A 121,896-nucleotide genomic window follows, 5' to 3' on the forward strand; every position below is an offset into this window, starting at 1 on the left:
GAAACTCGCAAATGTTCCCCTCCACGGAAATCTTTAGTAAAAGGCGAAAGATTTATGCGTGAATGAAGAGAAACTCGAGCTATACCCATGAGACGTTGGGTCAATGTGCCCCCACGCACATGCCACCATGCTCAGCAAGGGTAATGTCTGGTGCAGGCTCCTCCGACCCAGATTTTATTCTTCAAAAAACAAAACAAAACAAAAAATAATACAGCCACTTCCATTAGAGGAAGGAGCAGATGTAATAAGAATCTGCCCCATCACCAGATGACCGCAAACCCTGTCTAAGAGGATGTCACTGAAGCCGATAGTATGTTGAAGACCAGTGGTAGTATTCGCATGAGATTTTTATGAACTCCCTGGAAGCTCAATGAACAAACCCTTCATCTCCTTGGATTGCAGGTGGATTCCTCCATAGGACAGGGTGAGCTCCTCTTCCTGCCCCCCTTGGCCAAAGTAAAAGGCTTAAATAATAACAACTCCCATAATGGAAAGCATATCCAGTATTAAGTGACTTCTCCACGGTTGAGCATACAGTGCCGTACCGCTCAGGGACACACCTGTAGTGACCGGTCCTCGTTAGTATAGTGGACAGTATCTCCGCCTGTCACGCGGAAGACCGGGGTTCGATTCCCCGACGGGGAGGCTTCTTCTTTATCACGGCCAAACACCTTGCAGAAGCTCAGGCTTTACCGTGGAAGCTGCTGACAAAGGCAACCCGCCGTTCAAGACTCACCTGATGATGGTAAGCTAATTGCATTTGAAAGATTTTACTTTCAAGGAAGCGTTTGCAAAAGGTTGTTTTATGCATGTTTGGCCTGAGTTTTTGTTGCATTTCCACTGTTGCATTTCCAATCTGACCAGCAGGGGTCACCAAGCGTGTGCCGTTCCGAACGCTTCGAAACATTGAAGCGTTTTGCGAAGCAATCGGTTCAAAGCTTTGAAAAGCTTTGTTTCTCCCATCACTACCCTTTTGTGCTTGGTAAACCTCACAATCACGCAGCTGACCCAAGACTTGAAGTTGTGAACTGGGAAAGTGGCGGCGGTTTGACGACCGCCCAGCTCCAGACATGGACAGAATGGCCAAGTCTTTCTGCCACGCTCGAACGCTGGCCCAACCTGCGGCGGTTCTTCTGAGCAAGCCGCAAAAAGTCCTCTGCTTTTGAACAAACTAGGTAGCTCTGCTGTGAGCAGAGCGTCCAAAAATACCAGAAACTCGCAAATGTTCCCCTCCACGGAAATCTTTAGTAAAAGGCGAAAGATTTATGCGTGAATGAAGAGAAACTCGAGCTATACCCATGAGACGTTGGGTCAATGTGCCCCCACGCACATGCCACCATGCTCAGCAAGGGTAATGTCTGGTGCAGGCTCCTCCGACCCAGATTTTATTCTTCAAAAAACAAAACAAAACAAAAAATAATACAGCCACTTCCATTAGAGGAAGGAGCAGATGTAATAAGAATCTGCCCCATCACCAGATGACCGCAAACCCTGTCTAAGAGGATGTCACTGAAGCCGATAGTATGTTGAAGACCAGTGGTAGTATTCGCATGAGATTTTTATGAACTCCCTGGAAGCTCAATGAACAAACCCTTCATCTCCTTGGATTGCAGGTGGATTCCTCCATAGGACAGGGTGAGCTCCTCTTCCTGCCCCCCTTGGCCAAAGTAAAAGGCTTAAATAATAACAACTCCCATAATGGAAAGCATATCCAGTATTAAGTGACTTCTCCACGGTTGAGCATACAGTGCCGTACCGCTCAGGGACACACCTGTAGTGACCGGTCCTCGTTAGTATAGTGGACAGTATCTCCGCCTGTCACGCGGAAGACCGGGGTTCGATTCCCCGACGGGGAGGCTTCTTCTTTATCACGGCCAAACACCTTGCAGAAGCTCAGGCTTTACCGTGGAAGCTGCTGACAAAGGCAACCCGCCGTTCAAGACTCACCTGATGATGGTAAGCTAATTGCATTTGAAAGATTTTACTTTCAAGGAAGCGTTTGCAAAAGGTTGTTTTATGCATGTTTGGCCTGAGTTTTTGTTGCATTTCCACTGTTGCATTTCCAATCTGACCAGCAGGGGTCACCAAGCGTGTGCCGTTCCGAACGCTTCGAAACATTGAAGCGTTTTGCGAAGCAATCGGTTCAAAGCTTTGAAAAGCTTTGTTTCTCCCATCACTACCCTTTTGTGCTTGGTAAACCTCACAATCACGCAGCTGACCCAAGACTTGAAGTTGTGAACTGGGAAAGTGGCGGCGGTTTGACGACCGCCCAGCTCCAGACATGGACAGAATGGCCAAGTCTTTCTGCCACGCTCGAACGCTGGCCCAACCTGCGGCGGTTCTTCTGAGCAAGCCGCAAAAAGTCCTCTGCTTTTGAACAAACTAGGTAGCTCTGCTGTGAGCAGAGCGTCCAAAAATACCAGAAACTCGCAAATGTTCCCCTCCACGGAAATCTTTAGTAAAAGGCGAAAGATTTATGCGTGAATGAAGAGAAACTCGAGCTATACCCATGAGACGTTGGGTCAATGTGCCCCCACGCACATGCCACCATGCTCAGCAAGGGTAATGTCTGGTGCAGGCTCCTCCGACCCAGATTTTATTCTTCAAAAAACAAAACAAAACAAAAAATAATACAGCCACTTCCATTAGAGGAAGGAGCAGATGTAATAAGAATCTGCCCCATCACCAGATGACCGCAAACCCTGTCTAAGAGGATGTCACTGAAGCCGATAGTATGTTGAAGACCAGTGGTAGTATTCGCATGAGATTTTTATGAACTCCCTGGAAGCTCAATGAACAAACCCTTCATCTCCTTGGATTGCAGGTGGATTCCTCCATAGGACAGGGTGAGCTCCTCTTCCTGCCCCCCTTGGCCAAAGTAAAAGGCTTAAATAATAACAACTCCCATAATGGAAAGCATATCCAGTATTAAGTGACTTCTCCACGGTTGAGCATACAGTGCCGTACCACTCAGGGACACACCTGTAGTGACCGGTCCTCGTTAGTATAGTGGACAGTATCTCCGCCTGTCACGCGGAAGACTGGGGTTCGATTCCCCGACGGGGAGGCTTCTTCTTTATCACGGCCAAACACCTTGCAGAAGCTCAGGCTTTACCGTGGAAGCTGCTGACAAAGGCAACCCGCCGTTCAAGACTCACCTGATGATGGTAAGCTAATTGCATTTGAAAGATTTTACTTTCAAGGAAGCGTTTGCAAAAGGTTGTTTTATGCATGTTTGGCCTGAGTTTTTGTTGCATTTCCACTGTTGCATTTCCAATCTGACCAGCAGGGGTCACCAAGCGTGTGCCGTTCCGAACGCTTCGAAACATTGAAGCGTTTTGCGAAGCAATCCCATCACTACCCTTTTGTGCTTGGTAAACCTCACAATCACGCAGCTGACCCAAGACTTGAAGTTGTGAACTGGGAAAGTGGCGGCGGTTTGACGACCGCCCAGCTCCAGACATGGACAGAATGGCCAAGTCTTTCTGCCACGCTCGAACGCTGGCCCAACCTGCGGCGGTTCTTCTGAGCAAGCCGCAAAAAGTCCTCTGCTTTTGAACAAACTAGGTAGCTCTGCTGTGAGCAGAGCGTCCAAAAATACCAGAAACTCGCAAATGTTCCCCTCCACGGAAATCTTTAGTAAAAGGCGAAAGATTTATGCGTGAATGAAGAGAAACTCGAGCTATACCCATGAGACGTTGGGTCAATGTGCCCCCACGCACATGCCACCATGCTCAGCAAGGGTAATGTCTGGTGCAGGCTCCTCCGACCCAGATTTTATTCTTCAAAAAACAAAACAAAACAAAAAATAATACAGCCACTTCCATTAGAGGAAGGAGCAGATGTAATAAGAATCTGCCCCATCACCAGATGACCGCAAACCCTGTCTAAGAGGATGTCACTGAAGCCGATAGTATGTTGAAGACCAGTGGTAGTATTCGCATGAGATTTTTATGAACTCCCTGGAAGCTCAATGAACAAACCCTTCATCTCCTTGGATTGCAGGTGGATTCCTCCATAGGACAGGGTGAGCTCCTCTTCCTGCCCCCCTTGGCCAAAGTAAAAGGCTTAAATAATAACAACTCCCATAATGGAAAGCATATCCAGTATTAAGTGACTTCTCCACGGTTGAGCATACAGTGCCGTACCGCTCAGGGACACACCTGTAGTGACCGGTCCTCGTTAGTATAGTGGACAGTATCTCCGCCTGTCACGCGGAAGACCGGGGTTCGATTCCCCGACGGGGAGGCTTCTTCTTTATCACGGCCAAACACCTTGCAGAAGCTCAGGCTTTACCGTGGAAGCTGCTGACAAAGGCAACCCGCCGTTCAAGACTCACCTGATGATGGTAAGCTAATTGCATTTGAAAGATTTTACTTTCAAGGAAGCGTTTGCAAAAGGTTGTTTTATGCATGTTTGGCCTGAGTTTTTGTTGCATTTCCACTGTTGCATTTCCAATCTGACCAGCAGGGGTCACCAAGCGTGTGCCGTTCCGAACGCTTCGAAACATTGAAGCGTTTTGCGAAGCAATCGGTTCAAAGCTTTGAAAAGCTTTGTTTCTCCCATCACTACCCTTTTGTGCTTGGTAAACCTCACAATCACGCAGCTGACCCAAGACTTGAAGTTGTGAACTGGGAAAGTGGCGGCGGTTTGACGACCGCCCAGCTCCAGACATGGACAGAATGGCCAAGTCTTTCTGCCACGCTCGAACGCTGGCCCAACCTGCGGCGGTTCTTCTGAGCAAGCCGCAAAAAGTCCTCTGCTTTTGAACAAACTAGGTAGCTCTGCTGTGAGCAGAGCGTCCAAAAATACCAGAAACTCGCAAATGTTCCCCTCCACGGAAATCTTTAGTAAAAGGCGAAAGATTTATGCGTGAATGAAGAGAAACTCGAGCTATACCCATGAGACGTTGGGTCAATGTGCCCCCACGCACATGCCACCATGCTCAGCAAGGGTAATGTCTGGTGCAGGCTCCTCCGACCCAGATTTTATTCTTCAAAAAACAAAACAAAACAAAAAATAATACAGCCACTTCCATTAGAGGAAGGAGCAGATGTAATAAGAATCTGCCCCATCACCAGATGACCGCAAACCCTGTCTAAGAGGATGTCACTGAAGCCGATAGTATGTTGAAGACCAGTGGTAGTATTCGCATGAGATTTTTATGAACTCCCTGGAAGCTCAATGAACAAACCCTTCATCTCCTTGGATTGCAGGTGGATTCCTCCATAGGACAGGGTGAGCTCCTCTTCCTGCCCCCCTTGGCCAAAGTAAAAGGCTTAAATAATAACAACTCCCATAATGGAAAGCATATCCAGTATTAAGTGACTTCTCCACGGTTGAGCATACAGTGCCGTACCGCTCAGGGACACACCTGTAGTGACCGGTCCTCGTTAGTATAGTGGACAGTATCTCCGCCTGTCACGCGGAAGACCGGGGTTCGATTCCCCGACGGGGAGGCTTCTTCTTTATCACGGCCAAACACCTTGCAGAAGCTCAGGCTTTACCGTGGAAGCTGCTGACAAAGGCAACCCGCCGTTCAAGACTCACCTGATGATGGTAAGCTAATTGCATTTGAAAGATTTTACTTTCAAGGAAGCGTTTGCAAAAGGTTGTTTTATGCATGTTTGGCCTGAGTTTTTGTTGCATTTCCACTGTTGCATTTCCAATCTGACCAGCAGGGGTCACCAAGCGTGTGCCGTTCCGAACGCTTCGAAACATTGAAGCGTTTTGCGAAGCAATCGGTTCAAAGCTTTGAAAAGCTTTGTTTCTCCCATCACTACCCTTTTGTGCTTGGTAAACCTCACAATCACGCAGCTGACCCAAGACTTGAAGTTGTGAACTGGGAAAGTGGCGGCGGTTTGACGACCACCCAGCTCCAGACATGGACAGAATGGCCAAGTCTTTCTGCCACGCTCGAACGCTGGCCCAACCTGCGGCGGTTCTTCTGAGCAAGCCGCAAAAAGTCCTCTGCTTTTGAACAAACTAGGTAGCTCTGCTGTGAGCAGAGCGTCCAAAAATACCAGAAACTCGCAAATGTTCCCCTCCACGGAAATCTTTAGTAAAAGGCGAAAGATTTATGCGTGAATGAAGAGAAACTCGAGCTATACCCATGAGACGTTGGGTCAATGTGCCCCCACGCACATGCCACCATGCTCAGCAAGGGTAATGTCTGGTGCAGGCTCCTCCGACCCAGATTTTATTCTTCAAAAAACAAAACAAAACAAAAAATAATACAGCCACTTCCATTAGAGGAAGGAGCAGATGTAATAAGAATCTGCCCCATCACCAGATGACCGCAAACCCTGTCTAAGAGGATGTCACTGAAGCCGATAGTATGTTGAAGACCAGTGGTAGTATTCGCATGAGATTTTTATGAACTCCCTGGAAGCTCAATGAACAAACCCTTCATCTCCTTGGATTGCAGGTGGATTCCTCCATAGGACAGGGTGAGCTCCTCTTCCTGCCCCCCTTGGCCAAAGTAAAAGGCTTAAATAATAACAACTCCCATAATGGAAAGCATATCCAGTATTAAGTGACTTCTCCACGGTTGAGCATACAGTGCCGTACCGCTCAGGGACACACCTGTAGTGACCGGTCCTCGTTAGTATAGTGGACAGTATCTCCGCCTGTCACGCGGAAGACCGGGGTTCGATTCCCCGACGGGGAGGCTTCTTCTTTATCACGGCCAAACACCTTGCAGAAGCTCAGGCTTTACCGTGGAAGCTGCTGACAAAGGCAACCCGCCGTTCAAGACTCACCTGATGATGGTAAGCTAATTGCATTTGAAAGATTTTACTTTCAAGGAAGCGTTTGCAAAAGGTTGTTTTATGCATGTTTGGCCTGAGTTTTTGTTGCATTTCCACTGTTGCATTTCCAATCTGACCAGCAGGGGTCACCAAGCGTGTGCCGTTCCGAACGCTTCGAAACATTGAAGCGTTTTGCGAAGCAATCGGTTCAAAGCTTTGAAAAGCTTTGTTTCTCCCATCACTACCCTTTTGTGCTTGGTAAACCTCACAATCACGCAGCTGACCCAAGACTTGAAGTTGTGAACTGGGAAAGTGGCGGCGGTTTGACGACCACCCAGCTCCAGACATGGACAGAATGGCCAAGTCTTTCTGCCACGCTCGAACGCTGGCCCAACCTGCGGCGGTTCTTCTGAGCAAGCCGCAAAAAGTCCTCTGCTTTTGAACAAACTAGGTAGCTCTGCTGTGAGCAGAGCGTCCAAAAATACCAGAAACTCGCAAATGTTCCCCTCCACGGAAATCTTTAGTAAAAGGCGAAAGATTTATGCGTGAATGAAGAGAAACTCGAGCTATACCCATGAGACGTTGGGTCAATGTGCCCCCACGCACATGCCACCATGCTCAGCAAGGGTAATGTCTGGTGCAGGCTCCTCCGACCCAGATTTTATTCTTCAAAAAACAAAACAAAACAAAAAATAATACAGCCACTTCCATTAGAGGAAGGAGCAGATGTAATAAGAATCTGCCCCATCACCAGATGACCGCAAACCCTGTCTAAGAGGATGTCACTGAAGCCGATAGTATGTTGAAGACCAGTGGTAGTATTCGCATGAGATTTTTATGAACTCCCTGGAAGCTCAATGAACAAACCCTTCATCTCCTTGGATTGCAGGTGGATTCCTCCATAGGACAGGGTGAGCTCCTCTTCCTGCCCCCCTTGGCCAAAGTAAAAGGCTTAAATAATAACAACTCCCATAATGGAAAGCATATCCAGTATTAAGTGACTTCTCCACGGTTGAGCATACAGTGCCGTACCGCTCAGGGACACACCTGTAGTGACCGGTCCTCGTTAGTATAGTGGACAGTATCTCCGCCTGTCACGCGGAAGACCGGGGTTCGATTCCCCGACGGGGAGGCTTCTTCTTTATCACGGCCAAACACCTTGCAGAAGCTCAGGCTTTACCGTGGAAGCTGCTGACAAAGGCAACCCGCCGTTCAAGACTCACCTGATGATGGTAAGCTAATTGCATTTGAAAGATTTTACTTTCAAGGAAGCGTTTGCAAAAGGTTGTTTTATGCATGTTTGGCCTGAGTTTTTGTTGCATTTCCACTGTTGCATTTCCAATCTGACCAGCAGGGGTCACCAAGCGTGTGCCGTTCCGAACGCTTCGAAACATTGAAGCGTTTTGCGAAGCAATCGGTTCAAAGCTTTGAAAAGCTTTGTTTCTCCCATCACTACCCTTTTGTGCTTGGTAAACCTCACAATCACGCAGCTGACCCAAGACTTGAAGTTGTGAACTGGGAAAGTGGCGGCGGTTTGACGACCGCCCAGCTCCAGACATGGACAGAATGGCCAAGTCTTTCTGCCACGCTCGAACGCTGGCCCAACCTGCGGCGGTTCTTCTGAGCAAGCCGCAAAAAGTCCTCTGCTTTTGAACAAACTAGGTAGCTCTGCTGTGAGCAGAGCGTCCAAAAATACCAGAAACTCGCAAATGTTCCCCTCCACGGAAATCTTTAGTAAAAGGCGAAAGATTTATGCGTGAATGAAGAGAAACTCGAGCTATACCCATGAGACGTTGGGTCAATGTGCCCCCACGCACATGCCACCATGCTCAGCAAGGGTAATGTCTGGTGCAGGCTCCTCCGACCCAGATTTTATTCTTCAAAAAACAAAACAAAACAAAAAATAATACAGCCACTTCCATTAGAGGAAGGAGCAGATGTAATAAGAATCTGCCCCATCACCAGATGACCGCAAACCCTGTCTAAGAGGATGTCACTGAAGCCGATAGTATGTTGAAGACCAGTGGTAGTATTCGCATGAGATTTTTATGAACTCCCTGGAAGCTCAATGAACAAACCCTTCATCTCCTTGGATTGCAGGTGGATTCCTCCATAGGACAGGGTGAGCTCCTCTTCCTGCCCCCCTTGGCCAAAGTAAAAGGCTTAAATAATAACAACTCCCATAATGGAAAGCATATCCAGTATTAAGTGACTTCTCCACGGTTGAGCATACAGTGCCGTACCGCTCAGGTAGTGACCTGTAGTGACCGGTCCTCGTTAGTATAGTGGACAGTATCTCCGCCTGTCACGCGGAAGACCGGGGTTCGATTCCCCGACGGGGAGGCTTCTTCTTTATCACGGCCAAACACCTTGCAGAAGCTCAGGCTTTACCGTGGAAGCTGCTGACAAAGGCAACCCGCCGTTCAAGACTCACCTGATGATGGTAAGCTAATTGCATTTGAAAGATTTTACTTTCAAGGAAGCGTTTGCAAAAGGTTGTTTTATGCATGTTTGGCCTGAGTTTTTGTTGCATTTCCACTGTTGCATTTCCAATCTGACCAGCAGGGGTCACCAAGCGTGTGCCGTTCCGAACGCTTCGAAACATTGAAGCGTTTTGCGAAGCAATCGGTTCAAAGCTTTGAAAAGCTTTGTTTCTCCCATCACTACCCTTTTGTGCTTGGTAAACCTCACAATCACGCAGCTGACCCAAGACTTGAAGTTGTGAACTGGGAAAGTGGCGGCGGTTTGACGACCACCCAGCTCCAGACATGGACAGAATGGCCAAGTCTTTCTGCCACGCTCGAACGCTGGCCCAACCTGCGGCGGTTCTTCTGAGCAAGCCGCAAAAAGTCCTCTGCTTTTGAACAAACTAGGTAGCTCTGCTGTGAGCAGAGCGTCCAAAAATACCAGAAACTCGCAAATGTTCCCCTCCACGGAAATCTTTAGTAAAAGGCGAAAGATTTATGCGTGAATGAAGAGAAACTCGAGCTATACCCATGAGACGTTGGGTCAATGTGCCCCCACGCACATGCCACCATGCTCAGCAAGGGTAATGTCTGGTGCAGGCTCCTCCGACCCAGATTTTATTCTTCAAAAAACAAAACAAAACAAAAAATAATACAGCCACTTCCATTAGAGGAAGGAGCAGATGTAATAAGAATCTGCCCCATCACCAGATGACCGCAAACCCTGTCTAAGAGGATGTCACTGAAGCCGATAGTATGTTGAAGACCAGTGGTAGTATTCGCATGAGATTTTTATGAACTCCCTGGAAGCTCAATGAACAAACCCTTCATCTCCTTGGATTGCAGGTGGATTCCTCCATAGGACAGGGTGAGCTCCTCTTCCTGCCCCCCTTGGCCAAAGTAAAAGGCTTAAATAATAACAACTCCCATAATGGAAAGCATATCCAGTATTAAGTGACTTCTCCACGGTTGAGCATACAGTGCCGTACCGCTCAGGGACACACCTGTAGTGACCGGTCCTCGTTAGTATAGTGGACAGTATCTCCGCCTGTCACGCGGAAGACCGGGGTTCGATTCCCCGACGGGGAGGCTTCTTCTTTATCACGGCCAAACACCTTGCAGAAGCTCAGGCTTTACCGTGGAAGCTGCTGACAAAGGCAACCCGCCGTTCAAGACTCACCTGATGATGGTAAGCTAATTGCATTTGAAAGATTTTACTTTCAAGGAAGCGTTTGCAAAAGGTTGTTTTATGCATGTTTGGCCTGAGTTTTTGTTGCATTTCCACTGTTGCATTTCCAATCTGACCAGCAGGGGTCACCAAGCGTGTGCCGTTCCGAACGCTTCGAAACATTGAAGCGTTTTGCGAAGCAATCGGTTCAAAGCTTTGAAAAGCTTTGTTTCTCCCATCACTACCCTTTTGTGCTTGGTAAACCTCACAATCACGCAGCTGACCCAAGACTTGAAGTTGTGAACTGGGAAAGTGGCGGCGGTTTGACGACCACCCAGCTCCAGACATGGACAGAATGGCCAAGTCTTTCTGCCACGCTCGAACGCTGGCCCAACCTGCGGCGGTTCTTCTGAGCAAGCCGCAAAAAGTCCTCTGCTTTTGAACAAACTAGGTAGCTCTGCTGTGAGCAGAGCGTCCAAAAATACCAGAAACTCGCAAATGTTCCCCTCCACGGAAATCTTTAGTAAAAGGCGAAAGATTTATGCGTGAATGAAGAGAAACTCGAGCTATACCCATGAGACGTTGGGTCAATGTGCCCCCACGCACATGCCACCATGCTCAGCAAGGGTAATGTCTGGTGCAGGCTCCTCCGACCCAGATTTTATTCTTCAAAAAACAAAACAAAACAAAAAATAATACAGCCACTTCCATTAGAGGAAGGAGCAGATGTAATAAGAATCTGCCCCATCACCAGATGACCGCAAACCCTGTCTAAGAGGATGTCACTGAAGCCGATAGTATGTTGAAGACCAGTGGTAGTATTCGCATGAGATTTTTATGAACTCCCTGGAAGCTCAATGAACAAACCCTTCATCTCCTTGGATTGCAGGTGGATTCCTCCATAGGACAGGGTGAGCTCCTCTTCCTGCCCCCCTTGGCCAAAGTAAAAGGCTTAAATAATAACAACTCCCATAATGGAAAGCATATCCAGTATTAAGTGACTTCTCCACGGTTGAGCATACAGTGCCGTACCGCTCAGGGACACACCTGTAGTGACCGGTCCTCGTTAGTATAGTGGACAGTATCTCCGCCTGTCACGCGGAAGACCGGGGTTCGATTCCCCGACGGGGAGGCTTCTTCTTTATCACGGCCAAACACCTTGCAGAAGCTCAGGCTTTACCGTGGAAGCTGCTGACAAAGGCAACCCGCCGTTCAAGACTCACCTGATGATGGTAAGCTAATTGCATTTGAAAGATTTTACTTTCAAGGAAGCGTTTGCAAAAGGTTGTTTTATGCATGTTTGGCCTGAGTTTTTGTTGCATTTCCACTGTTGCATTTCCAATCTGACCAGCAGGGGTCACCAAGCGTGTGCCGTTCCGAACGCTTCGAAACATTGAAGCGTTTTGCGAAGCAATCGGTTCAAAGCTTTGAAAAGCTTTGTTTCTCCCATCACTACCCTTTTGTGCTTGGTAAACCTCACAATCACGCAGCTGACCCAAGACTTGAAGTTGTGAACTGGGAAAGTGGCGGCGGTTTGACGACCACCCAGCTCCAGACATGGACAGAATGGCCAAGTCTTTCTGCCATGCTCGAACGCTGGCCCAACCTGCGGCGGTTCTTCTGAGCAAGCCGCAAAAAGTCCTCTGCTTTTGAACAAACTAGGTAGCTCTGCTGTGAGCAGAGCGTCCAAAAATACCAGAAACTCGCAAATGTTCCCCTCCACGGAAATCTTTAGTAAAAGGCGAAAGATTTATGCGTGAATGAAGAGAAACTCGAGCTATACCCATGAGACGTTGGGTCAATGTGCCCCCACGCACATGCCACCATGCTCAGCAAGGGTAATGTCTGGTGCAGGCTCCTCCGACCCAGATTTTATTCTTCAAAAAACAAAACAAAACAAAAAATAATACAGCCACTTCCATTAGAGGAAGGAGCAGATGTAATAAGAATCTGCCCCATCACCAGATGACCGCAAACCCTGTCTAAGAGGATGTCACTGAAGCCGATAGTATGTTGAAGACCAGTGGTAGTATTCGCATGAGATTTTTATGAACTCCCTGGAAGCTCAATGAACAAACCCTTCATCTCCTTGGATTGCAGGTGGATTCCTCCATAGGACAGGGTGAGCTCCTCTTCCTGCCCCCCTTGGCCAAAGTAAAAGGCTTAAATAATAACAACTCCCATAATGGAAAGCATATCCAGTATTAAGTGACTTCTCCACGGTTGAGCATACAGTGCCGTACCGCTCAGGGACACACCTGTAGTGACCGGTCCTCGTTAGTATAGTGGACAGTATCTCCGCCTGTCACGCGGAAGACCGGGGTTCGATTCCCCGACGGGGAGGCTTCTTCTTTATCACGGCCAAACACCTTGCAGAAGCTCAGGCTTTACCGTGGAAGCTGCTGACAAAGGCAACCCGCCGTTCAAGACTCACCTGATGATGGTAAGCTAATTGCATTTGAAAGATTTTACTTTCAAGGAAGCGTTTGCAAAAGGTTGTTTTATGCATGTTTGGCCTGAGTTTTTGTTGCATTTCCACTGTTGCATTTCCAATCTGACCAGCAGGGGTCACCAAGCGTGTGCCGTTCCGAACGCTTCGAAACATTGAAGCGTTTTGCGAAGCAATCGGTTCAAAGCTTTGAAAAGCTTTGTTTCTCCCATCACTACCCTTTTGTGCTTGGTAAACCTCACAATCACGCAGCTGACCCAAGACTTGAAGTTGTGAACTGGGAAAGTGGCGGCGGTTTGACGACCGCCCAGCTCCAGACATGGACAGAATGGCCAAGTCTTTCTGCCACGCTCGAACGCTGGCCCAACCTGCGGCGGTTCTTCTGAGCAAGCCGCAAAAAGTCCTCTGCTTTTGAACAAACTAGGTAGCTCTGCTGTGAGCAGAGCGTCCAAAAATACCAGAAACTCGCAAATGTTCCCCTCCACGGAAATCTTTAGTAAAAGGCGAAAGATTTATGCGTGAATGAAGAGAAACTCGAGCTATACCCATGAGACGTTGGGTCAATGTGCCCCCACGCACATGCCACCATGCTCAGCAAGGGTAATGTCTGGTGCAGGCTCCTCCGACCCAGATTTTATTCTTCAAAAAACAAAACAAAACAAAAAATAATACAGCCACTTCCATTAGAGGAAGGAGCAGATGTAATAAGAATCTGCCCCATCACCAGATGACCGCAAACCCTGTCTAAGAGGATGTCACTGAAGCCGATAGTATGTTGAAGACCAGTGGTAGTATTCGCATGAGATTTTTATGAACTCCCTGGAAGCTCAATGAACAAACCCTTCATCTCCTTGGATTGCAGGTGGATTCCTCCATAGGACAGGGTGAGCTCCTCTTCCTGCCCCCCTTGGCCAAAGTAAAAGGCTTAAATAATAACAACTCCCATAATGGAAAGCATATCCAGTATTAAGTGACTTCTCCACGGTTGAGCATACAGTGCCGTACCGCTCAGGTAGTGACCTGTAGTGACCGGTCCTCGTTAGTATAGTGGACAGTATCTCCGCCTGTCACGCGGAAGACCGGGGTTCGATTCCCCGACGGGGAGGCTTCTTCTTTATCACGGCCAAACACCTTGCAGAAGCTCAGGCTTTACCGTGGAAGCTGCTGACAAAGGCAACCCGCCGTTCAAGACTCACCTGATGATGGTAAGCTAATTGCATTTGAAAGATTTTACTTTCAAGGAAGCGTTTGCAAAAGGTTGTTTTATGCATGTTTGGCCTGAGTTTTTGTTGCATTTCCACTGTTGCATTTCCAATCTGACCAGCAGGGGTCACCAAGCGTGTGCCGTTCCGAACGCTTCGAAACATTGAAGCGTTTTGCGAAGCAATCGGTTCAAAGCTTTGAAAAGCTTTGTTTCTCCCATCACTACCCTTTTGTGCTTGGTGAACCTCACAATCACGCAGCTGACCCAAGACTTGAAGTTGTGAACTGGGAAAGTGGCGGCGGTTTGACGACCACCCAGCTCCAGACATGGACAGAATGGCCAAGTCTTTCTGCCACGCTCGAACGCTGGCCCAACCTGCGGCGGTTCTTCTGAGCAAGCCGCAAAAAGTCCTCTGCTTTTGAACAAACTAGGTAGCTCTGCTGTGAGCAGAGCGTCCAAAAATACCAGAAACTCGCAAATGTTCCCCTCCACGGAAATCTTTAGTAAAAGGCGAAAGATTTATGCGTGAATGAAGAGAAACTCGAGCTATACCCATGAGACGTTGGGTCAATGTGCCCCCACGCACATGCCACCATGCTCAGCAAGGGTAATGTCTGGTGCAGGCTCCTCCGACCCAGATTTTATTCTTCAAAAAACAAAACAAAACAAAAAATAATACAGCCACTTCCATTAGAGGAAGGAGCAGATGTAATAAGAATCTGCCCCATCACCAGATGACCGCAAACCCTGTCTAAGAGGATGTCACTGAAGCCGATAGTATGTTGAAGACCAGTGGTAGTATTCGCATGAGATTTTTATGAACTCCCTGGAAGCTCAATGAACAAACCCTTCATCTCCTTGGATTGCAGGTGGATTCCTCCATAGGACAGGGTGAGCTCCTCTTCCTGCCCCCCTTGGCCAAAGTAAAAGGCTTAAATAATAACAACTCCCATAATGGAAAGCATATCCAGTATTAAGTGACTTCTCCACGGTTGAGCATACAGTGCCGTACCGCTCAGGTAGTGACCTGTAGTGACCGGTCCTCGTTAGTATAGTGGACAGTATCTCCGCCTGTCACGCGGAAGACCGGGGTTCGATTCCCCGACGGGGAGGCTTCTTCTTTATCACGGCCAAACACCTTGCAGAAGCTCAGGCTTTACCGTGGAAGCTGCTGACAAAGGCAACCCGCCGTTCAAGACTCACCTGATGATGGTAAGCTAATTGCATTTGAAAGATTTTACTTTCAAGGAAGCGTTTGCAAAAGGTTGTTTTATGCATGTTTGGCCTGAGTTTTTGTTGCATTTCCACTGTTGCATTTCCAATCTGACCAGCAGGGGTCACCAAGCGTGTGCCGTTCCGAACGCTTCGAAACATTGAAGCGTTTTGCGAAGCAATCGGTTCAAAGCTTTGAAAAGCTTTGTTTCTCCCATCACTACCCTTTTGTGCTTGGTGAACCTCACAATCACGCAGCTGACCCAAGACTTGAAGTTGTGAACTGGGAAAGTGGCGGCGGTTTGACGACCACCCAGCTCCAGACATGGACAGAATGGCCAAGTCTTTCTGCCACGCTCGAACGCTGGCCCAACCTGCGGCGGTTCTTCTGAGCAAGCCGCAAAAAGTCCTCTGCTTTTGAACAAACTAGGTAGCTCTGCTGTGAGCAGAGCGTCCAAAAATACCAGAAACTCGCAAATGTTCCCCTCCACGGAAATCTTTAGTAAAAGGCGAAAGATTTATGCGTGAATGAAGAGAAACTCGAGCTATACCCATGAGACGTTGGGTCAATGTGCCCCCACGCACATGCCACCATGCTCAGCAAGGGTAATGTCTGGTGCAGGCTCCTCCGACCCAGATTTTATTCTTCAAAAAACAAAACAAAACAAAAAATAATACAGCCACTTCCATTAGAGGAAGGAGCAGATGTAATAAGAATCTGCCCCATCACCAGATGACCGCAAACCCTGTCTAAGAGGATGTCACTGAAGCCGATAGTATGTTGAAGACCAGTGGTAGTATTCGCATGAGATTTTTATGAACTCCCTGGAAGCTCAATGAACAAACCCTTCATCTCCTTGGATTGCAGGTGGATTCCTCCATAGGACAGGGTGAGCTCCTCTTCCTGCCCCCCTTGGCCAAAGTAAAAGGCTTAAATAATAACAACTCCCATAATGGAAAGCATATCCAGTATTAAGTGACTTCTCCACGGTTGAGCATACAGTGCCGTACCGCTCAGGTAGTGACCTGTAGTGACCGGTCCTCGTTAGTATAGTGGACAGTATCTCCGCCTGTCACGCGGAAGACCGGGGTTCGATTCCCCGACGGGGAGGCTTCTTCTTTATCACGGCCAAACACCTTGCAGAAGCTCAGGCTTTACCGTGGAAGCTGCTGACAAAGGCAACCCGCCGTTCAAGACTCACCTGATGATGGTAAGCTAATTGCATTTGAAAGATTTTACTTTCAAGGAAGCGTTTGCAAAAGGTTGTTTTATGCATGTTTGGCCTGAGTTTTTGTTGCATTTCCACTGTTGCATTTCCAATCTGACCAGCAGGGGTCACCAAGCGTGTGCCGTTCCGAACGCTTCGAAACATTGAAGCGTTTTGCGAAGCAATCGGTTCAAAGCTTTGAAAAGCTTTGTTTCTCCCATCACTACCCTTTTGTGCTTGGTGAACCTCACAATCACGCAGCTGACCCAAGACTTGAAGTTGTGAACTGGGAAAGTGGCGGCGGTTTGACGACCACCCAGCTCCAGACATGGACAGAATGGCCAAGTCTTTCTGCCACGCTCGAACGCTGGCCCAACCTGCGGCGGTTCTTCTGAGCAAGCCGCAAAAAGTCCTCTGCTTTTGAACAAACTAGGTAGCTCTGCTGTGAGCAGAGCGTCCAAAAATACCAGAAACTCGCAAATGTTCCCCTCCACGGAAATCTTTAGTAAAAGGCGAAAGATTTATGCGTGAATGAAGAGAAACTCGAGCTATACCCATGAGACGTTGGGTCAATGTGCCCCCACGCACATGCCACCATGCTCAGCAAGGGTAATGTCTGGTGCAGGCTCCTCCGACCCAGATTTTATTCTTCAAAAAACAAAACAAAACAAAAAATAATACAGCCACTTCCATTAGAGGAAGGAGCAGATGTAATAAGAATCTGCCCCATCACCAGATGACCGCAAACCCTGTCTAAGAGGATGTCACTGAAGCCGATAGTATGTTGAAGACCAGTGGTAGTATTCGCATGAGATTTTTATGAACTCCCTGGAAGCTCAATGAACAAACCCTTCATCTCCTTGGATTGCAGGTGGATTCCTCCATAGGACAGGGTGAGCTCCTCTTCCTGCCCCCCTTGGCCAAAGTAAAAGGCTTAAATAATAACAACTCCCATAATGGAAAGCATATCCAGTATTAAGTGACTTCTCCACGGTTGAGCATACAGTGCCGTACCGCTCAGGGACACACCTGTAGTGACCGGTCCTCGTTAGTATAGTGGACAGTATCTCCGCCTGTCACGCGGAAGACCGGGGTTCGATTCCCCGACGGGGAGGCTTCTTCTTTATCACGGCCAAACACCTTGCAGAAGCTCAGGCTTTACCGTGGAAGCTGCTGACAAAGGCAACCCGCCGTTCAAGACTCACCTGATGATGGTAAGCTAATTGCATTTGAAAGATTTTACTTTCAAGGAAGCGTTTGCAAAAGGTTGTTTTATGCATGTTTGGCCTGAGTTTTTGTTGCATTTCCACTGTTGCATTTCCAATCTGACCAGCAGGGGTCACCAAGCGTGTGCCGTTCCGAACGCTTCGAAACATTGAAGCGTTTTGCGAAGCAATCGGTTCAAAGCTTTGAAAAGCTTTGTTTCTCCCATCACTACCCTTTTGTGCTTGGTAAACCTCACAATCACGCAGCTGACCCAAGACTTGAAGTTGTGAACTGGGAAAGTGGCGGCGGTTTGACGACCGCCCAGCTCCAGACATGGACAGAATGGCCAAGTCTTTCTGCCACGCTCGAACGCTGGCCCAACCTGCGGCGGTTCTTCTGAGCAAGCCGCAAAAAGTCCTCTGCTTTTGAACAAACTAGGTAGCTCTGCTGTGAGCAGAGCGTCCAAAAATACCAGAAACTCGCAAATGTTCCCCTCCACGGAAATCTTTAGTAAAAGGCGAAAGATTTATGCGTGAATGAAGAGAAACTCGAGCTATACCCATGAGACGTTGGGTCAATGTGCCCCCACGCACATGCCACCATGCTCAGCAAGGGTAATGTCTGGTGCAGGCTCCTCCGACCCAGATTTTATTCTTCAAAAAACAAAACAAAACAAAAAATAATACAGCCACTTCCATTAGAGGAAGGAGCAGATGTAATAAGAATCTGCCCCATCACCAGATGACCGCAAACCCTGTCTAAGAGGATGTCACTGAAGCCGATAGTATGTTGAAGACCAGTGGTAGTATTCGCATGAGATTTTTATGAACTCCCTGGAAGCTCAATGAACAAACCCTTCATCTCCTTGGATTGCAGGTGGATTCCTCCATAGGACAGGGTGAGCTCCTCTTCCTGCCCCCCTTGGCCAAAGTAAAAGGCTTAAATAATAACAACTCCCATAATGGAAAGCATATCCAGTATTAAGTGACTTCTCCACGGTTGAGCATACAGTGCCGTACCGCTCAGGGACACACCTGTAGTGACCGGTCCTCGTTAGTATAGTGGACAGTATCTCCGCCTGTCACGCGGAAGACCGGGGTTCGATTCCCCGACGGGGAGGCTTCTTCTTTATCACGGCCAAACACCTTGCAGAAGCTCAGGCTTTACCGTGGAAGCTGCTGACAAAGGCAACCCGCCGTTCAAGACTCACCTGATGATGGTAAGCTAATTGCATTTGAAAGATTTTACTTTCAAGGAAGCGTTTGCAAAAGGTTGTTTTATGCATGTTTGGCCTGAGTTTTTGTTGCATTTCCACTGTTGCATTTCCAATCTGACCAGCAGGGGTCACCAAGCGTGTGCCGTTCCGAACGCTTCGAAACATTGAAGCGTTTTGCGAAGCAATCGGTTCAAAGCTTTGAAAAGCTTTGTTTCTCCCATCACTACCCTTTTGTGCTTGGTAAACCTCACAATCACGCAGCTGACCCAAGACTTGAAGTTGTGAACTGGGAAAGTGGCGGCGGTTTGACGACCGCCCAGCTCCAGACATGGACAGAATGGCCAAGTCTTTCTGCCACGCTCGAACGCTGGCCCAACCTGCGGCGGTTCTTCTGAGCAAGCCGCAAAAAGTCCTCTGCTTTTGAACAAACTAGGTAGCTCTGCTGTGAGCAGAGCGTCCAAAAATACCAGAAACTCGCAAATGTTCCCCTCCACGGAAATCTTTAGTAAAAGGCGAAAGATTTATGCGTGAATGAAGAGAAACTCGAGCTATACCCATGAGACGTTGGGTCAATGTGCCCCCACGCACATGCCACCATGCTCAGCAAGGGTAATGTCTGGTGCAGGCTCCTCCGACCCAGATTTTATTCTTCAAAAAACAAAACAAAACAAAAAATAATACAGCCACTTCCATTAGAGGAAGGAGCAGATGTAATAAGAATCTGCCCCATCACCAGATGACCGCAAACCCTGTCTAAGAGGATGTCACTGAAGCCGATAGTATGTTGAAGACCAGTGGTAGTATTCGCATGAGATTTTTATGAACTCCCTGGAAGCTCAATGAACAAACCCTTCATCTCCTTGGATTGCAGGTGGATTCCTCCATAGGACAGGGTGAGCTCCTCTTCCTGCCCCCCTTGGCCAAAGTAAAAGGCTTAAATAATAACAACTCCCATAATGGAAAGCATATCCAGTATTAAGTGACTTCTCCACGGTTGAGCATACAGTGCCGTACCGCTCAGGGACACACCTGTAGTGACCGGTCCTCGTTAGTATAGTGGACAGTATCTCCGCCTGTCACGCGGAAGACCGGGGTTCGATTCCCCGACGGGGAGGCTTCTTCTTTATCACGGCCAAACACCTTGCAGAAGCTCAGGCTTTACCGTGGAAGCTGCTGACAAAGGCAACCCGCCGTTCAAGACTCACCTGATGATGGTAAGCTAATTGCATTTGAAAGATTTTACTTTCAAGGAAGCGTTTGCAAAAGGTTGTTTTATGCATGTTTGGCCTGAGTTTTTGTTGCATTTCCACTGTTGCATTTCCAATCTGACCAGCAGGGGTCACCAAGCGTGTGCCGTTCCGAACGCTTCGAAACATTGAAGCGTTTTGCGAAGCAATCGGTTCAAAGCTTTGAAAAGCTTTGTTTCTCCCATCACTACCCTTTTGTGCTTGGTAAACCTCACAATCACGCAGCTGACCCAAGACTTGAAGTTGTGAACTGGGAAAGTGGCGGCGGTTTGACGACCGCCCAGCTCCAGACATGGACAGAATGGCCAAGTCTTTCTGCCACGCTCGAACGCTGGCCCAACCTGCGGCGGTTCTTCTGAGCAAGCCGCAAAAAGTCCTCTGCTTTTGAACAAACTAGGTAGCTCTGCTGTGAGCAGAGCGTCCAAAAATACCAGAAACTCGCAAATGTTCCCCTCCACGGAAATCTTTAGTAAAAGGCGAAAGATTTATGCGTGAATGAAGAGAAACTCGAGCTATACCCATGAGACGTTGGGTCAATGTGCCCCCACGCACATGCCACCATGCTCAGCAAGGGTAATGTCTGGTGCAGGCTCCTCCGACCCAGATTTTATTCTTCAAAAAACAAAACAAAACAAAAAATAATACAGCCACTTCCATTAGAGGAAGGAGCAGATGTAATAAGAATCTGCCCCATCACCAGATGACCGCAAACCCTGTCTAAGAGGATGTCACTGAAGCCGATAGTATGTTGAAGACCAGTGGTAGTATTCGCATGAGATTTTTATGAACTCCCTGGAAGCTCAATGAACAAACCCTTCATCTCCTTGGATTGCAGGTGGATTCCTCCATAGGACAGGGTGAGCTCCTCTTCCTGCCCCCCTTGGCCAAAGTAAAAGGCTTAAATAATAACAACTCCCATAATGGAAAGCATATCCAGTATTAAGTGACTTCTCCACGGTTGAGCATACAGTGCCGTACCGCTCAGGGACACACCTGTAGTGACCGGTCCTCGTTAGTATAGTGGACAGTATCTCCGCCTGTCACGCGGAAGACCGGGGTTCGATTCCCCGACGGGGAGGCTTCTTCTTTATCACGGCCAAACACCTTGCAGAAGCTCAGGCTTTACCGTGGAAGCTGCTGACAAAGGCAACCCGCCGTTCAAGACTCACCTGATGATGGTAAGCTAATTGCATTTGAAAGATTTTACTTTCAAGGAAGCGTTTGCAAAAGGTTGTTTTATGCATGTTTGGCCTGAGTTTTTGTTGCATTTCCACTGTTGCATTTCCAATCTGACCAGCAGGGGTCACCAAGCGTGTGCCGTTCCGAACGCTTCGAAACATTGAAGCGTTTTGCGAAGCAATCGGTTCAAAGCTTTGAAAAGCTTTGTTTCTCCCATCACTACCCTTTTGTGCTTGGTAAACCTCACAATCACGCAGCTGACCCAAGACTTGAAGTTGTGAACTGGGAAAGTGGCGGCGGTTTGACGACCGCCCAGCTCCAGACATGGACAGAATGGCCAAGTCTTTCTGCCACGCTCGAACGCTGGCCCAACCTGCGGCGGTTCTTCTGAGCAAGCCGCAAAAAGTCCTCTGCTTTTGAACAAACTAGGTAGCTCTGCTGTGAGCAGAGCGTCCAAAAATACCAGAAACTCGCAAATGTTCCCCTCCACGGAAATCTTTAGTAAAAGGCGAAAGATTTATGCGTGAATGAAGAGAAACTCGAGCTATACCCATGAGACGTTGGGTCAATGTGCCCCCACGCACATGCCACCATGCTCAGCAAGGGTAATGTCTGGTGCAGGCTCCTCCGACCCAGATTTTATTCTTCAAAAAACAAAACAAAACAAAAAATAATACAGCCACTTCCATTAGAGGAAGGAGCAGATGTAATAAGAATCTGCCCCATCACCAGATGACCGCAAACCCTGTCTAAGAGGATGTCACTGAAGCCGATAGTATGTTGAAGACCAGTGGTAGTATTCGCATGAGATTTTTATGAACTCCCTGGAAGCTCAATGAACAAACCCTTCATCTCCTTGGATTGCAGGTGGATTCCTCCATAGGACAGGGTGAGCTCCTCTTCCTGCCCCCCTTGGCCAAAGTAAAAGGCTTAAATAATAACAACTCCCATAATGGAAAGCATATCCAGTATTAAGTGACTTCTCCACGGTTGAGCATACAGTGCCGTACCGCTCAGGGACACACCTGTAGTGACCGGTCCTCGTTAGTATAGTGGACAGTATCTCCGCCTGTCACGCGGAAGACCGGGGTTCGATTCCCCGACGGGGAGGCTTCTTCTTTATCACGGCCAAACACCTTGCAGAAGCTCAGGCTTTACCGTGGAAGCTGCTGACAAAGGCAACCCGCCGTTCAAGACTCACCTGATGATGGTAAGCTAATTGCATTTGAAAGATTTTACTTTCAAGGAAGCGTTTGCAAAAGGTTGTTTTATGCATGTTTGGCCTGAGTTTTTGTTGCATTTCCACTGTTGCATTTCCAATCTGACCAGCAGGGGTCACCAAGCGTGTGCCGTTCCGAACGCTTCGAAACATTGAAGCGTTTTGCGAAGCAATCGGTTCAAAGCTTTGAAAAGCTTTGTTTCTCCCATCACTACCCTTTTGTGCTTGGTAAACCTCACAATCACGCAGCTGACCCAAGACTTGAAGTTGTGAACTGGGAAAGTGGCGGCGGTTTGACGACCGCCCAGCTCCAGACATGGACAGAATGGCCAAGTCTTTCTGCCACGCTCGAACGCTGGCCCAACCTGCGGCGGTTCTTCTGAGCAAGCCGCAAAAAGTCCTCTGCTTTTGAACAAACTAGGTAGCTCTGCTGTGAGCAGAGCGTCCAAAAATACCAGAAACTCGCAAATGTTCCCCTCCACGGAAATCTTTAGTAAAAGGCGAAAGATTTATGCGTGAATGAAGAGAAACTCGAGCTATACCCATGAGACGTTGGGTCAATGTGCCCCCACGCACATGCCACCATGCTCAGCAAGGGTAATGTCTGGTGCAGGCTCCTCCGACCCAGATTTTATTCTTCAAAAAACAAAACAAAACAAAAAATAATACAGCCACTTCCATTAGAGGAAGGAGCAGATGTAATAAGAATCTGCCCCATCACCAGATGACCGCAAACCCTGTCTAAGAGGATGTCACTGAAGCCGATAGTATGTTGAAGACCAGTGGTAGTATTCGCATGAGATTTTTATGAACTCCCTGGAAGCTCAATGAACAAACCCTTCATCTCCTTGGATTGCAGGTGGATTCCTCCATAGGACAGGGTGAGCTCCTCTTCCTGCCCCCCTTGGCCAAAGTAAAAGGCTTAAATAATAACAACTCCCATAATGGAAAGCATATCCAGTATTAAGTGACTGCTCCACGGTTGAGCATACAGTGCCGTACCGCTCAGGGACACACCTGTAGTGACCGGTCCTCGTTAGTATAGTGGACAGTATCTCCGCCTGTCACGCGGAAGACCGGGGTTCGATTCCCCGACGGGGAGGCTTCTTCTTTATCACGGCCAAACACCTTGCAGAAGCTCAGGCTTTACCGTGGAAGCTGCTGACAAAGGCAACCCGCCGTTCAAGACTCACCTGATGATGGTAAGCTAATTGCATTTGAAAGATTTTACTTTCAAGGAAGCGTTTGCAAAAGGTTGTTTTATGCATGTTTGGCCTGAGTTTTTGTTGCATTTCCACTGTTGCATTTCCAATCTGACCAGCAGGGGTCACCAAGCGTGTGCCGTTCCGAACGCTTCGAAACATTGAAGCGTTTTGCGAAGCAATCGGTTCAAAGCTTTGAAAAGCTTTGTTTCTCCCATCACTACCCTTTTGTGCTTGGTAAACCTCACAATCACGCAGCTGACCCAAGACTTGAAGTTGTGAACTGGGAAAGTGGCGGCGGTTTGACGACCGCCCAGCTCCAGACATGGACAGAATGGCCAAGTCTTTCTGCCACGCTCGAACGCTGGCCCAACCTGCGGCGGTTCTTCTGAGCAAGCCGCAAAAAGTCCTCTGCTTTTGAACAAACTAGGTAGCTCTGCTGTGAGCAGAGCGTCCAAAAATACCAGAAACTCGCAAATGTTCCCCTCCACGGAAATCTTTAGTAAAAGGCGAAAGATTTATGCGTGAATGAAGAGAAACTCGAGCTATACCCATGAGACGTTGGGTCAATGTGCCCCCACGCACATGCCACCATGCTCAGCAAGGGTAATGTCTGGTGCAGGCTCCTCCGACCCAGATTTTATTCTTCAAAAAACAAAACAAAACAAAAAATAATACAGCCACTTCCATTAGAGGAAGGAGCAGATGTAATAAGAATCTGCCCCATCACCAGATGACCGCAAACCCTGTCTAAGAGGATGTCACTGAAGCCGATAGTATGTTGAAGACCAGTGGTAGTATTCGCATGAGATTTTTATGAACTCCCTGGAAGCTCAATGAACAAACCCTTCATCTCCTTGGATTGCAGGTGGATTCCTCCATAGGACAGGGTGAGCTCCTCTTCCTGCCCCCCTTGGCCAAAGTAAAAGGCTTAAATAATAACAACTCCCATAATGGAAAGCATATCCAGTATTAAGTGACTTCTCCACGGTTGAGCATACAGTGCCGTACCGCTCAGGGACACACCTGTAGTGACCGGTCCTCGTTAGTATAGTGGACAGTATCTCCGCCTGTCACGCGGAAGACCGGGGTTCGATTCCCCGACGGGGAGGCTTCTTCTTTATCACGGCCAAACACCTTGCAGAAGCTCAGGCTTTACCGTGGAAGCTGCTGACAAAGGCAACCCGCCGTTCAAGACTCACCTGATGATGGTAAGCTAATTGCATTTGAAAGATTTTACTTTCAAGGAAGCGTTTGCAAAAGGTTGTTTTATGCATGTTTGGCCTGAGTTTTTGTTGCATTTCCACTGTTGCATTTCCAATCTGACCAGCAGGGGTCACCAAGCGTGTGCCGTTCCGAACGCTTCGAAACATTGAAGCGTTTTGCGAAGCAATCGGTTCAAAGCTTTGAAAAGCTTTGTTTCTCCCATCACTACCCTTTTGTGCTTGGTAAACCTCACAATCACGCAGCTGACCCAAGACTTGAAGTTGTGAACTGGGAAAGTGGCGGCGGTTTGACGACCGCCCAGCTCCAGACATGGACAGAATGGCCAAGTCTTTCTGCCACGCTCGAACGCTGGCCCAACCTGCGGCGGTTCTTCTGAGCAAGCCGCAAAAAGTCCTCTGCTTTTGAACAAACTAGGTAGCTCTGCTGTGAGCAGAGCGTCCAAAAATACCAGAAACTCGCAAATGTTCCCCTCCACGGAAATCTTTAGTAAAAGGCGAAAGATTTATGCGTGAATGAAGAGAAACTCGAGCTATACCCATGAGACGTTGGGTCAATGTGCCCCCACGCACATGCCACCATGCTCAGCAAGGGTAATGTCTGGTGCAGGCTCCTCCGACCCAGATTTTATTCTTCAAAAAACAAAACAAAACAAAAAATAATACAGCCACTTCCATTAGAGGAAGGAGCAGATGTAATAAGAATCTGCCCCATCACCAGATGACCGCAAACCCTGTCTAAGAGGATGTCACTGAAGCCGATAGTATGTTGAAGACCAGTGGTAGTATTCGCATGAGATTTTTATGAACTCCCTGGAAGCTCAATGAACAAACCCTTCATCTCCTTGGATTGCAGGTGGATTCCTCCATAGGACAGGGTGAGCTCCTCTTCCTGCCCCCCTTGGCCAAAGTAAAAGGCTTAAATAATAACAACTCCCATAATGGAAAGCATATCCAGTATTAAGTGACTTCTCCACGGTTGAGCATACAGTGCCGTACCGCTCAGGGACACACCTGTAGTGACCGGTCCTCGTTAGTATAGTGGACAGTATCTCCGCCTGTCACGCGGAAGACCGGGGTTCGATTCCCCGACGGGGAGGCTTCTTCTTTATCACGGCCAAACACCTTGCAGAAGCTCAGGCTTTACCGTGGAAGCTGCTGACAAAGGCAACCCGCCGTTCAAGACTCACCTGATGATGGTAAGCTAATTGCATTTGAAAGATTTTACTTTCAAGGAAGCGTTTGCAAAAGGTTGTTTTATGCATGTTTGGCCTGAGTTTTTGTTGCATTTCCACTGTTGCATTTCCAATCTGACCAGCAGGGGTCACCAAGCGTGTGCCGTTCCGAACGCTTCGAAACATTGAAGCGTTTTGCGAAGCAATCGGTTCAAAGCTTTGAAAAGCTTTGTTTCTCCCATCACTACCCTTTTGTGCTTGGTAAACCTCACAATCACGCAGCTGACCCAAGACTTGAAGTTGTGAACTGGGAAAGTGGCGGCGGTTTGACGACCGCCCAGCTCCAGACATGGACAGAATGGCCAAGTCTTTCTGCCACGCTCGAACGCTGGCCCAACCTGCGGCGGTTCTTCTGAGCAAGCCGCAAAAAGTCCTCTGCTTTTGAACAAACTAGGTAGCTCTGCTGTGAGCAGAGCGTCCAAAAATACCAGAAACTCGCAAATGTTCCCCTCCACGGAAATCTTTAGTAAAAGGCGAAAGATTTATGCGTGAATGAAGAGAAACTCGAGCTATACCCATGAGACGTTGGGTCAATGTGCCCCCACGCACATGCCACCATGCTCAGCAAGGGTAATGTCTGGTGCAGGCTCCTCCGACCCAGATTTTATTCTTCAAAAAACAAAACAAAACAAAAAATAATACAGCCACTTCCATTAGAGGAAGGAGCAGATGTAATAAGAATCTGCCCCATCACCAGATGACCGCAAACCCTGTCTAAGAGGATGTCACTGAAGCCGATAGTATGTTGAAGACCAGTGGTAGTATTCGCATGAGATTTTTATGAACTCCCTGGAAGCTCAATGAACAAACCCTTCATCTCCTTGGATTGCAGGTGGATTCCTCCATAGGACAGGGTGAGCTCCTCTTCCTGCTCCCCTTGGCCAAAGTAAAAGGCTTAAATAATAACAACTCCCATAATGGAAAGCATATCCAGTATTAAGTGACTTCTCCACGGTTGAGCATACAGTGCCGTACCGCTCAGGGACACACCTGTAGTGACCGGTCCTCGTTAGTATAGTGGACAGTATCTCCGCCTGTCACGCGGAAGACCGGGGTTCGATTCCCCGACGGGGAGGCTTCTTCTTTATCACGGCCAAACACCTTGCAGAAGCTCAGGCTTTACCGTGGAAGCTGCTGACAAAGGCAACCCGCCGTTCAAGACTCACCTGATGATGGTAAGCTAATTGCATTTGAAAGATTTTACTTTCAAGGAAGCGTTTGCAAAAGGTTGTTTTATGCATGTTTGGCCTGAGTTTTTGTTGCATTTCCACTGTTGCATTTCCAATCTGACCAGCAGGGGTCACCAAGCGTGTGCCGTTCCGAACGCTTCGAAACATTGAAGCGTTTTGCGAAGCAATCGGTTCAAAGCTTTGAAAAGCTTTGTTTCTCCCATCACTACCCTTTTGTGCTTGGTAAACCTCACAATCACGCAGCTGACCCAAGACTTGAAGTTGTGAACTGGGAAAGTGGCGGCGGTTTGACGACCGCCCAGCTCCAGACATGGACAGAATGGCCAAGTCTTTCTGCCACGCTCGAACGCTGGCCCAACCTGCGGCGGTTCTTCTGAGCAAGCCGCAAAAAGTCCTCTGCTTTTGAACAAACTAGGTAGCTCTGCTGTGAGCAGAGCGTCCAAAAATACCAGAAACTCGCAAATGTTCCCCTCCACGGAAATCTTTAGTAAAAGGCGAAAGATTTATGCGTGAATGAAGAGAAACTCGAGCTATACCCATGAGACGTTGGGTCAATGTGCCCCCACGCACATGCCACCATGCTCAGCAAGGGTAATGTCTGGTGCAGGCTCCTCCGACCCAGATTTTATTCTTCAAAAAACAAAACAAAACAAAAAATAATACAGCCACTTCCATTAGAGGAAGGAGCAGATGTAATAAGAATCTGCCCCATCACCAGATGACCGCAAACCCTGTCTAAGAGGATGTCACTGAAGCCGATAGTATGTTGAAGACCAGTGGTAGTATTCGCATGAGATTTTTATGAACTCCCTGGAAGCTCAATGAACAAACCCTTCATCTCCTTGGATTGCAGGTGGATTCCTCCATAGGACAGGGTGAGCTCCTCTTCCTGCCCCCCTTGGCCAAAGTAAAAGGCTTAAATAATAACAACTCCCATAATGGAAAGCATATCCAGTATTAAGTGACTTCTCCACGGTTGAGCATACAGTGCCGTACCGCTCAGGGACACACCTGTAGTGACCGGTCCTCGTTAGTATAGTGGACAGTATCTCCGCCTGTCACGCGGAAGACCGGGGTTCGATTCCCCGACGGGGAGGCTTCTTCTTTATCACGGCCAAACACCTTGCAGAAGCTCAGGCTTTACCGTGGAAGCTGCTGACAAAGGCAACCCGCCGTTCAAGACTCACCTGATGATGGTAAGCTAATTGCATTTGAAAGATTTTACTTTCAAGGAAGCGTTTGCAAAAGGTTGTTTTATGCATGTTTGGCCTGAGTTTTTGTTGCATTTCCACTGTTGCATTTCCAATCTGACCAGCAGGGGTCACCAAGCGTGTGCCGTTCCGAACGCTTCGAAACATTGAAGCGTTTTGCGAAGCAATCGGTTCAAAGCTTTGAAAAGCTTTGTTTCTCCCATCACTACCCTTTTGTGCTTGGTAAACCTCACAATCACGCAGCTGACCCAAGACTTGAAGTTGTGAACTGGGAAAGTGGCGGCGGTTTGACGACCGCCCAGCTCCAGACATGGACAGAATGGCCAAGTCTTTCTGCCACGCTCGAACGCTGGCCCAACCTGCGGCGGTTCTTCTGAGCAAGCCGCAAAAAGTCCTCTGCTTTTGAACAAACTAGGTAGCTCTGCTGTGAGCAGAGCGTCCAAAAATACCAGAAACTCGCAAATGTTCCCCTCCACGGAAATCTTTAGTAAAAGGCGAAAGATTTATGCGTGAATGAAGAGAAACTCGAGCTATACCCATGAGACGTTGGGTCAATGTGCCCCCACGCACATGCCACCATGCTCAGCAAGGGTAATGTCTGGTGCAGGCTCCTCCGACCCAGATTTTATTCTTCAAAAAACAAAACAAAACAAAAAATAATACAGCCACTTCCATTAGAGGAAGGAGCAGATGTAATAAGAATCTGCCCCATCACCAGATGACCGCAAACCCTGTCTAAGAGGATGTCACTGAAGCCGATAGTATGTTGAAGACCAGTGGTAGTATTCGCATGAGATTTTTATGAACTCCCTGGAAGCTCAATGAACAAACCCTTCATCTCCTTGGATTGCAGGTGGATTCCTCCATAGGACAGGGTGAGCTCCTCTTCCTGCCCCCCTTGGCCAAAGTAAAAGGCTTAAATAATAACAACTCCCATAATGGAAAGCATATCCAGTATTAAGTGACTTCTCCACGGTTGAGCATACAGTGCCGTACCGCTCAGGGACACACCTGTAGTGACCGGTCCTCGTTAGTATAGTGGACAGTATCTCCGCCTGTCACGCGGAAGACCGGGGTTCGATTCCCCGACGGGGAGGCTTCTTCTTTATCACGGCCAAACACCTTGCAGAAGCTCAGGCTTTACCGTGGAAGCTGCTGACAAAGGCAACCCGCCGTTCAAGACTCACCTGATGATGGTAAGCTAATTGCATTTGAAAGATTTTACTTTCAAGGAAGCGTTTGCAAAAGGTTGTTTTATGCATGTTTGGCCTGAGTTTTTGTTGCATTTCCACTGTTGCATTTCCAATCTGACCAGCAGGGGTCACCAAGCGTGTGCCGTTCCGAACGCTTCGAAACATTGAAGCGTTTTGCGAAGCAATCGGTTCAAAGCTTTGAAAAGCTTTGTTTCTCCCATCACTACCCTTTTGTGCTTGGTAAACCTCACAATCACGCAGCTGACCCAAGACTTGAAGTTGTGAACTGGGAAAGTGGCGGCGGTTTGACGACCGCCCAGCTCCAGACATGGACAGAATGGCCAAGTCTTTCTGCCACGCTCGAACGCTGGCCCAACCTGCGGCGGTTCTTCTGAGCAAGCCGCAAAAAGTCCTCTGCTTTTGAACAAACTAGGTAGCTCTGCTGTGAGCAGAGCGTCCAAAAATACCAGAAACTCGCAAATGTTCCCCTCCACGGAAATCTTTAGTAAAAGGCGAAAGATTTATGCGTGAATGAAGAGAAACTCGAGCTATACCCATGAGACGTTGGGTCAATGTGCCCCCACGCACATGCCACCATGCTCAGCAAGGGTAATGTCTGGTGCAGGCTCCTCCGACCCAGATTTTATTCTTCAAAAAACAAAACAAAACAAAAAATAATACAGCCACTTCCATTAGAGGAAGGAGCAGATGTAATAAGAATCTGCCCCATCACCAGATGACCGCAAACCCTGTCTAAGAGGATGTCACTGAAGCCGATAGTATGTTGAAGACCAGTGGTAGTATTCGCATGAGATTTTTATGAACTCCCTGGAAGCTCAATGAACAAACCCTTCATCTCCTTGGATTGCAGGTGGATTCCTCCATAGGACAGGGTGAGCTCCTCTTCCTGCCCCCCTTGGCCAAAGTAAAAGGCTTAAATAATAACAACTCCCATAATGGAAAGCATATCCAGTATTAAGTGACTTCTCCACGGTTGAGCATACAGTGCCGTACCGCTCAGGGACACACCTGTAGTGACCGGTCCTCGTTAGTATAGTGGACAGTATCTCCGCCTGTCACGCGGAAGACCGGGGTTCGATTCCCCGACGGGGAGGCTTCTTCTTTATCACGGCCAAACACCTTGCAGAAGCTCAGGCTTTACCGTGGAAGCTGCTGACAAAGGCAACCCGCCGTTCAAGACTCACCTGATGATGGTAAGCTAATTGCATTTGAAAGATTTTACTTTCAAGGAAGCGTTTGCAAAAGGTTGTTTTATGCATGTTTGGCCTGAGTTTTTGTTGCATTTCCACTGTTGCATTTCCAATCTGACCAGCAGGGGTCACCAAGCGTGTGCCGTTCCGAACGCTTCGAAACATTGAAGCGTTTTGCGAAGCAATCGGTTCAAAGCTTTGAAAAGCTTTGTTTCTCCCATCACTACCCTTTTGTGCTTGGTAAACCTCACAATCACGCAGCTGACCCAAGACTTGAAGTTGTGAACTGGGAAAGTGGCGGCGGTTTGACGACCGCCCAGCTCCAGACATGGACAGAATGGCCAAGTCTTTCTGCCACGCTCGAACGCTGGCCCAACCTGCGGCGGTTCTTCTGAGCAAGCCGCAAAAAGTCCTCTGCTTTTGAACAAACTAGGTAGCTCTGCTGTGAGCAGAGCGTCCAAAAATACCAGAAACTCGCAAATGTTCCCCTCCACGGAAATCTTTAGTAAAAGGCGAAAGATTTATGCGTGAATGAAGAGAAACTCGAGCTATACCCATGAGACGTTGGGTCAATGTGCCCCCACGCACATGCCACCATGCTCAGCAAGGGTAATGTCTGGTGCAGGCTCCTCCGACCCAGATTTTATTCTTCAAAAAACAAAACAAAACAAAAAATAATACAGCCACTTCCATTAGAGGAAGGAGCAGATGTAATAAGAATCTGCCCCATCACCAGATGACCGCAAACCCTGTCTAAGAGGATGTCACTGAAGCCGATAGTATGTTGAAGACCAGTGGTAGTATTCGCATGAGATTTTTATGAACTCCCTGGAAGCTCAATGAACAAACCCTTCATCTCCTTGGATTGCAGGTGGATTCCTCCATAGGACAGGGTGAGCTCCTCTTCCTGCCCCCCTTGGCCAAAGTAAAAGGCTTAAATAATAACAACTCCCATAATGGAAAGCATATCCAGTATTAAGTGACTTCTCCACGGTTGAGCATACAGTGCCGTACCGCTCAGGGACACACCTGTAGTGACCGGTCCTCGTTAGTATAGTGGACAGTATCTCCGCCTGTCACGCGGAAGACCGGGGTTCGATTCCCCGACGGGGAGGCTTCTTCTTTATCACGGCCAAACACCTTGCAGAAGCTCAGGCTTTACCGTGGAAGCTGCTGACAAAGGCAACCCGCCGTTCAAGACTCACCTGATGATGGTAAGCTAATTGCATTTGAAAGATTTTACTTTCAAGGAAGCGTTTGCAAAAGGTTGTTTTATGCATGTTTGGCCTGAGTTTTTGTTGCATTTCCACTGTTGCATTTCCAATCTGACCAGCAGGGGTCACCAAGCGTGTGCCGTTCCGAACGCTTCGAAACATTGAAGCGTTTTGCGAAGCAATCGGTTCAAAGCTTTGAAAAGCTTTGTTTCTCCCATCACTACCCTTTTGTGCTTGGTAAACCTCACAATCACGCAGCTGACCCAAGACTTGAAGTTGTGAACTGGGAAAGTGGCGGCGGTTTGACGACCGCCCAGCTCCAGACATGGACAGAATGGCCAAGTCTTTCTGCCACGCTCGAACGCTGGCCCAACCTGCGGCGGTTCTTCTGAGCAAGCCGCAAAAAGTCCTCTGCTTTTGAACAAACTAGGTAGCTCTGCTGTGAGCAGAGCGTCCAAAAATACCAGAAACTCGCAAATGTTCCCCTCCACGGAAATCTTTAGTAAAAGGCGAAAGATTTATGCGTGAATGAAGAGAAACTCGAGCTATACCCATGAGACGTTGGGTCAATGTGCCCCCACGCACATGCCACCATGCTCAGCAAGGGTAATGTCTGGTGCAGGCTCCTCCGACCCAGATTTTATTCTTCAAAAAACAAAACAAAACAAAAAATAATACAGCCACTTCCATTAGAGGAAGGAGCAGATGTAATAAGAATCTGCCCCATCACCAGATGACCGCAAACCCTGTCTAAGAGGATGTCACTGAAGCCGATAGTATGTTGAAGACCAGTGGTAGTATTCGCATGAGATTTTTATGAACTCCCTGGAAGCTCAATGAACAAACCCTTCATCTCCTTGGATTGCAGGTGGATTCCTCCATAGGACAGGGTGAGCTCCTCTTCCTGCCCCCCTTGGCCAAAGTAAAAGGCTTAAATAATAACAACTCCCATAATGGAAAGCATATCCAGTATTAAGTGACTTCTCCACGGTTGAGCATACAGTGCCGTACCGCTCAGGGACACACCTGTAGTGACCGGTCCTCGTTAGTATAGTGGACAGTATCTCCGCCTGTCACGCGGAAGACCGGGGTTCGATTCCCCGACGGGGAGGCTTCTTCTTTATCACGGCCAAACACCTTGCAGAAGCTCAGGCTTTACCGTGGAAGCTGCTGACAAAGGCAACCCGCCGTTCAAGACTCACCTGATGATGGTAAGCTAATTGCATTTGAAAGATTTTACTTTCAAGGAAGCGTTTGCAAAAGGTTGTTTTATGCATGTTTGGCCTGAGTTTTTGTTGCATTTCCACTGTTGCATTTCCAATCTGACCAGCAGGGGTCACCAAGCGTGTGCCGTTCCGAACGCTTCGAAACATTGAAGCGTTTTGCGAAGCAATCGGTTCAATGCTTTGAAAAGCTTTGTTTCTCCCATCACTACCCTTTTGTGCTTGGTAAACCTCACAATCACGCAGCTGACCCAAGACTTGAAGTTGTGAACTGGGAAAGTGGCGGCGGTTTGACGACCGCCCAGCTCCAGACATGGACAGAATGGCCAAGTCTTTCTGCCACGCTCGAACGCTGGCCCAACCTGCGGCGGTTCTTCTGAGCAAGCCGCAAAAAGTCCTCTGCTTTTGAACAAACTAGGTAGCTCTGCTGTGAGCAGAGCGTCCAAAAATACCAGAAACTCGCAAATGTTCCCCTCCACGGAAATCTTTAGTAAAAGGCGAAAGATTTATGCGTGAATGAAGAGAAACTCGAGCTATACCCATGAGACGTTGGGTCAATGTGCCCCCACGCACATGCCACCATGCTCAGCAAGGGTAATGTCTGGTGCAGGCTCCTCCGACCCAGATTTTATTCTTCAAAAAACAAAACAAAACAAAAAATAATACAGCCACTTCCATTAGAGGAAGGAGCAGATGTAATAAGAATCTGCCCCATCACCAGATGACCGCAAACCCTGTCTAAGAGGATGTCACTGAAGCCGATAGTATGTTGAAGACCAGTGGTAGTATTCGCATGAGATTTTTATGAACTCCCTGGAAGCTCAATGAACAAACCCTTCATCTCCTTGGATTGCAGGTGGATTCCTCCATAGGACAGGGTGAGCTCCTCTTCCTGCCCCCCTTGGCCAAAGTAAAAGGCTTAAATAATAACAACTCCCATAATGGAAAGCATATCCAGTATTAAGTGACTGCTCCACGGTTGAGCATACAGTGCCGTACCGCTCAGGGACACACCTGTAGTGACCGGTCCTCGTTAGTATAGTGGACAGTATCTCCGCCTGTCACGCGGAAGACCGGGGTTCGATTCCCCGACGGGGAGGCTTCTTCTTTATCACGGCCAAACACCTTGCAGAAGCTCAGGCTTTACCGTGGAAGCTGCTGACAAAGGCAACCCGCCGTTCAAGACTCACCTGATGATGGTAAGCTAATTGCATTTGAAAGATTTTACTTTCAAGGAAGCGTTTGCAAAAGGTTGTTTTATGCATGTTTGGCCTGAGTTTTTGTTGCATTTCCACTGTTGCATTTCCAATCTGACCAGCAGGGGTCACCAAGCGTGTGCCGTTCCGAACGCTTCGAAACATTGAAGCGTTTTGCGAAGCAATCGGTTCAAAGCTTTGAAAAGCTTTGTTTCTCCCATCACTACCCTTTTGTGCTTGGTAAACCTCACAATCACGCAGCTGACCCAAGACTTGAAGTTGTGAACTGGGAAAGTGGCGGCGGTTTGACGACCGCCCAGCTCCAGACATGGACAGAATGGCCAAGTCTTTCTGCCACGCTCGAACGCTGGCCCAACCTGCGGCGGTTCTTCTGAGCAAGCCGCAAAAAGTCCTCTGCTTTTGAACAAACTAGGTAGCTCTGCTGTGAGCAGAGCGTCCAAAAATACCAGAAACTCGCAAATGTTCCCCTCCACGGAAATCTTTAGTAAAAGGCGAAAGATTTATGCGTGAATGAAGAGAAACTCGAGCTATACCCATGAGACGTTGGGTCAATGTGCCCCCACGCACATGCCACCATGCTCAGCAAGGGTAATGTCTGGTGCAGGCTCCTCCGACCCAGATTTTATTCTTCAAAAAACAAAACAAAACAAAAAATAATACAGCCACTTCCATTAGAGGAAGGAGCAGATGTAATAAGAATCTGCCCCATCACCAGATGACCGCAAACCCTGTCTAAGAGGATGTCACTGAAGCCGATAGTATGTTGAAGACCAGTGGTAGTATTCGCATGAGATTTTTATGAACTCCCTGGAAGCTCAATGAACAAACCCTTCATCTCCTTGGATTGCAGGTGGATTCCTCCATAGGACAGGGTGAGCTCCTCTTCCTGCCCCCCTTGGCCAAAGTAAAAGGCTTAAATAATAACAACTCCCATAATGGAAAGCATATCCAGTATTAAGTGACTTCTCCACGGTTGAGCATACAGTGCCGTACCGCTCAGGGACACACCTGTAGTGACCGGTCCTCGTTAGTATAGTGGACAGTATCTCCGCCTGTCACGCGGAAGACCGGGGTTCGATTCCCCGACGGGGAGGCTTCTTCTTTATCACGGCCAAACACCTTGCAGAAGCTCAGGCTTTACCGTGGAAGCTGCTGACAAAGGCAACCCGCCGTTCAAGACTCACCTGATGATGGTAAGCTAATTGCATTTGAAAGATTTTACTTTCAAGGAAGCGTTTGCAAAAGGTTGTTTTATGCATGTTTGGCCTGAGTTTTTGTTGCATTTCCACTGTTGCATTTCCAATCTGACCAGCAGGGGTCACCAAGCGTGTGCCGTTCCGAACGCTTCGAAACATTGAAGCGTTTTGCGAAGCAATCGGTTCAAAGCTTTGAAAAGCTTTGTTTCTCCCATCACTACCCTTTTGTGCTTGGTAAACCTCACAATCACGCAGCTGACCCAAGACTTGAAGTTGTGAACTGGGAAAGTGGCGGCGGTTTGACGACCGCCCAGCTCCAGACATGGACAGAATGGCCAAGTCTTTCTGCCACGCTCGAACGCTGGCCCAACCTGCGGCGGTTCTTCTGAGCAAGCCGCAAAAAGTCCTCTGCTTTTGAACAAACTAGGTAGCTCTGCTGTGAGCAGAGCGTCCAAAAATACCAGAAACTCGCAAATGTTCCCCTCCACGGAAATCTTTAGTAAAAGGCGAAAGATTTATGCGTGAATGAAGAGAAACTCGAGCTATACCCATGAGACGTTGGGTCAATGTGCCCCCACGCACATGCCACCATGCTCAGCAAGGGTAATGTCTGGTGCAGGCTCCTCCGACCCAGATTTTATTCTTCAAAAAACAAAACAAAACAAAAAATAATACAGCCACTTCCATTAGAGGAAGGAGCAGATGTAATAAGAATCTGCCCCATCACCAGATGACCGCAAACCCTGTCTAAGAGGATGTCACTGAAGCCGATAGTATGTTGAAGACCAGTGGTAGTATTCGCATGAGATTTTTATGAACTCCCTGGAAGCTCAATGAACAAACCCTTCATCTCCTTGGATTGCAGGTGGATTCCTCCATAGGACAGGGTGAGCTCCTCTTCCTGCCCCCCTTGGCCAAAGTAAAAGGCTTAAATAATAACAACTCCCATAATGGAAAGCATATCCAGTATTAAGTGACTTCTCCACGGTTGAGCATACAGTGCCGTACCGCTCAGGGACACACCTGTAGTGACCGGTCCTCGTTAGTATAGTGGACAGTATCTCCGCCTGTCACGCGGAAGACCGGGGTTCGATTCCCCGACGGGGAGGCTTCTTCTTTATCACGGCCAAACACCTTGCAGAAGCTCAGGCTTTACCGTGGAAGCTGCTGACAAAGGCAACCCGCCGTTCAAGACTCACCTGATGATGGTAAGCTAATTGCATTTGAAAGATTTTACTTTCAAGGAAGCGTTTGCAAAAGGTTGTTTTATGCATGTTTGGCCTGAGTTTTTGTTGCATTTCCACTGTTGCATTTCCAATCTGACCAGCAGGGGTCACCAAGCGTGTGCCGTTCCGAACGCTTCGAAACATTGAAGCGTTTTGCGAAGCAATCGGTTCAAAGCTTTGAAAAGCTTTGTTTCTCCCATCACTACCCTTTTGTGCTTGGTAAACCTCACAATCACGCAGCTGACCCAAGACTTGAAGTTGTGAACTGGGAAAGTGGCGGCGGTTTGACGACCGCCCAGCTCCAGACATGGACAGAATGGCCAAGTCTTTCTGCCACGCTCGAACGCTGGCCCAACCTGCGGCGGTTCTTCTGAGCAAGCCGCAAAAAGTCCTCTGCTTTTGAACAAACTAGGTAGCTCTGCTGTGAGCAGAGCGTCCAAAAATACCAGAAACTCGCAAATGTTCCCCTCCACGGAAATCTTTAGTAAAAGGCGAAAGATTTATGCGTGAATGAAGAGAAACTCGAGCTATACCCATGAGACGTTGGGTCAATGTGCCCCCACGCACATGCCACCATGCTCAGCAAGGGTAATGTCTGGTGCAGGCTCCTCCGACCCAGATTTTATTCTTCAAAAAACAAAACAAAACAAAAAATAATACAGCCACTTCCATTAGAGGAAGGAGCAGATGTAATAAGAATCTGCCCCATCACCAGATGACCGCAAACCCTGTCTAAGAGGATGTCACTGAAGCCGATAGTATGTTGAAGACCAGTGGTAGTATTCGCATGAGATTTTTATGAACTCCCTGGAAGCTCAATGAACAAACCCTTCATCTCCTTGGATTGCAGGTGGATTCCTCCATAGGACAGGGTGAGCTCCTCTTCCTGCCCCCCTTGGCCAAAGTAAAAGGCTTAAATAATAACAACTCCCATAATGGTAAGCATATCCAGTATTAAGTGACTTCTCCACGGTTGAGCATACAGTGCCGTACCGCTCAGGGACACACCTGTAGTGACCGGTCCTCGTTAGTATAGTGGACAGTATCTCCGCCTGTCACGCGGAAGACCGGGGTTCGATTCCCCGACGGGGAGGCTTCTTCTTTATCACGGCCAAACACCTTGCAGAAGCTCAGGCTTTACCGTGGAAGCTGCTGACAAAGGCAACCCGCCGTTCAAGACTCACCTGATGATGGTAAGCTAATTGCATTTGAAAGATTTTACTTTCAAGGAAGCGTTTGCAAAAGGTTGTTTTATGCATGTTTGGCCTGAGTTTTTGTTGCATTTCCACTGTTGCATTTCCAATCTGACCAGCAGGGGTCACCAAGCGTGTGCCGTTCCGAACGCTTCGAAACATTGAAGCGTTTTGCGAAGCAATCGGTTCAAAGCTTTGAAAAGCTTTGTTTCTCCCATCACTACCCTTTTGTGCTTGGTAAACCTCACAATCACGCAGCTGACCCAAGACTTGAAGTTGTGAACTGGGAAAGTGGCGGCGGTTTGACGACCGCCCAGCTCCAGACATGGACAGAATGGCCAAGTCTTTCTGCCACGCTCGAACGCTGGCCCAACCTGCGGCGGTTCTTCTGAGCAAGCCGCAAAAAGTCCTCTGCTTTTGAACAAACTAGGTAGCTCTGCTGTGAGCAGAGCGTCCAAAAATACCAGAAACTCGCAAATGTTCCCCTCCACGGAAATCTTTAGTAAAAGGCGAAAGATTTATGCGTGAATGAAGAGAAACTCGAGCTATACCCATGAGACGTTGGGTCAATGTGCCCCCACGCACATGCCACCATGCTCAGCAAGGGTAATGTCTGGTGCAGGCTCCTCCGACCCAGATTTTATTCTTCAAAAAACAAAACAAAACAAAAAATAATACAGCCACTTCCATTAGAGGAAGGAGCAGATGTAATAAGAATCTGCCCCATCACCAGATGACCGCAAACCCTGTCTAAGAGGATGTCACTGAAGCCGATAGTATGTTGAAGACCAGTGGTAGTATTCGCATGAGATTTTTATGAACTCCCTGGAAGCTCAATGAACAAACCCTTCATCTCCTTGGATTGCAGGTGGATTCCTCCATAGGACAGGGTGAGCTCCTCTTCCTGCCCCCCTTGGCCAAAGTAAAAGGCTTAAATAATAACAACTCCCATAATGGAAAGCATATCCAGTATTAAGTGACTTCTCCACGGTTGAGCATACAGTGCCGTACCGCTCAGGGACACACCTGTAGTGACCGGTCCTCGTTAGTATAGTGGACAGTATCTCTGCCTGTCACGCGGAAGACCGGGGTTCGATTCCCCGACGGGGAGGCTTCTTCTTTATCACGGCCAAACACCTTGCAGAAGCTCAGGCTTTACCGTGGAAGCTGCTGACAAAGGCAACCCGCCGTTCAAGACTCACCTGATGATGGTAAGCTAATTGCATTTGAAAGATTTTACTTTCAAGGAAGCGTTTGCAAAAGGTTGTTTTATGCATGTTTGGCCTGAGTTTTTGTTGCATTTCCACTGTTGCATTTCCAATCTGACCAGCAGGGGTCACCAAGCGTGTGCCGTTCCGAACGCTTCGAAACATTGAAGCGTTTTGCGAAGCAATCGGTTCAAAGCTTTGAAAAGCTTTGTTTCTCCCATCACTACCCTTTTGTGCTTGGTAAACCTCACAATCACGCAGCTGACCCAAGACTTGAAGTTGTGAACTGGGAAAGTGGCGGCGGTTTGACGACCGCCCAGCTCCAGACATGGACAGAATGGCCAAGTCTTTCTGCCACGCTCGAACGCTGGCCCAACCTGCGGCGGTTCTTCTGAGCAAGCCGCAAAAAGTCCTCTGCTTTTGAACAAACTAGGTAGCTCTGCTGTGAGCAGAGCGTCCAAAAATACCAGAAACTCGCAAATGTTCCCCTCCACGGAAATCTTTAGTAAAAGGCGAAAGATTTATGCGTGAATGAAGAGAAACTCGAGCTATACCCATGAGACGTTGGGTCAATGTGCCCCCACGCACATGCCACCATGCTCAGCAAGGGTAATGTCTGGTGCAGGCTCCTCCGACCCAGATTTTATTCTTCAAAAAACAAAACAAAACAAAAAATAATACAGCCACTTCCATTAGAGGAAGGAGCAGATGTAATAAGAATCTGCCCCATCACCAGATGACCGCAAACCCTGTCTAAGAGGATGTCACTGAAGCCGATAGTATGTTGAAGACCAGTGGTAGTATTCGCATGAGATTTTTATGAACTCCCTGGAAGCTCAATGAACAAACCCTTCATCTCCTTGGATTGCAGGTGGATTCCTCCATAGGACAGGGTGAGCTCCTCTTCCTGCCCCCCTTGGCCAAAGTAAAAGGCTTAAATAATAACAACTCCCATAATGGAAAGCATATCCAGTATTAAGTGACTTCTCCACGGTTGAGCATACAGTGCCGTACCGCTCAGGGACACACCTGTAGTGACCGGTCCTCGTTAGTATAGTGGACAGTATCTCCGCCTGTCACGCGGAAGACCGGGGTTCGATTCCCCGACGGGGAGGCTTCTTCTTTATCACGGCCAAACACCTTGCAGAAGCTCAGGCTTTACCGTGGAAGCTGCTGACAAAGGCAACCCGCCGTTCAAGACTCACCTGATGATGGTAAGCTAATTGCATTTGAAAGATTTTACTTTCAAGGAAGCGTTTGCAAAAGGTTGTTTTATGCATGTTTGGCCTGAGTTTTTGTTGCATTTCCACTGTTGCATTTCCAATCTGACCAGCAGGGGTCACCAAGCGTGTGCCGTTCCGAACGCTTCGAAACATTGAAGCGTTTTGCGAAGCAATCGGTTCAAAGCTTTGAAAAGCTTTGTTTCTCCCATCACTACCCTTTTGTGCTTGGTAAACCTCACAATCACGCAGCTGACCCAAGACTTGAAGTTGTGAACTGGGAAAGTGGCGGCGGTTTGACGACCGCCCAGCTCCAGACATGGACAGAATGGCCAAGTCTTTCTGCCACGCTCGAACGCTGGCCCAACCTGCGGCGGTTCTTCTGAGCAAGCCGCAAAAAGTCCTCTGCTTTTGAACAAACTAGGTAGCTCTGCTGTGAGCAGAGCGTCCAAAAATACCAGAAACTCGCAAATGTTCCCCTCCACGGAAATCTTTAGTAAAAGGCGAAAGATTTATGCGTGAATGAAGAGAAACTCGAGCTATACCCATGAGACGTTGGGTCAATGTGCCCCCACGCACATGCCACCATGCTCAGCAAGGGTAATGTCTGGTGCAGGCTCCTCCGACCCAGATTTTATTCTTCAAAAAACAAAACAAAACAAAAAATAATACAGCCACTTCCATTAGAGGAAGGAGCAGATGTAATAAGAATCTGCCCCATCACCAGATGACCGCAAACCCTGTCTAAGAGGATGTCACTGAAGCCGATAGTATGTTGAAGACCAGTGGTAGTATTCGCATGAGATTTTTATGAACTCCCTGGAAGCTCAATGAACAAACCCTTCATCTCCTTGGATTGCAGGTGGATTCCTCCATAGGACAGGGTGAGCTCCTCTTCCTGCCCCCCTTGGCCAAAGTAAAAGGCTTAAATAATAACAACTCCCATAATGGAAAGCATATCCAGTATTAAGTGACTTCTCCACGGTTGAGCATACAGTGCCGTACCGCTCAGGGACACACCTGTAGTGACCGGTCCTCGTTAGTATAGTGGACAGTATCTCCGCCTGTCACGCGGAAGACCGGGGTTCGATTCCCCGACGGGCTTCCACGAGCTTCTGCAAGGCCAAACACCTTGCAGAAGCTCAGGCTTTACCGTGGAAGCTGCTGACAAAGGCAACCCGCCGTTCAAGACTCACCTGATGATGGTAAGCTAATTGCATTTGAAAGATTTTACTTTCAAGGAAGCGTTTGCAAAAGGTTGTTTTATGCATGTTTGGCCTGAGTTTTTGTTGCATTTCCACTGTTGCATTTCCAATCTGACCAGCAGGGGTCACCAAGCGTGTGCCGTTCCGAACGCTTCGAAACATTGAAGCGTTTTGCGAAGCAATCGGTTCAAAGCTTTGAAAAGCTTTGTTTCTCCCATCACTACCCTTTTGTGCTTGGTAAACCTCACAATCACGCAGCTGACCCAAGACTTGAAGTTGTGAACTGGGAAAGTGGCGGCGGTTTGACGACCACCCAGCTCCAGACATGGACAGAATGGCCAAGTCTTTCTGCCACGCTCGAACGCTGGCCCAACCTGCGGCGGTTCTTCTGAGCAAGCCGCAAAAAGTCCTCTGCTTTTGAACAAACTAGGTAGCTCTGCTGTGAGCAGAGCGTCCAAAAATACCAGAAACTCGCAAATGTTCCCCTCCACGGAAATCTTTAGTAAAAGGCGAAAGATTTATGCGTGAATGAAGAGAAACTCGAGCTATACCCATGAGACGTTGGGTCAATGTGCCCCCACGCACATGCCACCATGCTCAGCAAGGGTAATGTCTGGTGCAGGCTCCTCCGACCCAGATTTTATTCTTCAAAAAACAAAACAAAACAAAAAATAATACAGCCACTTCCATTAGAGGAAGGAGCAGATGTAATAAGAATCTGCCCCATCACCAGATGACCGCAAACCCTGTCTAAGAGGATGTCACTGAAGCCGATAGTATGTTGAAGACCAGTGGTAGTATTCGCATGAGATTTTTATGAACTCCCTGGAAGCTCAATGAACAAACCCTTCATCTCCTTGGATTGCAGGTGGATTCCTCCATAGGACAGGGTGAGCTCCTCTTCCTGCCCCCCTTGGCCAAAGTAAAAGGCTTAAATAATAACAACTCCCATAATGGAAAGCATATCCAGTATTAAGTGACTTCTCCACGGTTGAGCATACAGTGCCGTACCGCTCAGGGACACACCTGTAGTGACCGGTCCTCGTTAGTATAGTGGACAGTATCTCCGCCTGTCACGCGGAAGACCGGGGTTCGATTCCCCGACGGGGAGGCTTCTTCTTTATCACGGCCAAACACCTTGCAGAAGCTCAGGCTTTACCGTGGAAGCTGCTGACAAAGGCAACCCGCCGTTCAAGACTCACCTGATGATGGTAAGCTAATTGCATTTGAAAGATTTTACTTTCAAGGAAGCGTTTGCAAAAGGTTGTTTTATGCATGTTTGGCCTGAGTTTTTGTTGCATTTCCACTGTTGCATTTCCAATCTGACCAGCAGGGGTCACCAAGCGTGTGCCGTTCCGAACGCTTCGAAACATTGAAGCGTTTTGCGAAGCAATCGGTTCAAAGCTTTGAAAAGCTTTGTTTCTCCCATCACTACCCTTTTGTGCTTGGTAAACCTCACAATCACGCAGCTGACCCAAGACTTGAAGTTGTGAACTGGGAAAGTGGCGGCGGTTTGACGACCGCCCAGCTCCAGACATGGACAGAATGGCCAAGTCTTTCTGCCACGCTCGAACGCTGGCCCAACCTGCGGCGGTTCTTCTGAGCAAGCCGCAAAAAGTCCTCTGCTTTTGAACAAACTAGGTAGCTCTGCTGTGAGCAGAGCGTCCAAAAATACCAGAAACTCGCAAATGTTCCCCTCCACGGAAATCTTTAGTAAAAGGCGAAAGATTTATGCGTGAATGAAGAGAAACTCGAGCTATACCCATGAGACGTTGGGTCAATGTGCCCCCACGCACATGCCACCATGCTCAGCAAGGGTAATGTCTGGTGCAGGCTCCTCCGACCCAGATTTTATTCTTCAAAAAACAAAACAAAACAAAAAATAATACAGCCACTTCCATTAGAGGAAGGAGCAGATGTAATAAGAATCTGCCCCATCACCAGATGACCGCAAACCCTGTCTAAGAGGATGTCACTGAAGCCGATAGTATGTTGAAGACCAGTGGTAGTATTCGCATGAGATTTTTATGAACTCCCTGGAAGCTCAATGAACAAACCCTTCATCTCCTTGGATTGCAGGTGGATTCCTCCATAGGACAGGGTGAGCTCCTCTTCCTGCCCCCCTTGGCCAAAGTAAAAGGCTTAAATAATAACAACTCCCATAATGGAAAGCATATCCAGTATTAAGTGACTTCTCCACGGTTGAGCATACAGTGTCGTACCGCTCAGGGACACACCTGTAGTGACCGGTCCTCGTTAGTATAGTGGACAGTATCTCCGCCTGTCACGCGGAAGACCGGGGTTCGATTCCCCGACGGGGAGGCTTCTTCTTTATCACGGCCAAACACCTTGCAGAAGCTCAGGCTTTACCGTGGAAGCTGCTGACAAAGGCAACCCGCCGTTCAAGACTCACCTGATGATGGTAAGCTAATTGCATTTGAAAGATTTTACTTTCAAGGAAGCGTTTGCAAAAGGTTGTTTTATGCATGTTTGGCCTGAGTTTTTGTTGCATTTCCACTGTTGCATTTCCAATCTGACCAGCAGGGGTCACCAAGCGTGTGCCGTTCCGAACGCTTCGAAACATTGAAGCGTTTTGCGAAGCAATCGGTTCAAAGCTTTGAAAAGCTTTGTTTCTCCCATCACTACCCTTTTGTGCTTGGTAAACCTCACAATCACGCAGCTGACCCAAGACTTGAAGTTGTGAACTGGGAAAGTGGCGGCGGTTTGACGACCGCCCAGCTCCAGACATGGACAGAATGGCCAAGTCTTTCTGCCACGCTCGAACGCTGGCCCAACCTGCGGCGGTTCTTCTGAGCAAGCCGCAAAAAGTCCTCTGCTTTTGAACAAACTAGGTAGCTCTGCTGTGAGCAGAGCGTCCAAAAATACCAGAAACTCGCAAATGTTCCCCTCCACGGAAATCTTTAGTAAAAGGCGAAAGATTTATGCGTGAATGAAGAGAAACTCGAGCTATACCCATGAGACGTTGGGTCAATGTGCCCCCACGCACATGCCACCATGCTCAGCAAGGGTAATGTCTGGTGCAGGCTCCTCCGACCCAGATTTTATTCTTCAAAAAACAAAACAAAACAAAAAATAATACAGCCACTTCCATTAGAGGAAGGAGCAGATGTAATAAGAATCTGCCCCATCACCAGATGACCGCAAACCCTGTCTAAGAGGATGTCACTGAAGCCGATAGTATGTTGAAGACCAGTGGTAGTATTCGCATGAGATTTTTATGAACTCCCTGGAAGCTCAATGAACAAACCCTTCATCTCCTTGGATTGCAGGTGGATTCCTCCATAGGACAGGGTGAGCTCCTCTTCCTGCCCCCCTTGGCCAAAGTAAAAGGCTTAAATAATAACAACTCCCATAATGGAAAGCATATCCAGTATTAAGTGACTTCTCCACGGTTGAGCATACAGTGCCGTACCGCTCAGGTAGTGACCTGTAGTGACCGGTCCTCGTTAGTATAGTGGACAGTATCTCCGCCTGTCACGCGGAAGACCGGGGTTCGATTCCCCGACGGGGAGGCTTCTTCTTTATCACGGCCAAACACCTTGCAGAAGCTCAGGCTTTACCGTGGAAGCTGCTGACAAAGGCAACCCGCCGTTCAAGACTCACCTGATGATGGTAAGCTAATTGCATTTGAAAGATTTTACTTTCAAGGAAGCGTTTGCAAAAGGTTGTTTTATGCATGTTTGGCCTGAGTTTTTGTTGCATTTCCACTGTTGCATTTCCAATCTGACCAGCAGGGGTCACCAAGCGTGTGCCGTTCCGAACGCTTCGAAACATTGAAGCGTTTTGCGAAGCAATCGGTTCAAAGCTTTGAAAAGCTTTGTTTCTCCCATCACTACCCTTTTGTGCTTGGTAAACCTCACAATCACGCAGCTGACCCAAGACTTGAAGTTGTGAACTGGGAAAGTGGCGGCGGTTTGACGACCGCCCAGCTCCAGACATGGACAGAATGGCCAAGTCTTTCTGCCACGCTCGAACGCTGGCCCAACCTGCGGCGGTTCTTCTGAGCAAGCCGCAAAAAGTCCTCTGCTTTTGAACAAACTAGGTAGCTCTGCTGTGAGCAGAGCGTCCAAAAATACCAGAAACTCGCAAATGTTCCCCTCCACGGAAATCTTTAGTAAAAGGCGAAAGATTTATGCGTGAATGAAGAGAAACTCGAGCTATACCCATGAGACGTTGGGTCAATGTGCCCCCACGCACATGCCACCATGCTCAGCAAGGGTAATGTCTGGTGCAGGCTCCTCCGACCCAGATTTTATTCTTCAAAAAACAAAACAAAACAAAAAATAATACAGCCACTTCCATTAGAGGAAGGAGCAGATGTAATAAGAATCTGCCCCATCACCAGATGACCGCAAACCCTGTCTAAGAGGATGTCACTGAAGCCGATAGTATGTTGAAGACCAGTGGTAGTATTCGCATGAGATTTTTATGAACTCCCTGGAAGCTCAATGAACAAACCCTTCATCTCCTTGGATTGCAGGTGGATTCCTCCATAGGACAGGGTGAGCTCCTCTTCCTGCCCCCCTTGGCCAAAGTAAAAGGCTTAAATAATAATAACTCCCATAATGGAAAGCATATCCAGTATTAAGTGACTTCTCCACGGTTGAGCATACAGTGCCGTACCGCTCAGGGACACACCTGTAGTGACCGGTCCTCGTTAGTATAGTGGACAGTATCTCCGCCTGTCACACGGAAGACCGGGGTTCGATTCCCCGACTGGGAGGCTTCTTCTTTATCACGGGCAAACACCTTGCATAAGCTCAGGCTTTACCGTGGAAGCTGCTGATAAAGGCAACCCGCCGTTCAAGACTCACCTGATGATGGTAAGCTAATTGCATTTGAAAGATTTTACTTTCAAGGAAGCGTTTGGAATGGCTTTGTAAAAGGTTGTTTTATGCATGTTTGGCCTGAGTTTTTGTTGCATTTCCACTGTTGCATTTCCAATCTGACCAGCAGGGGTCACCAGCGTGTGGCGTTCCGAACGTGTGGCGTCCCTGGAAGCTCAATGAACAAACCCTTCATCTCCTTGGATTGCAGGTGGATTCCTCCATAGGACAGGGATATCTTGAGTCAAGACAGAATGTGAGTGAACCTCAGTAAGTGACCAACGGCATTCAACCTAATGACTTGAATTCTTTTATTCAAGGGGCTCAGAGGAAAAATCCTTTTTCAACTTAACGCCGTGCTGGATATTTACCAGCTACTATACTTGATGCTTTAAAGGGCGGAGGCCTGAGCATTCTGCTTCTTACTTTCTAGAGAGAAATACCTGACAATGCCCATGAGATATCTGCATGGGAGGCTTTTAGAAGATAGCCTGCTACCTATGCTGCTATCTACCCTGTAACACCACTAGCATTTTACACCTAATGCAAATGGCGGGCCTTGGCTAGATGACTTTTGTAGTAAGAGGAGGCCTGTACTAGGAAAAACTACATTTACAGGAATAAAATCTTCTGATTATCTAAGGAAACTACACTCAGATTCTGAGAGAGCAGAGAATGCTTAGCAGACTGCCACCAAAAATTCCTAGATACTAAATCTAAGCCAGATATCGAGGCAGCCTCGTGAGGGCCGACACACAAATATTATATGTCTGAAGTTCAGAGCTATAATCTCAAAACGACTCTCTAAAGTGAGTGGAGAACTGCTGATCTAGTATAAGGTGGCTATCAAGGTGGCCCGACGAGGGCCTCCGTAGAATAACTCCCGAAAGGGAGGAAGCCATCTCACGCAGAAATGTCTGTTTGATGCTCGGATTAACGGTGGCCTCACTAGAAATTTTCCGTATAATAAAGCCAACCTGTTCACTTCCACAGATTGGCACTACCCACTACATAAGCCTGACGCCTCTGGGAAGGGAATGCCTGACGCCTCTGGGAAGGGAATGCCTGACGCCTATGGGAAGGGAATGCATAGCCTACATATATATGGGACTTTCTTAGCCATATTTTCACCTATCCTATAAAAACCCCACCTAACACACCCCTTAAGACTTTCTAACAGGGAACCGAGGTCTACTGTTCAACCTTACTAAAAACTCTCGTAAAGGGAGGAGACCTACAGAGCACCATTAAGAGCTCAAAAGAGCGCACTTACAACCAAAACGCACTGGTGTACACCAGTCCTACAGAAGGGTTTCAAATTGAAGGAATCACTCATCATGGGTCCAGCCACAGGGCTGATATAAGAAGTGCCTGGAGTGAGGAAGTGCGCAGATTCAGACCGCAGTGTTATGCAAGATTTAAATGCAGCCGAGCATGCCTTTGCCTCTCTGAACTTTTCCATCACTGCCTCGACAGAGGCAAAAAGTTCAGAAGGCGACACTGGTGCATCAAGAAGAAAAACTTTTCTTTCTCCCCAATGTCATCCAAGTTCAACCACAGATGCCTCTCCCTGGCCACCATCGCCTCCATCGAGTTCATCCAATCGAGGTAGCTGTTTGTTTAGTGGCCCGGAGAGCTAAATCTGTAGTGCTCTGTGTAGCTCATTTCCACTGCGTCAGGGGAAAGACCCTGTCCTTGGTCCAAATCTTACAGCACACCAACCTGGTATGCTTGCAACACAGCCATTGTGTGCAAGGCAGCACCAGCCAGACCCGCCATCGCGTATGCCCTGGCATTTAAGTGCAATGTTATTTCTTTAGTGGTTTAATAGGCAGGGCCGGAGCACTTAGTGTCAGTGCCTCTCCAGCCGCGAGATAGTTCGCCAACCTCTCGTCAATTGGGGCATCCACACATACCCGTGTTCGCGCATCCCCTCAACATCAGCGTAGTTTGCTCGCTGATGGCTATGGATATGTGCTGAACACGGGTTCTTCCATGCCTTTTCGATCTCATTGTATAGATCGGGCAGGAATGGATGGCTCATGGGAGCTGGAGCGTTATGGCTGGAAAGAAACCGTTCGTACACTCTGCCATAAGCGGTCTATTCCCTCACACGCTCCTACGGCAGCAAAGCCACGCTGAAGTGCGTTCCATAACACTCAACAACTCAACATATGGCTGTGAGGGTTCAGGTTGTATATCCTCTTTACCTTCATCAGCCATTTTCTGCTTTCTTGGGCTGCAAGCAGAGCACACGCTTCCAGATCAGAGGATGTTAGTTTTTTTCTTTCTTTTTCTTTTGACAACACATCCTCATCCAGTAGCTCAATCTCGCGAGCCTCCGAGGGACCTGAATCACCTGGCACAGATGTCTGTCCCTCTTTCCTTGAGAAGAGGGCCAGACGAGAGAGGAGTTTTCTCAGGGAAAATCTCACAGTTGGCACAAACAGTTCCCTCAAGAACTGATTGTGCTTGCTCTGAGCCCAAACAGTAAACACACAAGTTGTGTGTGTGTCATAAAGTGTCAATATCTTAGACACAGATCCACACACTTCCTGAAGTGTTTTTCACAAGCCATGATTACCTTTTGAAGTTTCAGGTTGAAGCGTACAAAAAACAGTCCCTGAAGGTGAAAAGAGGATGACATGGGCTCAGGTCGGACTCGGGCTTATTTAGCTTCTCTCCTTTCATTGTGCCCATAATATACGTGCAGAGCACACGTCACATAGTGTGTATGAAATAGTGTTATATTTATTAGAATATAAATATTATACATCGCCTAAGCAACACAAACGCAATACGCACGCGTCACTCCCGTGCATTAACAGGTGACAGTTGACCATGCAGAGGATCAGGGAGAAGTTGGATTTTTTTTTTTTTATTAATATTATTTAACATTAGCCAGTTGGCGAAAAGCTCTTCATTTTTGAACATTGTTTTGAACATTGTTCTTCAGTTACTGAAAAGCAAAGAAAGGTAGACCATTTATTTACTTATTTTTGCGGTTGAATCCCGTAGCGCTATATTCTCTACTGCATGCTTATGCTTCTCTCTAATGGACAGTCTGTTCAATATTTGTGGGCATGATTGGGCATGATGTTGCAGGCCTATAATAAAAGTTTACCTTTTAGCGTCTGACATCACATTGTAACATTGATTAAATTCCATTACTTTTGATTTTTGGATGAAAAAAAAAAAAAAAAAAAAAAGATTTATGTTGATTCAATGCAGTTAACATTGACACATTGACAATGATTCAGCATTGTTTCGATGGTGGCTTGCTATCTGGGTTGTTTTCTAAGGTCAATGTTTGCCATCTCTAAGAAGTAAAAAATCTGACACTTAATAAATATCAATGTAATTACAAATATTGATGTCTTTTTTTAAAATTAGATTCTGGATGAGATTAAATATAAAGTAATGTTTCTTAATGGGAAACATGTTTTATTAAATTCATATCTTTTTGTTTGTTTAAAACATATAGATAATTAAATCTATATCTATTTGATTGGAGAAAACAAATAATTTCTAATACATATTATTTCTTAAATTATATTTTTTGTTTTGATTAAATCTATATATCTTTTTGTTTAGGTCAAAAATAGAATTTCAATTAATTGACTTTATTCAACAAGAAAAATATACCTTGTGCCAGGTTTTATAAAATAGTTTTCATAGACAGAGAAAATATTGTCTATTTTTCATTGGCTCAAGTTATAAAATATAGATGTGAACCATAACCCTATTTTTTTATTTTTAATTGGATGAATGAAAATATTTTTTCAGTGTAAAATTTTTAATTGGATTAATGAAAACCTTTTTTCAGTGCTGGACTGATCTGGGCCACACTCCTCCCACCAGCAATCTGCGCTCATGATGTTTGCCGTGATCCATGCTGTGCCATCATTGCCACACATGGCCCAGCTCCGGCTGACAGGATGCATGCCATTGCCGACAGGAGGCCAGCAGTGCCAGCATGAGGACACATTCGGGCCAAGATCGCTTGCTATGTGGGAAGATGCCCTGTCCATTGGGGATTTGCCCGGGTTTAGCTTAAGTAAGCTTAAGTAAATATACTTAAAAGGTCAGTATTTTTTCAAATTATTCATAAGATTCATTCAACTTTTCCAGAAGATGAGGCAGCAATGTCTTAGAACATGTTTTATAAATCTCTATGTAGTATGTTACAATTCCAAATGTTTATTGTACATAAACAAACAGAGAAACGACAACAACAAAAAATGCTTCCTTCATTAAAAGCCTAATAGAATGAGCTGACGAGTGACAAAATAGCTTCAAACTTGATGTGGTTAAAGCAATCCTCCGACCAAGGTGAGAAAACCAGAAAACTATTGGTGTGGAGGATAAAAAGATACAAACTATCAGAACCAGCAAGCCATCAGGCCCAGGAGCTTATCCACTGTTCATACTTTGTACCACTTCCATCAATTCTTCAATACTTATGCTGTTTTCCAGATTAAGTTTTGTATCTTCTGAAGCTGAAGCATCCAAGCATTCAGAAGGATATACATTTTCATAGTATAATTTCCATTGGATCAGTCAAGGTTTGTCCATTATTTAGCTAAACAGAGTTGAAAGTTCTGATAGTTTGTATCATTTTATTCTCCACACCAATAGTTTTCTGGTTTTCTCACCTTGGTCATAGGATTGCTTTAACCACATCAAGTTTGTAGCTATTTTGTCACTCGTCAGCTCATTCTATTAGGCTTTTAATGAAGGAAGGATTTTTTTTTTTTTTTTTTGTCTGTATATGTACAATAAACATTTGGAATTGTAACATACTACATTGTTGTAATGTGCCCTATCAATCATGTATGCAAAGCAAAACAAGGATATTATCTGGCTGAAGTAAAAACAAAGACAGGCCAATTTTAATAGAGATTTATATGTATTCTTTTCCAAAATACTATAAATTGCAATGCATTTTGGAAAGTATTATGCTGTAAAAACATGATTCTTTGATGACCAGCTGAGTGTGAACCTGACAATTTCATACACACAGCACATCATATATTTGTGTAAAATAAACTTATAAAGTTGTGAATAAACCAGAAAACTTACATGAAGCAAAGGGATTTTATTACAATATAGAATATAAAATAAATATGCATATTTTCTCATATAACAGTCATTTGTACACTGAAATAACTTGAAAAAACAGAAAGTAAGAATGTGTTGTCTACATTTTTGCACATACGCATACAAGGGAGTCAATGTGAGATAGTCTCCTATGTCTAAAAAGGCCATGTTATGTAATTTGCAAGTATTTGATTTACACTGTCAACTATTGTAATTAGTCAGCCTGTAACACCAGGGACAGATGACTGTCTGAAAGGACATAATATAATAGTGTCTCTAAAACGGGTGGATAAGAGAGAGAGAGAGAGAGAGAGAGAGAGAGAGAGAGAGAGAGAGAGAGAGAGAGAGAGAGAGAGAGAGAGAGAGAGAGAGAGAGAGAGAGAGAGAGAGAGAGAGAGAGAGAGAGAGAGAGAGAGAGAGAGCGAGAGAGAGAGAGAGAGAGAGCTGTTGCCTAAAAAAACAATATCATCATGTTGGCTAAAAATTCCACATAATCAGATGTTGTTGATTCTATGGGCCTTGTTCTATTGGACTTTATAAAGTTATTAAAATTTCTCTGCATTCACATTGACAATAATCAGAGATATTTGATAACTCATAATCAGAATGCATGCGTAATGACTGTGTAATGTAACTGGTAATAAAGTGCTACTGCATCTAAATATTTTAGAAGGAAACATCTATAATATATTACAGGTATATTTCAGTGACTGCTCCAATCCAATCTTTAAAAAAATACCTGCAAAGGGAGCAAGAATTCATGGGGAGGCATTGTGAAAAGCAAGCCAACAGGATGAATATGTGGAAAAATTAAATAGTTTAAGGTTTGGAATAAAAATATTAATAAACACATGCAAATGTTCCATCAGAGGACAAATGTCTAAACATAGAGGTCTCTATCATGTAAATACATATATAAGTGTATTTGCTTGCTTATTATTATATCATTAAAGCCATATGTTATAGTGTCTAAAAAATACAACAATAAAAACCAAACATCATATTCATAAGGAATACTTTACATTTACCACTAAATAATTCCGTAATTACAGTGCAACATATTATAACATGGCAATTATTTTAAATGCTGTACATATAAAACTCATTTTAAAAACATTCATTGAAGCCCGTTTCAGAAAGCATAAACATTAGTAAGAATTATAAATAGGACAATAATATATGGGCATCTCCTTCAAGCTAGTCAGATCATGACTGTAGAGAATCAAGCTGATTTCTGCCTTGTATACCAATCATAAATCCAATCACAAAACAGTTGTATTGAAAATAACACCATGGTTACCAAAAACGGTATTAAAAAGACAGAAAGACATTCTGCAGAAGACAATAAAAATTAATTGAAAAAGAAAGGGAAAAAAATCCATGAGCTGAGATTTTTCAGTATAAAGGTTACAAGGAGAGATAGATAAACACCCTTATTTCTAAAACACCATAATATACAAAATGTAAGCAACTTGTAATTAGATGTAGAAGACACTCAACAGGCTGCCGTGAACTACTGGGCTGCTCAAACAGAGACTTGACCGGTAGAAAGTGCAAAGAACTGGCTCACCAGATGCTAGAGCCAAATCTCTAAACCAGTGTGTTCTCAAGTGGGGCGTCATGACCCACAAATGGGTCTCTTATGACAGAGTTGTGGAACAGCGGGGGGGAAAAACAATGGCAGATACAACTAACCATATCGTAAAATAAGGGCATTTTCCATATTTGATGTCTACTGTAAAATATGCATCCTGAAGCAAAACCTGAATGCTTTAACCAATACAACATGCTACATGGAATTTTTTTTTATTTTTTTATAGACAAATCAATATATGTAGGCAAACCTATTCCGGTTACTTTAGGTTTATAAACTTAGTGCCAATAGCCACCCAAAACTGAATCAGACCATGAGTTTGGCCTAAAAATCCCTACTCATCACTAAGCATGCAGGAAAATATCTGCCAATCAACACTGTTGCATTCTGGACTGCATTGTTTGTATATATATATATACACACACAGACTGTATATTCCCACAGTGCAGTCTTTTACAGCAGGAAAGAATGAGGACATTTAGTGACAATGCTAATTTGTCATATATTAAGTTACATATGGGTACATTGGGTAAACATCTACCCAAATGACTGTATAACATGATTACCTTCAGTGATTCAATAGTACAATTGTAGGTTATAAAATAAATTGTGAAGTTTTGTGAAAATGTTGGTCTTTTCTGTAAGATTTTCTTTTCTTTCTTTTTTTTTTTTTTTGCATAGAACTCCTTACTGAAAAACATCATAAATCAGCCAGTTTAGCCAGGCTGGGAGACTGTCTAACAGCAGCTAATACCAGAAAATCAGATTAGGCTGGTTGAAGCGTGTTTTTATAGCAGGGGCATGTAAAGTTTGTTTCCCATGCATAGTGGAAGCCAGACCAGGCCTTCCCAGGCATCCCGATTTATCCAGGATAGACCCAAGATAGCTAGCTAGGTAAGCTAGAGAGACGCCCATATGACAAAGAAAAGGTGTTTTGCTGTCACTGTAAATGTCCATTTTCTGTTGCCCACATTCAACTCATTCTCATTTCGCATTTAGTGTCATTTTTGCATGCATGCAGGGTTTGAGCATTAAATTGGGTGGGGAAGATGATCGAATTTAGGTATTTTCCTCATACAAAACTTTGGGGTTGGAAGACTTTGTTGGAGTATTTGTAATTTGTGCCTGTTACATGTTTTATAATGTTTTTACATTGTAGTATATTGATAAATGGTTAAGTTTAGAACTAGGGTTCGGGCTAGGTGCTCAAAATATATACTTAATAGTGTAATGTAACTAAAAATGTTGTAGCCGATAAAACTGAAAATCATATTTCAACATAACATGACAAAATTATGACCCAACATAAATTCTCATGACCTTCATGTCAGTCTTATGATGTTAAAGGTTTCTCATTGAAAAAATAAAATGTTATTTACTGTAATTTCACATGTAAATGTCACAATCTACAGAAACAATATGTTTGTCATTATTTATTTTGCTCAAAATATGGGGAAACTGTAATAAAACAAAGGAAATGTCCAGGAAGAAAGCAGAAAAATTAAACTGAAGATATGACACCAAATATGATATGCACCAACTATACTGTACAATAGATCATCTTATGATGAAAATCTTTGATGAAATAAAAAACATCATATGAAACTAATGTTATTCCATCATTATTTCAGACAATGGTGGCTGGACATAAAAAAAATCCAGCCTCTGTTTCTCCTAGTTTGAGACTTATAAATATCAGAAAATGTGATAAACACATACAGTCAGAAGAGTGCAGAATCAGAAATATGTATACTTTGTATGTCACATCCTCATAAAGAAAAGTACCCTATGTACACTTCACTTTGATGTATGAAGAAACCCAGAAGAGAGGGTGGAAAATAGTGGTGGGGGGGCATTTGATTTTGATCACTTTCACAAGAAATACAAAGTATATAAAAAAAATAAAAAAAAGAATGCACAAAAATTAAATTGGGACAGAAGAGAGACTCAGGAGTATGATGGCAGCAACTGACCATTAGCTACATTCTTCTACGAACAGTTTGATTGAAATCAATTGTCAGTCTAAGTCACAACAATTTGTGTGGGTGACTACAATACACTTGGGTAACATTATCCTTCAGGGTCTTTTAAACTGACTCACTTTCATAAAGCTTATAACAAGAGATAGTCTAAAGACTCTGATTCAAGATTTCCTCAGAATCCCGTTTAAGCTCGTATTTTCCCCATGTTGCCGCTTAATTGTGCAACAGAAATGACTTGCAGCTTGTCTAACACACCACAATATTTCAGTGTTTCAAAGACAGCTTGGAAGGACCTGTAAGATATACAGCTGAAGCCTCATCTTTGCCTGATGAGACATCCAACTTTTAATGAACTTTTTCTTAATGAAAAAAAAAAAAACTTCCAGTCCACATACTGAGCTCAAATAACACAAAAATAACTGCACTTCAAAAAACAAAACCCAACAATAATCAGATTATAAAAGCATATAAAACACTAAACAAACAGGAGACAAAATAAGTCACAGAAGCAGTTCAACTGCTAGCTGCCCCAGATGAGACACACATGAAAGTCAATCACATGCAAATTCTCACACACACGCGCACACACACACACACACACACACACACACACACACACACACACACACACACACACACACACACACACACACACACACACACACACACACAGATTTAGGGATTTTAGTCCTGACCAAAATCATAAAACATGTTCTTCTGCAAAAAAGAGAGAGTACACCATGTCCTTGTTCTTTGATAGCTGATGTTATTTTTATAGTGTATTTTTGAAGAAAAAAAAAAGAAACAAACTCTCTTACACAACAAAAGAAGATGTGTGTAGTAATGCAGTGGTGCACGGTAGCTGAGAGATGTTCTCCACTCACACAGAGTCATGCTGGGTTTCATTTCTTTCAATAAGTGCTCTTTCTTCTTCAGTCTTTATAATATACACACATATTTTACACAAATCCAGTCTCTGCTCTACTGTCTGTACATGCAGGCAGCTCGCTTTACTAGGAGACAGGAGAAGGAGAAAGATAAACGGGGATTTCAGTTCCTATGTACAATTGCTTATATACCGTAAATGTCTCTATTTGATATAGGTGTGTCATATGGGGGCGTCTCAGAAAGGCTTGAGATGATAAATCAACACTAATGGGTGGTAGAATCAACCCACGAGCCAATTTTCCGTTGCAAGCACACATATCAGTCCCAAAGGGACAGATACACCATCACATACATTTACAGGGTAAAATAATCCCAGGAATTGTATCCTAACACCATGCCGCAACCTCAGATGTAGTTTACTTCCTGTCTGATCCAAGTTAATCTGAGATTTTGTCCTAACCAGCACAACCGTGACAGGACGTTGCGATGGGTAGTCCAACATACTTACTGGTCCAAAATCATAACTCTACTTCAAACATGAAATATCTCTGTCATGTCATGCAGAAGTTTCACATTCAGTGAGGATGGACATATTACTTTTCACTGGAACACCAGAAGAGGCTGAGATTTGGTAGATGTGACACCCTTGAGAGTCTGCCAGTGGGACACCACCGTTAAAAAGCCATTGTAACAAGCCTTGTGTCACTTCTTTCTGTAACTACGACCTGAATAGCATTTGGCTGATCATTTTGAGAGTGTGAAAATGCTAAACAGTCAGCAGATGATGGTATAGTTGGTGTTGGAGCTGGTAAACTTTTGAAATGTATTGAAATACTGTTGAGATATTGAGGCAAATGTTCAATGTTGATTGTTGATTATGGATCTGGTTCTTCAGAGGTGTTTGAGGGGAAGGGATTGCTAAGTTGTGCTTTGATTGGAGTGGCATTTGTTGAGAATTGTAGGATGGCAGGCGGCTTTGATTTGGAAAAAAATTGGGTTTTATGTTTATATTGGGACAAACCCCGACTTTTCTTCGACAACACAGACTTGCCTGGTTTTATGCTCGTGGTTAATGTTTCTTTGAAGTGCTTATGTATGGTTTTGAGTCTCAGTATCGATGAGACTGATGAGAGTGCTGAGATGAGGACGAATATCCCATAGTGCTTTGCGACTGGGTGGAGCCTTGGACATTGCTCTGGTAACCAAGCCGAGAACTGGAGTGCTGTAATGAAAGAAAGTGAGAAAAAAAGTTAAATTATTATAAAAAATTAAGCATTCAGCATGATTTAACTGTTGTCTGTAGCGAACTGTAATCTTATGGGTCTTGTTTATTTATTGCATATTAGGGGTGTAACGATCCCCTTCTGTCACGATTCGATACATATCACCACACTGAACTCACGATACCATATTATTGCGATACTCCAAGACATATGATAAAAGGTTAACAAAAAATTTACTGTTGATTAAAATGCTAAATTTGGTATTACATTGGGGGTGTAAAAGAAATGGAGACGCCAGAATAAAAATATTCATGATTCTGAAGCTGAAAATACAGAATTATTTTAGACGAATATGTTTGCACTCTTTCACTGACTAGATACATTTAAAATAATGTTGGACACTTTTTATTGGTAACATCAGACATTTGGCCTTATCAGGACTCACAAATATTCCCCCATTGCCTTATTACACATTATATTCAACATTATATATAGTAGTTTAATGTAGTACTGACACTAAAACTCTGTAAACTTGTATTTTTCATTTAGGTAAATTATATACAATACATACTGTCACTATCCACAATACATATTGATGCATTTTTGTATCGTGATATATTGTGACATGATATATTGTTACACCCCTATTGCATATTTTTATGTACACTGTAAAACCTAATTAATGTTAAAACAAAATTGTTGACTACATATACAACAATTTGTTGAACTTGATCATAAAAAAACAACAACTAACAATCTGTACTATTTCTGAAATGCTCTTCCTCAAGACATTCGTCAAGCATCCACCCTTCTCTCCTTCAAAAACCTCTTTAAAACTCTTTCTCTGAATATTACACTTCAGCTCTCGGTCTGGAAATTGTACCTTGTTATGGATATGTTATTTGTTTGAATCCCTCTTTGTTTGAATCTTTAACCTAACTTTGCAATCGACCTCTGTAAATTACTTTCTGCCCTTGGTGTGTGTATTGTGCTTCGATGTTTATTTGCTTCTGTACCTTAACCTATCTTCGTAAAGCAACCTTGGGTGTTGAAAAGCAGCTATATAAATAAATAAATAAATATTATTATTTGGTTCCTGTACTCAGAAAGCCCAAGATGATAAAGTGGCAAATAAAAGCCAGAAAAAGTAAAACAAAGCGAATTCATAATTTTTTATTGCCGCAATGCACTCTGGGAGACAGCATAGTACTTGTGGTTACGTAGATGACACTTTTTGTTGCTGAACCCAAATGATAAACTGCTTATCTGATGTTTCTCTTGTAAATGTTGTATATAGACCAAACTTGGAAGTTCTAGGGAGTGGGTGCCTTTATTTTTGTAATGCTTTTCTCCTGTTTAAAGTAGAGAGGGAGTCAGGGAACTATTTTGTTGTTTCTTTCCTTTCTCTTTCCTTAAGGGAAGTGTAGATTGGGTCCCTGTAGTTAGAGGTATTTTGTTTATGTTTTTTTTTTTTGGCTTTTTTTTTTGGCTTTTTTTTTCAAAAATAAGTCGTTATTTTTGGGTTTTTATTGCACACAAAAAGTATTCTCGTCACTTGATAAACTTAAGGTTGAGTCACTGTAGTCACTTGGACTATTTTAACAATGTTTTTACTAACTCTTCTGGACCGGCAGAATGAAATGACCTTGCAGCCTATGGAGGAGTGATCCAGCTCTCAGATTTCATCAAACATATCTTAATTTGTGTTCCGAAGATGAACGAAGGTCTTACGGGGTTTGAACGACATGAGGGAGAGTAATTACTGACAGAATTTTCATTTTCGGGTGAACTAATCATTCTCTTGTTGCTGGATTCACTCTCTTAAAGGGGTCATATGATGCTTTTTAATGTTTTTCTTTTCCTTTAGTGTGTAATGTATCTATTTGTGATCTGCAAAGTTACAAAGCTCATAGTCTCCCACAAAGTGATTTATTCTATCTATCAGAGAACATTGATCCAGACCTGCCTAAAATGCCTCGATCGAAGTCCAGATATTACTTCCTCGAACATCTACATCACAATGTGAAATATTGGCATAATTCCCACCCAAAGGCATACGTAAAGAATATGAGGCTTTAGTGAATTGTAAAGTTGTCGTAATTTAGTAGGGACACTGTGTTTTGATGCGAAAGCAAAACCCCATTTGCTTTCAGAGGTTAAGATTTATTTATAAAGTTGTTCCTGAACAGAAGGAGGGACTTTGCAGAAATTAGCTGGGAATAGAGGAGCTCCAATAATGTACAGTATGTGAAAAATAATGTGTTTTAAATAAAGCATGTTAACTTATTCTATTACACCCAATAATCAAAATAATGAACTTTTAAAATAGCATCATATGACCCCTTTAAGAGAGCAAGAGTTCGTCTGTTGTTCAGCGTAGACTACTGTAACTCCGGATTACAAGTGTCTGTCAAACATCATTTCTAAATCCACTTACTTTTTCCAGCTCGCATTATGAATGATTACTCAATGTTTTAATAAAAATGAAAAAAGTACAGTATTTATATGTTATTAGTTTAGTCAGTTTTAGAGTCACAATTTTCTAATGTTCACACCAGAATGGTATCCGTTTAAAATGATTATACTGTTATTATGACTGGTTGGACGCTAGGTTGTGCTAGGGCACATGTGCAGTGCTTTCAGCAGTGTGTCTGAGAGAGTTGAGTGCCTGTGTGGAAAGACAGAGGAACTGTATTATTTAAGGCTATTCTGTTTGTAAAGATATTTGTGAATGGCCAAATATCATTCAGTTGATCAGCGATATTCTCTCACCGATGACGTCTTGCCTCTTTCTTCACATTGATTTCTGCTCTAACTCCCGTTGCTTGTGTCTCCTGCTATCCTGATTAGTATTAGAGTTGTCCAGGGGAGCAGTTCAGTTTTCTTGGGATCTCTTTTTATCAGTAACACTATCAGCTTCACTCGCGGATATGAATAATGAAAATATCCTTGACTGTCTTTTTAACATTTTGCCGATATTAACATATTTTTACTAGGGCTGTCAAAAGATTAATCGCGATTAATCGCATCCAAAATAAAAGTTTGTTTTTAATAATAAATGTGTGTGTACTGTGTATAATTAAATGTGTATATATAAATACACACACATGCATGTATATATTTAAGAAAAATGTGTTATTTATATATAAAAAAAATATATTTATATACAATATAAACTATATAAATATATATACAGTATATGTATGCAAATATTTCTTAAATATATACATGCAAGTGTGTGTATTTATATATACAAAATAATTATACACATACACACACATATATTATGTAAACACAAACTTTTATTTTGGATGCGATTAATCGCGATTAATCTTTTGACAGCCCTAATTTTTACTAAAATAATTTGTCGGGTATTCGTCACGACAAACTTTCAGCTGCTCACTGCGCGCAAAACAAAAAGCAGTAAGCACCAACCAATGAGAGTGATTTTGAGCTTAAGAAAGCTGATTGGTCAAAAATATTTATGTTCAAGGCCAATAGAAAATACCAAATACATCTGCATAAACCTGTGCTCGCTCTGTCTCATACATGTGCACATACTGTCACCATGTAATCCACTTGCTAATGCTGGATCGCTTAAAAACAAATACCGCGGTTCAAAAATCCCAAATATGACATTTTCCGGAACAGGATCAGGTAGGATCCGGCTGAAATTAAGCACTGATCTGGTTTGAATAATATTTCCATTTGTGGTCTGGCTATTCCTATCTCTGATCATAAGCTTATTACTTTTGATTTTACATTGATCGGTCCGACAAAATGTACTCTCCCTTTTCCCCCATGGGGCTGATCATAACTGTATCCAGCTTATCCCACTGTATCGCACAGCCCTACGGAGGGGAAAACTTTAACCAGACAGTTTAAGAACTGGACTGAAGATTCTATCTCAATCCCACAAGGGTGTAATGAATGTAAAGACTGGGACATTTTTAAAGAGTCCTGTGCTGACATTGATGATCTCTGATGTTGTTAGCTACTATGTGTCTTGTCTTTGTTGATAACAATGCTCCTGAAAAGTCTGTAACGGTATATCCAAACATCAACCCATGGATAACTAAATCACTCAAGGTACTGTTAAAAAAAAATGACAGCATGAATTTCAGCTTGAAATCTTTTTTTTTATTTTTTAGATTAATTGATTAAAAAAGAAAGTGAATTTGGAAATAACTAAGGCAATGCTGCGCTACAAAGAAAAGATAGAATGGGAGTTTAAAAAAACAAAACAGTAATTTGGGCTTAGTCTGGGATGACCTGAAAACCATTGTTGGTACAAAGCCTAAAAGAGATTCTACGGTGTCATTGAAAGAGTACAGAGATGATTATTAGCTTGCGCAAGCGATTAATGAATTTTATGTGAGGTTTGATGCACATGATTTTAGGAATATTATTTGTGAGCAGAAAAGGAGTTTATCTGGCAATTAGTCCAGTCATTTTATGAAAAAAGGTTGAACAAATTGCAACAGAAGCAAACTCAACTGAGTTTGTATCCTCAATATGTCCTGAGTAAGGAAAAAAAAGTCCAGAAGAATCCCATTAGGGGAAAGTTTCAAAAAAGACCCAAATATAGCCTATTCATACGCCTATTCATTCTTTTTCTTACGTGAATAGGGTAAAATTTTAACCTTTAGATATCACCATGAAAATTACTGAGTTGATTACTTATATCAAGACAAACAAAAAATGTATTACAAGTTTTTTGAAATTGTTTGTTAACATGGACAAACGGTGCATAATCTAATTACGTATGTGCTAATTTGCATAAATACCACAACAGATCTAAACACAGGGTATAGCCAGGCGAAAATGTCTTGTTGAATCTTGTTGACATATAACAGTAAAATACTTAATGTTAAGGTCTGAACGGAACCCATTACGGCTACCCATGAGCATTAATACATAGAGGCAGGAAGAAATACTTTAGAAACCAGCCTTTATTAATTTTTAAGAGATTGGGTTTGGGGCTGGGTCCGTGGGACTGTTTCTGGGGGACGAGTCTGAGGGAAGAACAGGAGACAATGGTAAGGAGAATGCAGAAGACAAAAGGTAGGCAAAATAAAAAGTGAATCCCCAGAAACAGTCCCACGGACCCAGCCCCAAACCCCATCTCTGCAATAATAATTAATAAAGGCTGGTTTAAAGTACTTCTTCCTGCCTCTATGTATTAATGCTCATGGGTATCCTAAATGGGTTCCATTCAGACCTTAACATTAAGTATTTTACTGTTATGTGTCAACAAGATTCAACAAGACATTTTCACCTGGCTATACCCTGTGTTTAGATCTGTTGTGGTATTTATGCAAATTAGCACATCTGTAATTAGATTATGCACCGTTCGTCCATGTTAACAAACAATTTCAAAAAACTTGTAATACATTTTTTGTTTGTCTTGATGTAAGTAATCAACTCAGTATTTTTCATGATGATATCTAAAGGTTAAGATTTTTACCCTATTCATGTGAGAAAAAGAATGAATAGGCGTATGAATAGGATATATTTGGGTCTTTTTCGAAACTTTTCCCTAATGGGATTCTTCGGGACTTTTTTTTTCCTTACTCAGGACATATTGAGGATACAAAATCAGTTGAGTTTGCTTCTGTTGCAGTTTGTTCAAGGTTGACCCCCATTTTGGCTTAAAATGACTGGACTAAATAGACCGATCAGGATGTAATTAATATGTTTAACCATTCTAAAGCCAGGAAAAACCCGGGCCCTGATAATATAGAGGATCGGCTGCTCATTTCCTCTGCCTAGCAATTGGGATCTATTTTTTTATCATATCTTTCAACTGTTCCTCATTCAAACAGAAGGTGCAGAGATTATGGAAAACCTCCACAGTCATTCCAGTGGCTAAAAATAATCACCCAGTAGTGCTAAATGATTTCAGGCCAGTTGCCTTGACTTCCTTAGTAATGAAGAGTTTTGAGAGATTGCTGAAAAAAAGAGCTTCTTATAAAAGGTAGAAGATTCCTTCAATCCTCTTCAGTTTGCATATTGGGCCAAGTGAGGGTTTTAGTACCGTAAAACAATAGGTTGCTACCATATTTTTTACGGTAAAATAGTGGCAACCACAGCTGCTGTTTTTGTTTTTTACACTGTAGAGGATGCCACGGCCACTTTGTTTAATTCGGTACTTAAGCATTTGGAAGGAATCAAGCATGACCCATGCTAGATTTTATTTGTTGATTTCTCATCTGCTTTTAATAAGATACGACCTCATATTGAGCTTTGGTCTTGATTTTAGCATTGTTGGTTGGATCCTTGACTTTTCAACTGATCAAATTAAGAGAGTAAGGTTGAGTGGTTGTTTGTCTGAGGTGTCGTCCTCATCCACAGGGATGTGTCCTTTCTCCACTCCTGTATATTTGATATAATGATGATTGCCAGGCATGATAAAAGATTTATCTTAAAATTAGCAGATGATTCAGCTATTGTCAGCCTCCTCTGTGCCGACAAAAATGACCATGGCCCTGTTGTAGATGATTTTGTGCAGTGGTGTGATTCCTGTAGATAAATGTGTTTAAAACGAAGGACATGCTTATTGATTTCAGGTGTAATCAAATCACTTTAAAGAGAACAACTATCAACGTGCAGGATGTTGAGGTTGTGGAAAGTATTTGGGCTGTGTGATTGATAATAAGTTGAATTTTAATTTCAATGTTTGTAAAAAGGGCCAACAACGCCTGTTCTATCTGTGGAGACTGTCCAAGTTAAAGTTTGTTTTAACATTGGCAATTTTATTATGGTATGGCAGTCTAAGGGCCATATTTTAATGATCGCATGGTCTAAAACACAGGGCGCAAGTGCACTTAATACGCATCCGAATCCACTTTTGCTAGTTTAACGATGAGAAAAATGGTCGGTTCGCCCAGCGCATCATGGTCTAAAAGGGTTGTCTCTATTCTCTTAATGAGTAATGGGGCGGAATTTGATAGCGGAAAGACTGAACTCCAGAGCGCAAACGGATCTGCTTGTGCGTGAGGTTAAAGTGCCAGATTCTACCATATCTTCATGTACAAAATAATAATCTTTTACATTGTAATCCTTTTATTTTTAATATTTGGCATGTTTGTGTGCTGCTGGGAGTCCCTGTGTGTGTAATAAGCAGAGTGTATGCGCGTTGTTGACCCATCTATAGGCGCACATTACTAACGCGCTCTTTAAATAACAAAAAAAATATTGCGCCATTGACTTTAGAGCAGGTTTCAGTTGGTCAATGGCTCAGTCTGTTTCCGTTCCTCAAAATAGCAACGCGCCAACAATGTGCCTCAACACACCTCGTTTTCAGACCAGCACGCCCATGGGCGCGAATGCATTTTCTATTTAAACATGGCACAGGACGTGAAAATGACCGCCTCTGCTACCTCTGACGTCTCTTTCTCTTACCTGGTAGTCTGTTTGAAGAACACTGGTTCCTGAGGTGCGAGGTTTTTTGTTTGGTGGCCCCTGGTCCTGGCCGTGCTGTAGGGAGGAGCCCGTGTTGGCCCCTGCAGTGCCTGATGTGCCGTTGGTCTGCGCTGAGCTCTGCTGGGTTGGAGCCTGCTGTGTCTGTGTTTGTGTCTGCGTCTGCGCTGCCGTCTGCTGGTGCTGCTGCGTCTGGTTCTAGAGGACACACACAATATCACTGTGGTTTGAAGGATATCTTTGATTTTTCTTTTAGCATTGAAAGCTGGACATTCTTTTTTATTATTTCATAATATCAAACACCAAAACTTTTCTATGACCACATTAAACAAGAAGATCACAGTTCAGTATTCACAGTTTTATTTCAGGGTGGACAATAAACTAAAAAAATTAGATACTGAACTGTTTCCCATTAGATACTGTCAAGTTTTGCAACCATTGATTGTTCTGTGTCAGAATACATGAAGAGAGAAATGAATGGTTTAAGTGAATTATCTCAAGATCTCTTTTAAAAACTATCAGGATTAATTTAGCATTTACATATAGTAATATATAGATGTGAAAAGGTCTTGTGCCAGGGAATGCTACATCAACAACAAAAAAAAGTAATACAGAAATGCATAACAACTAAAAAGAGAACCCTCCCATTTTATTTAGATTAAAACATGCAGATAATATTATAAAATATTATTAGTAACAATAGAAATAGAATAAATTATTTTGATAAATCTATGTAATTGCAACATATACAATGGATTGATTTTGAAATTATTTTATTTATTAAATATTATGTAAAATAAATAGACATTTCATTGATGAAGTTGGTATTTATGTGATATTTACAATCTATCAAATTATCGTCGATCCAACATCCCGCTCTATAAGGGTGTTTTCACATATAGTTCATTTTAAAAGAGCCAAACCCAGAAGATACAGGCAAAAAAAATAAAAAAATAAAAATCAATATGAGTCAACCACTAATTAAAAAACATACATGTCTTGCTCTAAAATCCAATTGGTTGAGTTGCTGTAAAATAGCCAAGATATGCAGATCTGTGATCAGTCAACTGAATCTGTAAGATCAATGGCCATTTGCTTACTCAATGGACACAAGCAAGTCACATGTAGGCTATGTAGGATTCTATATAGAAAATATGATAACATTTCATTTATTGACATGCTGCGCTGCCGTGGTTTGAGGCTGTCAAAGCGTAGTTATGATTTTATCTTAAAATATAAATATACTTCTGAACAAAACACAGGAAATGATTGAATACCGACAGGAATGCACAGGGTATGCGATGACAATGCCTTGTGTTTTGTGGGGGAAACACACAGAAAATGACACAATAGAATGAAAGACGCAGCCTTAAGTAGCCTACCATTACGTGTGCTTTCATGTGTGCATGTTTTTTGTACATGCAAACCTTTGGTAAATAAGGGACTTTGTGTGGTAAGAACCCAATCCAGTTCTGTAGGTCTCTGAGTGTAATGATGGATGTGTGTTTGCGTGTGTTTGCGAGGTTCATTTCGTCAAACACACCCACAGCCATCCCGATATTGTACTACACAGAAAAACATGAACATTATATGAGTTGGCTAAAGTCACTAAATGTAAGAGTAAATATTGGCTCAATAAATACGGTTGCTTTATGCTGCGTGTGTTTGTTTGTTTGCATTTGTTTGCCTTTTGCCTGGATACCTTTCATCCTTCATTGCCCGAGTGCACAGCTTAACAACACTGCTATCTGAGCAGCTTGCTCTGCTGCTCCCTCATTTCTTACACTCAGCTTCCCTCTTGGTTCCACTGGAATTAGTAACATTAGAAATTAGCTGTAGAAACGGTAAGAAAGCAGTCATTTCAGCAGAAGCTTTTATCTAAAGTAGTTCACACTTTTTACAGAGACAATCTCCCTGAAGGACCAAAGTGCCCTGCTCATGGTCACAATGTCCTGTGCAGGGTTGACAACAACTTTTCTAAAGAAAGTGTCAAAACTGCTTATACCTACACTAACTGTTTTTGTTGCACAAATGAAATGCCAAAAAACATTTTAATTGACCTTTAAAAGAAGTAACAGTACTGGAGGCGTTAGGGCCGATCCAAGCGCACTTAGGGTGTGTCCAAATCCACTTTTGCTAGTTCAACGATGGGAATAATGGTCGGCACTCCCAGTGCATCATGGTCTAAAAGGGTTGTCCCTATTCTCTTAATGAGTAATGGGTGTGTTTTGGCGTAACAGGAATAGGTAATAAACCTATTCAGCAATAAATCAGAGTCTCATCTCCCATTCCCTTTAAAAGCGCCATGGCGGATTCGCTATTTACATGACGGAATTTGCAAGCGGAAAAACTGAACGTTTCTCCAGAGCGCAAACGGATCTTCTCGTGGGCGAGGTTAAAGCACGCAAGCAGATCATCTACAGGACAAGCCGGATTCCACCATATCTTTACACAATAATAATCTTTTACATTGTAATTCTTTTATTTTTAATATTTGGCATGTTTGTGTGCTGCTGTGCATTCCTATGTGTGTAATAAGCAGAGTGTATGTGCGTTGTGGACCCGCCTATAGGCTCATATTACTAATGCGCCCTTTAAATAAAATAAAAATACTTCACCATTGACTTTAGACCAGGTTTCAATTGTTCAATGTCTCAGTCTATTTCAGTTCCTCAAAACAGCAATGCACCAACAATGCGCCTGAACACACCTCATTTATAGACCAACGAACAGATGGGCACAAATGCATTTGCTATTTAAACAATGCGGCGCAGGACGTGAAAATGGAAACTGCGTCGGGCTGAAACTAGCAAAAAACACTTGCACCAAGTGTATAATGGGGCCCTTAGTTTTATGCGTCAATTCTTTTTCACAACCTTGGACTACAAAGACATGTTCACCTTTGAGCTATGAGTGTTCAAGCAGAATAGTAAGAAGCAATTTGTTTGCTTATATTAATCCCATTTTAAACTTTCCCAAAAATATTTTATAAACATTTTGAATGAATCTGAGGAGGGATTTGATCACAACCCACCAACCTGAATGAATAATCTGTTTATGGTTGAAAACAGAACTCTAGGTGCAATAAAATCAAGGGCTTAGTCGGACTCATGAATGTATGTTAAAATCACCAAGAATTAAAATATTATAACAGGAACAATATATGACAAAAGTCTGAAAACTCCTGATAAAATCTTCATTGTATTTAGGCAGCATATATAACACCACACAGAAAAACGATTATTTAAGACTCAGAGCTCTGATTTCAAGTAGCTTTATCGTCATTCAGCTTTAATGAAGCTGTGTCCGAAGTCCGATCATTTGACTGTGTATTAAATGAGAATGGTTCTTGTACAGCATACAAGATGTCTGACAAAGCATCACAATGAGATCTCATAAAACTGATCATAAATGAGATACTAAAAACATGGGCAAAATTTCCAGTCTACTCACATACAGTGCTATGCATAAGTTTAGACACCCATGCTAAAGTTGACTAAAAAGAGGAATAAAAAATCATCTTTTGGAAATTGAACTTAATGCCTTAATTTAAAAAATTAGGAAAAATCCAACCTTTAAGGACACCAATTTTCTTTGTGAATGAATAATGTATCGTAAATAAATAAATGTTCTTCCTTAAAATACAGGGTGCATAAGTTTGGACACCCCAATGTTCAATTCCCATAGAGGCAGGCAGAATTTTATTTTTAAGTATTTTTTTTTATTTTATTTTTTAGGATACTATGCATCCTGATAAAGTTCCCTTGGCCTCTGGAATTAAAATAGCCCCACATCATCACATAGCCTTCACCATACCTAGAGATTGGCATGGGGTACTTTCCATAAGATCATCTCTCAATGCAAATCAAACCAGCTATTAGGCTAACTGAAATAAAACCATGCCAATCTCTAGGTATGGTGAAGGCTATGTGATGATGTGGGACTATTTTAATTCTTAAGGCCAAGGGAACTTTATCAGGATGCATAGTATCCTGGATCCATGAAGTAACTGGCCTTTAAAAATAAAAATCTGCCTGCCTCTATGGGAATTTAACATAGGGGTGTCCAGACTTCTGCACCCTGTATTTTAAGGAAGAACATTTATTTATTTACGATACATTATTCATTCACAAAGAAAATTGGTGTCCTTAAAGGTTGGATTTTTCCAATTTTTTTTAATTAAGGCATTAAGTTTAATTTCCAAAAGATGATTTTTTATTCCTCTTTTTAGTCAACTTTAGCATGGGTGTCTAAACTTATGCATAGCACTGTATGTCTCTTGCCGTTGTTCTGACACTTAAAGGGAGAGTTCACCAAAAAATAGATCACCCTTACGTTGTTCAAAACCTGTATGAGTTTCTTCTGTTGAACTAAAAAGGATATTTTGAAGAATGTTGGTAACCAGTTGACGGAAGTCATAGTAGGAAAGAAATGGAAGTCAATGGTTACCGTCGAATACAATTCTTCAAACATTCTTCAAAATATCTTATTTTATGTTCAACAGAAGAAAAAAACTAATACAGGTTTGGAACAACATGAGGGTGAGTAAATGATGACAGGATTTTACATTTTGGGTGAACTATCCTTTTAAGTCATAGTTATAGCAACGAATGTAGATATGATGGATACTGACTACACTATGCAAACAAAATGATCTGATTTAATTTCTTGCAAAATTAGAGAGGGGAAAGTCAGTGCTATAGATCACATCCGGAAAACAATTCAGAACTGGATGCAGTGTGAGAAAAACTGAAGTTTCTTAATCAGGCATTGTTACCTTCTCTGTTTTCTCCTCTGGTTCATCCTCACTTAGGAACTCTCGTTTGGGGTAAGGAATCTGACATCCTGCAAATACACTAAAAACACACACAAAGAAAACATTAAAACTATTTTTTATAGGAACTGCAACTGTTTCTCATATAAATATGGACAACTAAAAACAGGTGAATGACTACAGTTCATGTTTAAGCTGCTATAAAAGCAGTTTGAAAGGAAAAACAGGAATATTTGTGGTATGCTACACTACATGGCCTAAAACAAGCAGACACCCCCTTCTAATTAAAGAGTTTGGCTAAGTTCATAAAGGCAAATCTTACTGCAAAAAACAAAGAATAACACTCAAGAGAATTTGGTCCTCTTCTCTTCTAACAGAGCGAGATCCATAAAAAATTATCTGATGTCTGAGTCTGGTGTGAAACAACTAGACTGGCCAGCACAAAGTCCAAACCTGAGCCACACTGAACATGAGTTAGATAAACATTGAAAGCAAGCCAGAACCATCGCCCAGTGGCAGTGGCTGAGCTCACTGTTAGTCCTGAGCGGAAGCAAATCCCCAAAGCCTTGTTTCTACATCAAGGGGAAGCCTTTAGGACAGGGGCCGTATTCACAAAGAATTTTAAGGCTAAAAGTAGCTCCTAACTGGCAAATTTAGGAGCAACTCCTCAAAATAATGGGCGTGTCACTCGTAACTTTAGGACTCCTAATTTTTTTGACTAAGAGTAATTCACGAAGCATTTTAGACCTAAAAGTAGTACCTAAGCCTGGGACAGCTTAAAAGAAGTCGAGAGGACTCCTAACTCACTAAGACCTTCACAAACCGCTTTTTGTGGCATTTCACGGTGCGATGTTTTGAAGTGCGTATGCGGCGCTACAGGAGCTTCCAATCGTGAGGGAACAATTCTGCATTGTAGGCATAACTAGGGATGCAATAACGCCACCAACAACAACCAAAACTAGGCTACTCATTGCATGTAAACTAATTGTAACGTTTCATTGTGAATCTAATTAAAATGTTCTTCTCTTTGCAAACGTAGGCAGAGGCATATAGTGACAGATTAATTCAATAATGTTGCAAAGATATTGCATCAATCCATATGTTTCATTGGGCTATAGGCTATTTGTTTTGCCTTACTCTTTATTCATTTAGGCTATTTATTCATCATCTTCTGTCCTTCGCACTACTTGTGTAGCGCACGCATTCTCAGACCTGTCACCTGTCACTCATCATCGTAGGGGAGGTGTTAGGCATCATTCCCGCGTTACAATCATCAGCCAATCAAGGTGGTCACTTCAGTCAAGCTCGTGCATGAGTAATGACGTCATCCATAGCAACGAAGACTCACTCTTAGTTTAGGAGTTGTCATTTTTCTTTACTAAGAGTAGGTCTGAAAGGCATTGTGAATAACTTTTAAGAGAAAACTCCTAGCTAAAATCTTTTAGTGGGATTTAGGAGTACTCCTAGTGGAAAGATAAAATGCTTTGTGAATACGGCCCCAGATCAACTCCCTATTAATGCTAATGGTTTTGAAAAGTGCATGCTCAAACACATATGGGTGTGGAATTTGGGTGTCCACTGTCCACATACAGTACTTTAGGTCATAAATCCTTTGAGATCACTCGGCATGCATTTAAATGTGTGTGCGTGTGGGATGAGTCTTACTCAGATGTAGGTAAGGGGTCCTCCAGGAAATAAGGGTCCTGCAGTGCCTGCTCGGAAGTGATTCTTTTGGTGGGGTCCATCGTCAGCAATTTCTGGAGCTAGATCAGATTGATATTCATTACTACTATTGTCACAATCTGTGTTTTCTGTTCCGTTTTCAAGAACTTTAAGTTTGTTTATTGTCATTTCCTGTGTATTTTTTCTTCCGTCGCCATGGTTATTCATTGATTTACTCACACCTATCCCTAGCCTGGTTAAAACCAGACCATTCTCAGTAGTAACTGAGTTATGGTCTGGCAAAGCTTCATTAATAACTCATTTCCAAAGGGGCGTCACCAACGGACGTCGCTCAAATGCCTCTGGGCGCAACTGGATAGACCTAAAACCAATCAGAGTGATCGGCATCGTGTAAAGCCATATGCTGCGTCCCAATTCGCCTAAGTTACACTACGCCATAAAAGTATGTACTCTTTTTGTGAAGAAAAGGTATTTACTTTTGAATGTGTAGCAAAAAAGTAGGCAAGCTTTGGGACATACTACTTCGTCATCTTTATCGGACGGATCTGTTGCGTGCATCCTGTCACGTAAACTGCCCTGTCAATCATCGTGTCACAGTTAAAATCCTCTATTAAATCTAATTTAATTTCCTACCGTTTCGGAGAGAAATGTAGTAGCACGTTCATCTGCCAGTGGGTCTTTCATGGAGACTGTCCTCATGTGTTTGCAATTTGAATATAATAATGCATTTAAAAGTTGAACGGACGTCGCTCAAATGCCTCTGGGCGCAATTGGATAGACCTAAAACCAATCAGAGCGATCGTCATCGTGTAAAGCCCGCCTCAACGTTTCTGATTGGTGCCGCGATTTCTAGGCCATGGAAATGGGCTTGAATGAGCTCTTTGCCGGACTACTTCTCGAGCAAATCTGCAATTTGCCGGAAGTTTTCTGGGTTTTCCTAGGCTAACCTATCCCTAATTTGATGATTAGTTCTCTGTGTATAAAATGCCCTCAGTTTCTTTAGTTCATTCATTGTCTGGTGTTGTCTGTCTTACGCACACTGTTACGTTGCCCTACCACTTGTTTGAATTACTCTTCATGTTATTCAGTAAAGTACACTGCTTATTGATCCGCTTCGCTGCCTTGTCTTCATCCTCAGCCCAGCCGTGACAATTTCTAAGGATGTGCAAAACCAAATTCGCATAATCGAGTTGGTGGGATTTTCTGAATGATTAGATAACCAGTTGGTGTTCAGAAAGCCCTTTACAGTGTAAGTCTATGTAAGCCAGATCTCTGTGTGGACAATACCAGTATCAGTTGTAGGAGTCTTTCACAAAAATCTTACTGGATTATTGAAATTTACTACTGGAACTAAGGATATACATAAGTAACCATCTTAAAAGAAATGTTTTTGTGAAGCATATATTGTACATAAAAGTAAAAGTTGAGACAAGTGTAAGTGTACAACAGACTCACCAATAGAAACACTTTGCTGTCTGGTTTGACTTTATGTTTCTCCATGTATTTGATGAGACTGCTGTTGGCATATCTGTAAAACACATCTGAAGAATCACTATATAACGCTCTTGCACACTCAGTGGTAAAGAATCTAGGTATACACAAAAGGACAAAAGGGCAGCACACTGCCACAATTATCTCAAACTCAGTTATAATGGTAGAGAATTAACATTTCAACCCTTTGAATGATGAAAAGTATCACATTCCCATCCATTTTTAATCTCGTGAAACAGAATTTGCCCTCTTTACCGTATTTTGGTATTGAACAAGTTAATATACGAAGAAAAGTGGGTAATATCAACAATTTAGTTTTACAAAGAGATAAAGTATTTTAAGACTTGTAATCTTTTCGACTACCCGTCAAAATGTGGTCGCAAAAAAAATAATAATAATGTTTTGTCTAGTATAGAATGTTTGAGAGGATTGTGCTGTCATTTAGATCTTATTTGAAGGCTTTTGGTCACGCACCTGCTCAAATCTTTTTTGGGGGATGTGCACATACTATTTCATTTTGTTTGAAAATTCTAAGTATAGCCTTTTACATCATTACATGAAATATATACACTACTGGTCAAAAGTTTTAGATCGGTAAGATTTTAATGTTTTTAAAAGAAGTCTCTTCTGCTCACCAAGGCTGCATTTATTTGTTAAAAAACAATTAAAAGAAAACAGTAATATTGTGAAATATTATGACAATTTAAAATGACTGTTTTCTATTTTAATATATTTTAAAATGTAATTTATTCCTGTGATCCAAGCTGAATTTTCAGCATCATTACTCCAGTCTTCAGTGTCACATGATCCTTCAGAAATCACTCTAATATTTTATGCTCAAAAAAATATTCATTATTATTATCAGTGTTGAAAACAGTTGTGTACAATTTATTTTCAAAATTCTTTGATGAATAGAAAGTTCAAAAGAACAGCATTTATTTAAAATAGAATATTTTCTAACATTATAAATGTCTTTACTGTAACTTTTGATCAGTTTAACTCATCCTTGATGAATAAAAGTATTGATTTATTTTATTTCTTTCCCCCAAAAATAAAATTAAAATTCTTACTGACCCCAAACTTTTGAAGGGTCGTGTTTAATGTTACAAAAGCTTTAGATTTCAGATAAATGCTGTTCTTCTGAACTTTCTATTCATCATTGCATCATGAAATAAAAATGTAAAAAACTGTTTTCAACACTGATAATAATCATAAATGTTTCTTGATACTCAAATCATATTATAATGATTTCTGAAGGATCATGTGACACTGAAGACTGGAGTAATGATGCTGCTTTGATCACAGGAATAAATTACACTTTACTGTATATTCACATAGAAAACAGCTGTTTTACATTATAATAATATTTCCCAATATGACTTTTTGTTTGTATTTTTTAATCAAATAAATGCAGCCTTGGTGAGCAGAAGACACTTCTTTTAAAAACATTAAAATCTTACCGATCTAAAACTTTTGACCGGTAGTGTATATACACTAAGTTAACGGTGTTCAAACAGTACAGCACTGAATTGATAGACTTGTTTAAAGTTAAACACTCACATAAATAAATATAATTTGTGATAATCAACACTCTTTTTGTTTTTGCTGTTGAAAATACATTTGGTGTTACTCTGGAACAGAGCACAATACTCACGTGGTTCTTCTGAAATCTTTCTGTAAAGTAGGATATTCTGGCATTTTCCGGATATCCTCCCAGTCTTTATCTAGGAATTACAAACAAACATTATATAATAGCACGCAGTGACATTTAACAAGGCTAAGAGTCAAAATAAGCATTTGTTACATTGTACTTGCATTTAAAGTATCTGCATTGGTTACAACTGTAATTACACTTTTAACCCATAACCCTAACTGTATTCCAAAAGCTCGACCTAACATATCTCTAAGCATTAAAAAATCAATTACATGCTAAAATTTAATAAGATAATATACAAAGAACATTGCTTATGAGTCATGAATCATTCAGAACAAATCAACAGAGAAACAGAAATGTGTTTATGTTGTACTTGTGCCAATAACAGCCTATAATTGTCTAAATCAAAATGTTTAAAGATTCTTTCACACGGCCTTCCCTGCACAGTCCCCAAAACTAGGAGTACACTTAGATGTTAAAGACTTATATTATGGTATGAGTAATTTAATAATCACGGATTTTGCTTAAAAATCAACAATAAAAGACTAGATCTGCTACGCTGCTGAAATGCTCAGACCATAAATTCAATGGAAACCGTTGAAGATCTTAAATACACAGAGATGTATAGGTGATCAGGTGATCAGGTGATGGCTGATTGAGTGCAGGTGGGAATCAGTAGGAATGCTGGGAAACGTAGTGCCGTTGAGGTGTGTGACAGTTAGTGTATTCGTTTGGATGTGTTGTGGTTATAAAGGGAAGTAGTAATGGATACGTGAAATCAACTGGCTGTGGAAGTTTCATTGAAAGAACCAATCAGAACCATGGCTGAACTATTCATTTATGCAAGTTATATATAAAACTTGTTGAAACTCAAATACATGTGAGAAGAGGGTTCATGCAAGCCCTCAAACAAACAAACAAACTAATTTAGGCTTCGGGAAAGAAAAGCAGACACAGACACGTAGAATATTTAAACTTAATGGAAATACAAGTGGCAAGTCAAGAACACAACTAAGATAAAAAAATAAAAGTTTTTTAAATTTCGTAGAAATGTATAAAGTTGTTTGTTCCTAACCTAAAGAAATATTAACTTTTTTTTTTAACAGGTTGTAATTTGACTATCATGCATTGTCTATTTGAACACTTTTCTGTGGGTATTGAGGCTCTCAAACTCACTGTCTGCTTATTGGCCAGAAACTGCCATGGCCTAATTATTCCAATTTAGATATATTAAACTGACCAGTTTATATTAAAGTGGTGATGAAAAAGTGTTCTGATTTAATTAGAATGAAATCCAGTGAATTCACAGAGACTATAATAATGTAGTGAGAAAGGTGGGTGTGCGATAAGTTCAGGGTCAGTCACCTGCTGGGAAGCCCATGACGCTGAATATGCGATCTAACTGGTCATGATGGAAAGGATTGCTGGTTTTTATGTCCTCTTGTCGACAATGGAAGATTGGTTCTGACGTCAACAGCTCTGCAAAGATACAGCCTATTGCCCAAATATCTAAAATGAAACAGAATATTAAATACGGATTAGATACGAATAGCGCAGCCTGAAATACACACAGTGCATAACTTACCAATTGCTTTGGTGTAGTGTCTTGCCCCGAGCAGTAGTTCGGGTGCTCGGTACCAGAATGTGACGACCACTGGGTCCAGATCAGCCAAAGGCTTCAGTGGAGAGTTAAATAGTCGAGCAAAACCCATATCAGCTATGACACACAAACACATTAACATAATAAATATCCCCACTCTGATCACAGGTACTCAGCTTTGCATTTAGCTTTTCATTTACAGAGCTAATAATGACCAGTTGTTGTATGCATTTTAATCAAGGTAAAGGACTGTGTTATGGTCTCTTGACAGGTGGTTTCAGGGCTAGTGATAATGTGGTGTCATAACTGAATTATTAAAATAGTAAATTTACATTGAAAACATTCTAGGGATCATTTGATTAATATAAAAAGTTGCCATTTTCAAAATTTAATGGGATATACAATTGTGTGAGAGATTAAATTATAAGTTGTGCTGCTTAAGTAAAGTGGCTCCAATGCTCAAGCAAACATTGAGAGCCACAGAGTAACCAAACACAAAAACAAATTCCACTAGTGATAAAAATAGCGGCCACAGTCTTCAATAGTCATCACCCAGAATAGTGCCTTATGTAAGACAATGGCTTCACATTTACCCAGACTGAACCTATAGCCCGCCTAAGCTCTCTAAAGCTTGACGATATCACCTAAAAAGAAAATAAAGTTGGCCAAAAAAGAAAAGGTTCAGGAGAATTACATAATATATCCCCTTTTCCCCACATAATTTGCTACAAAACTCTAATTGAAGGCATTTTTCACTAAGACAGCCTAATATAGTCCTGATAATTATGCTGCCTTCATGTGCCCTGGAAAAGATGATATTTTCCACTTGTGACCTGGTATTTACCAGTGTGTTGTGTTCAAGTACTTTTGTTGTCGTAATGTAGTACCCGCAAGGTCTGTGTCAGTAGAGTAACTTTTTTATCTTTACAAAAAAACAAAACAAAACAAAAAACGTAAATGTGGTGCTTTCTGATGATTAAAACATAATTAATAATAAAAAATAATAAAACGACATAAAATGATTAAATATGAACCAAGGAAATTGCAGCGAAGTTGAAAATTGAGTGTTAACGCATTATATTACAATTGTTAATGACACAACATTGTATATCTGCTAACAGTATTCACGACTCTTGCGTTGCTCTCCGCCATTTTGCTCTCCGCCATTTTATCTCATCTCGGCAACTCGTGCATCAAAATATTCTACTAGTTGCCCAGTGGAAAATACCACATGAGGGGGTGTTCATGTGCATTTTCCACGTCGGCTTTTGGTATTTACCATAATTACCATAGCACGTGAAGGCACCATTATATTGCAATTGTATGTAGCCAGTGCAGCTTTTTACCAATTTTGACTCTTCCTCGCTCTGGGCCCTCCCCCATTACCAGGATATTGGCAGGTTTCTGAAAAAGAAAAAAAAGTCACAAATGACCACAAATTATATATCTGTTTCTCTGAGAATGAACTTGTGGTGCTACGGCAAAACATCCTCATCAAATGGATGAGCTAATTATTCATTCAATTTTGGGGTAATTCATATTTTTGCCTCATGACCTCTTAGCGGCTGTATATCTGTTCACACCTGCGTGAGCCACACAGCCATGACATCTATTTTGTTTATGGAAATGTTGTGTCTCACAGGGAAGCTGAAGCCTGTAGAGGCAGGTGCTGAGCTATTGCTCGTCTAAATGACACACCTGTGGGAGAAGTCATCTTTATTATAATATTTAAGTCAAAATATTCATTTCACTGCTGATACTGAGCCTTAATTCTGCAGGCCATGTTGAAGTGAATATACTTCTATGCCGGAGAAAACTAGTTTTTATATATACAGTGAGGAAAATAAGTATTTGAACACCCTGCTATTTTGCAAGTTCTCCCACTTAGAAATCATGGAGGGGTCTGAAATTGTCATCGTAGGTGCATGCCCACTGTGAGAGACATAATCTAAAAAAAAAAAAATCCAGAAATCACAATATATGATTTTTTACCTATTTATTTGTATGATACAGCTGCAAATAAGTATTTGAACACCTGAGAAAACCAATGTTAATATTTGGTACAGTAGCCTTTGTTTGCAATTACAGAGGTCAAACGTTTCCTGTAGTTTTTCACCAGGTTTGCACACACTGCAGGAGGGATTTTGGCCCACTCCTCCACACAGATCTTCTCTAGATCAGTCAGGTTTCTGGGCTGTCGCTGAGAAACACGGAGTTTGAGCTCCCTCCAAAGATTCTCTATTGGGTTTAGGTCTGGAGACTGGCTAGGCCACGCCAGAACCTTGATATGCTTCTTACAGAGCCACTCCTTGGTTATCCTGGCTGTGTGCTTCGGGTCATTGTCATGTTGGAAGACTCAGCCTCGACCCATCTTCAATGCTCTAACTGAGGGAAGGAGGTTGTTCCCCAAAATCTCGCAATACATGGCCCCGGTCATCCTCTCCTTAATACAGTGCAGTCGCCCTGTCCCATGTGCAGAAAAACACCCCCAAAGCATGATGCTACCACCCCCATGCTTCACAGTAGGGATGGTGTTCTTGGGATGGTACTCATCATTCTTCTTCCTCCAAACACGTTTAGTGGAATTATGACCAAAAAGTTCTATTTTGGTCTCATCTGACCACATGACTTTCTCCCATGACTCCTCTGGATCATCCAAATGGTCATTGGCAAACTTAAGATGGGCCTTGACATGTGCTGGTTTAAGCAGGGGAACCTTCCGTGCCATGCATGATTTCAAACCATGACATCTTAGTGTATTACCAACAGTAACCTTGGAAACGGTGGTCCCAGCTCTTTTCAGGTCATTGACCAGCTCCTCCCGTGTAGTTCTGGGCTGATTTCTCACCTTTCTTAGGATCATTGAGACCCCACGAGGTGAGATCTTGCATGGAGCCCCAGTCCGAGGGAGATTGACAGTCATGTTTAGCTTCTTCCATTTTCTAATGATTGCTCCAACAGTGGACCTTTTTTCACCAAGCTGCTTGGCAATTTCCCCGTAGCCCTTTCCAGCCTTGTGGAGGTGTACAATTTTGTCTCTAGTGTCTTTGGACAGCTCTTTGGTCTTGGCCATGTTAGTAGTTGGATTCTTACTGATTGTATGGGGTGGACAGGTGTCTTTATGCAGCTAACGACCTCAAACAGGTGCATCTAATTTAGGATAATAAATGGAGTGGAGGTGGACATTTTAAAGGCAGACTAACAGGTCTTTGAGGGTCAGAATTCTAGCTGATAGACAGGTGTTCAAATACTTATTTGCAGCTGTATCATACAAATAAATAGTTAAAAAATCATATATTGTGATTTCTGGATTTTTTTTTTTAGATTATGTCTCTCACAGTGGACATGCACCTACGATGACAATTTCAGACCCCTCCATGATTTCCAAGTGGGAGAACTTGCAAAATAGCAGGGTGTTCAAATACTTATTTTCCTCACTGTATATATATATATATATATATATATATATATATATATATATTATTTAGTAGGATTAGTACTAGCAGCACCAAACAGAACTGCAAAAATAATTACATTTCTGGCACAAAATTATTTTTCTGTCATGTTTTCAAGAGATCACAAATTATTTCATAACACTGGTTTCTGTATGTTTGGTGCCACTAACACAGAAATGCTATACTTTACCTTTAAATATAATCAAATAAAACGTACGGACAGAAAGACACAGAGACGATATTACTGCATGTGGTTGTGGGTGACTGATTGTTGCATCAGTAACGGTGTCTTCTAATTATTCCAAGACTCTTGAGTTTCTATGAGTCTTAATGAGGGTATGTTGCTATGGGAACAGCAACCATACGGTTTCTGCAATTCAATCAACAGGTTGGTATTCAAATATCTTCTATAACAAAAGAAAGAAAATCCTACAAGTGTGGAACTGTCAGAGTTATGTTTGTTTTTGTTTCCCTGTTCATTTCTGAGTTTGTTAAACTTCTAGTCTAAATTAATTAATTAGGTTCCTCATTTCAGGTGTGTTGTGTTGTTCTGTCTGTTTATCAGTTCTCCTCTGTTCCCTACCTGTTTGTCTCCTTGGTAACTAATTAATTAGGTTCCTCCTTTCAGGTGTGTTGTGTTAATTAGTCTCGTTAGTTCCTCTTGTTTGCTATGTATTTAAACCCTCTGTTTCTTGTTTTGTAATATTTAGAGTTCTATGTGATATGTGGTTGTATGTTTTCATGAGAATCCTTGGATTAAAGTCTTCTTTATCGTCTCTGTCGTCCGACAGTTGATTACAGCCACCTATTCGTGACAGGAACGACATGAGGTTGAGTAAATGATGACAGACATCACTGGAGTTTTGTATATAATTAGTCTTATGCAAGTTTGAAGTTTCTACTAATTTCACAAATGGATTCGCTGCCTCCATTAAAATAATAGTTTACCCAAAATAGAATATTCGATTAATATTCTGTCATTATTTACTCACCTTCATGTAATCCATATGCTGTTGAGCTTGACATCTATGTCATGTATACACTCACCTAAAGGATTATTAGGAACACCATACTAATACTGTGTTTGACCCCCTTTCGCCTTCAGAACTGCCTTAATTCTACGTGGCATTGATTCAACAAGGTGCTGAAAGCATTCTTTAGAAATGTTGGCCCATATTGACAGGATAGCATCTTGCAGTTGATGGAGATTTGTGGGATGCACATCCAGGGCACGAAGCTCCCGTTCCACCACATCCCAAAGATGCTCTATTGTGTTGAGATCTGGTGACTGTGGGGGCCATTTTAGTACAATGAACTCATTGTCATGTTCAAGAAACCAATTTGAAATGATTCGAGCTTTGTGACATGGTGCATTATCCTGCTGGAAGTAGCCATCAGAGGATGGGTACATGGTGGTCATAAAGGGATGGACATGGTCAGAAACAATGCTCAGGTAGGCCGTGGCATTTAAACGATGCCCAATTGGCACTAAGGGGCCTAAAGTGTGCCAAGAAAACATCCCCCACACCATTACACCACCACCACCAGCCTGCACAGTGGTAACAAGGCATGATGGATCCATGTTCTCATTCTGTTTACGCCAAATTCTGACTCTACCATCTGAATGTCTCAACAGAAATCGAGACTCATCAGACCAGGCAACATTTTTCCAGTCTTCAACTGTCCAATTTTGGTGAGCTCGTGCAAATTGTAGCCTCTTTTTCCTATTTGTAGTGGAGATGAGTGGTACCCGGTGGGGTCTTCTGCTGTTGTAGCCCATCCGCCTCAAGGTTGTGCGTGTTGTGGCTTCAACAAATGCTTTGCTGCATACCTCGGTTGTAACGAGTGGTTATTTCAGTCAAAGTTGCTCTTCTATCAGCTTGAATCAGTCGGCCCATTCTCCTCTGACCTCTAGCATCAACAAGGCATTTTCGCCCACAGGACTGCCGCATACTGGATGTTTTTCCCTTTTCACACCATTCTTTGTAAACCCTAGAAATGGTTGTGCGTGAAAATCCCAGTAACTGAGCAGATTGTGAAATACTCAGACCGGCCCGTCTGGCACCAACAACCATGCCACGCTCAAAATTGCTTAAATCACCTTTCTTTCCCATTCTGACATTCGGTTTGGAGTTCAGGAGATTGTCTTGACCAGGACCACACCCCTAAATGCATTGAAGCAACTGCCATGTGATTGGTTGATTAGATAATTGCATTAATGAGAAATTGAACAGGTGTTCCTAATAATCCTTTAGGTGAGTGTGTGTGTATATATATATATATATATAAATAAAAGTTTATATGCAACATTGTTGTCTAAAAAAGCATATGGGTTTGGAATGAAAGTAAATAATGAAATAATTTTCCTTTTTTTGGGGGGGTGAACTATTCCATTAACACTGTAAACTGCACGAATTGTGTCTGAGGACCGTAAAAAGAAACATGCTTCTAAAATACAAAAGCATTGAATATCCTGCTGACAGATCACATTTATAATTCATGTTGACTCTAAGTCGGTTGTTGAGCAGTCTAACAAAGTCTATTTCTCTTATATACAACTGGGTTAATGACACAGAGTATGCTATTGATCCACACACACCATGGATTGATGGGATTACACAACAGCGGAGAGACAATCAGACAGTGACAACTTTCCATTGGATTCAATCCATATCAGTCACCATTAACAGCAGCTGAACATTACACACATATTTTAGTTTAGTTAAGATTGGAAGATGCAGGGATGGACTGAGTAAGTCAAATTCTGTTTCAGTGTCTATCACTGCAACAAAACCAGAAAAAAGAGCCTAATACAGTCAAAATACAACTTACTTAGACTGTAAAATATTTTCTTATGTAAAACAATTTGCATAGATGGTTATAAAATGGGCAATGTTTTAAATAAGCCAAAACACCTTCAATACATGTAGACGTATAGTATGTAGATTATGTAGATGTTTTCATCATTTTGTGAAAAGCTGTTACACACTACATGAAAGGTCATTTTCAAAAATCCATAATAGGGGCACTTTAAGTAAATATATTCTCTTTCAGCAAATGCAGTAGTGTTATCAGACAACACTTATGCATTGGCAAAGATAGCGATTTAAGATAAAGCAGATCAATTAAAGTTGTATGCATTTGTAACATTCAAATGAATGTAAGAAGATGTGGTACTTAATAGAATTATGTTAAATACAGCTGTTGTGAAAAAGATAATTAATGCATTAGCATTGAGACAACATAAACACTGATAATCTTTCAAAGACTACATCTTTTGTTGTTTAAATGGACATTGAGACACTTTAGCACTTATTATACAAACCTCAACAATGGTGACAGCATTCTAATAAACGATAAAGCATTCACACTGTCAACCAATTCCGAGTGAATGTAAAAAAGCGGAACAAAATAAATCAGATACGTGTTGAAAGATCGGATCTGTGCATCAGCCTCTGTGACCAACGACCTTGTGTTTAGTACTCACCAGGTCTCTGTGCAGGACCCAGTTGGCATGCAGGTAATGGATGCCGTCTAAGATTTGGTAAAGCAGTGACTTCACCATCCCCCTCGGTAGTTGCATGGGCTTCTTGTTGGCCTTTGATGCTCGATGAAATTTTATGATGTGCTGCAACATAAGAATGGGTAAAAACTGAGTTTGTGACAGTTGTGAATAGGCATGAGCTCTTACATGATCACAAGAAATCTTTTTCCTCTTGTGTTTCTGCTGCCAAGGTCACACACAACCAATTCAAGATCAGTGATGTTTACCAGTAACACCTGCGAACTGTCCTCCTCCCTCCTCTCTCTCATTACGGATGACTTTGCAACCTTTTTCACTGATCAGGTGACAACCATCAGTTCAATCAATATGCAGAAACAATGCTATCACAGAAAGAGGATGACTTGCATGTCTAATGACTGAGTGTCAAGGTCAAAGTTCTCTTAAAATAACAGATCATTTTACCAGTTTACATAAAAAACAGTTTAACAAATACTATTGAAATGATATTTATGAATAAATAATTCATGATATTTGCATACAAAAAAAAAATTATATCTCTATATATATACTTAAAACCTTTAAAGAATAACAGATAAGCTGTTTGCATCAAATGTGTTTTCGTTTTTAAAAACGTGAGATCCCACACAATAGTGTGAAACAAAACTGCAGAGCCGCAATGATGATCAATAAAAAAGAAGCCAGAGATATGTTTTTAAAAGAATAACTTTTTTTCTGATTTTTCTTATTTTGTGTGTGTGTGGTATTTTTGCCTTTATTGGAGCTGGACTGTCGAAAAGTGGAAGACAGGAGACAGGATCGGGAAAGGACCAGAAGCTCAGACACAGAAGGCACTCAAACTCTAAAGCGCAACTGCGCTACATGACGAAGAACTGTTCATGAGGATATCAGCTCTGACAAACTTCTTTTAACTTGACAGAGTGACACATAATGCGCAGAGGTCGTCTAGCTCATGTTTACATAGAAAAACAATGACACAGCAGAGCAGTGGATCACAAAAATGCTTTCTGTGTGGACTGGCGCTAAGATACGGTACACAAACTATACTGAAGGTGTAACTAAAACGTTGTGTTGCTATGAAAGTTTTTGTGACTTGTTTTCTCAAAGATTTTAGATATAAATAACTAGTAAATTGTTCAGTAGCTTCCTCAGCTAATTTCTCAAAGGATTATTTAAAACTTAATTTACTCATCATTTGCTCAATCTCATTTCTTTTGAAACTCATTTGACTTTCTTTCTTCTGTGGAGCACAAAAAGAGTTTGTTATGGCAGAATGTCCAAGTTGCTCTCTTCCTAAAAATGAAAGTGGCTATTAAGCTACCTTTTCAATGGAAAATGTTGTGTGAATACCTGAAATAACTTAAGTTTCAGTCAATTTCACGCAAAGCTATCGTATGAATTTAGATGACCTTGAATATAATTTACAAGTATGGACTTGTTTTGTGATGCTTTTTGAACCCCAGTCCCAATCCACTTACATTGCATGGAAGAGCACATCTCAGACATTCTGCTAAACATCTGCTGTTGTGTTTAGAAGAAAGAAGAAAAGAAAGAAAGTCATACAAAACTGAACCCAAAATTAAATGGGGGGGGGGGAAGAAATAGAAATTGGTGCATTAGATAAAAACTAAAGTGTAACTACTAAAGCATTGCTGAACCTAATAATGTACATGGTAAAAAAGTATTAAAATACAAAACGTTTGTATACAGCATATACTCACCCACAGGTCATGCTCAGCATAGTCAAACAGGAGCCAGACCTTGCGGTCACTGTGAGAAAGAAAAACTTTCTGCAGGGCGATGACATTTGGATGCTTCAGCTCTCTCAGTAACTGCAGACAGAGAAAAAACATTAGCGTTTATTCACCTGTTCATTCTCCAAACATCTTTGGCTAACACTTTATTTTAAGGTGTCCTTGTTACAGTGTAATTATATGTTTAATTACTGAGTATTATTAATTAGCAACATGTGCTTACTACATAATTAGGGTTTGGTTTAGGGTTAGTTGCATGGAATTATGCATAATTTACTTATACATTTTTACTTTACTTACTATATTTAACATAGTACATGTATGGTTAGTAGCAGGGACACTGTAAAATAAAGTGTTACCCACCTTTGATACAAATACATGTATTTTGTACAGGGCATTTACATCAGATAATGCAGAACAAACACTGAACCATAGATATGTATACCTAGATGCCACATTCGACTGCTTCAGACACGTGAGTGTTGTCACTCACAGTAAGAATTAATGATGCCACAACACTGCGCAGCTTCTGGTTGTGAATCCGCCAGTATTTAAATTCTCGAAGAGATGGGATAATCTTTCATAGTGGTTTGTGTTTTTATCCCCTGGTTTCACAGACAGGGCTTAAGACTAGTCCTAGACTAAAATGTAAGTCTGAGCTGTTTCCACTGAAATAAACTTGCACTGACTGATCTTAAAAATATATCAGTGCCTTTTTAGTTTTAAGATGCACATCGGTAATGTTTTTTTCTAAGCATGTTTATAAAAATTACTTAAATGTCCTAATTGATCTATGGTCTAATCCTGGCTTAGTCTAAGCCCTGTCTGTGAAACCGGGCCCATATGTATTAACTTAATATTATAGGTTTTTATACTATGGTAACTTTTTAATGTTGTGGTAGCTGATGCCTTCATCTTGTATTAGTTTAGTTTAAAGTTTTAGTTTTAGTTTAGCAAAATCACTCCGTGTTTTTGTTTATTTTGTCGAAATGCAAGTCAGACACAAAGTCTGATACAATACCCAGATTGCAACATTGTTTCGGCCCAGATCCGGCCCACATCTGGCACTTGTGGAATGCGGATCTGGCCCACATGCAGCGTGGAATGACGGCACTTGGGCGGACCGCTCCTGTTTGCCAGATCTTATTATTGCTGGATCTCATGCTGCAGTAACACAGGGTTTGTGATGTGGACATATTAATGGATCAACACAATTGTTAGATTCCTAAGACATCAGTGAAACAGGTTATTTTATGATGATTATAAAACCATCAACAGGTAACCATTATCACCTGATCTCATTTCACTTTAGCTTTCTTTGCTGCTGCAAATGTGTTTGAGAAACACACTGTCACAGCGGCCAATAAAGACAAAATATATAATAAGAGTTAAGAGCCCAACTAATGGAAACACTAATCACTGTTATGGTGACTTCAAATGAAACATTTAGTAATTAGTAATTAGGTTAGTAATAAGTTTGTGGAGTTGTTTAATCCTCCTCTGCTGAGATCTTCACAGATTTAATGTCTTCTTTTCTCTTCAGTTGATTTCATCTTAGGCTGTGTCTGAAGTCAGTTGTAGTTCTTGTGTTTCTGCTCGGCTCTTTTCCTGTTCTCTTCCTTCCTTCAGTGATTCTGCTTGTTAACAGGCTTATTAAGGCTGAGATGACTCCATATTTAATATACACATATTTTGTGGCTCAGATAAGGTCCAGTTCTGGTTTATTTCTTTGCTCTTGGCTGACATGTGGCATTGTTATGGCCTGCTTGTGGCCCAGATCTGGCAAACAGGAGTGAGCCGCTCAAGGGCTGTCCTTCCACGCCGCATGTGGGCCAGATAATCTTTCCACAAGTACCAGATGTGGGCCAGATGTGGGCCGGATCTGGGCCGACACAACGTTGCTATCTGGGTACAGTGGAACGGTTATATGTATAATCTAAAACTCCCAAAAGGATGTTGCCAAGCAATTGTTATTCAATTCAAAGCAGTAAATTAACAGAAGAGTACAGTAGTAAACAATTGCTACAGTTACAGTAATACTGGGGGAATAAAATAAAAAATTATGAAAATGAGGGTTCCAGCAATACACCCTTATCTCACCAGATTCCCAGAAGTGTGTAAGAAAAGTAAAAACCTTGACTGAAGCATATGTCTTGTAAATATACACCAAGAGTTGACAGTAGAACATTTAAAAAAGAAAACAATCTGAGTCATTATTAGTAGAGTATCTAATTGCCAAAATATTCAAGTGACCAAGCCAAGTCCTAAATGTAAGTCTATTAAAACATGGTGAGTGATTTAAAAACACGTCATATGAAAATGTTTTGTCTAAGACCTGTAGGCCCTGCTGTAAGTCGCTGCAATGAAACGGTCTGATAATAAATAATAACTACTGTTAATAGGTCATTAAAAGGGATACTTCACCGCTGGCAAAATGGACTTTCAATAAAACTTGGATGCCTATGCAATAGAAAGGCGCTACCTAACTAGAGAAAACAGGAAAAAAGGCTGTTGTCTTCTTTTGCCAAAGAGGCATCAACACTTCAACACCCATAATTGTCAGGGTTCTGTCACCTCTGTTTGGTTTATATCTGGTTTGGTGACAGAGCTCTGACATTCCCGGTTTGTCATGTGTTTGTGTTAGTCTGGTTTGTTGTGAGCACATGGCTTGTCTTGTATTCCTTGTGCCATGTGCTCTCCTGTCAATTGTCTGGCCCCTCCCATCTTGTTACCTGATTGTTGATTAATTTGCCCCACCTGCCTTGTTCGTTTGCCCCACCTGCCTTGTTCGTTACCTTCTTTTGTTTGCTTCCTATTTAGTCTCCCTGTGTTTGCAGTCCTGTGCTGGTTTGTTGTTTTATGTTTCCAGTTTATGCCTGTCTTGTTTTCCTCTACGGGGTGTTTTTTTTTTTTTTGTAGTTTTGTTTTACTTTTGATTACTTATTAAATATCCTTCCTTATCTGCACTTGAATCCTCGCTTCATTTTTTGACCTGCCGTGACAATAATGCACTGGGCATGTTGCAGTCCAAGGCCACTCTCAGCAATCTGCTCTGGATACGTTTACCAGAGTCAAATACCGCCTTGCTTGAGTAAGACATACTTCTTAGCAAACTTTTACTCATAATGGTGTCGACTTGTATTGTTCCTGGGTGCAAGGATTCAAAGAGAAAACGTTTAGCATTAGTGAGTTATTTTCGGTTTAGGTAGCGGCTAAAGGTAAATATGGAGAGAACGCAGAGATGGAAAATATGAAAAAAACTCTGTACTTAGTGTTCCTTTTGGTAAGAATTTGTTCAATTTGAAAGTATGCATCTACTGTAACGGTTGGTTGCCGTATATAAATCGCACAAATGAAGGAGAATCAGATAAACAGTCTTTAATGACAAAATGCTCAAGAGAACAGAGAAACAGCCAACATAACACAAACAAGAACGGACAAAGAACTAAGGAGAACTCAGGGCTTAAATGTGTGAAACAAACAAAGGGAACTAATTAGGAAACAGCTGAACAGAATGACTCATCAAGGAGACTAACCCAGGCAGGAAACAGAAACAAAGCAAACAAGACTAAAACTGAACATAACAGAATATACACGTTACAAGCAACTGCTAAACCTCTGACATCAAGGCTAACTTCCAAAGATTTGTTGCCACAACTACAACACCTTTTTTGTTTTGTTTTTTACATGGGAGCTACTTAAGGGGGCATTTATCTTTTTAAATATAGACAATATCATCTGAAGCTATATGGTTTAATTTATTTAGAGGTATTCTTTTTACACTAAATGCAAAAAATAGAAATAGAAAAAATAGTCAACAGCATTAAATATTTAGCTATAAAAAAGATCTCAAATCAATGAGCCAACCCAGCCCTGGAACAATATGTTCTGCCTTTCCAACAATGTAAAAAAAGAGGTCGGAAAATGAGAGAGAGAGAGAGAGAGAGAGAGAGAGAGAGAGAGAGAGAGAGAGTAAAGGGAAAAAAAAGGGAAAGAGTGTTTGATCTTATTAGTTTGATGGTAACATAAGTCCAAACTGTATGTCAGCAACACACTAGACAAAGAATCACTCCGATTTAAACAATTTAAACATGACTTAATATGCAAATGGTGTGCAATCAGACCAACAATGCTCAGTGATTGCGTGACTCAAAATGTGGCCTTTTGAGACATCTACACCCATGACATTTAAACCCAACAACAATGTTGTTATGCAGTTGTTTTCAATCTCAGGAAAGACCTGGGCAGATTAGGCTGCTACTGAATCCACTCTGTGTTTAGGTACTTTGGACAACTTGGCATGCAGAGTTGTAGTCAAGTGAATAAACACTTTTTTTTGTTTGTTTGTGAAGTTCTCTTTTTATGAGGTTTAGAAATAGCATGTATTTATTTGGATATTAATGCCAATTGGGGGAAAAATACTATTACTATTGCTACTATTGCTAAGGACTTAATTATTAAACATCTATGCCATTGCCATGTGTGCTTCTATGCCATTTGGGTCATAAATTAACCATCTAACAGCCTCTAGCAACTGCACAGCTAACTCTTAAAACTGGCCACCAAACACCAAAGCCTGACCTAGTACACTTAACATTTTCTTCAGATAATGTACAAATCTGTGATTGAAGATATAGCAGTATTAAACTGGGATACATTAGTTCCACCCCCAAACAATGCAGTTAGCATTGAACATTTCATTAATAAATCATACAAATTCTAAATAATAAACAGGTTGCAAGAAAAAAAAAGGGTAACACTTTAGTTCAGGGTCCAATACTCACTATTAAAGTTGCTTATAAGCACGCATATTGCTAGGATATATCCTGTTTATTTGTACTTATAAAGCAGATATTAATGCCTTATTCTACATGACCTTATTCTACAATCCTAATCCTACCCAATACCTAAACGTAACAACTACCGGTAACACTTTATTTTACAGTGTCCTTGTTACATGTTACATGTACTTACCATAGTACTAATAGCAAATTCTGTATAATTACATGCAACTAACCCTCAACCAAATCCTAATCCTACCCAAACCCTATAGTAAGTACATAAATATAAACATACACTCACCTAAAGGATTATTAGGAACACCATACTAATACTGTGTTTGACCCCCTTTCGCCTTCAGAACTGCCTTAATTCTACGTGGCATTGATTCAACAAGGTGCTGAAAGCATTCTTTAGAAATGTTGGATCCATGTTCTCATTCTGTTTACGCCAAATTCTGACTCTACCATCTGAATGTCTCAACAGAAATCGAGACTCATCAGAATTTTGGTGAGCTCGTGCAAATTGTAGCCTCTTTTTCCTATTTGTAGTGGAGATGAGTGGTACCCGGTGGGGTCTTCTGCTGTTGTAGCCCATCCGCCTCAAGGTTGTGCGTGTTGTGGCTTCACAAATGCTTTGCTGCATACCTCGGTTGTAACGAGTGGTTATTTCAGTCAAAGTTGCTCTTCTATCAGCTTGAATCAGTCGGCCCATTCTCCTCTGACCTCTAGCATCAACAAGGCATTTTCGCCCACAGGACTGCCGCATACTGGATGTTTTTCCCTTTTCACACCATTCTTTGTAAACCCTAGAAATGGTTGTGCGTGAAAATCCCAGTAACTGAGCAGATTGTGAAATACTCAGACCGGCCCGTCTGGCACCAACAACCATGCCACGCTCAAAATTGCTTAAATCACCTTTCTTTCCCATTCTGACATTCAGTTTGGAGTTCAGGAGATTGTCTTGACCAGGACCACACCCCTAAATGCACTGAAGCAACTGCCATGTGATTGGTTGATTAGATAATTGCATTAATGAGAAATTGAACAGGTGTTCCTAATAATCCTTTAGGTGAGTGTATAATTACACTGTAAAAATGAAAACAGTCATTTTAAATTGTCATAATATTTCACAATATTACTGTTTTTGTTTGTATTTTTAATTAAATAAATGCAGCCTTGGTGAGCAGAAGATACTTCTTTTAAAAACATTAAAAATCTTACTGACCCCAAACTTTTGAACGGTAGTGTAGCTTTAAGATTGCTGTGATTTGCTGTAATTCTGCAAAACAGTTACATTTTTCCCAAATCACAAGTTTAATATGGTCTGTTACAAATTACCAATTTTAGCTAAGGTTTTAGAAACATTGGTTGGTGATCAGTTAAAAGACTATTTGGTTTCCAATCATATTTTGTCTGACGTACAGTCTGGGTTTCGAAGGCAGCACAGTATACTACTGCTGCAATAAAGGTCATTAATGACATTATAGAGGCAATGGGCTGCAAGAACACCTGTGTAGCTCTTTTCATAGATTTAGCCAAAGCATTTGATACAGTGGACCATTGCATTTTGCTGGAAAAGCTACGTAATATTGTTTTTTCTGACCATACTGTTGATTGGTTTTCTAACTGCTTGGCAGACAGAACTCAGTGTGTTTATTTTGACAATTCCAAATCAGCAACTCTGAGTGTATCTTGAGGTGTACCGCAAGGATCAGTCTTGGGTCCAATTTTATTTACTATTTATATTAATAACTTGGGTGATGACATTTCTCAGGCTCATTTCCATTTTTATGCTGACGATACCATTATTTATTGTAAGGCTGCGACTTTACACCAAGCTTTTTCTTATTTACAATCTGCTTTTAACCTTGTTCAGATACAACTGTATCAGCTTAAACTAGTTTTGAATGTTGAGAAAACTAAGATTATGCTTTATTCAAAATCTAAGAAGTCTTTGGACAGTCTTCCAAGTATTTTTACTATACATGGTGAGCAGATCGAACAAGTCAAATTGTACAAATATTTGGGTATATTAATCGACGATCAGCTCTCTTTTAAGTTGCACATTTATAAACATGTACAAAAGCTCAAATTAAAAATATGGTTTTTATTTTAGAAACACAGCCTGTTTTTCTTGAAAAACCAGGAGGAGATTGGTTGCTGCAACCTTTCTCACTACACTCGATTACGGTGATTTGCTCTATAGAAATGCGCCTGATCGATGTTTGTCTTTGTTGGATACTGTCTACCATAATGCATTAAGATTTGTGACTGGATGTAAGGCATCACTGTACCTTGTACAAAATGACAAACTGGCCCTCATTGTCAGTGAGGAGGCATATACATTGGCTTATTTTTATTTATAAGTCTATGTTGGATATGCTTCCCTCTTATCTTTGCTCCTATATGTCACGTAATATCAGTTCTTATAATTTACATTCCGGTAACTTGTACTTGTTATCTGTACAGAGCTTGGTAAGAAGGCTTTTAGTTATGCAGCCCCGGCCACCTGGAACACATTACAGACTGATTTGCAATTGCGAATTTAAACAACGCATGAAAGTTTTGGAAATAGATGCCATAAATTGTTGTCACTGTTTTTAAAATAACTAAATCATTTTAAACCTATGGTATGCTTGGGGATCATATTTGTAACTATGCACTGTTAATATGCTGCCATTTTGGCCAGGTCTCTCTTGAAAAAGAGGTTTTAAATCTCAATGAGATCATCTGGTTAAATAAAAGTTAAATAAAAAAAATAAAAACATGCATTAAACGGCTGCTGTGCCAGTCTCATATGATTTATCATCAACATATGCGGAAGTGTGTGGTCTGAGCGCTGTCATTAAATTCTGTTGGTTTTGTGGCCAGTTATCACCATATTCCGCTGAAATGACTCACCGATTGACTCACTCTGATGTTTGCTTGTGGCATTTCTTGTCAAAGGTAACTATTCTTTTATGAAGTATTATAGAAGAGGACACGTTAAGCTAGAAATGGGACGAGAATATTTTTTGTCCGCAAAAACCCCCCAAAATAACGACTTTATTCAACTATTAACTTTCTTCCGTGTGGGCCTCTGACGCGAGTTCACGAGAGCGCCACGACGCATGCGCGAGCACGCTCACAGCTCTTGAATGAATAACTTTATAGCTTTAATAAGCATACATCTATCTACGATAAACTATGCAGTGTTATTTCACATTTGATTACTTTCTTTTTAGGCCATATTACTTACCTGAACAGTAATGTTGGTAGACCTCCCGGAAATTAAAGCACTATGTATATAATTTGTATCTTTGTTTTAATGTATTCTTATTTTATTTAGTTTTGTTTGACCATGTGTTTGTACTTTGTTTTTGCTTATCTTGTCCTATCTTATGTATATAAAATACACAAAAAGCCTGCATAACAAATAGATGTTTTATTTGTTTTGTTAAAACATAACTTTTTTCTTTTGCTATAGATGTTTATTTTACATTTCAAAATATAAAGCCATGTTAATTATGTTCTTAATTCTTAAAAAAAAAAAAAAAAAAGAACGATAAGAATACTGTGACAAGTACCGGATCGATAAGCAGTGTCGGTAATACCGTTAAAGCCTTAGCGATACCCATCCCTATGCCTAACTAAACAATAATACCAGAAGAAATTGCAGTATTTTATCTTCTAGAAAATAACGCTTAAGTTTCCATGAAATGAAAGCATTTTATTTCAGCAGTGGTTATGCAATGAGTTGGCAGCTGTATGAGTGTGTTTTACTCGAGGTAATGTGTGTTTAATCCTAACTCTCATTTGGCTGTTTCCCAGTTTCAGGGTTTATTGGTCTTACATGTGTTTTGTTTTTTCCTGTTTTTTCCATGTGCTCCCTTGTCTTGTGTTTTGCTTCAACTTTATCAATGAATGGCCATGATTTGCACATTTAATAACAAATATAAATGAGGTGTGATGTACATGTGATTGTGACAAGTGATTGACTGGAACACACTCAGGGCCCTATCTTGCACCCAGCGCAATTGACTTTGTACACGACGCATGTATCATTCCTATTTTGCAACTGACGCACAGCGGACTTCTCCCTCCACAGACGCACATCGGTAAATTAGAAAATGTATTTGCGCTCACGGGGGCGGTTCAGGGAAAAGAGGAGGCGTGTTCCGGAGCAAACGTTCCCTGGTGCTATTTTGCAGGTTTAGAAAACAATTCCGCCACTGACCAGGAGAAACCGAGTCTAAAGTCAGTGGCGCGTTGCGCATGTTATTCAGATGCTATTTTAAGGGCGCATGCTTGGCCATAATCAATGTAGCGTGTGCTCAACGCGCATACACTTTGCTTATCTACTCTACACACAGACACAGCAGTTTTCATTTTTAGAAAACCATACATTATTACAAGGAAAAATATTCCACACGAGGGAAATCATTGTTGATTCCATGAAGATGTGAAAAAATAGGCATAAATCTAGCTTACACATTTACCCAAATTATTATACGCCTGTTTAACCGAAGCTAATTTGGGTGTGTTTCTCCATCCCCAATGTCACTTCTCTGTGTTTTACGGCCCTGACGAGAACGTCGGTCTCCTCGGCTGTGAACCGCTCCTGGCAAATCCGCCGTTATAATAGCAATCCGCCATGGAACAAGCGCGCCTGCTCTTAAAGGGAATGTGAGATGACGCTCTGATTGGTTTATTTCACGTTACGCCCAAACCACACCTATGAGTAATGAAGCTACTTCAGACCAACACATTTTAGATTGAGACCCGCCCACAAAGCTACTTGCGTTTCGCGCTTGATACTTGCGTTTCAGATCGTTAAAATAGGGCCCTCAGGGTCGCCAACTTTGGAGTGAGAATTATGGAAGGGTCTTGATTCACTATCAATTAATTTGGATAAATATCAGGTACAGTAGCTACATGTTTCATTTTCTCGAGGAAAACATCTCTCAACTAATGCTGTAAACATGCAGGGAGCCCTGTCAGCTGGCAATGTTAGTAAAGGTTAAAATGAACAACTCAAATTAATAATAGTTATCTTAGACGTGTAAATCTGCTTTGTGTGCACAAATACTGTGTTTCACAATGCCACCAAAACATCTTCGATGATCGCTGCACAGGTGGGAGTCCGCAGCTTATATACAGTGACCCTGTACGGTGTGGGGAAAATGTGATTGGCACAATCTGGAGGTTGCAGGTCTTCATTGTTCTCATTAAAAACCCATACCTTGTCAACACATGTGTTTAACTTCATGCGGCGCTGCACAGACCGAATGCCATTTGACATCAAGCACAGCTTTTGAATCACTCTCGCGAATCTTGATACACCAAATGGTCTGTGCAGCTTTTTTAATGTGCTGTGAGATTCACTTGGGCAGCGTGAGACAGATCCTGAAAGTGTGTGTGGGCAACCCTGCACACTGAGGTCAGAAGTCTTTTTCAAATGGAAAAACATGACAGCACAGTTTTGACCTTGTGTTAGTCATATGACAGTAAGACAATTTTGCCATGTTGATTTGTGCGACTCAAGGAATGTCTTTAGAATAAGACGAAACTGATGCCGTGTGTTTCCTACAACAGAGATTATGCCTGGGTGCACTAACAGCAAACCTTCAAAGTTTAAAGGTGAAGTGAACTACTATCTGCAAAAGCCGATACTTGAACTCAACTTCATTTCTATATTGCTTTTCACAACACACATTGTAAATCAGCTTTACAAATAATAGTGCCAAACCAGGGGTTACATTTGGATTTTTGCAGTGGGGGAAGATCAGAAGTTTACACAAATGCCCTAGACAAAACTAAACCTCCACAGGTTACAAGGTTTAAAGCTGGTCATACCATTGTGTTAATTAAAGGAAACAAGCTCATTTAATATATAAGCTAATTATATTTAAGAATTATGGTTTTCGAAACTGTGTCAAAGCTGCATTTTAAACATTGATTCACAGTGCTGCACACTTGCTGGGTTCCTTCCTATTAACATATTATTGTAGACACATTTTTAGTTTGTTTTTGCAAACTGAGAGGTGATTAAAAAATGTATTGTACGGGGTAAAGCAGTAAAGAAGTAGCTTAAAAAACAACTTACAGCAATTTCCCTGCAGGCAGACATGGAAATACCAGTGCCTTCTATCTGTTTCAGTGCATACTCCTTCTCATCCTTCCTGTGAAAACACAAACACAGCATTACTAAAGGTGAGGAAAGACATCTACGCTCATACAGTAAAAATACCATTACAACACTTGTGTCACAACATTAAACAATTATTATATTATATTTAATTCAATAATACTGGCATTTGTATAATAATATATTTCTCATTAAATTATATGGAATTAAAAGTATGAATCAAGTACTAACAATGTAGCCAAGTATTAACACGTTAGCTACTATCATTAAAGTTAATTTACAACAAATACATACCGTGTTAAATAAGCAATATGTGCAACTATGTGAAAAGTTAATTTACTTACTGCAATAAAAATATTTTTATAAAACTGCAATTCATCTAAATACATTGACTGTTTACAACAAAAGTCACAGAAGATATATATATCAGTTCATAAAATACATTTTTATAGAGTAGTTCTCAAAATTATTTGAACACTGAAGACAATTAAAAATGTATGCTTAATGCCTATCTGTCACATTCTTAGTTAGTTTTCTCATGTTTAGTATAGTTTCATTCAGGTTTTCAGTTTGGTCTTTCTATTCTATGATTGTTATTGCTAATTGGTTCTTATCGTTCTGTTCTCTTCTGCTCTGTTTCCATGGTGACACATTGCTTGATTGATTCAGTTCAGGTGCTAATCGAGTAGTTTGGCTTGTTTCACTATATTTAAAGACTTCAGATGCAAAACCCTCTAAGTGCCATCGGAAATTTTCTTCTAAAATGAGCATTTTTTTCAAGCTCGTATTTTTAAGTTCAGTAATTTCACTTTAAATGACAATTAATAGGTCATTTCCATTGCCATTAAAGTGAAATAAGTGACCATAAATATACAAGCTTGATAAAAATGATCATTCTAGAAGGAAATTTCAGATGGCACATAGAGGCTTTTGCATCGGAAGTCTTCATTTATACCTTGAGTTTCAGTCTTAGTTTTTCAGTTCTTGTCAATCTAAGAGTGGTTGTGTCATGATGTTCCTGCGTTCTTCAGTGTGTTCTCCTTGTGGATTCATTAAAGACTTTGTAAGTGCTACTCATCTTCTTCTTCATGACAGTTGTATTTATAACAATCAACGTTCCCTGACACTATCATTGCAATATATAACAACAAAAATCTAATTAGGGCTGGGCGGTATGAAAATATTGTTACCATGGTAAAAAAAAAAAAAAAGTCTATGGTTAGAGATTTTGCTATATGGTGTATATTGCGGTATGTAAATATATAGCACTATTCAGAGTGTTGAAATGCATGAATGAGAATATAAAGAAAGAGCGGGAGGTGTTTGATGTTAAAAATACGATTCTCTCAGCATACGATCGCTAATTCAGTTCCCTTTCACGTCTTATTGCGCTTGAATGGTCGAATACACACACAATTGTGTCAAAATGCCCATCGTGTGGAGTATTCCTGTAAACACAGCCGGTTATGTCTCAAGTGAATGTAAATGGGATGTGTATCAGTATGATGGATCCGTGCGTTTGGTCTTAAAGTGACAGCAGCCTAATAAACCTGACGCTGCTCTGTGTCATTAATGTCAATCAAACAAAAGAAAAAATAATAACTTAACTTTTTTTTTGCTTTAATAAGAATACATTTATATTTAATTCATACAGTGCAGATTATGCAACTTTTACATTTGATTATTACATTTCTTTACTAATTCTAACTACATGTTAAATAAACCAATTGCACCTGAAAAATGTAGTTTAATTAATATTTTTGTTATATTGTATTTGTCCTATTGTCTGTAATTCACTTCTTTTTTCTTATTTTTAATAACTAATATCTAAGGAATTAGATAAAATAACACAAAACAACTATATCGCGATAATTTATATCGTGAAATACGAATTTGAAATTTGAAAGAATACGTCAAACTAAGGCTATACAGCCTATATTTTTAATACAGATATTAGTTTTTGGCAAAGCAAATTATTTTACAAACAAAAAAAACATACTTTGGTTTTAACTCATAAAACAACAGATACACTTCTCAAAACTGAGATAAACCGTTGTATGGACACTTGACAATGGCTATACAAAAGATCATTAGACAATTCAAATATTTTGCCATCTTTCACATAACTTCTACGCGCCTGAGCAGAGAAACAACCAGTTTCTGTATCAAGGGTTTTATGCCATGAAGCCGGATTAGGTGGCTAGCGAGGTATGGTTATACCCAAACCATATCGAGTTTTAGTTGTGTTCATCGCCATAGTAACTTATGCTCTAAGGCATGTGATTGGCAAGTATCTTGGGAACAGTGAATCCCACTTTCTCCGTTTCTCAAGGCATGTGATGGGTTGTCATGCGCTCCACAGTTATTCATGAGCTCAGGACCAAAGCCTGAGTTGACAGAGAAAGTTGATGATTAGCGTCAGCAAAGCCTGATTGGATGGGTTAGTTTGTCAACTCGAGACTAATCCCGTTTGTTCAACTATCATCAGATCGCAGCTGTAGTGAACTTCTTAAAGTAAGCAAATGATGAACAAAAAGATCTGTGAACTTTTATCTTATAATATTCTCTGAAGCAAACTTTGTTGCAGTTTCTCGTATAATTCACGATTTCTCATGCTTTTCTGCTAAACTGGTCGGCTACTTTTGCAATGATTTTTAACCAACTGAACAAGTCCCCCTCAATTTCACACAAGTATAGTTCAACACATTAACTTCTGACACTTCCTGCTAACATCTCACAACCACAAAACGTCTCTTTTTTGTTTTCATTTTCAACACTATCTATAGTTTTATCATTTAAAAAATAAACTTGTTTAAATATTTTACATGCAACATGCTTCTAAAATAAACAATATTAGGTTTGATGGTTTGTAATTTCCCAGTGTGGCTGAAGTGCCCGAATCCTTCCTGGGCGACTGTATGTGTGTGTGTTTATTTTAGGTGCTGTGAATTCTTTAAATTGATCAATTTTTAAACAGCTTTTCCCCTCAGTATCCAGTGATGGGTGGCATCCTGTGTGTTTGTTCGAGTGCAGAGTGTCAAGGGGAATGTGACGCTTCAAATGTGCAAGAGTGCGTCATGCAAATATAACATTCAGAAGTGCAATGCTGACTCAAATGTAATGTCTCTAATAATAGTGAAAGTGACTATATCCACTCCAAATAGCCACTCCATCACCAAGAAGAATAGCAAATATAATGACTTTTGTCTGCCCGTCTGCCATTGGTGAGCCAAACAGACCAACAGGCTTGCCTCAAATGCACATCAATGTTTGAGCCAATGTTGTTGTGTCTGACTTTATTCTGGCATTACTTCGCTTGCCCACCCAACCAATGTACATTTATCCACCTATTATCAAGTCTTTCTAGAAAAAAAAAAAAAAAAACATTTTCTTATGCATGAAGTTAAAGCGGCATGCTAAAGTGATTGTTACCAAATAACAGGCAATCTTACTCGAAGTTAGTAATTAGAAGTAGTATTTTTTTTTTTACCAAACTGTACCAAAACGTGACCCTAGAACCATGAAACATACTTAAGCTGTGGTCACATTTAAAGTTGTTCTGAATTTTAGCAGACGAAATCCAGTGAATTCAAAAGATATCCTAAAGGCCAAGAATTTCATGTAAAGATGAAAACATTTCCCAATGCAGATTTGACAACCACGCACCGGATCTGCTTGCTTTGAATGAGTGAGCTGAGCTTCATACGTCACTACGCCAGTGACACTAGATATTTTTGACCACACCTTCAGAAATCATAAAAACAGATCAACGTCATCCTACAATCATCAGACCAATTACAAAGAAAACAATCATTGTTCACCTTTGAATAAATGCTGATGCAACACTGCACATTCATATGTGTAATCAATCACATTCAACTCATTTGGTTTCAGTACCAAATGTGTAGTGCTGGTGGTTTAAATCTTTTGTACTCTTTTGTATCATGTTATTTCTCAGGGCCAGATCAGAGCCAGATCAGGGCCAGATCAGAGCCGTATCAGAGCATCAGGGCCAGATCAGAGCCGTATCAGAGCATCAGGGCCAGATCAGAGCCAGATCAGAGCATCAGGGCCAGATCAGAGCCGTATCAGAGCATCAGGGCCAGATCAGAGCCGTATCAGAGCATCAGGGCCAGATCAGGGCCAGATCAGAGCATCAGGGCCAGATCAGAGCCGTATCAGAGCATCAGGGCCAGATCAGAGCCAGATCAGAGCCGTATCAGAGCATCAGGGCCAGATGAGAGCATCAGGGCCAGATCAGGGCCGTATCAGAGCATCAGGGCCAGATCAAGGCCGCATTAGAGCATCAGGGCCAGATCAGAGCCGTATCAGAGCATCAGGGCCAGATCAGGGCCGTATCAGAGCATCAGGGCCAGATCAGGGCCGTATCAGAGCATCAGGGCCAGATCAGAGCCGTATCAGAGCATCAGGGCCAGATCAGAGCCGTATCAGAGCATCAGGGCCAGATCAGAGCCAGATCAGAGCCAGATCAGGGCCAGATCAGAGCATCAGGGCCAGATCAGAGCCGTATCAGAGCATCAGGGCCAGATCAGGGCCGTATCAGAGCATCAGGGCCAGATCAGAGCCGTATCAGAGCATCAGGGCCAGATCAGGGCCGTATCAGAGCATCAGGGCCAGATCAGAGCCGTATCAGAGCATCAGGGCCAGATCAGGGCCGTATCAGAGCATCAGGGCCAGATCAGAGCCGTATCAGAGCATCAGGGCCAGATCAGAGCATCAGGGCCAGATCAGGGCCAGATCAGAGCATCAGGGCCAGATCAGAGCATCAGGGCCAGATCAGGGCCAGATCAGAGCATCAGGGCCAGATCAGAGCCGTATCAGAGCATCAGGGCCAGATCAGAGCATCAGGGCCAGATCAGAGCCGTATCAGAGCATCAGGGCCAGATCAGGGCCGTATCAGAGCATCAGGGCCAGATCAGAGCCGTATCAGAGCATCAGGGCCAGATCAGAGCATCAGGGCCAGATCAGAGCCGTATCAGAGCATCAGGGCCAGATCAGAGCCGTATCAGAGCATCAGGGCCAGATCAGAGCCAGATCAGAGCCAGATCAGAGCCAGATCAGGGCCGTATCAGAGCATCAGGGCCAGATCAGAGCATCAGGACAAGATCAGGGCCGTATCAGAGCATCAGGGCCAGATCAGAGCCAGATCAGAGCCAGATCAGGGCCGTATCAGAGCATCAGGGCCAGATCAGAGCATCAGGGCCAGATCAGAGCCGTATCAGAGCATCAGGGCCAGATCAGGGCCGTATCAGAGCATCAGGGCCAGATCAGAGCCGTATCAGAGCATCAGGGCCAGATCAGGGCCGTATCAGAGCATCAGGGCCAGATCAGAGCCGTATCAGAGCATCAGGGCCAGATCAGGGCCGTATCAGAGCATCAGGGCCAGATCAGAGCCGTATCAGAGCATCAGGGCCAGATCAGAGCATCAGGGCCAGATCAGAGCCGTATCAGAGCATCAGGGCCAGATCAGAGCCAGATCAGAGCCAGATCAGAGCCAGATCAGGGCCGTATCAGAGCATCAGGGCCAGATCAGAGCATCAGGACAAGATCAGGGCCGTATCAGAGCATCAGGGCCAGATCAGAGCCAGATCAGAGCATCAGGGCCAGATCAGAGCCAGATCAGGGCCATATCAGAGCATCAGGGCCAGATCAGAGCCAGATCAGAGCATCAGGGCCAGATCAGGGCCTTATCAGAGCATCAGGGCCAGATCAGAGCATCAGAGCCAGATCAGGGCCGTATCAGAGCATCAGGGCCAGATCAGAGCATCAGGACAAGATCAGGGCCGTATCAGAGCATCAGGGCCAGATCAGAGCCAGATCAGAGCATCAGGGCCAGATCAGAGCATCAGAGCCAGATCAGGGCCGTATCAGAGCATCAGGGCCAGATCAGAGCATCAGGACAAGATCAGAGCCAGATCAGAGCATCAGGGCCAGATCAGAGCCAGATCAGGGCCTTATCAGAGCATCAGGGCCAAATCAGGGCCTTATCAGAGCATCAGGGCCAGATCAGGGCCTTATCAGAGCATCAGGGCCGTATCAGAGCATCAGAGCCAGACCAGAGCATCAGGGCCAGATCAGAGCCGTATCAGAGCATCAGAGCCAGACCAGAGCATCAGGGCCGTATCAGAGCATCAGGGCCAGATCAGGGCCAGATCAGAGCCAGATCAGAGCCAGATCAGAGCCAGTTCAGGGCCAGATCAGGGCCGTATCAGAGCATCAGGGCCAGATCAGAGCCAGTTCAGGGACAGATCAGAGCATCAGAGTCAGTTAAACATAAACATAGCCATTAACTGTGTCTTAAGAACTAGTATGAACAACTAGCAGTTAGTTCAGAGTAATCAGTCTTACTTTTGGGTGTCATATTTGACCAATGTACATTTCTATGTAACTGACTTAAAAAAGTTACAGAAAAATGATGACTACTAGTCTTAGCAGTTTATGCAACCGGGCCGGCCCCTGTGTTTCTGAGTGAGGGTGAACACCTGCTGATGTTTAATGTTCAGTTACGCTTGACATTTAAAAGAGTTTCTCTAATGTTGAAGTTTTGTGGTTAGCATTGTGGTGAAGAAGAGGTTGTGGGTGGACACATGAATGAAGTCTATAGATAGTGTATGTTTTTCACTCAATTAGAAAGAGCTGTGCTCAGTAACTTCTTGCTTGAATTGAACTGAACAGAAGCAAAGTGAATAATGATACAATAGTCTTCTGTACAGCTTTTCATAGCTGAATGATCTCATTTCATAACTGATTTACAGTTATTGAATGGAGCTGAATCATCACTGTACAGACTTCCAGCTGAACTATGACACTATTGTCTTTTTTTAAAGCTGCTTTACAGCAGAATTGAATTGATTCTGTTATTTCCTGTTTATCACCGTAAAGCTGCTTTGAGACAATCTGTATTGTATAAAGCGCTATATTTAACTTGACTTGAATATGTTTTGACTTGTGTGAGAAAATTCAAAGATTTTTTTTAGTGTAGTTGATGTGGAAACTTTCTTGAACAGCAGTTCCACCAGACAGAAATACAGATAACACCCGCACATATAAACACATCAGGTTGAATAGTAAACAAAGGCAATCAGCGTGAGCACATTCTTGGTTGCCGATTAAGTGAATGCATGCATTTGAAAATATTGCTGCCTTCACATTTAGATGTTATGTTTGTTACGATTACATAACAGTTATTAAACTGTGCCAAAATCAGTCTTTTTATACCACATTTTGGTTGATTCATATCACATATTCTATTATACAACATAACGGTGTGATTGTTCAAAGTCAATTGAAGTTAAATGCCCACTGAAGTGCCTTGAAATGCGCAGCACTATTCAGTGTGGTGACATAATTTCCTCTGAAACAGGAAGACAGGGCGGGACATATTGAACAGCTCCTCCCCTTTTTTAAAATAGCCAATAGCATTTAGTTTATATCACAGTTCAGCCAGAGCCGTTGAGCTCGTTAAAGCCACAGTTTCCTCCTAATCTCTAAAACCATTTCTATTCCTAATCTCCACCATATCGCTTTAAAATAAAGCATTCTGTTCAGAATTCAAACAGGTCTGATGTGTTTTCTGGTCTGCGTCGATCATATGATTCGCTCTATGCTATCGTATCTCTGGACCGGACCGGACCGGACCGGACAGGACCGGCGGAGGTTCGCGTGACACTAACATGAAACCAGTCTCCCAACCATGCGCCCCGATGGAAAGCATATTTACACACCCTCGTTCCCTATCCACTATATAGTGCACTATATGCCAATCACTATTTAGAAAATGGTAAATGTGTAAAAGTGACCGATTTCAGCCACAGCTTCAGTGACTATTTGGGGGCGGGGCTTCAGATTCAAGCGAGCTTTTGATTGGACAGAACATCTAATGAGAAGCTGAAGTGCAGAGTGATGTCATCAAAATCACTGATCCATATTGGCGGAAGTGACAGACTGTACGTTTTGAACGCTTATTATCTTCTAAATGTGAATGTTGTCATTGTTTTCAAGCACACTAGCTTACAGGTAGCCTTAAGGCTAACATATTCATACTAGAAGCCAAAAAACTAACATTTTGATTTCATGGGGACTTTAAGATGCGCCACCATGAAGTCGTTTCCCATGTTGCTTGCAGTTTGTGCAATTGGAGGAGAACATGAGCCACTGCAGGGCCTTCCTAAAAACCCGAGGCCACCTCGCTGTCAACAGACTATTTTCACATACGTCACAATAACACCATTTTGATCTGGCATAATCACCGGTTATTGGTTCTAGGTGGAACTTGCTGAACCCGCTACGAGTCCAGTAACTCGTCATGTGACTTCTTCTGCACAACTGAACAACACATGAATGATGAACACATATACGGATGAACATTTGAACTCACACGAAAATGTGCATGCTGTATAAACTCTAGCACGGTAGAACTTCTGCACACTATATAAACATAAATTCATGAAAACACGCGAACTCCACCTTTTAGGAAAGTGTGGACTTCTGCACAAATCAAGGTGAATTCAGAACTGCACAAATGAACATGTGAACTCCTGCACAAACGAAAAACTGCACTTATAAAAAAAAAAAAAATGAACGCATGAACTAGTGCGCATTCAGATATATAAACACGTGAAACACATATCACGTTGGTTTTGGGGGGTGGACCGTTGAAGTGCGTCCATGAAAACAAAAACAATCACACAGGGTAGAGATTACAGCGTAATTCCCCCGATACACAAGAGCATCCCGCGCACACACACACATACACACACAGTGACAGCAGAAGCGCGTGCAGTGAGTGAAACGCGTCGATCAATCGCGTGTCTCTTACCCGTCTTTACGCTTCGCTTTATAAACATGCCCGTATGTGCCGCGACCCACTTTACAACCTTCATATTCAAACAGATCTTCCACCTTCTCCCTCTCGGCGGCGAGCTTCGTTTTGAAGTCGTAGTCCATTTTAACCCATAAATATTTCTTAATTTACAATAAAATAAAATATTAATTATTACATGCATTAATTAAATGATCCGATCGTTTTATTACCCCACCATTTCCTTGTTTGGGATTTTGGTCGGCTCCGCTTAATGGTCACATGTTCGGTGACGCAATTTATTGTCGCGGATGGCCTTCTGGGAAATGTAGTGTTCTCAGATCAACCCGTCGGTTTGAGTTAATGACGATAGGACGTGTGTAAAACTACAACGCGCAAATCGTTCCTACCGTCGTTACATTCCCTTTCAAAAATGCATTTTTCTGGTTGTTAGTATGTTTAAACATTAGCTGTGAGTACAATATAACTCTCGTTCTCAAAATGTGACGCAGTATGAATACAATGTGTAAAAATACACGAGCAAACCTCCCTTTTTCCTTCAGTAAACTAGTGAATAAACGGACGCCAATTACTTTTTTATGTCTATGCACTGGCGCAGCGTTATAGCAACGCAAATGTGAACTCGTCTATACAAGGGCATGTGCCGCGTGAATTCATACCTTTACGCAACATCTCATTTGATTGACAACAGTCACAGCCAATCGCTGCCGAGAAGAGCACCGCCTCTTGGCCGTGATTGGCCACAGCGATAATGACGTTGGCTAGTAGGTAATAAAAGCTCCGCGCAGACTGCCATTCTGCGCTTACACAGTATGGCCGGCGATATTAGCTAGCACTCGCTCACGGTATTCTCTGCAAAAGGGAAGACGGTAAAAAAAACAAGGCAACTACATCTGGACTGCTCAAGGACTGTAACTAAGCTAATAAATTATAACCACCAATAAAGGACTAATTAAATTGGGATTCCATCCGGCGCTTTAATTTCTGTTGTTGGAGTCTGTTTGTCTCACGATGGAAGAGGACAACGGTGCACACTTCTTCGAGGGGACCGAGAAGCTCCTGGAGGTCTGGTTCTCCCGGCAGGACGAGGCCAAAGGGACCGGGGATCTGCGCACTATCCCCAGGTGGGTGAATCCGTGTCAGGCTGGATTTAACGTTAACCGAGCCAGGTTTACTGGTCTGATTCACACCCTGCCTATTAAACCCTGCCTAAAACATGACAAAGGTGTTAGTAATGTTAATATAATCGCTAATAGTTCTGCGGGAACGAGAGTGGCGAGTGGCATGTGGCTCTGACATGAGGATCAGTAGGTTTGGCCATTTTTGACACACCATCCCCCTTTTCACCCATTCATTTGTGCTGTCATGACTGGAGCTGAACCTCGAGCCCCGATGAGCTTTTTCTGCAGCGCGTAACTTACTTAAATTATTCCAACATCAACAACAACATGTTTACCAATATCTTGATGCGTCTTTCAACATTAGGCTGGATCTGTTGATCTCCATTATCATCGCTCTGCGATTTTCAGCTGTCGTTTGAGTCGTCGCTCGGTTAGACTGAAGCTTTAGGATCAGCTCTGCTTCTGTCTGAATCCGTTATTGACGCGCTTTAGCTTGAGTGAATGTTGATCAATTGATTAGCTATTGGCTACCGCTAGCTGATACTTGTATATATGGCGCCATAGCAAACACACCTCCTCAAACACCGTCTTATCTGCTGTATCTGTGCACTTAAATGAATGGATTTATTATGTCGACCACCAGATATAAGGATTAAATGTTCATTTCTTCAGTAACTTTTAAAAGGAACTCCTCTCTGAACATTTTGAATCGCAGAGATGTGAACACATGCGTATGTCAATGACTGCATGTAAGGCTCTATTTTTGGGAACTATCATGGCGGTTGATCCTGCGCCGCAGAGCCTGCATGTGAAAGTCACGTGGCTTCGTCACACGCCGTAAGCTCCGCCCCGCGCTGTGATTGGCCGAGAGTTCCGCTCGCTCATTGGTTGATTTCTAGTGCGCATTAGAGCTCGACAGCTGCAGATCAATGACTGTGAACTGCTGAATTAATGCAGACACAACAACATCGTCGCTTTAAGCACTAACACAACATCGAGGAAACGTGCAGGAATGGTGCAACATTTGTCTTGATGTCTACAAGGCTAAATTAGATGCGTAAAATAAAATTGCTGAAAAATAAACACTTATGTAATAGATTTATTTTACGTTCACTAAAATATGTGTGCGTTACAGTTGGCATAGATAGATAGATAGATATTTAGTAAATGGTTAAATAAATATATTGTTTGTTAATGAACATGATTATTGGCCAGTACTGATATTCTCAAAATATTGGCAGATTAATCTATTACTACAAAAACATCCGGTAGTAATCCCATGAATCATATTAAAAGCAAAAAGATACAATTATGCTACCAAAAAGGGTCGTAAAATAACAAAGCAACAAGTTTCCAAAAATAATAGTTTATTTTTCATAGTGTATTTTATATTTATACCATTCTTGTACTTTTTTATACGGTTCAGTACGCCATAATGTATCAATAACCTTAAAATAAAAGACTTTTCAGCTCATTTAGACAATAAGCGTGTACATTATGAATGAGGACATCAGTTCCCCGGATGTGTGTGTCGTATCCTGGCGTAAAGCTGTCCCTTCAGTTTCTCTGAAGTGCTGAAAGCTGATCTCTGCGGTTCCTCTGGCTACGGCTGTCTGAATGACTGATGAGGGTATTAGTTTACTTCCGGGAAAGCGTTGGTTAACCCTCTCCGAGACACTAGAAAGAGGATCATTAGTGTCGGAGCACAGCCAGGATCCAGATGAGTCGGGAGGACGTGGAGCTGCCCCTCCTCTTCCTACAGCATGAGGAAGCACTTTCTCCAGTGACTCATTTCAGAGCTGGCACTGGATTATGTGTAACACAAATACACACGGTCAAATAATATTTTCACAGTTTTTGTTTGTTTTGACAATTGCAGCTTGATTGAAAATCAAGATAAAATCCTTCTCACATCACGGCTCATATTTCATATCAACAAGTACACGTAATATGTTATGCATTAGCAATCTTCAATTTAAAATTCACGGTTCAAATTATGTAAGGTTTAAATGATGTATTTTTATATTTTGAGATTGAAAGTGTTCCAGGACAGTTTTTATTAGCGATGCACGATGTGCCGACCACCATATCGGTATCGGCCTGATGAGAAAATTCGTCCGATATATTAAAGCCAATAAATAAATGATTATTTATTTCAGCTGAGACACTTTAGATGCGCACTGTTCGCCATGATGGTTATTAATTGCTTGAAATATGATTGGAAGAGGGAAATACAGTAAAGTGCAACATGTGCAGCGCAAGTCTGTCATATAAGCCACATAAAATTATAATGAGAGCGTTATAATCGTGTGCTTGGGTCATGGCTTTTAATGGTGAGCCTTGCGTTTGTAATCAGGCTCTCAAAAATTATATAAAAATTTGGATTTAGATTTATCGGCTTTCAAATATAAAGAATTATCGGTATATCGGGCCAATATTTTAATATCGGTGCATCTCTAGTTTTAGAGCTGTGCGATTCTCCTATGACTCTGAATCGATGAAATAACATGTAATTTGAGATCTCTAGCGCACGAGTTCACTGAAAGCCAGAGTATCCTCCGCCACACACCACAACATCCACCCGATCCGCGTTCAGATGTCCATCCTGCGCCGTCTAAATGAGCTGCATACTACTTCAGTTTCTTCTTTCTGTTTCTTTTTTTTACAAAAGGTCTAACTTTGGAAATATTTGCCATTGCTGCAATGTTTGAAACGTGACATTTTTCAAAATATTAAAACTAGCTTACCTACTCGGGTTCATGTAGAAAATAAAATATTATTGTTTCGTAATAATAAGTGAGGTCTTAATGTTTCTCTCTCTCTGTGTGTGCTTTTTCAGATTTGAGTGGGACAAACTTCTGGAGAATGTGCATTGTTTGATTATAAGTGTGACAAAGACTGACAAGCAGGAAGCTTATATACTCAGGTGAGCTTTTGACATTGTTGTGTGTGTGTCTGAGGTCAGAGGACAGGATTGTGATGATGACGCACTAATCCTTCAGCCCGTTTCAAAACTGCTGTCCTCCTTTCATCGACCAACACCTTAAAATCAACATTTCGCCACTGAGAAGTGTAATAAATCCAGTGTCTGAATAGGTTATGTAGTGACGTTACTGCTCAAACTGAGATAAAGATAAAATTACTTTTTCTTACGTGAATATTATTCAGTTAAATATGTTTCAAATGCTTTATTTAAGTAAAGGCGTTTACTTTAATGACAGATTTCTCTGGCTCGTTGCTGGATAGACGCATAAAGCCTGGTGTTCCTGCAAGCACTGAGTGTTTATATCTCGACGCCGATACATTGTGCTAATAGCGACTGCACACTGACCTCGGCCACCGCTGATAAGCAGACCGTAGTGTTTCAGCTCCGAGATAAGACCAGTATGAATGGCATCTGTGTGACATTCACCAGGTCATGGGGTGTATATTCAGAGGCAGTGTTGTAAATGCGTCCTGCTAAGCGTAAGCTAAGCCATTTATTAGGTCTGAGAGACAGAAGGGTCAAAGGGAGCGTTCGGCTCAAAGCTATTCATAGCTGTCCGAAAGAAAGTGCTTTAGATATTGGCATTTATGTATTTTTGCTGGAAAAAAGAAATAACAAAGGAAGAATATTTAATCATTAGCATAATTGTATGCATCGGTTTAGTGTGACCAATAAAAATGCTGCACAGTGGTTTCCATTGACATTTTGAATGAATCCGTTCAAGAGAACTGATTCCTAAAAATGAATTAAACTTCCCAACTCTATTGGCTTTTTTGTTGTGGGTTGTAGTAAGTGTGGAAAAGTGCATTCAAATCATTGATATTCACATTGTTTATCTTTTTATGTTATTGTAAACCAGTCCTACTCGACTCTCTCCTTCTCTGTCAGTGAGAGTAGCATGTTTGTCTCCAAGAGACGTTTCATTTTGAAGACATGCGGAACCACCCTCTTACTGCAGGCACTGGTGCCACTGCTGGAGCTGGCTCGCGAGTACTGCGGCTTTGATGCCATCGAGGTAACACACACACACACACAGGTTTATGTTTGGGGAAGGGGATTTACTGCACACCATCTCCAACCACAGTTATGCGAGGTGATAACACGCTTAAGTAGTTCTGCCTGCAATGCATCAGTGTTATGAGTTCCCGTGAGATTACAGTCGCACTGAATAGAGTGAGCTTCAAATGAGTCAATTTGCATGTGATGTCTTAAAGATTAATCATTGGTAGTATTCAGGATGTCACTAAAGGGAAATGGCGATTTAAAAAAAAAAAAAAAATGATATAGGAGGAAACGTTGTGTCAATGCGTTTGTGTTGAATCGCAAAACTTCTCATATATTTCAGGGGAACGCGAACTCATTGGCTGCGTCTCAAATCGCATACTTTAATCCCTGCTGTAAAGTTGTGGAAAACTGTGTAATATGTTTAATTTATATAGCGCCTTTCCCAAACTCAAGGACGCTTAACAATGACAGTAAGGAACAAACAGTCAGTTCATACATAATGAATGGACAGTAGACATTTGTCCAGTCCGAGACGCGAGCGATTGCACATCGCATTCCAGTCGGATACAAACAGACACTATAACAGGGAGAAAAAGCAAAAAACACAACGCTGTTTACAGACAGGAGGTGGCCAGCTGAAGAAGGGTCAGATGCAGAAGGCTAATGGTACTTCAGGAAACATTATGACTGTAATACAGTTATGTAGCCTGGCAAGCCAGACCTACATCAAGATGTTAGGTCTGGCAACTCTCCATAGACACGGCTCAATCCGAGGGGCGGATAAACGGCTGTCTTTCAAATTCACTCTGCACGCAATAGGACAGCGCTTCAACCAACCAGAGCGTTTTCCCAACAGCGGAGCTAATGTTAGTTGATAGATTCAACTTTTGAATCTGGCCGGCAAAACTACGAACACATCTTCCTTTTTTAAGAATGACTTAAGTGCCGTTCTTTGCTCTTTTCTCAAAGAAAAACTTAACTCCAAGTCCTCCAGAGTCGCGGCCAAAGCCGATTCGAAAGACTGTTCTCCAGCAGCCATTCTTTGTTTTCAAGTAGCAGGGAACCGTGCAACTCTGTCGTCATTAAGTTAAGCCCGTCCCGCCTACTCTATACACGATGTGATTGGCCTAGGGGTTGCACGACTACTGATTTCTGCTAGTCGATTTCTTATCAAAACAATACTCGAGTTACTCGACTACTCGTCGTTCATGCTACTGTAAATGAAATAGCTAGATCTTATCAATAAACATTTATTAATTCATAGCCTAATGCAACAATTACATAAGTAAACTCTCAAAACATTATAATTATGACATTTCATTTTTAAATTTTCATGTAACAGTCTAAAGCCAAATAAATAGCCGTTCTTGCCTTTCATTTCAGACGTCTGCTTCTAGGGGCCGTTCACATATCGCGTATTTTCCGCGCTCAAGGTCGTTATTTCAAATGTAGGCGCGCGGTGAGCGCGCTCATAATGAAAGAAACATGGTGCGCTAGTTTTTCCAGGCGGGTTTTTCCTTCTCATCTCCAGAAATATATCTAGTAGTAAAGCTAATGCAAGGGCTAGAAATAAATGAATCCTTTGCTGAATGATAACTTCGTCGTCATCATGGAGAGCGCAGTTTGGTTGCATAGCGACGACAGATGCCACGGGAGCGCAAGCGCTTGTAGGAGACAGCGGCACGGCCACGCGCGCTTTCCACACGTTTTTAGACGCAATATGTGAACGGCCTCTTGCAGAGTTGGCCAATTACAATATTTTTGTCATCCTTGATGAAATACTTCCACACATCTGACGTGTGGTGTCTGTTGGTGACGTTCGCAATTTTTAATTCATTTATGGTTAATGGACGCTCGAGTAGTCGATTGTTTCCGACAGCGTCGACTAGTGGTTGAAGTAGTCGATCTATCGACTACTCGACTAGTCTATGCAAGCCCTAGATTGGCCTGACCCAATTTAGGTTTTTACAGCTCCGAAAGTCAACGGAGAGTTGCTAGACTACCCTGGCTGCAAAATACATTTTGCTGCCGCTAGGGTGCGTCTAGATTTCTAGGCTAACAGTTATGGAAAATGTTTAAGAAAAACATGTTATGAATGATAATTCTGGTTAAACAAATAGGTTTTGAGTTTAGACTTAACTGTGTGACAAAAGAAGTGTGTCTGAATTATGAAAAGTTCATATCACGATAATAGTGACCAAAATTATTGTGATTATCAATATTATCACTGTTTTGTTAAAACGAGATGAAAGTATTCAAAAATATCTGATGCTCACACTGAAAACATTTCAACAAGTTTTATATTTGAAAATCAACAAACAACAAATAAAACAAGCAGCTTTATGCACTTTAAGCAAGATTATATTCTGTGGCATTTCCTTCCTTAAATTGACCGTCGTCAATAGCAACGCATTATAACACCGCGCACATGTATCACAACGCACGCGCTCTCGCGTTTCATTCAAATACAACTTGCCGTCTTGCGTCTCTGTTTTCGATTGTATTGAAAATGAAATCAGAGTTGATTTATTGTTTACTGAGTTTGATAATATTTTTGTGATCATGTAAGATTTAAAACATTAATCTGCCTTCCGCCCTTCCTTCTCGAATAAAAAACAACAACATTGCATCAGCCTGTTGCTGGCTGGACATGATTTACAGCGAGTAATTAAAATCGCGATAATCGAACACGGTTTTAATGATAATTAAATTTTAAACGATAATACTAACTGTCAGTACATTTTATCGTGGTTTATAGTGAAACCGGTAATCGTCCCATCCCTAGTCTGAATTCACAGTACTAATAAAAGAGTAGGTAAAAAGTCCCCGGATGAACTACTACTTCTGGTGAGATTCTGAAGTGTGCGTACGATGGACACTTCACTATCCCATGAGGCCACTGTACGTCCGTATTACACTCATACTATATAGAACTTGTTATTTTAGCGGCTGTGAATTACTTAAAGGGGGGGGGTGAAATGCTATTTCATGCATACTGAGTTTTTTACACTGTTAAAGAGTTGGATTCCCATGCTAAACATGGACAAAGTTTCAAAAATTAAATTGTACGTTTGAAGGAGTATTTCTGTGCCAAAAATTGTCCTTCCGGTTTGTCACAAGTTTCGGAAAGTTTTTTTCGAGTATGGGTCTGCGTGACGTCAGCTGGGGCGGAATTTCCTTATATGGGTCCTAAGGGCACTTCTGCCGGAAGACCGCGGGCGCGCGCGCACTCGTAGACCAGAGCAAGAGAGCGAAAGCAGTACCTCATCTAAGCGCTCTGCTTGGCTTTAGGGAAGTCAATGTCACCAAAGAAGTGGGTTTTTGTTTGCCAGGACAAGACAACCCTGCACAGATTCCCAAAGAACCCAGCGTTAAGGGACCAGTGGATGGAGTTTGTTTTTTCAGAGCATCAGCAGAGTTGTGTAAGACTGTTTGTTCCCTGCATTTCGACGATGATTGTTTTATAAACAAAGCCCAGATCGACGGATTTGCAGATCGTCTAATGCGGATCGAGCAGTCACAATGATAAAGGTTCGCGGTCGTGGTTGGAACCGGGCGGTGAGTAAAACTGCTTCAAATGTCTCTGTGTGTTGTTAGCTCGGCGCGTTAGCACACAGCTTTAGCTCCGCCCACACGGCCCGCCTCCAGCTGCTCGTTTTTTTCCGGAAAGACTCGTTACAGCCTATCTTTCTTTTATAAATATAATAAAACTAAAGACTTTTTGGAGATATGAAGGATGCAATACTACTCTATAGGTACTCAAGATTAACAGGAGATTGAGTGAAAATGAGCATTTCACCCCCCCTTTAAGTACCTACTCGAGTGTTTCAGACGCAGCCGTTGACTATAAGTGTTCCTCCCATCTCATGTTTTCCATCAGCATGTCCCTTTAGGGGCTCCGTAAGCACGTCTGTGTTTGTACAACGTATCTTAATGAAATCTTTTTATTTTTCCTTTTCAGAATTTCTTCTATTCTCGTAAAAACTTTATGAAGCCCACCCATCAAGAGTTCCCTCACCGCAACTTCCAGGAGGAAGTCGAGTTTCTCAGCCAGATTTTTCCAAGTACGGTTTCGTGAAAATGAGACATGGCAAACTGTATGAACTGGTGATGAGTGAGTATTATTGAATAATAAATGGATCTTGATCTTTCTTCTTGTCCGTGCACAGATGGAGCAGCCTACTGTATGGGGCGTCTGAACTCAGACTGCTGGTGAGCTTCTACATCATCTACACTTCACAATCTTATCCGACTGCAGATAAACCGTTATTACCAAAGGTCCAGTGTTGCACTGGAACTGTGAGGCCAAATTTTAGCATTGGAAAGTTTAGATTAGTGGAGTATTTGGCTGTTCCTGAAACCAAACCACAAAACTGACATCCGTTTGGATTTGACATGGTGTTCTGGTCCTCTGTGTCCTGAAGGTACTTGTTTACGCTGGAGCTGCCGGAATACTGGGAGAATAAGCAGGCAGACCAGACACTAGAAGTTCTGATGAGTGACCTTGACCCAGCTGTGATGGACCAGTTCTACATGAAAGACGGTGTTTCTGCTAATGATGTCACTCGTGTACGGTTCACTTCTGCTCCGCACTGTCATGCGTTTTCTTTTATTGACGAACGACTGGTCCGTTGGTTAAATCAACATTTACTATGAACGTTTCAAAAAGCCACATAATGTTGAAACTTTGATCATCATCGAAGTACCATGTAAATGCCAGGGTTTATGGACCCAGTGCTTATAAAAGTAAAACAGTAAAATGATCAATCGATATCAATAATTTCACGATATATGTCGATTTGTGCCGTTTTTTGCTCCCGTGTGACAGTTCTTGAAACCGGACCGTTAATTGTGGTTTTTAAACGACTCTTTATCGTCAGAACATGACAAGCACTTGTTAAACAGGTGAACATCTCACAAATCTGAGGTAGAACATTCAAAACATTTATAATGATCAAAATATGCACAAGTTAACTAAAGGAAAATCCTTTTTCAATCTTTTTTTCTTTTCAAAATAAATATTGCAATAGAAAAAACTATTTCTTAGTTTCTGCATGTGCTGACGGGTGATATTGTTAAAGTCGTGAATCAGGTTTGTGTTTCCTGACTTCAGCACAGTTTGCAATATTAATATTTCGTGCTTCGTCTCTTAGAAATGCACATTTGACAGTAGCTTGAGTTTGGATTGCAGATTTAAATTTATGTTGATTAACAAAAACCGTAACATCTATTAAAAATGAAACCAGCATAGGGTAAAATACTCTGACTGTTTGAGTTGGGACTTTACTTTCATTAAATTCCATTCCATTACTACTTTAAAACATTTCTACATTCATAATACAATAAAAATCAGATATCAATATACCACATTTCTGCTACAAAACCATTGTGCAGTTCAGGGAGTTTTCCCTGCACAGTGTGGGCCTGCCAGTGAGTGCTACTACAGTAAGTCCATGGTAAATGATGGTGATTTTGTAGATTGAAAAGCCTTCTAACTGGCTCGTTCATGGCACAATGTTTCTGGTTTGTCAACGCTGGCTTTGAACTAGTTTAAAGCACAGAGACATTCGAGTTCTTGCTGAATAACTGAATAAGTTGTGACAACTCGTCTAATATCAAAGACAATAATGAAAATAAGGGGGGAATCACATCCAAATATAATTGCCAACCACCAGCTCAAAATTAATATATATCAAAATAATATATCACAACACCATAAAGCAATAATAGCTTACAATCACCCAAAACCTGGTCCAATGAGTCCTTCAACATTAGTTCAGTCCATACAAGGATAATATGTGAGTAGTGGAAATAATGAACCTGCAATCCAGCGTTGATCAATCCGATTGTTCGTGCACAAAAGTTCAGTTCAAATTTAGATCAGTTGCGACCACAGTCTCATCACCGAAAGAAAACTCACTCAGCCAAAACTTGTAGTCCTCAGGGCCAGGTTGAAAAGAAAATATATAATCCACCAAAGAAATCCAATCGAAGAAGATTTGATGCTGGGGTTAAGTCCGTATTGAACACAAGGATTCTGGGTAACACCAAACAACACAATTGAGGAAATATGGCTTATATTGAGTATTGCAAACACACTGTTCCTCAAATAGTAGCCAAAAGAGGCATAAACATTGAGCCTCAACTCAAAACCCTTCTTAAGTAAAAAGAGTGAGCCCTCTCCAAATCAAGCCACCACATGGCCCTTTTAGCTAGATCACTCATTCTTCTTTATATGGGTATTCTTAACCCCCTTACCTGAGGGCGTTGCCCCCTGGTGACCAGGAAGATAATTACAAAACAGCTATAGACAGCCAGTAATAGTGAACACACTCTGGAACTGTTACAAAGTGCTTCTCACTGGATCGCTGTTTAGTGGTCATGTGATCGAGACCGATCTCTTGCTGCGCTGCCGTTTGATAAATGCTCTGTGTGGCGCGGCTCAAATGAGTAGCGCTGTTTCGTTCCGCTTTTGGTGCATTGACATTATATCAAACTTGTATCAAGGGAAAAGACATTGGTATGGTTCTCGTTTTATCGCCCAGTCCTACCTGAATGTTGTCTTTGGTGTCTCCACAGATGAGTGGAATTCGTGACCTGATTCCAGGTTCAGTGATTGATGCCACAATGTTCAACCCTTGTGGATACTCCATGAATGGAATGAAAACGGATGTAAGGAGACATTTAAGGCTGTGTTTCTTCATGGGAAACGTCATCTAAAGTGGCTCTGTTTTGATTATGATCGGTTCTCTTTCTAGGGAACTTACTGGACGATTCACATCACCCCTGAACCAGAGTTCTCTTATGTCAGCTTTGAAACCAACCTCTCCCAGACATCCTATGATGAGATTATCCGCAAGGTTGTGGATGTCTTCAATCCAGGGAAATTTGTGACAACGCTTTTCGTCAATCAGGTACATTGTTATGCAACGCATCAGAAACGTTACTAAAATTAGACTGCTAGGATTATGATTATACATCAGGGGCCGTATTCACAAGACATCTTCGTAAAGTTGGTCTCAGCAGCTTAATGAATCGGTTTTAAAGGGATAGTTCACTTTGAAATGAAATTTTGGTATGTTTTAGCTTACCTCAAGGGCATCCAAGATGTAGGTGTCTTTTTTTCCGCAGTAGTTTCAATTTTTATATTTTTAGGTCAAACCGTTCTTGTCTGACAGTCATATAATGCAGGTCTATGGTCACTGTCTCAAAGAGCATGCACAGAGTCCAAATTAAAACAATTCCCCATCGTAAGTACACATTGATGGCCTAAGACACGAAACGAGCGGTTTGTGTGAGAAAACGAACAGTATTTATATCGTTTTTACCTCTTATACACAGCCACGTCCAAGTGATCTGAGGGCGCGGGCGCATCCTGCTGTGTGACGTGTGCGCAGACTGGTGCATAGATATATATACACTAGATGTCGCCTTGGCTACGGCAGTTCATTGGAACGAATGTCTTTAATGCGACATCGTGTATATATGTCTATGCACCAGTCTGCGTACACGTCACACACCAGGAAGCGCCCGCGCCCTCAGATCACTTGGACGTGGCTGTGTATAAGAGGTAAAAACGATATAAATGCTGTTCGTTTTCTCACACAAACCGCTCGTTTCGTGTCTTAGGCCATCAATGTGTACTTACGATGGGGAATTGTTTAATTTGGACTCTGTGCATGCTCTTTGAGACAGTGACCACAGACCTGCATTAAATGACTGACAGACAAGAACGGTTTGACCTAAAAATATCAAAATTGAAACTACTGCGGAAAAAAAGACACCTACATCTTGGATGCCCTTGAGGTAAGCTAAAATATACCAAAATTTAATTTCAAAGTGAACTATCTCTTTAAGAGGAAACTCTTACCTAAGAACCTGGGCTGCACAATATATACATTTGCGATATTTCGATAATTTCGATATATCGCGATATGCATATTGCAACTGGAGTCATGAACACAAGACAAAGAGAAAATCACTCGTTGCTCTTGGCTGAATAACTTTTGTAGCTTTAATAATAATCGGTATATATATGTAATTCATACAGTTTTATTTTTTACATTTGATTATTAGGTTTCTGTTGTTAAATAACCCTGATGTAGGATAACCTGAAACCCCGTGGTTTACACTGATGTTAAAATAACACTTATGCAACAGTAAAACACTGCTGTTCACTTTCACAAGTTATAGGGATGTCACAAAAAGAATGTGAAACGCGTATGTTGGTTATAGAATTTTAAATATATTTTAAAGATAATTTAAGTTTATTTTACACACTTTAAGCATTATCGTATCGCATATAGAATATTGCATTATTTGAGTAATCGAATATTTCTTCAATATATCGTGCAGCCCTACTAAGAACTTTTACTGAGAACTCTTAGTAAGATGAGATGTTTTGTGAACACGGCCCCAGAGCTGTACGCATTGAGAATGTTTGTCGTAGTAATACACCTTCAGTTGAGGGACGCCAGCTTCTATTTCAGACAAACCGAACAGTTATTTTCCTCATCCATCTCTAATAAAATTCTTTGGTAACACTTTATTGTACAGTGTCCTACATTACATGTAGTCACTATAGTAATTACTATGAATTGTGTGTAATTACATGCAACTAACCCTAGCAATTACATTTAGTTACTTAACATTGTAACAATGACACCTTAAAATAAAGTGTAAGCTATTTGAGTAGTGTAATTTATATATTTAAGTACTGAGTAATATTAAGTAACTACAGGCCCGGTTTCACAGACAGGGCTTAGACTAAGCCAGGATTAGACCATAGATCAATTAGGACATTTAAGTAATTTTTATAAACATGCTTAGAAAAAAACATTACCGATGTGCATCTTAAAACTAAAAAGGCACTGATATATTTTTAAGATCAGTCAGTGCAAGTTTATTTCAGTGGAAACAGCTCAGACTTACATTTTAGTCTAGGACTAGTCTTAAGCCCTGTCTGTGAAACCAGGGGTACATGTACTTACTATAGGGTTAGGGTTTGGTTGAGGGTTAGTTGCATGTAATTATGCGTAATTTACTGTTATTACTACGGTAAGTACATGTAACATATGTAACAAGGACACTGTAAAATAAAGTGTTACCCTCAAATATATAATCACACTGTAACACGGACACAGTGCAATAAACTGTAACCAGTTATTTTATTCATAAATATTATATTACTAGTGAATATATTTACACAACCGCTTGACCGATGCATCGAATGTTTCTGGATTTCTAATCGCAGTGCAATGCCGTTGTAGCAATATCAGTGTGTATGTGGTGTAAATTTCATTTAATAAAAATAACTCGGCCACTGTTTTGATTGTATTTTTTCCGTTGCACTGTTACTGCAGTCGAGCCTGGAGTTTACAAGGTCCATTGTTAGTGAACATTCAGAGGTGACGTGCAGCTTCAATATCTTCACCGTTGGCATCAGCTGACGCTGTGATTCTGAGTGATCGAACTCGCTCTCATTTGTCTCGTCTCGTTCCCAACAGAGCTCCAAATGTCGCAGTGTTTTCTCTCCAGCTCAGAAAATCGAGGGCTTCCGCCGCCTTGACCGCCAGTTGGCCCACTTCAACGACTACAATTTCGTCTTCACCAGTTACGCCAAGAATCGGCCGCAGAACCAGAGCTGAACCTCTGAAATGAAGAAGCGTAAGAAGAAATTGTGCGGCTGCGAGGATCGGCGTAGTCTTGTGGCGGAGCGACGGTTTCTGTGTGTGGAGTCTTCTGGCTGTAGATCTTCCCTGAGTTTAACATTTACGCATTCTTGTACCTATGACGTAGATATCGTGCATGAAAGCTCTGCTCGTGTCCCTGTAGATATTCTAGCCCATTCTTGCTGTGATCTTGAAGTGCATGTAGAGTTCTTGAACTTGGTGGTGTGTGTGAGGCATGTCACACCGTCCCAATACATGCAATGCTCCCTTCCCTTCCTGCAAGTGTCCCCTCGCATCCCCCACAGACAGGGTTTCCGGCCTCACTAGGCAAGGACCCTGACGTGCTCAGACCAATCCACCAATACACACCACCGTGTTTTATATATCCGTCATTTACATTTCATTTCTCTCGACTTCGGTTTGATACACATGACGTTTTTTTTAAATATATACGCAACTCACTATTGTATAGCTAGCTAACGTTTCTGTGAAGATATCCTAAAAAAAAACAAATTCTTTTTCTTCAACCTTGCAGACAGTCGTGTTTATTCAGTGTACTTAGAGAAGTGAATGTTGTAGAAGTTGAGTAACTTAACCGTCGCCTTCAGTGTCGACAGCCTGCTCCGGTTCTAGCTTAAGACATCTAACGTCGGCTAGTGGAAACGCAGCTGAACTTTGCACAGGTAGCTAATATTTCTATTTCTGTTTGAAGAAGATACAAAAAAAAAAAAAAAAATTAAATACACACGTTCTTTCTTAGCTTATTTTCTTAGCTTTCCAGGTTTTGTCGTTATTCAAAGTACTGGGGAAGTGAATGTTTCAAAAGATGAGTTACTTAACAGTTGCCTTATATAATAATAATAACAACATCATATAATCTGCAATATATAACCATTATGGTGAAATTCAACTGCCGTCTTCCTTTCCTCAAAAGGCCTTTCTCGTGAATGTATTGAGTGTAAAAAAAAAGAAAAAACATTAGTTAGCTGAAAGGTGACGATGTGACCTGATGTTTCTGAATCATGTAGCAGAAGCCATGGGAGACCGAGCGGTCCGTCATTGTGAAGGACCCTAGGGCTGTCCGGCCCGCTGGTGAATTGAAACAGTTGGACAGACACTTTGCTTTCGTGTGCCGATCGCACAGCAAAGCATTTTCCTTTTTCCAAACAAAATGAGTTCTCTCTCTTTTTCTCTACAGAAGCTGGTTAGCACACAATAGGCGCGCACTGATCTGAGCATGTCAGGGTCGACCCGGATCATTCCACACCCCACGGCTGCAGAAACTGCAGTTTTATTAATTTCTCCTCTTTTTTTTTTTTTTTGCAGTAGGGTTGTCCACCTCTCCAGTTCATGCCCTCTTTGTGCATCGAGGGAAAGATTTTTTTATTTTTATTTTTTTCTGTCTATTTGCCAGTGCATGCGACTAGCGTGTAGCGGGATGTTTACTGTGCAGTGTCTCTGCTTCAGCCCTTTGTAACGTTAACCAGTTTCATTTCTGTTCGTACAATGTAACCAGCTTGGTTTACTGGTCCTGAGTGTGATGCGCAGTGGGTACGGTATTTATTTTGACGGACGGAGAACCTGAAGTGTGCAGCTGGTGTATGTGTCCTTCATACTGGCGGATCGGTTTGTGAAACATCTTTAGCTAGAGAAATCTCCCTACAAAATGCCAGTCTTGTAATGAATGTCTCTGGATGTTTACAGTAGTAGTTCAGACGCAACAGGTGTCACTGCTTGGAGAACTAACATGAGCATGATCACATATCACACCTAGCACTTTTTGTGTGAACGGTTGGTAGTTTCAAACATTTTTCTGGCCTTTATACGTGGGATTTCTACATATACACATTATACATTGATGTTGCGGACCAAGTATATATTTATATTTATATACTTTACCTTTTCTTTTTTTTTTTTTTTCTGGCCCTATTCTGAGGTGGGGAGTGAACTTTTCAAATGTACTGGACCTTTTTCATCTTTCTACCAGTTCTTCCCAGCCGGTGTGGGTTCAAGGTTGATGAGGGAACTCTGTAGAAAGGGTTCAGTTGCGGGAATGTCACGGGAAGTTGGGAAGGGGAAACTTTGCTGTTCCAATTCTCTTGCTATTTCCTTGGTTGGTCAAGATGTGCTAAATATATCTGTACTAAGAGCTTGATGCTTTCAATAAAGGTAATAAATATTAACTGTGTACTTGTGAATTTCTTTATCGAATTTTAGCAAAAGAATCCTTTTATAAAGTGTTTCATCACCCAGAGTGCACTGCTGTACATTATGATATTGGGCAGGGTTAAGTATACTCAATATAAAACAAATTACATAAATTACTTTAATAACATTTTATGGTATATAATTCAAATTTATAGGTATTAAAAAAATTAGCTGTAAAAATTATACATTTCTCAAGTTACTTTTTTTACCTTTCAAAGAATTTACAATTTAGAAATTATAAAAGTTTTTTTAATTTTATTTTGAGCAGATATTGGT

General features: G+C 42.2%; 2 protein-coding genes across 6 annotated transcripts; one reads left to right on the plus strand and one right to left on the minus strand.

Annotated features, from left to right (window-relative positions):
• Positions 1–51,909: 51,909 nt before the first annotated feature.
• Positions 51,910–104,916, minus strand: cdk19 (cyclin dependent kinase 19). Of its 5 annotated transcripts, none has more exons than XM_079887590.1 (14): positions 104,627–104,895; positions 95,746–95,821; positions 84,847–84,957; positions 84,604–84,646; positions 83,090–83,230; positions 77,494–77,551; positions 76,133–76,264; positions 75,913–76,056; positions 74,548–74,617; positions 72,858–72,930; positions 71,385–71,482; positions 69,723–69,801; positions 64,928–65,143; positions 51,910–57,522 (listed from the first exon to the last, which is right to left on the minus strand). In XM_079887590.1, exons 3-14 carry the CDS (start codon positions 84,930–84,932, stop codon positions 57,409–57,411), a joined length of 1,254 nt encoding a protein of 417 aa, XP_079743716.1. In that variant the 5' UTR covers positions 84,933–84,957; positions 95,746–95,821; positions 104,627–104,895; the 3' UTR covers positions 51,910–57,408. The 5 variants fall into 5 exon arrangements, with proteins under 5 accessions (XP_079743716.1, XP_079743717.1, XP_079743713.1 ...); XM_079887591.1 differs by having other exon boundaries at positions 104,842–104,894; XM_079887587.1 differs by lacking the exon at positions 84,604–84,646 and having other exon boundaries at positions 104,627–104,916.
• Positions 104,917–105,413: 497 nt separating this feature from the next.
• Positions 105,414–121,595, plus strand: amd1 (adenosylmethionine decarboxylase 1). The gene is made up of 9 exons (XM_079887618.1): positions 105,414–105,753; positions 108,590–108,676; positions 109,625–109,751; positions 113,703–113,805; positions 113,911–113,953; positions 114,166–114,310; positions 116,321–116,413; positions 116,500–116,655; positions 119,248–121,595. Exons 1-9 carry the CDS (start codon positions 105,641–105,643, stop codon positions 119,386–119,388), a joined length of 1,008 nt encoding a protein of 335 aa, XP_079743744.1. The 5' UTR covers positions 105,414–105,640; the 3' UTR covers positions 119,389–121,595.
• The last annotated feature ends 301 nt before the right edge of the window (positions 121,596–121,896 follow it).

The sequence above is a fragment of the Squalius cephalus genome (assembly GCF_949319135.1).
Source record: "Squalius cephalus genome assembly, chromosome: 12".
Taxonomy (NCBI): domain Eukaryota; kingdom Metazoa; phylum Chordata; class Actinopteri; order Cypriniformes; family Leuciscidae; genus Squalius; species Squalius cephalus.

Bases quoted from the DNA above. Each gene is read 5' to 3' on its own strand.
- cdk19 (XM_079887587.1), bottom strand. From the start codon at position 104,754: ATGGACTACGACTTCAAAACGAAGCTCGCCGCCGAGAGGGAGAAGGTG. The intron at 95,822-104,626 runs GTAAGAGACACG...GTGTTTTCACAG, and splicing joins AAAGCGAAGCGTAAAGACGG to GAAGGATGAGAAGGAGTATG. The intron at 76,057-76,132 runs GTAAGTTATGCA...GTTTCATTTTAG, and splicing joins ACACTACACCAAAGCAATTG to ATATTTGGGCAATAGGCTGT.
- amd1 (XM_079887618.1), top strand. From the start codon at position 105,641: ATGGAAGAGGACAACGGTGCACACTTCTTCGAGGGGACCGAGAAGCTC. The intron at 105,754-108,589 runs GTGGGTGAATCC...GTGCTTTTTCAG, and splicing joins GATCTGCGCACTATCCCCAG to ATTTGAGTGGGACAAACTTC. The intron at 108,677-109,624 runs GTGAGCTTTTGA...CTTCTCTGTCAG, and splicing joins CAGGAAGCTTATATACTCAG to TGAGAGTAGCATGTTTGTCT.